General features: G+C 35.4%; 4 protein-coding genes across 11 annotated transcripts; 3 read left to right on the top strand and 1 right to left on the bottom strand.

The window, feature by feature from the left end:
- Positions 1 to 15,187: 15,187 nt before the first annotated feature.
- Positions 15,188 to 61,173, top strand: LOC142352006 (uncharacterized). Of its 7 annotated transcripts, XM_075404324.1 has the most exons (22): positions 15,189 to 16,088; positions 21,177 to 21,260; positions 21,328 to 21,413; positions 21,629 to 21,860; positions 22,133 to 22,276; positions 22,825 to 22,928; positions 23,347 to 23,439; positions 23,520 to 23,570; positions 25,395 to 25,588; positions 26,045 to 26,492; positions 32,052 to 32,158; positions 32,439 to 32,522; positions 33,174 to 33,254; positions 39,109 to 39,226; positions 48,415 to 48,627; positions 49,020 to 49,270; positions 50,676 to 50,750; positions 52,766 to 52,792; positions 55,218 to 55,272; positions 56,060 to 56,173; positions 56,579 to 56,598; positions 60,989 to 61,173. In XM_075404324.1, the coding sequence occupies exons 1-22, from the start codon at positions 15,829 to 15,831 to the stop codon at positions 61,016 to 61,018; spliced, it is 2,871 nt and encodes a 956-aa protein (XP_075260439.1). In that variant the 5' UTR covers positions 15,189 to 15,828; the 3' UTR covers positions 61,019 to 61,173. The 7 variants fall into 7 exon arrangements, with proteins under 7 accessions (XP_075260442.1, XP_075260439.1, XP_075260441.1 ...); XM_075404327.1 differs by lacking the exon at positions 56,060 to 56,173 and having other exon boundaries at positions 15,188 to 16,088; XM_075404326.1 differs by lacking the exon at positions 56,579 to 56,598.
- A 3,051-nt stretch (positions 61,174 to 64,224) lies between these two features.
- LOC142351552 (uncharacterized) lies at positions 64,225 to 93,836 on the bottom strand. 2 transcript variants are annotated; one of them, XM_075403638.1, is made up of 11 exons: positions 93,032 to 93,696; positions 92,580 to 92,634; positions 91,774 to 91,882; positions 89,719 to 89,876; positions 88,937 to 89,094; positions 84,712 to 84,791; positions 84,252 to 84,319; positions 84,134 to 84,181; positions 65,889 to 66,059; positions 65,269 to 65,403; positions 64,225 to 64,940 (listed from the first exon to the last, which is right to left on the bottom strand). In XM_075403638.1, exons 1-11 carry the CDS (start codon positions 93,220 to 93,222, stop codon positions 64,788 to 64,790), a joined length of 1,326 nt encoding a protein of 441 aa, XP_075259753.1. In that variant the 5' UTR covers positions 93,223 to 93,696; the 3' UTR covers positions 64,225 to 64,787. The 2 variants fall into 2 exon arrangements, with proteins under 2 accessions (XP_075259753.1, XP_075259754.1); XM_075403639.1 differs by lacking the exon at positions 84,134 to 84,181 and having other exon boundaries at positions 93,032 to 93,836.
- Positions 93,837 to 96,487: 2,651 nt separating this feature from the next.
- On the top strand, positions 96,488 to 99,625 carry LOC142352155 (zygotic DNA replication licensing factor mcm3-like). The gene is made up of 2 exons (XM_075404554.1): positions 96,488 to 98,138; positions 98,424 to 99,625. Exons 1-2 carry the CDS (start codon positions 96,543 to 96,545, stop codon positions 99,363 to 99,365), a joined length of 2,538 nt encoding a protein of 845 aa, XP_075260669.1. The 5' UTR covers positions 96,488 to 96,542; the 3' UTR covers positions 99,366 to 99,625.
- A 7,990-nt stretch (positions 99,626 to 107,615) lies between these two features.
- Positions 107,616 to 139,573, top strand: LOC142352124 (glycerophosphocholine cholinephosphodiesterase ENPP6-like). The gene is made up of 9 exons (XM_075404496.1): positions 107,616 to 107,831; positions 108,369 to 108,532; positions 108,833 to 108,994; positions 114,200 to 114,395; positions 121,070 to 121,328; positions 135,948 to 136,100; positions 137,127 to 137,220; positions 137,573 to 137,888; positions 139,314 to 139,573. Exons 1-9 carry the CDS (start codon positions 107,683 to 107,685, stop codon positions 139,363 to 139,365), a joined length of 1,545 nt encoding a protein of 514 aa, XP_075260611.1. The 5' UTR covers positions 107,616 to 107,682; the 3' UTR covers positions 139,366 to 139,573.
- The last annotated feature ends 4,606 nt before the right edge of the window (positions 139,574 to 144,179 follow it).

The raw sequence follows: 144,179 nt of genomic DNA, 5'->3' as shown, positions 1-144,179 counted from the left end.
CTGAAGAGGGTGACAAATGAAGAAGTACTGGCTAGATCACGTATGTCGACACTTTCTGCAATGATCATGATTATACGGTTGAAATGGTTTGGCCATATCCTGAGGATGAATGACGATCGTCTAGCGCTCCGAGCCTTCACCTGGGAGCCGACAGAAAAATATCGATATGCTAAACGAGCTCCAGGGGGTCAACGCAAGACGTGGTTGGATCAACTTGAAGAAGATTGCTCAAGGAACAACATGAGCTACATCACTTTACGACAGAAAGCGAAAAGAGAGTCTAACTCCCGCTTCAACTGTTTTGTCGAACAGCATTTCCTGGATTAAATAAACCCAGATAAGCTCAAACTTATATGCATTCTATTAACTTGTTTGTACTTATTGTCATTGTTCCTTTATTTCTTTATGGAATTTAAGTGTTCAAACAGTAGTAGTAGCAGTAGTAGCAGGGATTTGGCCCTTCGATGTCGTCGAGCGCCGGGACTTTGTCCCTTTTCTTTGTCCATGGTAGCTTTTAACTTTACCACGTATCGCTGACCAGTTCATTGTAACTCGTTTCAAAATGATGCCACAGAAAAATGAGCATTCGACTTTTCAAATCCGCTGCATTTCCAAATTGTAAACACTGTTGAAGTCTATTCGCAAGAGCAAAAGTTCTATAGAAGAAGCTTTGCTGGCAAATTTCAAGAGGTGGTTTGGAATGGTCGAATTTCACATCGTTGTCTCTCTGTAATGAGCGTGTGGTGTTCCTCATGCAGACAAATTGGTCAATGTTTAAATTGAAATGACCCGTAGGAGATTTCGAAAGAAAAAGTAAATCCTTTAATTTTTGATATAAAGAAAGCGGTAAGATTCGACTGTAATGAATCAGTTCTTGATAATTGTTATTGCTCGTGTTGTTGATTCATTTCAAACTCTTTTCTAAACACTTTTGATTACTTTTGGGATTGTTACATTAGCAAATCAACAAGCACCTCCATATAACAAAACGGGCAATACCATAGTTTTGTACAAGTTCATTTTAATGGACGGAGTTAGGCTTAGTGAGCTTCTTTTTAACATGAAAAGAACTCCGAGTGCTTTGTTACCGGACCTTTTATGTGGATGTCCAACTTAAGATCCCTTGTTACATAAACTCCTAAATTGTTCTGTTTGTGTACTTTTTCTTTCAATCTTCCGGAAAAACTAAAGTTATGCATAGAATTAGACATTGAGATATGGGAGCATTTTTTAGGGAATTTTGGGTTGTTCACTCCATTTAATCACTCTAGTAAGATTCATTTGACAGATTAGACTGGACTTATTAACTGATATGAATTTAGCGTCGTCAGCACAAAGGAGAGCAACAACAGCTCTGCAATTTTCTGGTAAATCGTTGAAATAGATTACAAAGAAGAGAGATGCCAGAAGAGATCCTTGCCAAACTCCACTTGTAATCTTAACGTTTTCAGAAAAATGACTGTTGATTCTAACTCTTTGCGTCCTTCCAATTAGATAAGATTGAAATAATTTGATAGTTTTCCCGCGGACACCAAGATTGAATAGTTTTGTTAAGAGAATACCGTGATCGACATTATCAAACGTTTTCTCATAGTCAGTATAAATTAAAAGATTTATTGATAGATTCTAGGTAAACTAAGAGTTGAACGACGCAAGAGCGACCTTTTCGAAAACCATATTGAGCTTGATGAAAAGCTGGTTCTAAATGACCGTAAAAACATATAAACAAACAACGTTTAAAAATTTTAGATTCAATTGTAAGATAAGAAACCTGCCTATGATTCTCAACATCAGACTTAAAACATTTTTTGTAGTTGGGAACGACTATTGATTTGTTCCAGCTACCTGGAAAAACATTGTTTTGTTTTTTAGAAAATTTGGTTTAGTGATTTACTGACTGCCCTTGAACATCTTTTGTATGCAATTGCAGGAAATTCGTCCGGACCTTTTGTGTTGTGAACATCTAAATTTTCGCATATCTTTTCAATCGCAAATCTGTAAATAAGAGTAGCAAGGGGGGCGAATTGTTTGGCACGAAGCTGGAAGAAATTTTGAAAATTTAAGCAAAATATTGTGAGAAAAGAGAGCATTGACGAACAGGATCATTAGCTATTTCGTTCTTAAAGGAGACATAGCTTGGAATCGCGGTCGACTTGAAGTTTCTGTAGTATTTGAAAAGTTTTTCAGTGAATCGGGATGCTGCTAAATTTGACTCTAACTCTGCTTTATCTTCTTCAACAATCGTTTCAGCAATGCCCTCTAGCATTGCTATTTTCTTTATATTGTTTGCATTGTTCTTTCTAGCTGTTTCAATGCGCTTAATTGCGTTTGACGTAGGTGGTTTAATCCACGGTGTAAATTGAGATCGATTCATTGTCCTTTTTGGAAAGTTTTTGGAACGTTTTGGAAGGGCATACCAGGTTTCCTTCAAGGGCTCTGGTATTGCTTCCCTTCAAAGAAAGTTTCACCCCCTCAAAGATCATGCATCACATTGGGCCGACCATTTGAACTCATTGGTGAGCCTAAGAGAAAGCTTTGCACAGAATTAACGTCAATTGGTAGATCTTGACACCAGAGGCAGAACAGTTTAACAGATGATCTTGAACAAAGCTATGCCGCCTAAAAATCGGACATCCGAGACAAAAGATTACAACAAGAGAAATTTTCCTGAGACAGAAGAGGATGATGAGAGCATTAGTCTTTGGAGCTTTTCAATTTGGAATCAAAATACAATCGCCAGTGGATCAGCTCCTGAATTTTAAATTGTTAGCTAGTAAAGTGAAGCAAATCTAGCAAAGTGCTAGGCAATTACCCATAAATCTGATAATTGTCTGTTAGATCAGGAGGAATTTCTTTTCTGCGTGTTTTTTTAATCGATTAACTGGGCAACCATTACTATATTTCAACTGGAACTCATTTGCTCTGAGGGCAAAAAATTGTTATCATATCAAAGATCTTTTTAAGTAACAGAGTTTGACAATTAGACGGCCAAAATTGGAATCTATTGTACGATAAAACCGTTGTATTTGCAAAGGCAAAAACTAAATCTTTAACTGGGGCAAAGTAAATGCAAACATTGGTTATTTCATTACCGGGAACGTAACGATGAGTTAACCTAAGTTCAGTGATCACTGTTAATACCTGCTGGAATTGTTTGAGTTGAATTTAAGGGTTTGTCGTCAAGTATTACGGACTGGCAGTAAAACTCAACAAGCCCTCTCTGTTACAACCTCCATGCATCGTACACATGGCTTTTTAATAGATAAATGAGATGCATGATAAAAGTGTTTTAAAGAAAGACAAGTAGAGAACAGCAAAATGCTCGAGACTCCACGGGATCCTCTTGAATGGGAGCTTCTTTAGTTATTGTTAGAGAGTCGAAGGCTGAGTCATAAACTCTATAAAATAACAGAAAAATTAGTGATAAATTCATCCCAATTAGCGGTAGTCCTGCAAACTCCGCGCTGCTCTTAAAAAAGAAATTGCATGAGGTAAGAGAAATTGCCCATGGTAAGAGCAAGCAATTCGAAAAAGCATCAACAAAAATGGGAAGCATCAAATATCGAAATTGTTTATTTTAATTGGGCAAAAGATCCAGAAAACTGTAATGAAGATGTTATTTGGTAGATCACAGCGAGATCAAGTCTTATTTATTAATGAACATAGTAGGGCCCTAATCTTGCATTTGTCATGCCAAATTCTAATGAGATAGATCAGGCAACAATTTGTATCGAATCAGTTGAAGCTCAAACCTAAACAAGGCTGAAAATCGTATGTTTGTCCATTAAAATGTAAATTATTCATCCTTGTTCGTCTTACTTCTCTGAAATTTTTTTAGAACTTTAAATAAACAGTTGAAATGGTTTACAAAGAATGTTTCCTTTCTTGCCAAATGCGATTAATTCAAGAGTCTTCTTGCAGAGTTTTTCGTGCTTAAATGTTACCTCAAACGTAAAATTGTAGCATTATATTAGTGGTTGGCTCAATCCAATCAAGAGAACCAGAAAGAGCCATTTTTATCGGGTTTCCTAATGGTTGGAGACTTAAGTAGCATACTCCTAGGAGTACCATGGTCCAGTAAGCTCGTAGCAATCGGTTGTAGCAGAAACTGAGTGTTATTGTAACAACATTAAATGTTAAATTTGAATACCAAATTGTTTAAATACTGTTTTGAATTAAATAATTTACCAATATTAGGGAAAATACCTCTATATGGCTTAGTGAATCATCAAAAAGAGCAATTAAGGTAGTTTTTGATTGTTTTAGTAGATGCTTACGTTGTTTTTCGAAAATACGGTTCAGGATACAAAAAAAACGAGAGCCACAAAATAGAGTTTATTTAGAAATCAATTTGCAGCAACTTCATTCGAACAGTTTAAAGTCAGGTTTTTCTGAATCGTTTGACGCTTATCTTAATCTTTTATTACATAATGCGTTGACAATGGATCTCTGAATCTAACGATACTTTTTGAGTAAATTTTTTATATTGCTCTTGAATTGAAGAGATAAGAGGAGTTCCAAAAGAAAATCAAGGAAGGATAAATGAACGAAAGATAATTTGGAGTAAAATATTTAGCAACTCTTTAAGTATGTCAAAGAGCATCAGCATAATTTTGATGGATCAAATATTGAATTTTTTATGGGGCAAAAGATCCAAGAAACAGTTCTGAAGATGCTATTTGGTAGATAACAGCGAGATCAAAGTCTTTTGAGTTTGAATACCCTTGAACATTATAAGACCTTAATCTTACATTTGTCACAAAATTCAAGTTTGCTAGATCAGGCAATGATTTTTATCGAATCAATTGAAACTCAATCCTAACAACAAATTTGACAACCTTTCTTCTGTCAATTATGTTGTAAACTATGGATCCTTGTTTATCTTACTTCTAAGCAACTTTATAGGCCCTTAGAAAAGAGGTTTAATTGTATCATAAAGAATGTTTTCTTTCTTACTAAACGCAAATAATCCGAGGACCAGTGAGTGAAGGAACAGTTGATTGAAAATGAACGAAGGATTAACCGGATGTCAATCATAAATCTTAGAAAATATATAAGTTAAGAAATAGAGATATCAGCTCCTTAATTGTTTTACAAAGTGCAAATTTCTAAATGAAGATTCCAAAAGATTTTCTTGAGACCACAGGTCCACGCATTATCTAGGAAACTCTGTTTTCCGTAGAATTTTGATAAAATGAAATCTCCTTTGCATTTGACGAATTTAGAAATAATTAACGATGTTTAGGCAAAGAATACAGAGTTTTCTTGCTTAAATATTACTCCAAATGTAAAATTGTAGCAATGTGTCTGTGGTTTCCTCAACTCAACCAAGAGAGCCAAAAAGAGCCATTTTTATCGGTTCAATTGACTGGAGACATAGAGAAAGACCATGGTTCAGTAAGCTCGTAGCAGTTGGTTATAGCAGAAGCTGAATGTTCTTGTAACAACATAAAATGTTAAGTTTGAAAGCCAATGTTTTGAAATAGTGCTTCGAACTGATTGTTTACCAACATTTGGGAGAATTAATTTGAAGGGCTGAGTGGAGCATGAAAAAAAGCGATTAAAGTAGTTTTTGTATTGTTCAGAAGATACTCACATTCTTTTTAGAAAATACAGTAAAAGATCCACAAGTACTCAGCCACAAATTGGAGTTCATTTGGAAATAAATTTTCAGTAATTTCATTCGAACAGTTGAAGTCAGATATGTCTGAAATGTTTGATTCCTGATCTCAAGCTTTTGGTACTCAACGGGTTAACAATGGATCTCTGAATCTTCAATTACTTTTTAAGTTAACTTATTATATTGCACTTGAATTGAAGAGATAAGAGGAATTCCAAAAGAGAATGTATTAAGGAACGATAATTGTACAAAAGATAATTTGGAGTAAAATATTAAGCAACCCTCTAAATATTTCAAAGAGCATCATAATGAATTTGATGGATCAAATATTGAATTTTTGATGCGGCAAAAGATCCAGGAAACAGTTCTGAAGATGCTATTTGGTAGATAACAGCGAGATCAAACTCTTTTGAGTTTGAATACCCTTGATCATTACAGGACCTTAATGTTACATTCGTCACAAAATTAAAGTTTGATAGATCAGGCAATAATTTGTATCGAATCAATTGAAAATCAATCCTAACAACAAGGCTGACAACCTTACTTCTGTCAATTATCTTGTAAATTATGCATCTCGCATCTTTGTTCATCTTACTTTTAAGAAATTTTTAAGGAACCTTAGAAAAGCAGTTGAAATGTATTATAAAGAATGTCTCTCTTGCCAAATGGAAATCTTCGAAAAATCAACCGGTTGCCAATCATATATCGGGTATTTTCTGTTTGCTCCACAGCTTAGTGGGCTTAAATTTTTTACGCTCTTAAGCGCAGGTGCTATTTTTACATGATAACGTGCTATATAACAACAAATTATTATTGTTGTTATTAGTATCATTATTAAAACTTTCACAAAGTGCGGGACATCTCCCTTTCGTATTTACAGTTATGGGTCATTACAGTTAACTCATGTACGTCCAGATGAACATGTGCACATAAAGCAGATGAACGTCCAAGTGCATGTGTCTGGTTCGTTGAAATAATCGTAAAATTAATTGCATCTGATTTTGAGCAGAATGTTTTTCAGCCCTGCAGGCTTACATAACAAAATAATTGCGAATAATTTTGATCGAAAAGCTGTCCCGTAGAAAAAATGCGAGCGCTGGACCACCCGTTTTATTTCGGGAAGAACGAAAGAATTTTTTGACCTTCTGTCATGTTGAGGTTTCGTAGCAATCAGTATTGACAATATTGTACCTGCCTACGACAATTTTGATAAGAGAAGAATATCTGATAATATTAAAAAATATATCCCAGTGGTAACACATTAAGATACATTAGCCATTCTTCAATTTGTAACTGTGGAGTAAAGAACACATGGGGGTCTAAACAATAGATATCATATATCTAAGAAATATATATATGATAACCGAGACCACAGGTTCACTCCTTTTCTAGCGACAACAGGTCCTTTTCTTTTTTCTATATAATTTAAATAAAGTGGAAACTTCCTCTGCATCTTAGGAATGTTGAAATAGGTAACGAGGTTTACTCAAAGAATCCCGTAAAGTTTAACAATGATCAAATACCTGAAAGTGCAAATAGTTTTGATTGTGATACATGACCTGAGCTTTGTTTAATATCGTATTGTGTCATCACTGCAATGAACAACTAAAGTTTTTAATTTTTTTATTACACGTTTCGGCATTAATAGCCATGTTATCTAGTTAAAGAATCTATTTTTTGTTCAGTTTTATAAAGAGTGAAAATCTCCGAAATATTTAGTCTTTAAGCCTGAACTATTACTACTATAGCTCTGTGTCCTTAAGTTGGGGAGGGGGAAGGGGCCTATGATAGGAGAGATGGAATCTGGAGGCCACCCTAAACAATTTAGGGGTTTGATAGCTTGCAATCACAGGAAAGCCAAAAATTGTCGTTTAGCAATCATTTCTTTTTATTCTCCAAAATTCAACTGGCACCGAATTATGGTTATTTCACTCCTGTCCGAAAGTTTTGTACTGATAATACGTTCAGTTTATAATAATGATGCAAATTCATCTATAATTCACTGTGCATGTGCTCTACTTTTTGAAGAGAACTTCTATCGTGAGACCATAAATCCGGGAGATCACCGAAGTGTTCAAGTTCGCTTTAATGTTTTATTATTATTCTATATCTTTATAGCTTAGTGTGGGGGTAAAATTTTTTTACTCTTTAACAGTCGAGGTGGGGGGAAAGTTTGTTGGCAATGGAATCTGATAGTATTTATGCGCTTTCTTCTTTTCTGAAGTGCTCTTTTAGAAGGTTAAGGAAATAGATAGACGCAAAGCGCACAAGTTTCTCTTTAAGCGTTAGTGTATAGAAGCCGGACGGACATCTTGCCTGGAAATCTTTTGATCGGTTGGCGTTAATGTATAATCTATGGTTTGATGTGATATCTGTTAAAAAATATAACATATTTGCGAGCTAATAAGAAAACATTTGTGCCAATTTTTCAACTGCCACTCGAAAACAAGTGCCTCTTGCTTTAATACTATTGTTGCATTTAACTTGATTATAAATTTGTACTTATTCAGCGTTTTATAGTTTTGCTTTAAGCTACTAAATTGACCAGTAGGCGTTTTTGGGGCTTGGATATCACGACATTCATTTAAGCAATGAAATTCCAGCCACTGAAAAACAAATCCACTTATATGGATATTAATGATTTTAACCGTGTTTTCATTTATTTTTTTAAACATTTATTTTGTTAAAAATTGACAATTCATTGTAAACCTGAATTGTACCAACCGTTGAGCTTGTTTTATATGATAGAAGATTTCTTACCTTTATTTAAAGCTGTCTCCGGTTGCAGATTGAATTCAGTAATATGGCTTGATATCGTTTTTCTACCTGATGAGCTTTAAGGAAGAGGCTACTGCAGCCCTCAAAATTTGATCGGGTCGCATTAAATTGTGTCAGTTAGTACATAATGTTTCAATCCAAGTGTAAACGGTCCGTAACCGTTTAGCCCCCCAATCCTTCCCCTTGTTATTTAGTTCAAATTTATTGAGTTCTTATTAATAATCGCTGTAAAAGTCATAGCTCTTACTTTGATTTTTCATGACTTTCAATGCCAAACCTTTTCATTCATTATCATACACGAGTTTCATCGTGCCACACTTAACTTTGATCGTAAATGCGGGTATAAACCACACCTTTGTAAGCTATTATTTAACAAGCATACAAGCTTATGGAAATACACACAGCAAAATAAACTCTTGAAAATCAGTCGTTGTCTCTGAAAGCGGATCAGACTAAAGAAAAGATAACACCAAGTATTCCAAACAAACATTTGAGAAATGTAAATATTTTTCATCTTGTTAAGAAAAGGCAAAATGAGAAATCAAAGAACCCACACTAGTTAGCGTCCTAATTCATGGACTATTTTTAATTGCTTTCAAACACAGCTTGTAGCAGTTATATTAGTCCTCTTTTTATGCAGTTTTTTGGTTAACCGATTTTTCGTCTGAACCTGTTGACTTTTCGTCCTCAAAAACGGGATAAACAGCAGGGTTTTGGAAAGATTAATCGCAATTAATTAACCTGACAAAAGAGAGGCAATCAATTAATTTAATTGGCAAATATCGGCAGTCAATTTTTGCAATAATCGTTCCGACCCTCTTGAGGGGGGAGGAACTATATACTCAACTACTCAACTGGGTTTTTTTTTGTTCCGTGAATTTTCGCCGCTCGATATATTCATCGTAGAGAGTTGAGACTGGTATCATTAGAAAATTCGTGCAGCGTAGAATATGGAATTAAAAAGATTTTTTTAATTTTCGTTTTCTACAGGGAGTTATCGAGGTTTAAACTTCTGAGAAAAGAAGAGTGAATTCACGTTGTTTTTATTCACATTTTCCGGAATTTTTGCCTAAATTTTCGTCAATTTTGGTAAAATTTGTCATAATTTTTAAGAATAGTGTCGTTGATTTCATTTTTGAAGACGAACAAGCATTGTTGATTGTTTTGATTTAATTTTTTTGGTCAAAAAATCTGGATAAACATTTCAAAATTTAGCCTTTTTCATCAAAAACAGCACGAAATAAGCTACTTTAGTCCACTTTGATTAAATTTGCCGACAGTACACCCCCAAACAACACTCATACAATCTTTTTAGACTCAGAGGGGGGCTATTTCTACTTCAGAGTCCGCTGAGAGTGCACTGTAGTTAAAACTTTGCCGTTTTTTGCTAACTTTACTCGCTGATTATCAAAAATGCAGAATTTATTTTGAGTTTTCAACAAACAAATTATCTATATCTACAACATTCGAAAAATCAATTGTTCCTAACGGACAATAAATATTAGCAGGGCTAGTTTTGGGCCATTCTTGGACTGTTACAATCCAAAAGAAATCGGGTTGTAATCAGTCGGTCTTTTTTTTTTAAAAAAAAAAAAAGACTTTTTTTTTAATAATAAAGAACAGAACATATCAAATCAAAGCTCAGGAGTGATAGGGCCAACCAATTCGCTTTCTAAGCACCTCCAAGCTAATGCATTTAGTTTTTTAATTGAAAGTTTATGGTCGTTTCTTTTTTTAAAAATAATTGACTTTTCAATAAGTAATGGCTTAATTAACTTTTCCTCTATTTTTTTCTTAATTTGCTCAACTTCCAGCTTAGTGTCAGCAAAGAAAGACTGCTTCTTCTTTCTACTGAGTTAACATTTATTCTCGGTTGCAGTTTTAAGCCTGAAGTTATTGTTTTCTGGCTTTGATACTACAAGATTTCAGATTTTTGTTTGTTTTGATATTTGCCAGTTGTTCACGTTTTCTAATTTTGTCACATTATCACATTATTGACAGTTCCATGTCACCTTATTAGCATTGAGAATAAGACACAATTGAAGATATTAAAATCTTGAAAGATATACATCATCGTTTTAACGGCCTCGACGCCTCTTTCTTGAAGAAATCAATTGAATTTTTTAATTTTGTTTCTAACTGTCATTTATACTTTGTCGTTTCGGTCGTATGAAATTTCCTGTAGAGTGATAGCTTTCATTGGCTTTTCATGGAAGAATAGAAGAACCGAAATTCTGATATTAGTTGATAGCTGATGGCTTTCATGACTTTGAAAACAATCGTTTTCCAAAATTAAAAAAAAAACTTTTTAACTTCGCAATTTTGTTCTTTTTATGTTTCTTTTTGTTACCTAATCTCGTTAGTTAATTACTGATCAAAAATGACATTATGGGTGTCAAGGGAACAAAACGGATTGGTGTCCCAAAATCTTTTTTTAAAGAATTTGTTATGACCTTACTGGCTTCGACACCGGTTTTTCACAAAAAAAAGTAATTTAATTTGATTTTGTCATAATTGACGTTCTTTTTGTAGATGCAAGAAATATTCTGGATAATTACAGGTCTTGAGGGCTTCCTTTTCATGAATAAACGACCCTAATTAAATAGCTGTTTTTGTAATTAATGCCTTTCATGACATTGAATGTAATTTTGTTTCGAAAAAGAAATTAAAAGTATTACATACTTTAGCACTTCGCTTTTTTGTTTTTTGTCTACTTGTTACCTAGTCTTGCAATTGAATGGCCACGTACTACATTATAGCTGTTTGAAGAAGGCACAGTCAAATATATTTTGAGTGCCAAAATCTGCCTTCACGGTTTTGACAGCGTTTTCTGGCAAGTTTCAATTGAAATTTTGTTTTTCTTTGTTGTTCTTTTTAGCCGCTTTAAAAAATGAACAAGGACAGGTCCTAATGCCCTTCTATAGGAGCAGTGTTAATCGTAAATTTGTGGTAATACTAATTGATTTCTGATGGTATTTATTACTGTTTCAAAAAAACAAATTAATTTTTTTACTTTACTGTTTTTGTTCTTTTTTGTATAATTGTTACCAAACCTTTTTATGGACTGGTCCCCTTTTTTTCTGGTGATTTATATGTAAATTTAGTTGAGTTTTAATTTTATCTGGCGGTATGTTGACTTTCTATTAAATTTAGTTTTTAAGAGGGACATAAATTTTTTGATGTAACTAATGTTTGTTGTTGTTTGATTTTGCTGTTCGTCTTGACTCGCTTTCTTAATATTGACATATAACAGCAATCTAATGCATCAATTTTTACTCCACTGAGTTATTTGCTTTGGAGTCTATCTTATCGTTCATACAGAATTTTTTGAAAAAGACTTGGGCTTTTTTGGGATTCGCAAAAAATAATTTTTGGGTTTTTCTATCTGTTCCTCATTTGGTAGACAATTATGCCAAAATTGTGGATGGGCGGGGTCGGAACCTTATGTGCCATCGCACATTACCGAGCCGCCTTGTTGACAATTAAAATTTCAACATCAATCAATAATTTATAATTTCATTCAACGATTTCAGGTCCCAAAAGCGAACTTTAAGGAACAATTTTTCTTTAAGATTGATAGGACACAGTCGCTGCCTCAAATCGTTGTCGGCGAAATCAGCGGTGCTGAAAAATTGTTCCAGAATATTTGAATTTGGGAGCAGATAACGAGTATCGACAATTTGCGTTTGGCCCTTCAGGTTTTTTTCTTCAGTACCGCAGAAGCAAAATCAGATTTCTCGACAGAACTTTCGGAGCTTTCTCGACTGGTTTGACCGCAAATCTTTGCAGGCAAGACGTTCCTCCAGCTTCAGCTCGTTTTCGACAGTTCTGAATTTTAATTACACCGCTTTGAACTCTTTGTTTTGTTATGATACTAGCATCTGTTTGTATGTACTTATGATTGCAATCAAGTTTTTCATATTTGTAAATATTGCATCAAACAACAATCCTGATGAGGACAAGTCTATGTTCTCGCGCTGTAGAGCAAGTGTAACGGAGTTCAGGGAGTCAAATATGACGTTCAGGTCGTGAATTTGTTTGTTCTTTTTTGCATTGGTTAACATCTATAAGTGTTGACTCGTGTTCAAAATCTATCAGGAACTCTCGGATTTCATTGCAGCTCTTTAACATTGACGCAGTGCTGGACCAGCGAGTTGTACTAGCCAATATAGGTCGTAAATTTGTACGTTCTTTCAGTTTCGCTGAAGGATTATTCCTCGCAGCCTTGAAGTTTGGATGTTGTGATCTCCTCTGCTTTATTAAATTTGTCCATCCTGACTTTTTTTTTATTAATCAGAATCTTTTCACAACGGCATTTCCGACTATCTTTTTCTTCTATGGGGTTAAAATATTGACTGCATATCTCTTTGGCATTCATAATCTAAAAGTATACCATCGTTTCAAATACTCAAATACTCAAATTTATAACGCGAGCAATGGCGCGGCCATTTTTCTTTTTGATTTCAAAAATTTGACCAATTTTTGGCAATTAATTGTTCTTCGATCAATCAATTATTGCAATTGTGTTCTAAATGCCAATCAATTATTGCAATCAATTAATTGGAAATTTTGGCAATTACAATTGTTTTTTTCCAAATCTCTGATAAACAGGTATTGCCTCGAAGGCAGTAAGTTCTTTAGAGCCTTTCGGCTTACTGACTCTTAAGTATGCAATTACAATCTCATGGTGGAGGGGGTCTTGAGTTTGATCCCCGACGTTAGTAGACATAGTATTTCGAGTCCAGGTATGCAATTTTTTAATAGCTCTCAAACCTAGCAATTTTATGGGCCCTTTGGTCTTTTGCACGCAAGTTTCTGACTGACCGTTTTTGGTCTGATCTATTTTGAGTTTCCGAGAGACTTTTTCCACTTGACTTTTCCACACTTCGACTTTTTCAACTCTTGCTTTTTGCGTGGTCTAAATTGCTCCCTCATTCAGAAAGCAGTTGACCTGAATTGGCCGTGTCAATTAAAAGTGCACGCAGATTCGTCACGTTTTTTTCTTTGAATCTTAGTATTGTCTAAATTAAGCCATAGCATTATTTTATGCCGCACAGTAAAGCCATACCCCAGAGTTATGTAGATCAGTTCGTGCAACATCAGTTGGTTATGTTTTTTTAAATTATTTTGTTTGTTTTTAAAATATATTTTTTGCTTTATTAATGATACTTTTTGCGAATACAGTAAGTTTTATGAGGACTAATGAACTAAATGCTTGTTTTCACTCCAAAGAAATGAAACGAAAAGTTTTCTCTGAAGTATATGAAAAAGTGGATATGCAGAGATTTGCCGTAACGATAAACAAAATGAGATCAATTTTGAAGGATAATGTTTCAAAAGTGTTTAAATTTTTAATTGCTCTTGAACGAAGTTCATAGCAATTATTGTAAACGTGTGTGTCTTTTATGCAAATTTTTTGCTTGAAAATTTTGCGCTTTTCTTCTAGAACATTCTTTTACTTCTCAAGTGACTTTTTCACGCTTTCGTTCTTCACTTTTGAGTGATCTCTATTGCTCTGAAGTAAAGCTTGTTGCTAATATAAAATCAGTTGCGGCATGTCAGACGAAAGGGATGCGTAGCACAGTGGTTAGTGCGCGTGGCCGTGGAGCCGGAGGTCAGTGGTGCAATTCCCGGCGGGGGATACGTTTTTTGCACCCTTAAAGAAAAATTTATCTAGGCTACAACCCCTTAAATTGCCTCGCCTGTCATTCAAGAGCAATTCTTCCGACATTTGTCGGTTTATGTTTTTGACAATAAATCCTGTTTTTTTTTGTAGAGAGCTTAGTTTGTTTTCCGACGCGTTGTACTGTCAAAGATTTTACTGATAACGTTTAAAATAGTATGAACTGATAATATACTGAAATAATTCGTTTGAACTACGAAAAGTTAATGCAATTGAGCAGTGCCATGTGACAAGCTTTATGATAAGTTGAACATCCCTGAATTGGGTTAAATAACCTCTAAATTTAAACAAGCTGTGGAAATTGGGGAAATCAATCGAACTTTTGTGCTACTGAATGTGCTGATTTTGAACGATCCGCCCTGTGGGCACTCATTTTATGATCGTGTAAGACAAACTTAAATTTCCCAGTAAGACAAACTTCAATGGGTCATTTTTCAAGGTAGGGAAAATCAGAAAGCATTTCGTTGCTCATTTTTTGTCTTTGCTATACCTGAGCTATGAGCGTGTTGTTCTGTCCTCACAGTTTTTGTATCTTGTTAATTGCGGTTGAGAGTTTTTATGTTTGTATGCGTTGCAACAATTGAAATACTTTGTGCTTTAAAATAAACCTTTATTTTTCTGCTTTAAAATTGCGCTCGAACAAATTCTTGTGTCTTTTTATGAACCGACGATGATTTACGGTTATCTCTCGTTCTTTTTATTTTACCCGGTTAAATTTGTGCAACCGCTGTATCTTTAAATCATTTTGCTAAAGTGAACTGGTTCTGCATGCTAAATGTCTTTGTAGCTGTTGTAAACAAGGGAGGGACTGATTGTCTAGAGACCTAGACGTTTGATTATATGCTGCACTTGATGTGAAAAGATTTTTAATAAAATATTTAATCTTTTCAAATTACTTTCAAACCAGTTACTCTAATGAGTTTTTGCTTTAATGTTAGCTCTGTGGTTTACTGTACTATCAGAATGTATTGTTATCAGTATATAAAATCAGACATTGAAAGCTCGATATTTGTTCGTATTATTCGCTACAGCTTTTGTATGAGCACTACATTGACAAATATGGAGCAAATATTTGAATAATAACGGGCTCTGATTTACTAATAGCATTGTATTTCATGCGCCGCCAAGAAACGTGCGGACGTTAGTATAAGAAAAAAAATGATTTTCTCATTTTTGATTTTATTTTGCCGCTGTCGGATTAATTATTACCATTTAAAATTTACGTAGAGCCTGTGCTTTTGGCAAAAATTTATGTCAATATCCGCATGTGCTTAAATAGAAAACTATGTCGCTTTTAAATAACGGAGACTTTCCTAGTCAGTAGTGTCTAAGGAAAAGCAGACTGAAGGCTTCAAGTAGAAAAATAGTGTAAACAAATTGTGAGGAGTCTGCACTAGTATTACAACAAAGGTTTTGATTGATTTTCCTCTTCCAAGGAAGTGCGCAATTTACATTTCATGTGACCAGTCATAAATTATTTCACTACTAGTTATTCGCCGGGGACCGTTGAAGTATTTAGTTCAGCTGTATCTACTATTTTGTGTTAGTGCCTGACTGAAATTATATAATTCTACCATATGCAAAGCGAGGGTACTACTCGCACTGTATCTAGCAACCTTTAGTTAGCTGATAGATGGTATGGTATGCTACCTACAGTACTTGATATTTGTATAGCATAACTTTGCTGGTAGTAGTACGCTTACCCCATTGGCAACATGGCTTAATTATTCGAGCGTTCTTCATAACTATGGCTTCGAAATCTGACGGAACTGGTAAAACAAAAGAAAAATCCAAAATCAACACGCAATCACCAGTTCCTCCAATTCAGACGTTTTTTGAGCAGGAATTGGCGTTTACTTTATTCTGTGCTCAGATCTTTTGTTTAACATTCCATGCGTGGTTTTTGGGTTATTTTGGCTTTTCAGTGGCATGGAGCTTTATTGTCGCTTACGTTGTGGCCATGTACTGGCACAGGATTGTGGATCTCTTCGTCAAGGAACAAGTCGAGTAAGTAAAATTTTGGAAATCTGAGATTTTTAATTACTGTTTCTAAACCCCACTTGAGCAATTTGCCGTTTTCTCGAAATTTAAGTATCTGGAATTAAATTTCTTATATATTTTTTTGCCTGCTTGATATTTTTGGAATATTAAGCAGATGCGAAGTATTTATTCACCGGTTCAAAATGCTACGGTGATTCAAAAGCAATAATACGGAAATGTTATTTTTTGTATTCACTATAAAAATAGTTAAAAATCAAGAAGATTAATTAAATATGCCAATATTAAGAAATGATTCTTTTTCGTACCTCATGAATAAAGAGGAGTTACAGAGAAAAACCATCTGGAAAGATATTCAATTCTTCCTTCCATGTTTTGAGATAATTGGGAAGTACAGAACATTATCAATGCGAAAAGAAAACGTTAATTTTTAAGCTCACAGTTTTGGTTCAGTTCCTGTTGACAAATAATGAGGTGACAATATTTGAAAGCCATAATTTAGAAATAGTGTAACCTGGAATTAATGTGATTTAATGTTTAACTTGACGCGTGACTTGGAAAACTTTTTCCCTTAAAAAATTTTTTTCGAAGATTTTTTTAGGCTGACCACGGAGCTATTAGTTTGTTTCTCCTAAAGCAATTTCAGTATGCTCCGCACAGTTAATGTTTGGCGGGATCTCTTTTAGTTTTACGAAAGTAGAATGAGTGAACAATAAATTTTTATAATTTCAACGAGCAATTCCAACGATTTTAAAGTTTCAAAAATTGAACGATATTGAGTAACATCGATAGTACATTGTTAAAAAGTTTAGCTCATAAAGCTTGAGCGTTATATAATGCTAATTTAATTGAGTGGTATTTAATTAGCTCAATGGTGGAACGGTGAGAATAAATGTACAGTAGAACAGTAAGAAGAAAAGGCTAAACAATAGTATCTTGAAATAACGTTTGGAGCATGCTATATGGAGAAAAAAAATCTAAAAAGTTTGCTCTTGGTAAGCACTGTTTTTAAACATACATTTTATCAGTTTTCGCGCCTCCATTTTACTTTGAAAACAACAAACAAGAGTTTAATGAAATTTTGATTTAGTAACTAACTAATCGAGAAATTTGGTTATTACTAAAGGAAACAGCTGTAATTATTAATTGCTCTCGAATGAGAAGCAATTAGTGGAAACATGTGTCTTTTGTATGCAAATTTTTCGGTGGACAGTTTTGCGCTTTTCTAGAATAATCTTTGACTTCTCAAGTGATTTTTTTACGCACTTCTTGTTTTTCACACTTCTTGAGTGATTTCAATTGCTCTCACTCCGAAATAAATTTCAAACAAAACCGACTGCTCAAGATTCGATGGAACGTCCCTGATAGCGGATTGGTTAATACCTCCATCGAAGTGACGGAATCGGAATCAGGAGTTCGAGGTTCGAAACCTACCGACGGCTGCGGTTTTCGCACCCATAAAGAAAAATTCATCGAGGCTGCAGCCAATGAATAAATTGCGCCGCCTGTCATTCGAGAGCAATTTTTCCGACGTTAGTCGGTTTATATTTTTAAAAGAACTAGCTCAAATATTTTATGGAATTGAAAATCATTCAGGATGCCGTTTTGTTAAAGTAAAAAATTAACCAATTTTTTACCCTCTAGATAGTTTTATCTGGATTATTTAGCATAGCTACATCGAGCCAAAATGGTTTATCGTATAGGATCTTTTCCTTTCGTTCCCCTCACCAAAGTGGGTGCATATTAATTGCACCCACCAGAGGCACGTGTCATATTTTTACATAATGATTTACTATGTAATGCCACGTGCTCTGTTACGGGGGGGGGGGGGGGGGGGCATGACCTACTGGGGGAGGGGCTTAAATGGAAAAGATCCATCGTATAAATGACACGGCAGTGTCTCAGTTACCAGCGGGACTTATAATTGAATCTTTCACAACCGAGCATTAAGCAAAAATTAGATGGATACGTATGATAATACGTTGTTGTAATGCCAACTGCTGATTTTCAATTGAACGTAAAGGTCAAATTTTTTAAGGGTTTTTGGGATCTATTCTGTTTCGCCTACCGCCCAGCTTAGTGTGCATATATTTTTTATGGCCCCCAGGCGCGCGTGCTATTTTCTTACATAGTAACGTGCTATATAACAACATATAATTTGTAACGGGGGGGGGGGGTCATAAAAAACACTGGGGGCCCGAAACAGAATAGATCCGGTTTTTGTTATTGGATAGTGTCGTGTTTGTAGCAATTATATTAGTCCTGTGGACTTTTTAAAGAGATTTTTCGTCTGATCCTTTTAACTTTTCGCCCTCAAATAGAAATGAGCAGATAAAGCCCAGAGGTCATTAATTATTTTTTGTATTCACTATAAAAATAGTTAAAAATCAAGAAGATTAATTAAATATGCCAATATTAAGAAATGATTCTTTTTCGTACCTCATGAATAAAGAGGAGTTACAGAGAAAAACCATCTGGAAAGATATTCAATTCTTCCTTCCATGTTTTGAGATAATTGGGAAGTACAGAACATTATCAATGCGAAAAGAAAACGTTAATTTTTAAGCTCACAGTTTTGGTTCAGTTCCTGTTGACAAATAATGAGGTGACAATATTTGAAAGCCATAATTTAGAAATAGTGTAACCTGGAATTAATGTGATTTAATGTTTAACTTGACGCGTGACTTGGAAAACTTTTTCCCTTAAAAAATTTTTTTCGAAGATTTTTTTAGGCTGACCACGGAGCTATTAGTTTGTTTCTCCTAAAGCAATTTCAGTATGCTCCGCACAGTTAATGTTTGGCGGGATCTCTTTTAGTTTTACGAAAGTAGAATAAGTGAACAATAAATTTTTATAATTTCAACGAGCAATTCCAACGATTTTAAAGTTTCAAAAATTGAACGATATTGAGTAACATCGATAGTACATTGTTAAAAAGTTTAGCTCATAAAGCTTGAGCGTTATATAATGCTAATTTAATTGAGTGGTATTTAATTAGCTCAATGGTGGAACGGTGAGAATAAATGTACAGTAGAACAGTAAGAAGAAAAGGCTAAACAATAGTATCTTGAAATAACGTTTGGAGCATGCTATATGGAGAAAAAAAATCTAAAAAGTTTGCTCTTGGTAAGCACTGTTTTTAAACATACATTTTATCAGTTTTCGCGCCTCCATTTTACTTTGAAAACAACAAACAAGAGTTTAATGAAATTTTGATTTAGTAACTAATCGAGAAATTTGGTTATTACTAAAGGAAACAGCTGTAATTATTAATTGCTCTCGAATGAGAAGCAATTAGTGGAAACATGTGTCTTTTGTATGCAAATTTTTCGGTGGACAGTTTTGCGCTTTTCTAGAATAATCTTTGACTTCTCAAGTGATTTTTTTACGCACTTCTTGTTTTTCACACTTCTTGAGTGATTTCAATTGCTCTCACTCCGAAATAAATTTCAAACAAAACCGACTGCTCAAGATTCGATGGAACGTCCCTGATAGCGGATTGGTTAATACCTCCATCGAAGTGACGGAATCGGAATCAGGAGTTCGAGTTTCGAAACCTACCGACGGCTGCGGTTTTCGCACCCATAAAGAAAAATTCATCGAGGCTGCAGCCAATGAATAAATTGCGCCGCCTGTCATTCGAGAGCAATTTTTCCGACGTTAGTCGGTTTATATTTATAAAAGAACTAGCTCAAATATTTTATGGAATTGAAAATCATTCAGGATGCCGTTTTGTTAAAGTAAAAAATTAACCAATTTTTTACCCTCTAGATAGTTTTATCTGGATTATTTAGCATAGCTACATCGAGCCAAAATGGTTTATCGTATAGGATCTTTTCCTTTCGTTCCCCTCACCAAAGTGGGTGCATATTAATTGCACCCACCAGAGGCACGTGTCATATTTTTACATAATGATTTACTATGTAATGCCACGTGCTCTGTTACGGGGGGGGGGGGGGGGGGGGCATGACCTACTGGGGGAGGGGCTTAAATGGAAAAGATCCATCATATAAATGACACGGCAGTGTCTCAGTTACCAGCGGGACTTATAATTGAATCTTTCACAACCGAGCATTAAGCAAAAATTAGATGGATACGTATGATAATACGTTGCTGTAATGCCAACTACTGATTTTCAATTGAACGTAAAGGTCAAATTTTTTAAGGGTTTTTGGGATCTATTCTGTTTCGGCCACCGCCCAGCTTAGTGTGCATATATTTTTTATGGCCCCCAGGCGCGCGTGCTATTTTCTTACATAGTAACGTGCTATATAACAACATATAATTTGTAACGGGGGGGGGGGGGGTGGGGGGTCATAAAAAACACTGGGGGCCCGAAACAGAATAGATCCGGTTTTTGTTATTGGATAGTGTCGTGTTTGTAGCAATTATATTAGTCCTGTGGACTTTTTAAAGAGATTTTTCGTCTGATCCTTTTAACTTTTCGCCCTCAAATAGAAATGAGCAGATAAAGCCCAGAGGTCATTAAGTGGCTTAGCAGTTCTTTCATAGCCTTAATTTCTTTAGTCTCTAAGTATACGATTCACCGAAACTGATATGATTAGACAATTTCATGGTGTGAAGGGTGGTTCTTAGAAGTTCTGACACCCCTCACTCAGTCACCCGCTTCTCCACTCCCCCCCCCCCCCCAACACTCCCCCTATGCACCCTACTTAACATGGCGATTTGGACCCGCCTCTCCTTCAGCCCTCCCAACCCTAGCCCCCAATCACTTAACCCTACCCCACCACCACGCTTGACACCCCTGCCCCTCCACATGCTTGACCCTCCCGCTCACTCCTGTCCCCTCCTAATGCTAGTCGCGAGGGTCAAATAATATGGGTATCTCCAAATTTTTGGCGGACTTGATCTCGGTTTTGCTTGCTTGTCGATTTGCTTGCCGTTGCTTCGAACGTTATGCTGTTGGGGAAAGATAGAGCAGTATTTTGGAACTAACTTACAAAATCCAATGTTGAAGCAGCAAAATCCAAAAAGCTTTAAAAAAATTATCTGAAAATCAAAATGAAAGATAGGTTCTACGGGTTGAGAACAGATCTTCGCATGTTTTCATTAGAAGAGTTGACTTCTGTTGTTTAGTCTGCTATGGTGCAGAAAATTGAACCAGATTGAGAACCCGAGGAACGAATCAGTGGAATGGGCAAATCATATTGTGGACCGATGGTTTGAATTTACTAATTAACCTGGTTTACTATAATGCTCGATCATTTAATGATATTCATTTTTCTAGGTTGAGATTCTCAGAGCCCGAAATTGCCACTCTAACAAGGAGCATCCTCAATCCTATATTGAGAAGCTGCAAGCCTGTCTTTCTGGGTTTGTTTTCTCTATATCTGCTTTTTCGTGTGCACATGTTCCGTTATCAATTTCCAATCAACCATGATAATTATGCTGTTATAATTAGCATTCGCCCCTTTTTGCTTAGTCAGCTTTCAATCCTGGTCATTGATTTTATCTCCGGCATTTGTCATTTGGGAGACCATCAAAAAATTGGTGATATAGTGATGTAAGAATAATTATTATTGTCATAGACTCTCTGGAGATGACGTCATTCTCTCTTGGCAGTGGAATGCCTCGAATATCCTCAATAAGCGTGGACGATCTATCAGTGAATGTAAATGAAAAGATCATCTTTGACAAAATAAGAGACACCCTAACTGAGAAGGAGATATTCGAGCTGGTCATTGAACTGGACTTCGAGCACAACTCGCCTGATTTCTTGATTCAAGTGATAGGAAATCTGAAGACAATAGCACCTGAGCAGTGAGTACGAATTTTGTTTTGAGGATGCAATTTTTTGGAAAAAAAACCCATCAAGTCTCACGTATTGGATGGACAATCTTAATTAATTTGACCAAGATGCAGAAAGGTTAAATAGAGAAGAAGTTAGACCAAATTCAAAATTCTTGGTTTAATAACCAAAAATATATTTTTTGATGCGGGGAAATCAGGGTCGCAGTGGTTGATTAGAAGGAGAGAGATGAAAATTATCGGACGAATTAGCTGTTTTTCATAACAACTGATTCTGATTTAAGGATTCTGAGAACGTATGGGTTGAACTTGACAGTGAATGTTGAGAAACTCAAGTTCTCTGGGAGATGTCAGATCGGAGTGACATTCGACAGGAAACTTCCATTCCCTCATGCTAAACATGCATGGGTCATGTTCTTAGACGAAGAGTAAGTTGCCTCTACTTCCTTGTCGAATTAAATATAATTAAATATTTTTTCCAGGGTGTTTCCCATTATACCCCACAAAATTATAGCACCCAATTATGGTTATTTGAGGCCAACTTTCTTCCGCCATTATTTACCATTGTGTTATGCTTTAAATGTGTCATTCAATATTGCATCTATTCTGTCCCGCCCTTCTCCCTAAAAATGCCTTTTATATCCGAGTTCGAAAATGTGCAGTGTTATACTATGTGAAAAAACCATACGGGTGGGGGAATTTAAGTTACTTATCCAATAAGCGTTTTGAAGCAGATTAGTTCCCTAATTTCAATCACACATTTGTCTCATCTGAACGTAAATCGAATTCTGACTGTTGCTAGAAAATTTCTTGACAACAATTGAGAGATAAAGGTAGGAGTAAATTGAGATAGCTGAAGTCCAATTGTAATTTTTAGCTTACATGCTAAGAAATATAATTTAGAAGTGCTTAATTTCTCTGTAGTTGCAACTGCTTGACCTCTGATTTTTTGCTAATGAGTATTTGTGTTGTTCAGGCCCTGCATATCCATGTCAATAATGACAATGCACACCAATGTGATGGCACTGCCCAAGCTTAATGACTGGATCAACACCATCGTCAAGACTTCTTTATCAGATTGTGAGTTTTAATCAGACTCACAGCAAAGCTGTTACATTCCTATAGGTTTTGTATTTACACGACTGTTCACCTTTCAAATATAAAGTTGTTGATAAAATTCCCCTTTTCATTTGTTTTTTTGGTGTTTTACGAGAAATCCAAAAATTTGTAGCTTATAATTAATATAATTATAAAGTCTAAAGGATAACTAAAGCTAAAAATAGTTTATAATTAAATGCCTACTCATAACTATTGAACTAATTTATAGCTCTTTCTAGAGCCCGACAGCTCCCCTTCGAGCAGTTTGTTCACCATTATGACATAGTCTAACTCTTTCCGTTTGAAATGATTTTAAAAGTTCTTTTTATATGAATTATAGCCTTAGTATCCTTCAAGATTGATTACTCTTCATTGGTCCCAATACTTGTTCTGGTTTCAGACGTGTATTATCCTCATCGCTTTTTCATTCCACTTTATCAAGAGCCTGGAGTAGTCAAGAAGGACGACTACACTCGATCAGATTCTATCTCAGGTACTACAAAACGTTACTCTATCGAAGTACACTAAAATCAATCCGAACAGACTATAACAGCTGTTTATATTTGTTAACAGGAGCCACAGAATCGAGTGCGGTCGAAGTCAGAACTGTTGGTGCTAGTCGAGGTAAGTTAGTTTTACAATTCACGACTGTTTCTCGATTTACTCAAGCGACCTAGTTTTTGATTTTATATACACAGTTTGTTAGTTTATAATCACGGTGAAGTCTTTTATCTGCAATCTGTAATAATTGAAGATGTTTACATTTATTTAACTTCTGTGTACTTAAAGTTAGGTATTTAGGACGTTCATCAATGTTTTTTGTGCAGCTTCTAATCGCAAATCAGGTAATTTGAAAGGAAGAATGCTACTGCAAATATTTGAAATACGTTTCAGTAGTCGGTATGTTGCAGCAATTTTTGCACAGAAATTGAGTTGTGCATGCTTTCAGTTAAAATGACGTATTTGTTGAGCTTGTTTTGTTCTTTCAAATATTGGGACGCGTCATTGTACTTAAGCTTTTCTCGCATCTTTTTGTTTTTTTTTTGGTCTTGTAAATCTAAAAGCTCACTTTTTCAATTAGTTTCAAAAATTTTTGACGATCAAATTGGTAATATTTCAATTTGTATGAGAACAATTTTTCTGTTCGTCGGAACAAAAGGAATGAACCGACAAAGCTCGAAAGCATTAAATTGACTTGCAGTTTTTGAGAGCTTCTTTGGTTCTGAAGTGTATAGGAAAATAAATTAGCTTTCCGGTTTCTCGGAATTATTTCAATTGATATTCGCCTAGTTTCCGCAAATTTCTTGTTGAAAGTTTTTGCCAGTTATCGTAGAATGCTGCTTCCGCTTAATCAACTTCTCGTCTAACGTCCTACGCCTTACTGGAGTGTAGAAGCTAGAGTGACCTGATGACTTGAAGCCTGATTTAATACACAACGCTTGATTTGGCGGCTTTAAAAAGTATATTATTGAGACCAATGATTTCATAGAAGATACATACAGCAATAAAAGCAATAGATATGCCTCGATTCAGTTAGCGCTTGCCTTGGTGCGCTCTGGAATTGTGCAACATGATTAATTGCACTCGAACGAAGTTTGCAGTAATTGTTCTAATCTCGTGTTTTTTATGTAAAATTTTTGCTGAGATGTTTGCCACTTTGTTCTAGAAAGTTAACTTGCTTGAGTAATTTGAGTTTTCTGAAAGAGTTTCGAGAAATGAGATAAGATAAAGAAACGAGAAACTGGTAAAGCATGAGAGTAAAATACCTGGGTTGCTTTTGCAGATATTTCATACGACCTTAGGGTACAGTTCACTGAAGCTACTAAGGGAAGAGAACTGAAGGGCAATTTTGGTAGATTTTGACACCCTCTTTTCAGCCCCTTCTTACCAAGTTTGACTGGCTTCCCTAAGCTTAAGCTAGCTACAGTCAAAGTCAATACATGTGATTCGCCAAAGTTTGTTGCGAATATTTGTGTCCTCTTGGTTTGTATAAAATTTTGCTGGGCTGTTTTTTTTGTTCGATCTATTTTAATTTTAGCCCTCAGAAACTTGTAAAACCCGGCGGCATTGCGGTGGTGTTGCATTTCTCCAAATAATCAACACTAGTTGTGGATCCCCCCACTTCTTGCCTTTCAGAAGTTTGTACCAATTATATCAGTCCTGCTGGTCTGTTTTAAAGCAATTTTGGTGTACATTGGACATTTCATCTGGTCGTTATTCTGTCTGACCATTTGAATTATGGTCCTCAAAAGAGGATTAACAGGTAAAGCCCAGAGGAAATTAAATTTTCTTACAGCACTACGGCTTTCTGGTGTGTGATCCATCGCCGAAATTGTTTAGGAGACGCACATTTATGGTGTGTTTTATAAATGATTCTTTAAATGTAGTAAAATCTGTACAATTTATGAGCTCAGAAAATCGACCCAGTAGTATGTGACCATGTTTTAGCCGAGGGTCTTCTATTTGTGACTTTGATGTATGGGAATGTAGACGACCCTACCTCGGCCTCGTGCAAATCAGATGACCCTATCTGGTGTACAGTCAAGCTAGATGCCTCAGGGAGTCAAACCCCTGCTCGACCCGCTAACAAGCCCTGGGCGGAAGATGTTGCATTCCTTGTGTACAATCTCGAAAGTGATAAGGTAAAGAAATATGAAGTCATGAATCCATTTTGTGGTTGCAACGATGCATTGAGAATCCCGAGTGCAATTATAACTATCATAATCCTGGTGGATTGTTAGCACTGGCAAATTACGTAGTGTCCCTTTCGCATTACATCCCACTTTTCTTTGTTTACTGATCAAAACTCCGTGGGCAATTGAAGAGGGTGGGTGTATTGACGCAATACATCTTTTGACAACTACTCAGAAATCCACAGTTTTCCTTATGCAATTTCCTAATGAAATAGCACAGGAGATTGTTCATCCGTGTCCCACAAATCGATCATGCAGTAATTTCCCCTGGTCATGATAGGACGCGCTGAGGATGATAAGCCCCCGCAACTTGAGGGTTACCTGTGTATAAAATCGATTTCTTTTGATACTAAAAAGTACATTATCCAAGGATTATCCATTGATTGGAAGGCTGTTTTGTTCCAGCTCCTGGTCAATGTGAAGAGCAAAAGCATGCTGGGTAAACTGACATTGGCAGAATACTCGGTCAATATTGGCAAAATTGGTCTCGAAGATGGTCGAGAGAAGGCTATCAAACCATTCAAGCACAAAAGCCAAAAACTGGGCTCAAAAGACATTCCAGACTTGCGCTTTAAATTGACGTATCATAAGTTGGGCTCCTTTGCAATTGCGGATAAAATCAGAAGGATTTCACGAATTACTGAGAGTATTATAACTGATCATCCTGGATTCAAAGCGCACATGAACGGTAGTGGGCTTGACCAAGTAGACGGAGGTGACGAAAGTGGCGAGGATAGCGATGTTGAAAATGGAGATACTGCTAAAAGTGAAATTTCGGAAAACGGAGAAAAAGCTGCTGACCGACGTCTCTATCGGCGAACATCCTCCATCATAGAAGAACCAATATCATGTGGTAAATAATGAATATAGATTGATTGATTGCTCTCGATCAAATTGTAGCAATTATTAGGGTTATTAATAGCAGCCCTCATCTTCTCAGCCGGCTATTATTGCGCTCGTATTTTTTACGACTCGAAGAGGAGTATTGGAGAAGTCCTTTTTTTTAATCAATTTTATTGGAGTGATTTTGGGTGCTGAACAAAAGTGAAGAGCGGAGCGAAAAGAGAGTGGTTTTTTGTTCATACCACTGGTTTTGAGAGAGCGAGAAAGTGATGTGTGAAAAAATTTTCTCTGAGCGAGCGAAATTTTTTTCACGTGCGGCTTTTAAAAGCAGGTTTTTTGCAATTTTTCTTGTTTATGAGGTTTGATTATGATATTGTATTGGATTTGGGCTCGTTCTGATAGGAATTGAAGGTTTCAAGTAGTTAATTTGAGTTTTATGCAAATTTGGAGGTTTTTGATCAGTTTTGGTGATTTTTCGACGAAATTTAATGTATTTTGGCCTTTTATTTTGTTTTAATGCTTTAAGTGCAATTTTCATAGAAGCTCGTTACTCAAGGAATATCAGGGATACAAATTGATTACAATTTTGTTGGTATAAAACATTTTTTCTGAGGAAAAATGACAGAAAAATTGAGAATTTTTTAACCAGTTTTTTAAATTTTTTGCTTTTTTTCGTTTTTTTTTCAATCGTAGACAATTTTATTAACTTGTTATGACTTGCCCATTATTTCTCGAGCAGTTCATTGCTCTATTTGCTCAAAGTAACTTCATTTGGCTTTATTTTTTCTTGTAAAATTTAAAAAACACCTTACTTTTTCTCGTTTTTTTTTGTTTAATTTGGTTTTAAATGTCGTTTCTATTCTTCAACCTTTGAGAGCATTTGGGGAGTTTTCTAGTGGAATTCAGTTGTGTTAGCTCTTTTGGATGTCTCTCATTTTGATTAATATTAGTTTCGAGTTGTTTTTGTTAAAGAAAATCGAGTAAATCAGAGCAAATTTTGGCCACTTTTTGTCATTTTTCTAAGTTTTTTTGCCTATTTCTTCCAATTTGATGTTTTTTGCTGGCAACTTTTTCCCAATAAGGAGCATTTTTGTAGGTGTTCATACTATGAATTTTCACTTGAAGGCTTAGCAGGGCAGTTTTCATTTAAACAAATTATACAAAACTCTAATTCGTCAAAGAGTTTTTCTTAGTCTTTTTTAGTTTGTTGTTTAACGTTTCTCTGCAAGTACTAGGTGGGCGATTGATCTAGCCGAATACAAAACTAATTGATTTCTTTGAGTTATGGATGGGAAGCTGCATGTTATCTTTTGGTAGAGAATTTTCTTTGGATTTTTAGAGAATAATTTTTTTTGATTTTGTCCTTTGTGAAGTTTCCAGTTCTCCAGTCTTTTCTTTGTGAATTGGTTACACTGTCTGTCGATTGCTAATATGCTGGTGATGCATCTGATTAGTGAGAGTAGTCAGATTTCTACTTCGAGTCGTTTCCGGAATTCTTCCGGCTATGTTTTTTTTTACTTCGTCAAACTTTTTTTCGCTTTACCATTTTGCCGCTTTTTCGACATTTTGCGTGAAATCTTTTTGACTTCTCTAGGCTAGTTTTTCTCTTCTCTCATTCTGCTAAAAGTGAATTTGAACATCAGTTGCTAAGCAAAGCAATTCAAAATGAACAGAGTCGGTATAAAAAATTGAAGTCAGAAATAGAAACGGGATAAACCCATAAAGCCCAATTTTAGATGCCCGCTATTTGAACGTCGTTCCTATAAGTCTTAGTTACCACCTCTAATGCTTATTGGTGTTGATAGTAGCCCCTGTAGCCTCTCTCTAAGAAACAGAAGTATGTTCCACTACGAAATGCCATCAAAATAAATCGGACTTAAAAAATATTTTTGTACAAAAATTTTTTTTTTCAATATATTCTATTCGTTCAATCCCAACGATGCTTATTGGAATCTACGGCTGCTATTTTCCGGCAATCTGCCGGGTATGTTTTTTGATTTTTCTGTGAACGATTCTACTTTGTGTCAAAGTGCAATTCCAATGGCCTATACTACCCCTATAACAGCTTGGATGCTTAATCTAGCCTATTTTTCCACATAGAGTACTTTCGGACGTTGTGCTCTTTCAAATTCTTTTCTATTTTGTCTCGCGTGGATTCAATTAGGATTAAAGCTGTCAAAAGTGGTTTTGTCAGGTAATCTAGGTTTGTTTTTCAAAAGTTTCAATATTCTGTTATTAATAGCCGCCCTCATCTTCTCAGCCGGCTATTATAGCGCTCCTATTTTTTTTTACAATTCAAAGAATTTAAATTGTATTGGGGCGCTGTCTTTTTTTTAAGATCTGTTCACACATTTTCATGATTTCTGAAGTCAAATTGGAGTAGTGATTTTGGTCACGCCGAAACAGGAAGTGGAGCGAAAAAGCGAGTGGTTTTGCGGCGTGAATTGTTTTCGCTCTAAATTTAAAGTAAAGTGAGAAAACGGTGTTTGAACAAAAATTCGCTTTCTCGCTAATGGTTTATTGTTCACATGCGGCAATTTCACTTTAATTTTTACTGTTTTTTCGATTTTTTGGATCGAATTTTTTTCTAAATGGTTTTCCCAATCCATTCATAGTCCGTTCTAGGTCTAGTTTTCTGTTTTTCAATGAAAATTCTTTGAATTGTACGTCAGGACTTGTCCTGCTATGTTTTTTTACTTCGTCGAATAAAAAAATGTTTCGCTTTACCTCATTTTGCAGCTTTTTCAACATTTTGCGTGTTATCTTTTTGACTTCTCTAGGCTAGTTTCTCTCTTGTCTCGTTCTGCTAAAAGTGATTTTGAACATCATTTGCTCAGCAAAGCAATTCAAAATGAACAGAGTCAGTATAAAAAATTGAAGTCAGAAGTAGAAACGGGATAAACCCATAATGCCCATTTTTAGATGCCCGCTATTTGAACGTCGTTCCTAAAAGTTTTAGTTACCATCTCTAATGCTTATTGGTATTGATAGTAGCCCCTGTAGACTCTCTCTAAGAAACAGAAGTACGTTATGTTCAACTACGAATTGCCATCAAAATAAATCGGACTTAAAAAATGTTTTTGTACAAAATTTTTTTTTTTCAATATCTTCTATTCTTTCAATCCCAATCATGCTTATTGGAATCAACGGCGGCTATTTTCAGGCAATCTCTCGGGTATGTTTTATGCATGGTATTGCTTTTTCCTATTGTTTTATTTCTCTGAAAGTTAAGAGCGTCTCAATCTGAAGTTCAAAAATTTTTAGAAACTAATTTTTATTTGCTCTAAAACGAATTTTAAAGCAATGATATTAGTTCTGTGGTCTATTATTGGATTTGTCACTTGACCATTTTTTTAGTGATCCTTTTAACTTTTCGTCCTCAGTAACAAGATCAAAAGGTAAAGCTCAGAGGGCATCAAGTGGCTGACCAGCTCTCTTAGAGCCTTTCCATTACTTGTCTCTAAGTATGCGATTACCTGATGCATCCCTAAGCCCCAGCTGGCTGCTACCGAAGCCAACCGCTCGCCGGTTGTTTGAGAGCAATTCGACCGACGTTGGTCGATGGTTTTTGTAGTGATATGATAGTATACTTTTTAATAGCCGCCCTCATCTTCTCTGCCGGCTATTATAGCGCTCCTATTTTTTTACTTCGTCGAACAAAAAAATGTCGCTTTACCTCATTTTGCAGCTTTTTCAACATTTTGCGTGAAATCTTTTTAACTTCTCTAGGCTAGTTTCTTTCTTCTCTCTTTCTGCTAAAAGTGATTTTGAACATCAGTTGCTCAGCAAAGCAATTCAAAAAGAACAGAGTTAGTATAAAAATTGAAATCAGAAATAGAAACGGGATAAACCCATAAAGCACAATTTTAGATGCCCGCTATTTAACGTCCTTCCTATAAGTATTAGTTACCTATCTAATGCTTATTGGTATTGATAATAGCCCCTGTAGCCTCTCTCTAAGAAACAGAAGTATGTTCAACTACGAAATGCCATAAAAAACGGACTTAAAAACTGTTTTTGTACAAAAATCTTTTTTCAATATCTATTTTTTCAATCCCAATCATGCTTATTGGAATGAACGGCGGCTATTTTCCGGCAATCTGCCGGTCTGTTTGTTTTAATGGACTGTACATCGTTTCGTAACGATTAAGTATTTCCTTTGGACACAGGAAATGAACAATTTTAGTCATTATTAGTAAACTTTTTATCGGTTGGATTTGAAATTGTATGACTGGTTGCTAGAAAGATCAATCAAAATACCAAGGATGAGGAGCATATTATCAAGTTTTTGCTGGATTTATGAACGAATTGCTTTTTTGTGTCACTTTGTACGCATATAGAGGAAGCTTAACTGGTCGCTTATGGGAACAGATTACTGTCTCAGGTATCAGGCCAAAAAGAAGCAAAATTGTGATTCGGAAAAATTTATATTTGGTTTGTAACATTTTTGTTTTTGTGTGCACACATATAGATTACCAATCCTTGCTTGATAAATTCCGAAAGTCAAATAACAAATGTTTGTAACTCCATGACAAGCAATCTATTCTCCAAAATTTGTATTTGGTGCATCTGTGATCAGAACTTGAAGTTTATTTTTTATTTGCACTTTTTTCCTTATCTATTGTTTACTTATTTTTTTTTGAATCATAAGGCGACTGCATCGAAAGCAGGATTAGTTTCTAATATATAGTAATGGGGAAGCGCTTTTATTGTTCTAAGTTTCTAAGGTATAATAATTTGGAGCCGCTAATATAATTGGAGATCATTATTAATTGCTCTCGAAAGAAGTTTGAAGCAATTATTTTAAGCGTGTTGGTCTCATGTAAAATTTACGTTTGACCGTTTTGACTATCGACTGGTTTTTGCGCTATTGACTTTATCGTTTTGCGTTATCTGAAATTCTCTCTCATGCGTGTACTAATTTTTTCTCATTCACAATAGTAAGCAGCTGATTGCAATTTGCTGCAGTTTCTTCAAAAAGTCAAATGAAAAATGCGCCAAAATTGGTTCCATTTTCCCTTAAGTTTATTAGCGTTTATAGTGGTTTATGATAACCTCTAATGACGTCATTTGAAGTCTCTAAGTGAATTTAGTTATTTTAGGGGCTTCAAATGACGTTTTCTGGTTCGAAATTTTGTCGCTTTTTGGTTCGAGAGTTTTAGCTCGTGTGTTCGAGTTGTTTAAGGTATTTTACTGGTTATGTTTTAATGCGATTTTTCTTTCATCCGAGGTTGTTCTTTCATCCGAATGAATTGACTTTTGTCAATATAAACGAGGTAAACTTGTAAGTGATAATTAAGTCGCTGAGCAGTTCTCTTAAACTTTTTCGAGTCCCTAATCGTACCGTCACCCGACACTGTTGAAGTGCATCGTGTCAGTGACAATTTTAGTAGGATTAGACTAAAGCTACCCCTACTGTTTTTCTCTGTCCGACCAAACGCAGTAAGACTAGCATCCCTAAGCTCAAGCTATTCACTACTCGTGCCAAAATCAAGCTCTCGCTGGTATCTTAGGAGCAATTCGTCCGTTGTTAGTCGGTTATGTTTAAAAGTTAAGCGTTTGGTTTCAGTGTCTGGCGTGGTTACCCTTTTGGTGCATTCTGGCCACAATCTGCCAGCCATGGATCTCAATGGCCTCTCAGATCCATACGTCAATATATGGTTCAACAATAATAAGGTAATTGTAGAGAAAGTTTGCAGAATAGTTCTCTGTTTGCAATGACAACTATTTTTCCGATTGGTAAAGAAATCCCTGGAAACAATAGGAAAACGTCATCGTGGATTAGATTTGCCTAGTGTTTTTGGTTATACTTGTGGCTTTCATCAATTGGTTTTCTGTGTTCGTTTTTTGCTTGAGACGCAAATTACCTTAATGCCCTTTTGCCGACTTGAAATGAAATTTCCTCTGTAACTCTGGTTTCAGATACTTTTTTGCTTCATCATTCCCTTTGCTTTAGATCAAGCAGAGTCCACCAATCAAAAGGACACTAAACCCAATATGGAATTTTCATTGTGACTTCATGGTCGAAGACTTCACTGTGGTAAGCTGAACTACTATTTATCTACCTCGCTTTTTTCAGCATTCTTGTTTACCTCAAATGATTTAGAGTTGTGTTAATGACGTAGCTTTATTTTAAGTCTGACGTTTCCGTTTCACCGTGAACAAAATTTTTGTTTTCATAAGTATGTGTGAACAAAATAATGAGCGTTTTTGCATTAATATGTCTATGTTGCTATAAGCGGTGGTACTATTCCATTTTAAGGTTGTCTAATTATCAATTATGGACATATTCTAGTGAGGGGAAGGTCCCTGTGCTGTATACAAAATGAGCTCGCAAAGTGTACAGATATTGATATCAATCGATCTCTCGTTTAAGGGGGAGGTTAAAAAGGTTCCTTTTTTCAGCTTATCTTAACAATTCTGAAAATGATGTTGCTCAAGATATCAGATCAAACAAGTATATGAAAGCAAACATGGGTTCTTTTCCGTTGTCCCGCGGTACTTCTGTGACCTAAGTTGCGAATTGTATCATAACTAGCAAATTGATATGTGCTGAATTAACACGTGTCTTTTTGTAAATAATATGCATAAACTTTAACCTTGGGGCGCATGCGGAAAAAAGCCAAAGATGTTACCCTTCTTGAAAACTCCTTTGTTCCTAGTGGCCTTGATTGCATCGTTTCTGTTTCAGTCTCAACTGTTAATTGAGGTGTTTGATTGGGACGGCATGACTACTAAAGACGACTACATTGGCAACTGCGAACTCAATATTGTTAGTCTCCCTCTTTTCTTTCAATCTCATCTGACGTCATTACTCGCCCCTCATCCCCTTTAGTGGGGCATTGAAAAGGCCAATTTATTGATTCAAACGATAAAGTTCAAATTCACGTGGAAGCTTTTCTGTGTGCTTTATATGCTGACATAAAGTGCTTTTAATTGAGGTTGCATCAATTAGTTGATCAGATTTGAAAGTGCGCGAACAATATGCAAGTCTTTTGATAAAACTGCCTCAGTTTGAATTTCGGTTTGAATGCCCGCAGTTGAATTAATTTCAAGTCATGCAATTAAACAAAGACAAATGAAACGAGACGGATCTTACGAGTCAGTGTGACGCACAAAAAATTTGAAAATATTTTTGCCGGGTATGTTTTTAATTGCTCTCAAACAAAGTTTGTACCAATTATATTAGTCCTGTCGGTCTTTTTTATGCGATTTTTTGCTTGACCAATTTTTCGTCTGACGCTTTTGAATTTTCGCCCTCAAAAACGGGATAAACAGGTAGCGCCCAGCGGCCATTAAGTGCTCTTAGAGCCTTTCAGCTCTGTTTCACCTCAAACTGTTTTGGAGACTTATACTTATGGTGTGAAGGGTGGTTCTTAGAGGTTGAAGACACCCCCACTGTAGACCCCCCTTATTGCCCGACCTCCAACCGCGCTTTTGCCCCCCCCCCCCCCCCCACAATTTTAACAATTTCTTTCAATTTGCTTTTTGCTGTTCAGTATTGCAATTTGCTGTTCAATTACCAATTTGCTTTTTGAAAATTTTTGGCAATTTTTGAGTTGTTCCAGCCCTAGTTGTCAAGGAACCTCCTCATAGTTTCTAGTGGTAGTGGAATGGTTTCAACATTTTAACATAACGAATTTTTTTGACAAAACGTGCAAATTTTTTCAATTTTTGTGACATTTGTTTTTCTTTCACGTCTTTCCAGACGAAAGGGGCAGAAAACACCCTTAAGGGTTTGATGATAAGTTACTGAAAGAACTTATTTGCCATGGAATAGCTTTCAATTTTTTAATGTCAAATTTTAGCGATTTTCTGATAAAACTTGCATTTATTCAAGTTTTTTGAAAATTTTGTCGGTTTTTAGGTTTCTCCAGCCTCAAGAGCCGAGGAGCCTCCTCTAGGGTTGCAAAATAGGTTACTGTATATTTTCTAAATGTAATGGAGTGTTTTTCAAGATTTCAACACCACGAATTTTAGCATTTGTTTTTTACAAAATTATTTAAAATTTTTTTGACATCTATTGTCATTATTCCAGTTTTTCAGCCTAACAGAAGATCTCCGTTAGGGTTTGATAATAAGTTGCTGGAAAATGATTTTGGCCCTGTTTTAGTTTTCAAATTTTATTATCGCAAAATTTAGCAGTTTTTTATGCAACTTGCAATTTTCAATTTTTTTGAATCTTTTTGATTTTTTTATTGCGGCACCAGGGTCCTAGGGACCTCCTTCAATGTTTGATGATAAGCTGATATATAGTTTCTAGAGTTAATGGAATGGTTATCAATATTTTACTGATTCCAACTATTTTTTTCAAATTTTCGGAAAATTATTATGTTTCAAGTTTATAGATCTTTGAGCCAGTGAAACTATTTATAGCTTGAAATTGGGATACTGGATAGCCTCTTGAGACAATGAAGTGGTTTTGAAGATTTTAATATCTTGAATTTCAGCAAGATTTTGTTAAAATTTGCGATTGTTTTGATTTTTGAATATTTTTGTCCTTTTCTTCAGTTTAACGATTATTACTGGCCAACGATGCTTTTGACGTCTTTCGGATGGGTTTCTTGACATTACTGCAGAGACAAAAAAATGGTTCTGAACATTTTCACTGCGAAATCTAAAAGCTTTAATTTTAAATTTTGCGATGTTCTGCAAATATTAAAGATGTCATTTTGATTTATTTACTAACAAGGCTAGAAAACTAAAAGTTGCAGAGTCGAATCAAGCTAAAGCTAGCCTCACTAAACCTTGGCTAGCTACTGACGAAGCCAACCGCTCGCCGTTCGTTTGAGAGCAATTCGTCCGACGTTAGTCGGTTATGTTTAAAGGTAGTAATGATTTTTTGTGTTGAGTTTTTTTTTGAGTTTTTATTAACACAAGGCGACTTTAGGACCTTTAGAATGTTTTGGGCGTCTTTTTCCTTTGTTTATTACTGAGTTTTTTAACAAAAAATTAAAATGAATGCATCTGATTGAAGATATCTCTAACAAGAGAATTAAGATTTTTTTGAATTTTCGTTGTGCCCAAACAAGAATTTTCCATGGGACCTAAATTTTTCGAGATTCTTATTAGTATCCAAGAATGTATGTACCCTATTCTTTTGCGATTGTTATTTTGGGTAGCAGTGTTGATTGCCGTGTTCCGAACTTCTGTGACCGGATATATTGTGACAATTCATAGTTCAATCTTATTTTTGAGTTATCAGTTTTGTCCATCTTAACGATTTCGGCTATTTTAACAAACCAGTTGCTTCAAAATTTCAGAAATTTTGCTTATAAGATGTCATCGGGTGCTTTTTTCATTTGAGATGAAATGTTGCTTTTAGATATTTCTTATGTTGTTCGTTTTTATTGGTCTTCTGAATGACGTAATTGTTTAATAGCCGCCCTCGTCTTCTTAGCCGGCTATTATAGCGCTCCTATTACAATTCAAGGAATTTGAATTGTATTGGGGCGCTGTCTTTTTTTTTAAGATCTGTTCACACATTTTCATGATTTTTGAAGTCAAATTGGAGTAGTGATTTTGGTCACGCCGAAACAGGAAATGGAGCGAAAAAGCGAGTGGTTTTGCGGCGTGAATTTTTCTCGCTCTAAATTTAAAGTAGAGTGAGAAAACTGTGTTTGAACAAAAATTCGGTTTCTGGGTAGAGGTTTTTTGTTCACATGCGGCAATTTCACTCTGATTTTTACTGTTTTTTCGATTTTTTGGATTGGATTTTTTCTGAATGGTTTTCCCAATCCCTTCACAGCTCATTCAAAGCCTAGTTTTTTTTGAATTAAATTTTCATTTCTCGCTAGTGGTTTTTTTGTTCACATGCGGCATTTTGACATTGATTTTCTGTTTTTTATTTTTTTTATCTGATTTTTAAAAAAATGGTTTTCTGATTTCACTCATAGTCCATTCTGGGTCTAGTTTTTCTGTTTAGTCAATGTAAATTCTTTGAATTGTACGTCAGGACTTGTCCTGCTATGTTTTTTTTAAGATCTGTTCACACATTTTCATGATTTTTGAAGTCAAATTGGAGTAGTGATTTTGGTCACGCCGAAACAGGAAATGGAGCGAAAGAGCGAGTGGTTTTGCGGCGTGAATTTTTTTCGCTCTAATTTTAAAGTAGAGTGAGAAAACTGTGTTTGAACAAAAATTCGGTTTCTCGGTAGTGGTTTTTTGTTCACATGCGGCAATTTCACTCTGATTTTTACTGTTTTTTGATTTTTTGGATTGGATTTTTTCTGAATGGTTTTCCCAATCCCTTCACAGCTCATTCAAAGCCTAGTTTTTTGTTTGAGTTAAATTTTCATTTCTCGCTAGTGGTTTTTTTGTTCACATGCGGCATTTTGACATTGATTTTCTGTTTTTTTTATCTGATTTTTAAAAAAAATGGTTTTCTGATTTCACTCATAGTCCATTCTGGGTCTAGTTTTTCTGTTTAGTCAATGAGTGAAATCTTTTTGACATCTATAGGCTAGTTTCTCTCTTCTCTCATTCTGCTGAAAGTGATTTTGAACATCAGTTGCTCAGCAAAGCAATTCAAAATGAACAGAGTCAGTATAAAAATTGAGGTCAGATATAGAAACGGGATAAACCCATAAAGCCCAATTTTAGATGCCCGCTATTTGAACGTCGTTCCTATAAGTATTAGTTTCCTCTCTCTAATGCTAATTGGTATTGATAGTAGCCCCTGTAGCCTCTCTTTAAGAAACAGAAGTATGTTCAACTACGAAATGCCATCAAAATAAATCGGACTTAAAAAATGTTTTTTTTTCAATATCTTTTCTTTCAATCCCAATCATGCTTATTGGAATCAACGGCGGCTATTTTCCGGCAATCTGCCGGGTATGTTTCTATTTTCGCGTGGTTCAATATACGAGTCAATTCTAAAAAAATTTTATTGTTACGAAACCGGTCAAAAGTTTTGTTTAGTATTTAGTTGTCTTTAGCGAGGCAAAAAATAACTATTTGAGGGTTAAAAATGTGATTTTCTGGCTTCTTCAATGTTTTATGTTGCTCGGAAAGGTCAGACGCTTCGAGCCGCTTCAATAATTTCCCTTTTATTTCGCCGACTGATGCCCCTTTTTCGTTTAACGCGGCGCAGTTGTTCACGCAACAAAGCTGAAAAATTTATTTTTCTGAATACTGCTTCCTCCCTCTCTCTCACTCTAAGCCTTCAAGTTATTTGCGTGATTATATTCTTTTCATTCGTGATTTAACAAAATGACTTTTGCACTTCAAAACTCAGTTTAATATGAATCATTTTAGGATCAAGGAAAATCATATGTGTAAGCAAGTTCCGATAAAATGAAGTGAATTTAAACAAACCATAACAATTTGTCTTTTTATATTTTTTTAAAGCGACATCACTAACCTTTTCAATTCATCTCTCTGTACTATATGCAATCAAGTCTGTTTTGCAAATCCGGGAAATCCGCTGTCTATGTTATTTAATTGCTCTCAATTTTATTGTAATTCTTGTAGAAGTTTTCATGTACTTAGGATTTTTTGTTTCATCTGATGTCAGTTGAAAGCAGAATTTCTGACCCCTAGCAGCAGAAGATTGTTGGAATAATAATGAAGAGTATAATCAATGAGTCTATAATGAATGTGCTTGGAGTACTTAATTAAACAATTGCGATTAATAGCCGCGAAGCGATGGCTGAGGCTATGATTGGCCTTCTCTTGGTTTTTTTTATTTCGTCGTCGAGATTTTTGTTACGACCATATGACGTCACAATCAGTTCAAGTCTGCTTTTTGTTCAATCGTTCATGCTATTTCATTCGCGTGATTGAGTTTTTGATCACACGTGACTTATCCCACTCTCATAAATGACTTCCTCACTCTGAAATTGACTTTTCTTTACTTCAATTCAAAGAGATAAGGTCAAGCGAATGTATATCCCTGTATTTGAAGGTTATTTAGAAGCAGTTAATACAAACAGCAATGAGATATACAGAATCTTAATCAAAATTTAGCATGTCAGCCCCTAATGAAAAGAATAAATTTTTTGGTCGGTCTTTTTTACGTTCTTTTTGACATTTAAAGATCTACGAAGCTATTGCGGCTATTTTCTGGTAATCTGCTAGCTATGTTTTTTATTTCCGCTCAAAGAGAAGTTGTTATTGTAACCGTTTGTCTTACTTTTGCTTGACCGCTTTTTGACTTTTGAGTGACTTATACGACCTTGACTTTCTGCGTTGTGCGTGATCTAAAGTTTTCTCTCATTCACAATTTCAAGCAGCTGAACTCAATTGGTGGCAATTTAATAAGAAAAGTCAAATGATAAGTGCGCCAAAACTGTTGCAATTTTTCATTTATCTTAATAGTGGTATATATTAACCGCTAATGAGGTTATTTGAAGCTCCCCTAGTGAATTTCTTAGTCCCAATCAGGCTACCGCCCCCCAATGAAGCAGACTGCAATTGATCAGAATGAGCTCTCACTAGTTGCTCGAGAGCAATTCTTCCGACGTTAGTCGGTTATGTTTAAAGCTATCTAGAAACATTAATTTGTTGAGCGACTGCTGAGAAAACTAAATTTTAGCCTTGAAAGGTCCCAGCTAATGTAGATGTAACCAAAAATAGTCTGGAGTGCAGTTTTGAAGTGTTGGGTGATAATTTTAATGCTTTCGTAGGGTGAATTACGTGAGAAGAAGAGATTTGATCTGAGAGATGACTCGGGCGCTATTGGCAGTGTTGGTTTCATCATAGTCTCACTAATGTTCCAGCCATTCCCTCAACTCAAAGAGATCTGTAAGTTCTTAATGCTAGATTTGATCTTTTTTATTAAAAAAAAATTCAGAAAGATGTCTGGATTCAGAAATTAAAAAAACTGAAGAGAATGAAATATAAGTTTTAGTTATGATTTTGGTTTTGTGTGATTTCCATCTTCTCAACGTGGACGCATCAGCTGCTTCCTCAATGTTTTGTTCTGCTTTTGTTTCAATAGGTAATGTGAACATGTGAATTCAATTCTGGAGTTGTTAGGTTAAATCATTCTTGAAGGACGCGCATCTTAAACAATTGGTATAAAGTGTTGAATCAAAAAGTTCATAATATCCTAGAAACTGAATAAGAAATCCTAAAACTTCAGAAATTTCAAATTGCTCTCCGATTGCTTAAAGTTGTTGCGGTGGCTTAACTTAATACAGTAACTTGTACTAACGTGTAGAAAAATTCATTGTAAAAAGTAAAAGTCAGTATGCTAAACTGAAATCAAGCGCTTATTTGGAGAATTACTTGCAAAAATCAGGTATACCAAGGGAAGTTTTTTTTCTGTTCATCATTCATTTAATTTTATCCTCTTTTTTTTCAAATTTTATTCAAATTTATATCTTGCTGAAACGTCTGCTTTCAATGTATTTATTGCCTCTTTACTTCCAAAGAGAAATCGGAGTTTTTCCAGCACTTCGCGAAACATCATTATCAAAATTTTCAGAAGCCTCCATGTTCCTGTCATTAATTTTTAATCAAAATATCCCCCTCCCCGCATATCCTCGAGCGTGTCGAGACTGGGTTTTATAACGGCAGTCTGACTGCTGCTATCGTTAGAAGCTTGCCGCCGCTCTTTGCGCCTTTAGCAGTCACTCTCAGTTCATTGATTTTTTTTTGTAAAACCCAAGATGTCAATCAGATGATGCATCAATGGCGAGTATTTTTGATGTTCCGAAATTCAGATTTTTGTCGGTTGACAAATCTGACGACTAAGATAGGTAGAAGCACCTTCACACTCAATCTTATAAACTCCACTTGCGATTTCAGAAAACTCCAAAATTAAGTAGAGAGAATTTTGAAAGCGGCTTTAATTTGGGGCTGTGAAAACTGCTGTCATTTTGCAGCTGTTGTGATGTCATTTACAAAGTTTCCAGCAATTAATACCCCTGTTTTCTATACAAAAAAGCTTAGGAAAAACGTTTTGTTACTTTTTATTTATGCTTCTTTATTTATTTATGCGTTTTATGCTTCTTGGCTTTTGATTTGGTTGGTGTATCAACAGAATTTCACTCAATAGAATCAATTAACCCCAATTTTGCCACTCCATGCTGGGGTGTACTGATTATCCGACCAAAATTTTCCAATGGTTTTAAGAACTTTATCAAAAGAGCTTTCTTAAGAGCTTTATTAGCTGGTGTTTGTTGCCCTATTTCTTCTATGGACTGTGTCGTAATCACGCAGAACTCCCTTAGTTGAATTTAAATGCACATATCTGGGAAAACGAGAATGTAATCATAATTTTGTCCAGGACTTGGCCTTTCTCAAAAGCTTGAAGTAGAGGAATTAAACGACTTTTTTGGAATAGGACCTAGCCTGGCAAGGAATTTGAGATAGTCTGATTGTCATTCTAATATTAAATCAAATGTCATTTCAATTGTTTTTTTCTGAATTAAATTCTAGTGAAGCGTACAATATTACAGAAAGTCGGGAAAAGTTGCAGCGATTAATTAGGCTTCTCGAATAAATTTTTATAAATTATCAATTCTCTGGTGGGTGGGGGACTACTTACTTTACTTTTTACCAGTGCATTGAAAGTTTTCCCGAATTGTTTGAAAAAGGCTTGAGTGATACGGGTTCACAAAACTGGTGAGAAAATTGAAGTATCTAATAGAACAACATCAATATATCCTGTCCTTGGAAATTTGTTTGAAAAGTTGATATATAGAAGGCTCTTAGTCTTCTTATTAATGTACAATATCTTGTCTTCGAAACAGACGGGCTTCCTCAGCAAGCGGTCCACGGTTGATGCAATGGTCGAAACTATGGACAACCTTTTAACCAACCAAAGCGAAAACTTCAAGGCACATTGCACAGTAATAGATCTATCAAGAGCTTTTAATGCCGTGCACCATAAGATCTTACTATTGAAGTTGGAAAAATATGGATATCTATGAAAAACATTAAGCTCGCTACAAAGTTATCGACAAGATGGAATGCAGTATGTTCAAATCAGAAACGACAGTTCCACTGAAAAAAATATACTCTTGTAGTTTTACAACAGGGTTCAGTTTTTTTTATGAGCACTGTTCTTTGAATCTAAATCAACGATCCACCAGACGTACCTGAAAAAAAATCAAGTTATGCTGTTTGCCGATGATACCATTATGTTTGGAAAGTATAGTAAATCCGAACTAGAATCAGATTTGTGTAAAGTATCAAAAATGATGGAGGAAAGTGAATGAACGTCGAATAAAAAGAAAACAAAAATAATGTTCAACAGAGACACTGCGGATACCATTTACGTCGAAAACTCAAAATATTCAAAGTACTTGGGTATCTGGCTAGATTGCGAATCAAGTTTGAAAGAACTCTTTTGTTCTGTGAAAAATGAATATTTAAGATTCATCAGTAGTGTGTATCATGTAAGTTCTCAACCCAGTAGAAAACTATTAATCAATATGATTAAACTGCTGATACAACCGCTCTATCAGTATGCGTATTGATCTACGGAGTAGCAATTAAAACAATAATTGAGCCATTACAAAGACATTAGATTTATCTCTTGAGAATTATCTTTCGTAAAAGAATTTATGAAGAAATTGTTAGCTTAAGTGAAAACAAAATAGCATCAGTTTTTGAACTTCATCTTTACGAACTATCAAAATTTTGTATGGGAGTGGTTAAACAGAATCATCAAAGTGAAATAGTTAAATTCTTCATCTTACAAAAGGAATGGGAAAAAAATTCGCCATCAGGCGAATGAAGAGTGACGGAACTGGCATCGATATGTAAATTGTAGGGAACAGCAGAAAAAGAATATCTAAGAATTCGAATGCTATACAATACCTTTATTAAATTCGATAAAAGAATAATTGAAAATTTGATAGAGAGTGATATAACTGAGTTTCAAGTGAATAGCATTTTGCTTAGCTTACGACTCATTTATACTATAGACGGTGATGGTTTTCAAAATTATTTTGGTAGGAGCTCGACTTTCTTTTCTGATATGAAAGATTAAGTTGTTTTTGTTTCGGGAGGGGCACCATTACATTGATTGTTGAAGAAAGTCTCCCATTGCGACACAAGCAAACAGGCTATACCGTCTTATTGTGCTCGCTCAGATTTGGCGCTGAGGACATAATAAATGATCCACATTTTTCAAAATTTGATGAACCAATCTGAAATCGAATTTATTGTTATTATTTGTTACGGGCCTATTTAGTTGAAGCTTTGGATCTATTCATTTCGGGCCCTCTCGTTTGGGTGGGTGTATTTTTTTGCGCCCGCCAGGGGAACGTGCTATCTCTTGCCTGGTAAGTCACTATATAAAAACTTTTTGTAAATGGGGGTCATACTGGGGGCCAAAGCAGTATTGATCTGAAGTTTCTTGTTTTGCACTTCATTTTGGACTTTCTCCAAAAGGGGTTAGAGTTTTGTTCAATTTGAGATAGCAATTACACGAAATGTACAACACAACCCAGTCCTACTATTAACTGTCCTCAGTCTCTGTTATATTGTATCACTTGATAGTTTTTATTGATTCATATTTGTGAGAGCTTTGTTTATTTAGTTTTCAATTTTTAATAAGATGTCTGCGAAATATGTCTTTTAAATGCGGACTATCCAACAGGTAACTTTTCCATGACGACCATGGTTCAATGTTACTGCGAGTAGCTAGTTCTGCTCAGGATATTTTGCCAGTTTTCTAACCCCTCTTTTAACAGGAGTTTCAAGGCTTTTTGACTATAATGTTGCAGATGCTTCAATTTCACATGCTACATACGTTATCTATTAAATAGCTCAATGGTTTGTTAATATCTGTCAAAAATGAACTTTGCTAATTTATCTCTCACTGGGTTTTTCGGCCCGTATGAGAGAGCATCTTTATAACAAAAACCGGTAGATGGATTTGTACAAGAACTGATTTTCACCTGGTAGCGGCTTCCCTTGTCTATCACTCAGTTTTTGTTCATTTCTATCGTACCTCACGTTTCAATCGAAAAGTCAGCTTGAATGATAAAGAGAGAAAATCCTCTTGTTCTAAGTTGAGCAGACAAGATTTCAGAAAGTCAGATATTTAAATAATAATAATAATAAATTGTTCATTTTCTGTTATCGAGAAACACAAAAGAAGTTTATTTATTGTGCACAAAAAATATGTACAATGAAGTTCAACAGAAAAAGAGCACACCATTAGATCATCAGTTGATCCGTTTTCAGGTGCCTCGCAATGTAGGAATATCAGAGAACTGTTGATTACGAACCGAAAGAAAATTACTATAGTAAGTGAACTATAAATCGTGATTGGTTAAAACAAAAAATAAACTGATAATTGAGTGCGGGGGGCTTACAATTAGACGTACTTAAAGGAAATAACTTGAAAAGTCTTGGTTGTCAATTATGTAATTTAAAAACATATGGCAAAAATTTTTTATTTGCTGATTTATCATTTTTAAAACCGTGTTTACAAAGGAAGGTTCAAGAAAAACCAACAAATTCAACATTTTTCGAACCTTAAACCTCATTCGGTTTGTCACATCTTTTCGATCACCGGAATCCAGACTCATCGTTGTTTTTCTTCTTTTATTTACTCTGTTTAATTCATTATCATTCAAGAAGGATTTGACGTGCGTGAATAAATACACATTCGTCTCTTAGCTTTTTTATCAACAGTTTAAGTATTTCGTACAAGTAGTTCTTTTTTGCTAAAAACAGATTAACTTTTCTCCTTCGATCGCTCACTGAGTTGAACGTTCTTCTATTGAAAATGATCCTTATGAGATCTTTTTTAATTTGGAGTCTATCAATGAAATATTTGACAAAGCAGAATTTCAATAAATTGGTATATCATATTGCACTACCGGCTGAACATAACTTTTAAAAACCTGAATCATTTGACTTTTCCTAAGAAATTTTCTCAGTCTATAGAACAGTCCGCTGAATTTTATTAGTTTTTGTTCAACCACTTCAATATGATCTTTGAAAGACAATTTATTATCAATTGCTATTCCAAGGCAACGTATTGAATCAACGTTTTCATTTCTTTCTTTATCGATGTTAATGTTCTTTTTTGCAGTAAATTTTACTTTTCCCAAAAAAACATTGATTTTGTTTTCTCAGTATTGATCGCTAATTTATTTTTAGTTAACCAGTGATTACATTTTTCTAATTGAGTTTTGTGTTTCATCACAACATGTTCGGCTCTAGCTGAAGTTTTCAATCACTGTCGTCTGCAAAAAGTATGATATTAGATTCAAGATAAGTTAAATTGTCAACATCTTGCATATTGCTCAAATCATTCACGTAAATTAAGAAAAGCAGAGGACCGAGTATCGAGCCCAGGGGAACTCCAATATCAACAAAAGCAGTACTTGAAACAACTTCTGCAATTTGAACAAACTGAGAGCGGTTAGTTAGGTTTGATTTAAGTATATTGAAGACATGACCTCTCAAACCAATATTATAACATTTACCTAATAGTACTTTATGGTCTACCGTATGAAAAGCTTTTTTGAGATCCAGGAATGTGCAAACAGAAATAACGGATTTATCAGATAATTTTTTGTCGCAGGAGTTCAATCAGAAACAAAACAGCGTCAACTGTACTTCTTTTGGCCCTAAAACCAAACAGGGCTAGAGAGCAGATTAAATTTCACTAAAAAAGAATTCTTCTGAAGCAATTTCTCGTAGGTTTTTGCTATCGTTGGTAATAAGGAAATAGGCCTAAAATTTGATGGTATATTCTTATCTCTAGATTTGTGAAGTGCGAAAACTTTTGCAATTTTAAGACAATCAGGGAACACGCCAATATTGAAACATTCATTGAACCATTTTGATAGAAAGGGGCTCAGCACATTAGAAAATTCCTTGATGCAGTAGTAATTGAGGTCATAACAGTCCTCACTGTACTTATTCGGAGCATTATTTATGATATCAAAAACTAACTTCCTTGACTGTAATATCTGTAAGAAATATAGATTGCTCTGTTTTATTGTTTAATTTTAGAAATGATTTTGTTGGTAAATGTGCATTCTTTTTCCTTCAGATTGATTTAAAAAATTCATTTAAATGGTTGACTTCTTCTTGAGATGGTGTTTTTTCTCGATTTTCAATTTTTTTGCCTGTTATGTCTCCATTAACTTTGAAAAAGTTTCGGGTTTGTGTTTGCTGAACCCTTTTCAATTTGATTTTGATAAAAAAAGTCTTCATTTTTGTTTTTTTATCAAAGTTATTACTTCCCTGCTCTGTTGTTTGTATTCGTTATTGGCCGATATTGATTGACCTTGGAGTGCTTTCTTTCACAACTTTTTTTTTGCTGAAAAGTCTGACTTCGTTATCAATCCAGGTCTTCTGCGCATGTTTTCTTGTTGTTTTGAGTAAATAGTGATCTAATGCTTCTTGCACAATTCTTTGTGAACATTTGAATTTATGTTCAATTCCTTTTTCGGTAAGATCAATTTGTTTTAATCACTGCCAAAGAAAGAAAGTGATTTTTTCCTCTAGAAAAAGATTTTCTAGTTTTGCCCAATTTCTTCATTGAAAAAATTCTGTTTCTAAATTTGTTTTATCCTTCAATTCAAGGAAAAGCGAATACTGATCAGTTATTATTGTCTTTTGCCTGGTTACATCTGACTCAAAATTTGTAAAGAACAGGTCAATGTAAGAACTTGATTTTTTTGTTTCTCGTGCAATGAGGTTCTCACTTACCAATTTGAAATCAAATGTTTGGGTCAGATGCCTTAAATAGGTTGTTTGTTTCCTTTGGATAAAAAATTGACATTAAAGTCACCGCACTGCACATCCAGGCTTTGTGGATCGCTAACATATTGTTCCAAGCAAGTACTGAGAACGTCATAAGTAGCAATCGTGGTGGCATTAGGCGGTATATAAACAAGGTATATAAAGTCATTGATAACTTTTTGTTTCAATACTGAAGTAAACACTATGCGCTTGTATACTATTCAGGTCTAGAGACCCACGTATTTTTAATTTTTTTAATACAAAAATTGAAACACCTCCATCTTTTTTCCATGTTGCTTGTAACCAGTTCATCATAACCATCTATGTGAAGAATTTTTGATGAGAACTTATCTTTAAGCCATGTCTCTGTTAAGCAGATCGCTATAGGTTTTTCTATCAGAGACGCAGTTTCCAAAGTGAGTTCATCAAATTTTTTTAAAGGAACGTATGTTCTGAAGCATGATAGCCTGCTTGGTTTCGCCCAGTAAAATTTTGTTTATGACGACCATTAGAGAATAGTTCAACTACACAATCTGGGTAATCAAATTTGACCAATGAAATCATTAACAAATTGAGTTAAAAATATTTAATAAAAGTTAAAATAAAATAAATTGTTTTTTTTTGTTTTGTTTTCAACCATTTTGAAATATATGAAGCAAAGAATGTTAAAATTAACTTAGAGGATGTCTAGCGACTTATTTTCCCTTTTTTTAGAAAGAAATTGCACTCCCTTAAGTAAGAATGTAACTTATTCACTGAGTGAAAGTTTTTTTTTAGTTGCTATCTTCAATATGCAGTATTAATAATAATGTTCCGCGGAAATCACATTTTTTTCCATCTCAATACTCTTTTTTCATACTAGATGACTGCGGAAATGACAGTCAGCTTGAAACTTGCTCGCGGAAATCACGAGCAGAGTATCAAAATGAAAAATTATGTTAAACTTCTTCCCCCATTTTTGTTTGTTCATGAGACAATGCTTCAAAAAAATGAAAAGCTTGAGAAAGAACGATTGACCAAAAATTAGTGAATTTTCCCCTTATATGTTTTTTTTTGTTAGCAAGAAACAGCTCTTAGTTATTCCCATTCTTAAAAAAATGAGTTCCGTGTTCAATATCAGTTATAATCGCTTAATCTTGCGCCAGACAGTTTAAGTTTAGCTTTGCGATTGTTTGTTTTGCTTCTTTGCAGTGGGGCAAAATTCGTCTTCGGCGTCACAATTGTTTCCTTTTCGTTTGATAACATTAAGAATATCCAAATCGTCAATTACAGTAACTTTGAAAAATTTGTTTTTTCTTCTACCATTGTCTACTAGCACCGAAACCAGGCAGTTGTTGGTGCTGGTAATTAAGTCGCGTCGCTTAGCTTCAGCATTGATAGCTGCCTCGCATTCCCGTAATGGCTCGTTCAAATAGATATTTTTGCTATTTGATTGATTTTTTCTGTTTCTCAGTGCTCTGCGTTTTTTGTAGATCATTGTTTTGTCCTCAAAGTACAACAACATGCATATAACAGTCGGCATTATGTTATTGTTAACAGTACTTGGCACAACATGGCATGCTTTAATAGCATCGTATTGAATTTTCACATCCAGATAATTTTGAAAAAATTTGAGCGTTTCGCTTGTTACGTTCTGAACACTGATCGCATCTGAACCCTGTTTGCATCGAAGGGAGGGTTAACTATCAGTAAACTGCCCTTCCTGGAGTACATCTCCTGTGCTCATAAGCGATTTTTTATATTTTGCCGTTGATTTTCTAAATTGGCATTAATTTCTTGTTGACTGACTTCGGATTTTTAGGTCCCTAACTTCATTGGACAGACTTTTTACCTCTTCTTCAGCATTACTAACAATATTTGCAGAACCTGCAGAAAGACTCGTTCCAGAGCACTCCATTTATACACAACTCACAGTATAAGAAACTCAGTAATATAAATGATAAGTGGAAAAAAACTCAAATTAAATTTGAAATAAGCTCAATTGTCAAGTCCAAAATCAATCTCGGAGGAAACTCAGATTGCGCAGTTTAGAACGTTTCAAAAAGCCATTCTTCTCGAGGTCAACCGACTATTCACTTCAACGTGTTTGGGTGATATTATCAATACAATTCTGTACATAAAATAACCACTATCTTTCAATTCTCAAGTTTTTGTGTTTTGTAGTTCAGGACAGTTTTCCTAATCTGTTTTGTTTTAGAAGTTGAAGTCAAAGCTGGGATACAAAAATATTTCTTTAATTTACATCGATCAGTTGGATTTATGTTTAGTGGAAGCTGACAACCAGCCAGAGAGACGAACGTTTTCTCGCTCGAGATCCACTGCAGTCCTGCCCCATTCCGCATCAGTAATCAGTCGGCCCAAGGCACAGTCGCTGGACTACAGTCTGGAAAAGCAGTTGGGCATAATTGAAGAGGATGACCATGAAGACGTGGAACTAGTTATTCTTAGGGCGTCTGGATTGAGAGCTGCCGACCCAGGAGGTGAGGTGTCAGGAATTATTCATATGCCAGTTGATATCTTTTAAGTTTCCAGTTAAAAATCACTTGTAAGCTTTTGTGCTTTTAAAAACTGAATTAATCCTGGAAAATGCTGTATTCTGGAGCATTGCAAAAGATTGCCAAACTTTTGAACGATTACATGGACTTTTCATGGTCAAATTTAATCAGGTGAGAATTATTGAAGTGGTTGTGATGTTTTGTGTTAGGAAAGCAGGATGTCTGTTATCTATTATGTATAGTGCAACTTTTTCAATTCAAGAGTTTATTGCAAGTGAATTTTCAAGGTAATTAAACCACCCAAATTTTGTCGGATGTGGAATTCTTTGCCTATTCTTGCGTGCTTAGAAATTGTATTTTGTGTCCTCTCTTTTCAGGAACGAGTGATCCGTTTTGTGTAATAACAGTCGATGGCAACCAACATAAAATCAAGACTGATGTTGTCTACAAAACCCTAGATCCAGTGTGGAACGAGAGACTTATCATTCCGTACCCGTACAAAATAATAGAAATCAAAGTTATGGACAAGGACACGTTGAGAGATGACTTCTTAGGAAGAGTGATATTTTTGACAAAGGATAAAGACGGAGTTAATTTGGTGCATAAAGTCATGGCTATGTGTGCTGATGTGAGTATGGTCTTCGAAATTTGATATGCTTTTCAGGCGGAGTATCTAATTCTAGAACTTTTTTCAAACTATAAAATAGTTGTTTTAAACTTGGTTTTCGCTGACTGTGCTCACAATTAGAAAAATCGAAGTTTTGAAAATGAAGTGTTGCATTGGACATAGGCCAGCCTAACTTGTGCTCTTCAAATACCTCTCAGGTTTTGGACATGTGGTCTTATTTCAGCACTTATTTGCCATGAAAACCGGGAAGTAGAAATAAGCAATGTATCTGTAATAAGAAATAAAATAGTTTTGGTATTTCGATTTAATTTTTTTCTGTAGAAAAGAAGGAACATTGCTTGAATTTTTCTCCATTTTTAGACAACTTCAGAGAAAGGAAACCTTTGAGGTTCTGTTATAATATTTTGCTCTGTTATGAAAGAAGCCCTGGTATGATGTATATTATGCAAACCCTCTTGCGGAAAGTCACCTTAGTACGTCTTAGCATTATTCAAACTAAGCCATGTGGTAAACTAATGCTGAATTGAGTTCATGACTTGATCCGAGTTAATCAAATAATCAGGAGTCTTTAGGTCGATTAATGATATTAACTCAACATTAATATCGAGATACGGTACAGAAGTGTAGCTTGTTTGTTGATCACGTTTGCAGTTGTTCAATACCACTAGTTATAATGACCTGAGTTCGATGTTTACAATCTGGGTGGGATCATCATTTGATCTGTGACGTTTCCAAATAATAACTTCTAAGTTATCGACGTCAGCTGTTTTAAAATCGTTCGGTATTCACGTGAATTTGATAGGATTGCAGTTTTGATATAGCTATAAAAGATTTGGTTTCATAGACTTTCTGGAAGATTAACATAAAATTCCTAGGATAGGAAGCGCTTTTTGCAGTTTCCTTAGTAGAATATTGTTTTTTTAAGCGAGCTGTATCATTACCAGCCAGCGCCTCTACCTTTAATTAATATTGCTAATTTGTGGAATTTAGCGGCTAAGGAGTAAGGCATTGTATCATTGACTATTAGTATGATCGTTCCTTTGTCGCCATGAAGGCCCTTATTATATACATTAAGATACGCCTTGTGGAAATGAAAAGGTAAAATGGACCAATTGGTCTTGTTTATTTGACAGGTCGCTGGTTATAAAGATTATATTTTGTCACAATGACGAATCTAAAATTATGTATTTCATTTCGAATAGCAAAAATATCTATCCATTTGTTGTGTTGAGAGGTATCTCACAACTTTGTGAAGTGGGGAAAAAGATGTTCCCAAAAATGAAATTGCCGATTTCTTGGCCGCAATATTTTGACCTTCTGCAAAATTGATTTGCTCGTCAAAGTTTGAGTCAAAAGTTTCGGTGTGGTGTTTCTGGTCATTAATGATTGAATTGTTTTGTTTCAGGATCCGAATTACGAGCACGAAATGGAATTGAGAGACAAAGATTCTCAGGGACAACTCTTTATCAGAATTAATCAGGTTTGCATATTGTTAGAAGGTTGAGATGACAACTAACCGTTGACTAACTAACGCCGTATCTATGTCTTCTGAATTGAATTTGAAATAAAGTAATGTAAGTTATTTTGTGCAAGAATTTTTAGTGTCCCTTTTTCGCCTTTTTTTTGTTTTTGTCGGCTTACTGCTTGCGAAGTGTTCATGAACAGAGAGAAGCGGATATCAACTGATAAGTTGCGCAATTGTAGCGCCATTAACTGCGTAACAAATCTTTTTATAGCTGCGAAGCTGTAAGCTGAGTAGAGCTATATTGCGGTGCTCTTGGTTCTTTTTAAAATTCAAAGAATTTGAATTGTATTGGGGAGCTGTCTTTTTTTAAAGATCTGTTCACATTTTCATGATTTTTGAAGTCAAATTGAAGTAGTGATTTTGGTCACGCCGAAACAGGAAGTGGAGCGAAAAAGCGAGTGGTTTTGCGGCTTGAAAATTTTTTGCTCTAATTTTAAAGTAGAGTGAGAAAACGGTATTTGAACAAAAATTCGCTTTCTCGGTTGTGGTTTTTTTGTTCACATGCGGCAATTTCACTTTGATTTTTACTGTTTTTTCGATTTTTTAGATAGGATTTTTTTTTTCTAAATGGTTTTTCCAAACCACTCATAAACTGTTCTAGTTGTAGAATTGTACGTCAGGACTTGTCCTGCTATGTTTTTTGTTTCGTCGTCTGACGCTCTTTTTCGTTTTACATTTGTTCACACAGCAAAGCTGAAAAAGTCAAATTTTCACTAACGGCGTTTGCGCGCGTGACGTCATTTCTCACTATTTTTAGCAAAAGTGTTTTGCGTAATTAGATTTTGATCACAAGTGACTTACCTCACTCAATAAAATGACTTTTGCACTTTAAAACTTAAGTTTAATTTGAATTTGTTTAAGGTCAAAGGAACTCTATAAGTGCCGTAAAGGTCCCTAATAAGAGGCTTCTGCGGTGTGAATTTTAACAAACTTTCTTTATTTATCGCTGAATGTTTTCTACCTAGCTTTTTGAGCGGCGTCGATTTTTTATTTAGATCTGTCTCTGTTTCTATCTCTATTATATGGCACGCAGGTCTATTCTTTCGCAGCTATTCCGGCAATCTGCCGGCTATGTTCAATGTTTGCGAAACACCGGCTTGGCGTTCAAGGAATGCTGGAGAATCGGAAACATCCATCAGTTTCTTCAGCATTCCCTTTAAACGGAATGCTGAAGATATTTTATTCTTTAAACATTGCCCACGAACCCCCCCCCCCCCCCCCCCCCTAAATAAATCTTTTTGGGTTACACGTTTATCTATAATACACTTTGACACGCCCTCGAAATTTGGATAAACAGGCAAATCCTGGAGTCTCTAAGCAGCTCTCTTAAATCTTTACTAGTCTCTAAGTATACAATTCAACAAAATTGTCGAGGAGACAATTTAATTGTATGAAGGGCAATTTTGTGGCGATTTGGAGCCCCCTCTTTCCAGACCCCACCACTTGTCCAACCCCTACAATTCCACACCCATTGACCCCTGATTACTTATGTTTTGGAGCACAGTACGACCAGATGGACGGTAAATGCTTGTTAGATGTGTGAACCTGCTTATAATTCTGCGGGTTGAAAATTTTGAACCTGAAATATTGCAAATAAAAGAATAAACTCTCATTTTTCTACTACATTTTATCAGAATAATGTTAGTTGTTAGCAATATCTTCCAGCAAAAGGAGAGCGCGGTATTGAAATGCTCAACATATGGTGCTGTTCTGAATCGAATTTGAATTTTTGGGCGATTTTAAAGCAGCAATAAGAAAGCAGATCAGTGTTTGGGAAACATATAGAAGTAAGAGTGTCTGGGAAATCTACAAAGTCTCAAGCGTATAGCTCTTTGGTGCCATGGTGTATATGTATATGAAATGTTAGTTAAACTACCATCACCAGTCCACAGACGTTCTGAAGACTGTAAACTAATTGTGCCGACGTAAAGTTCAATTTTTATTGATTGAGCATTTTATTGTTTGTTTAGGATCCATTTAAAAGAAGAAAACACGTGGTAAAATGTTTTGGAAAAATGTATAGATAATTGTTTGTGTCAAATTTGGTTGCGACATAGTTTCAATTCCGAGCGCTGTTACTGTAAACTGCTCAGACTACGACAAATGAGTGTACTGTCTGCATTAATGTTTCAAATCCCTTCTGTGTAATTTTAGCCTTGTGTGTGTGTGTATGAATCCCTCGAAGTGTTATTCCTCTGATCAGATGCGAAAATTAAGATGTATTACCCTCAAATTACTTAGAACTAAGGATATCTTGAGTTGTTTCATCAAATGAAAGGCTCGAGTTGACTTTTCTACCAAAAAGGCAGTTTTTACTGAGTAGAAAAAACAAGGTACATTTAAGATACCAGAAAAAAGATATTTTGATGCAGTCTGTGCCAATTGATAAATGACGAGAGAGGCGTAGAACAATGAATTGGGAATGGTGTTTCATAGATTGAAAATAATTAGATGAAATTTAAAAGCCAGAAAATTATTTAATGCGGAAGTTCAGAATAGTAATGAATGACCAGAATTCTAATTAATTGCTCTCAAAGTTTGTAGCAATTATAGTAGTCCTGTTTTTTTTGCGATTTTTCGCTTGACCAATTTTTCGTCTGACGCTTTTGACTTTTCGTCCTAAAAAAGGGATAAACAGGTAGCGCCCAGCGGGATTTAAGTGCTCTTAGAGCCTTTCAGCTCTGTTTCAGCTCAAACTGTTTTGGAGACTTATACTTATGGTGTGAAGGGCGTTTCTTAGAGGTTGAAGACACCCCCACTGTTGACACCCCCAACCGCGCTGCTGCCCCCACGCAACTGTTACCCACCCCTCCCTCCCCCTCAACCCCCGGTGCACCCCCTTCCTCTCCCCGTGGTTACTGACGAACAACCGATCGCTAAAAACACGCAATTTTATACTAATTTTCATTTTTTTTAACCTTTTTGAAAATGTTGTTTGAAAATAGTTCTTTCAGCCCTAGGTGTCAAGGAAACTCCTCTAGGGTTTCATAAAAGGGTACTGCATAGTTTCTAGTGGTAGTGGAATGGTTTCAACATTTTAGCATCACGAATTATAGCTTTTTTTTTGACACAAAAGGTGCAAATTTTTTTCAATATTTCCGACAATTTATTTTTCATTATTCACGTCTTTTCAGACTCAGGGGCCAGAAAACGTCCTCAAGAGTTTGATAATAAGTTACTGAAAAGATTTGATTTGCCATGGAATTGCATTCAATTTTTTATTATGACAAATTTTAGCAATTTTTTTTGATAAAACTTAAATTTTTCAAGTTTTGAAAATTTTTTCGGTTTGTAGGTTTCTCCAGCCTCAAGAGCCGTGGAACCTCCTCTAGGGCTTGACAATAGGTTACTTGAAAATTTTAATTGGCCAGGGATAAGTTTTCAACTTTTATTAGCACAAATTTTAGCAGTTTTTTTATGCAACCTGCAATTTTTTTCAATTTTTTTTATTTTTTAGGTTTCGCCAGCTTCAAGAGCCATTTTTGCTCCTCTAGGGTTTGATTACAGGTTACTGCCTATCTGCTAGATGTAATGGAATTTTTTTCAAGATTTTAATATCGGCAATTTTAAAAAAAATGTGCAATTTAAGTTTTTTTTTGTAATTTGATTTTCTTAGATCATTTTTCCACCACCTGGGTCCTAGGGACATCCTCTAAGGTTTGATGATAAGCGGTCGCATAGTTTTTAGAGTTTTTAGAATGATTATCAATATTTTAAAGACTCGAGCTTTAGCAACTTTTTGATAAAATTTTTCGAATTTTCAGAAAATTCTTTTCCAAGTTTATGGATCCTTATGAGCCAGTGAAACTATTCAGAGCTAGAAATAGGGATACTGGAAAGTCTCTTGAGAAAATGAAATGGTTTTAAAGGTTTTAATATCTTGTTTTTTAGCAAGATGTTAAAATTTGCGATTGTTTTCAAAATGTTTGATTATTCATTCTGTGTTTAACGATCATTACTGGCCAATGAAGATTTTCCAGTCTTGCAGATGGGTTACCTGACATATTTTCAGAGACAAAAATTAGTTTTCAACATTATCACCGCGAAATTTGGAAGCTTTTTTAAAATTTTGCAATATCTTGCAATTTTTTAAATATCAGGATTTTTGATTTATTTACTAACAAGGCTAGAAAACTAAAAGTTGCAGAGTCGAATCAAGCTAAAGCCAGCCTCTATAAACCGTGTCTGGCTACTGACAAAGCCAACCGCTTGCAAGTCGTTTGCAATTCGCCCGACGTTAGTCGGTTATGTTATTATTTTGATTGGTGTTTCATCGATGTTCTTGAGTTACTCTACACCGTGTATTCGTGAAATTTCTTATGTTAATACAATGATATACATTTGATTTGTGTGTTTGAATGAAAAATTACATTAACCAAAACGTCTTGTAAAACTTTTTAAAAAGTAAGTTCTTTATTTCAGGTAGAAGACGACTCCTATCAAAGTCGGAGAACAAGAACTCGCAAAGAAAGTGACGGTGAGTCTCAGATAATATCATTAGAAATTTCCAACCCTGCAAAACGTCCCATCGCTTTATTTCACAGTAGAGCACAAAAACTTGGACTTGAAGTGCTTTAAGTTTAACTAATGTCACTATGGTTTCGGACTAATTGATTTTGCCATCTAAGAGTGGTTGTCCAGAGTTTGTCTCGAAATGTTTTAAACAACATATGGTCTTTTACTATGTGCTTAAGCTAAAAAAATGTCAGAGTCATTAGACAGATAAATTATATAAATATTTGCAAACAAGAATAGACGTTTCTTGAAAATCATATCGAAGGCCGCTGTCTTTATTCTAACGTACCGAGAGTACCGATTAGGTAAGCAATTAGGTCAGGTATGAATTCTATCAAAACAATTTGAATGTTGCCTCAAACTTAAGAGCACTGCAACAACGTCAGTCGTTTCAATTACCCTTTCATCCGTCTCAGCCACTGAAAGGTAAACTTATCAAAAAGAAAAAGAAAAATGGTATATTCAAATCCTGAGCCATCCGGAGAAGGTTCCTAGGGTGCGCCAATTACTTGAGCTCAAAATAATTTTTTACCGGGTAAAATAAAAAGGGTCAGCTGCTGCTGTTTATTGTTTTTGGGTTATTTTAATCGGTTAGTTTACATCGGATGTGCATCCTATGGGCCTTTTAAAGTAGTATTTCCAGTGGTGATGCTGTTCCTAACTTTGTAACACAATCACGATTGAATTTTAATCTAATCATAGCTGCACCTTAATGCACTGCGTTTGGTAACACTGTTCACATATCACAGAGGAAGTTGCCGCAAGAGACAGCATATCAGCACCTGTGACGTCATTACCAGCGCCCCACAAGAAGCAGTCTGGGGCTAAGAAGCAAGTGGGCAAACTACTAAAACAAGTCAGCTGTAAGTTCCCACACCAAAATGTACGAGCATTCTGCTTGCTAAAATGCTCGCTTATTTAGTCTAATTTGGTGGCTGTGTTTTGACTTCTGCTAATGCAGTAGTTGTTTGTACTCTAAATAACAATTTCGTGAAAGTAGAAGTAACAAGACTGTGAAAAGAAGAATAACAAGACAAGAGTGTGAGCTGTTTTATTTCCTCCCTGTGAACAACAGAAGTTTTCATAAGTATATGAGCAACTTGAATTTTCCCAAAAATAGTTTCGTGTAATTGAGATATGGGGATGACTATAACAATTAATATGCCAGTTCGTGGTGATCACATTCTAAAGGAACAGTTCAAGTTTACGATCATGAAAATATTGAAAAATTAAGTTACTTTTCTGAGTGAGGGTTGTACATGTTGCAGCACCCAAAATGAAAACAACGGTGAGTGTACACAAATAGAAATTCATAAATACCATTAGTTTGTCACTGCATGCGATAACTGTGCTAATCATATCACCACTAGTACTTTGAATCCATCAATTGAGACGGCATCTTAATTAAGAGCAGATCGTCTGACCGTATTGGCCAAATAACAATTTTTATTTTGCAAAGTATGGGCAAATAAATATAGTTTGTAGCATGTCGAAATGTTTTGATGGAATGATCTCTTAGGAAATAAAAACAATGAACCGATTTTCAGTCCATTTAATGACTTGCCATCGTTTAGTTTAAATTTCTTATTTAAAAATTTAGTTAATTGTTTATTGTGTCTCTGTCAAACAGTAGCGTGTATTTGATGATAAAAGATTTTTGCAACAATTGAACTACACTTGCGAATATTAACTTTGGCTCATTTTTAGTGACTTCCAATTATCATCAAGTAAATTCACTTCTGAAATATAATTTCGTAGTTTTTAGTGGGAGTATTTAAATTTTTTTTATCACAGATTTTTTATCACAATTTTTGATCACAGAGTACTTTAATTATCCATGACCCTCTAATTTAACTTCAGTTGAAAGGCGATATGGCTACAGACTATATTTTAGCTGAAATGAAGCTATATATTTTAACAGGGCTCTTTCTTCAAAGAAATTAATAGATTTAACTGATTATCAAAAACAATGAAATCAAGAGATGAAACATTTGATTCTCATTCTCAAAATGCAAAAGATGCCTTAGTTTTGAGTTCCAATATGCCATTGAAAAAGTCTAATCTAATATTTTTTCAAATTATTATTAAATATTAGCACGCGTGCATTAATTCTGTTAATTCTATCCCATCTTGTTTTTATTTAAATAATAATTGTGACTCATTGCTCGAGGTGAGATTTTTTGTTACAAACCAGTTTGTGTCATCTTTATTTGAAGCAATTATCAACATTATGAGAGTACTCATACTTTATGTCTTATACTATTATGTCTTTATACTATGATGTCTTAAACGTTAGTCGCTCGTAAACCCTAAACGTGAGAGAGTTTGTTCTCTAACCTTAATTTAGTGGAGTTTTGGCATAGCTGTAAGGTTGAACTTTGCAGGCGAAGTTCTTTTTAATCGTTTCTTTCTAGGGTTTTTACTATCTGGAATTTTGGATTTTAACTTATTAGTGCTTTGCGAGTGTCAGCTGCAACGGGTATCATTTCGAGTATTAGTTAATTATTACTTAACTCTTTAGACTCTTTTGGCTCAGTAGACTCAGTATCCGATTAACCAAAGCTGTTTCGGAGCAATAGTTTGATGATGTGAACGGCGGTTATTAGAGTTAGACCCCCACCAATTCACCCCCTTCTCTCCACTTCACCCGCCCTCCCGTCCCCACTCCTGCAAATTGTTCCACCCGTAACTCAGCGCCAGCGCGCTCGACACCCCATGCGCGTGCATAATTTTTATTGTATTCAGGTCCTGTTTACCTTTTTAATGCAATATTTTGATCATTTTTCCGTCCTATCATCGGACTTTTCGTCCTCAGAAACGGGGTAAACTGTTAAAGCCCGAGGGCATTATTACCTATTCAGTTTCTAGTCTAGTTTTTAGAGTTTTTCTAGTCTCTAAATATGCGATTCAACGAAATTTAGAGGAGGAGCAATCTAAGGTACAAATTTTGTAGGTTTGAACTCCAATTTTTGCGCCTCCGGTGTTTCGCGCCCCGGTATTTGGAGAGTCCCCCTCAACTTAATCTGGTTCGAAACTAATTCCACGCCGATCGCTTGATCATTTCATCTGACGCTACTTGAGAAATTTGTCTGACGGTAAAAGGTTTTGTTTTGCTGCCTGTGGTTGCGTCTGCATAGTTGTTATAACAGCATGCAGTAAATGCGACCTTAAGTCTTAGTTTGATACTTCATTTTTGATCTGTTTTTCTCATTGAATTGACCTTGCTCGTGTGCTGTTAATAACTAAGTCATTAAATTTTTTATGGCAGACATGTTGACTGGACGCTCAGAAGGTCACCTGAAAGTAATAGAACTGCTCCCTTTTCAATTACTCTCGAAAGAAGTTTGAAGCATTCTTCGTAAACGTGCATGCAGAATGCAAAATTTTCATTTGATCGTTTTGAAGTTTCGAGTGACTTTTACATCTGATTTCTCTCATTCACAATTGGTGGAAGTGTACTACTAAAAGTCAAATGAAGAGTGCGCCGAAATTGGTGTCATTTTCCACTTATTTTCCATCTTAATAGTATATGATATCTTTTAATGGCGTCATTTAAAGACTTCAGTAAACTTCTTAGTCCACGTTCCCCACGTTAAACCCCATCCACCGGACTGAAGTAGGCTATAATACAACGACGTTGCCAGGTTATGTTTGTGTTATAGTGCTTGCAAGTGTGCTTGCGAAAATATTGAATTTTGATTGTGAATTGCAAATATTTATGTAGAACCTTTATGTTGTAAAGTTAGCATGTCAGTTTCATAAGAACAAAAATTGATGACTCGTTTTATTTATTGATATCTTTTATGATATCTTTTAATGGCGTCATTTAAAGACTTCAGTAAACTTCTTAGTCCACGTTCCCCACGTTAAACCCCATCCACCGGACTGAAGTAGGCTATAATACAACGACGTTGCCAGGTTATGTTTGTGTTATAGTGCTTGCAAGTGTGCTTGCGAAAATATTGAATTTTGATTGTGAATTGCAAATATTTATGTAGAACCTTTATGTTGTAAAGTTAGCATGTCAGTTTCATAAGAACAAAAATTGATGACTCGTTTTATTTATTGAGAAAATCAAATGAGGATTTGTGTTCTGCAAAAAATTGAACTGCTTCAACATGATTGGATTCGTTATGCTTTACAATTCAATCATATCATTATCGACAGTGGAATGAATACCTGATAATTCAGCAGTTCAGCCGTATTTTTTTGAGAACGCGGAACAGATAAGAATTTTTCTGTGTATGGCGTCATTTAAAGACTTCAGTAAACTTCTTAGTCCACGTTCCCCACGTTAAACCCCATCCACCGGACTGAAGTAGGCTATAATACAACGACGTTGCCAGGTTATGTTTGTGATATAGTGCTTGCAAGTGTGCTTGCGAAAATATTGAATTTTGATTGTGAATTGCAAATATTTATGTAGAACCTTTATGTTGTAAAGTTAGCATGTCAGTTTCATAAGAACAAAAATTGATGACTCGTTTTATTTATTGAGAAAATCAAATGAGGATTTGTGTTCTGCAAAAAATTGAACTGCTTCAACATGATTGGATTCGTTATGCTTTACAATTCAATCATATCATTATCGCCAGTGGAATGAATACCTGATAATTCAGCAGTTCAGCCGTATTTTTTTGAGAACGCGGAACAGATAAGAATTTTTCTGTGTATTTTATTTTGATGAAAATGAGTTGAATAGTTCCTTGGATTTCGTCAGAAACCTCTTTTCTTGACGTTTCTTTGCTCTCAATTTAGTCAAATTCTCCATTTGTTAATTGCTCTCAAACAAAGTTTATAGCAATAACATTAGTCCCGTGGTCTTTTTATGCGATTTTTCGCTCGACCGATTTTTCGTCTGACCCATTTGACTCCAAAGCAGTATAAACAGGTAACGCCCGGAGGGCATTAAGTTCTCTCAGAACTTCACGTCTTTTCTGTCTCTAACAATGCGATTCACCCAAACTGTTTTAAGGAGACATTTTTTTAAATGTGAAGGGCGGTTCTTAATCTTAATTGTTTGCCCCTCCCCCTCTCAGTCACCCCCCCCCCCGCCTTACCGAAGCCTACTACCGAAGCCAACAGCTCGCGTGTCGGTTAAGAGGAATTTGATCGACGGTAGTCGGTTATGCTCATCATTTTGGCAGCAGGCGTTAAATTTAGGTTTTTTTTGCTCCGTTTAAGGTTAATTAAATGTAGACAGTAAAAGATATCTGGGAAAATTGGTTGCGATGTTCTAAAATTTAATTGCTGATCAGTTATAAAATGTATCTGAATGTGATCTGAAACACCAAGTCATGCTTATAATACTGAGCTGAAATGAGACAAACTCGGCAGATGTTCTTTCGTATTGATCTGCTGTCAGATAAATGCCTACGTTAATCCATCGAATTCCAAAAAGATACGTTAATTCCATCGAATCGTTTTGCGATTGGTTCCAAAAAGTAGGCTTCAAACAATTCAACTGACTTTAACTATCGAAAATTAAGACCAAATGTTTGCTCAGTATACGTTAGCTTTTTGAAGTAGATAATATTTAAATATTTCTGATTAGAGACGAGCTTGAATTGCGTATGTCCCTTTGTCTTTTGTTGATATAGCGTATTAAGTCAATTATAAAACATATTTTAAATTTAAGAACGTTCGGAAAGGTGACTCAGTTTAATTCTTTGTTTCAGCATACTAAAGACAATGATCCGAGGCTCTGAGGATTACGTGGAGGCAACAAAAGATGGTCATCTCAATCGTCAACCCTTTTAAAGAATTTATTTTCTATTGAAAACAAGTAGTTTATGATTGTTCAAATTCAATTTTTGAAATCAGGATTTGTAGCTGTATGAATAAAGCTGCTTTAATTTAGAAATTGTTTTTATCTGATATGAACTGCTTTCGTGAAAAACCATCGCAACTGAACGCTAATTTTATGTTCGATGATGGACTCTATTTCCTTTGACTCCCTTGTAGAATTAATAAGCCGATTATAACCGCTGTTCTAGCTTGTGATGCTAGATTGGAATATTTTTTTGAATGGGATATGAAAGCCATTAAACTGACTGAGAAAATTGAGGGGTTTGCTATATTTTTAATAGCCGCCCTCATCTTCTCAGCCGGCTATTATTGCGCTCGTATTTTTTACAATTCAAAGAATTTGAATTGTATTGGTGCGCTGTGTTTTTTTTTTTTAAGATGTGTTCACACGTTTTTCAATGACTTTGATCTTTCGAAACGGGATAAACAGGTAAAGCCCAGCGGGCATTAAGTTTCATTAGAGGCCCAAAGTGGGCTTTAGTAGTCCTTCAAGTGCGTATAGTGGTGCAGCTGCTGGGATGGCTTTAATTAAAGGTTAAAAGGTCATTTTTAGGAGTTTTTCGTCTCAAAATGGTGCAATTTTTCGTGTTTTTTGTGATTTTTTTTGAGATTTTTGTTGATTAGTCTAAGGTTGAAGTTTTTAAAAGCTGATGAAGGCCTTTTGCGAGACAAAATTGCTTGTTATGACCATTTTATGGGCTATATGTCGTGGTACTACAAACACAAACACACAAAATGATACTCATTTTTGCAATTTTTTTCAGTTTTTTTGAAAATGTTTGTCATTTTTTGAGTTTTTTAGCCCTAGGTGTCACGAAATCTCATCTAGGATTTGATAAAGGGTTGGATGATAGGTTACTGCACAGTTTCTAGTGGTAATGGAACGGTTTTCAACTTTTTGACATCATGAATTTTAGCATTTTTTGACAAAAGTTGCAAATTTTTCATGTTTTTTGACATATTTATTGTCATCCTTCAAGTTGTTTGAGTCCCAGGGGCAAGAAACCCATATTAGGGGTTGGATAATAAGTTACTGAAAAATTTTTAGTTGCCATGGAATAAGTTTCAACTTTTGAATATCACAAATTTTAGCAATTTTTTTTAACAAATTTGCGTTTTTTTCAGGTTTTTGAAAATGTTCATCATTTTGTCAGTTTTTCGAGTTTCAGGGACCAGGCAATCTCCGTTGAGGTTTGTTTATAGGGAACTGCATAGTTTCTAGTAACAATGGAATGCTTTTTAACTTTTTAATGTCTCGAATTTTAGCATTTTTTTGATAAGATCTGCAATTTTTTTTAATGTTTCCTTAAGTTTTTGTCAGTTTTTGATATTCGTCGATTCTCAAGTGCAAGAAAACCTATTCCGCGTTTGATAAAAAAGTTACTGCATGGTTTTTATTTTCATTGGATTTGTTTTCAACAATTTAACCTTTCGTCTTTTAGAAATTGTTTGATAGAATTTGCAATTTTTTTTCAAGTTTTTTTGTTTTAAATATTTGTGTTTTATTTATTTTTTCTTGCCTCAGTTGCCAGGTAAGCGCATCCAGGGTTTGACAATATTTTATTAAATAGTTGCTAGGGGCAATTGAATGGCTTTCAACATTTTAATAGAAGGAATTTCTATTTTGAAGTTTGAAATTTTTTCTAAAATTTATTGCCTATCGATCTATGAGCCACTGATTTTTTAATGCTTCGAATTGGGTTACTGGATAGCCTCTAGAGACACAGAAATGATTCTGAAGATATTTATATCACAATTTTTAGCAACATTTTCTTGTAACTTGCAATTGATTTCTTTTATCTTAAATTTTTTGGTCATTTTCAAGTTAATCGATCTTCAAGGGCCAATGAATATTTTTCAGGTATTGCAGATATAATACTGGACTGATTTCAGAAACAAAAGTTGGTTTTGAACATATTTTTGTAATAGGTGTTTTTAAAGGGAAAAAGTTTTGCCGTAGGTTTAAAAGCTTCAAGAGTTTTAGCAATGAGTTTGTTTTTGTTTAGTTTTGATTCTTTTAGTTTCTCAATTCTTTTGTGATTTTTGTGTTCTGGCTGGCATTGTTCAATTGATCTGCTGATCCGGTAGAGTGCGTCCGAGTTTTTCATTCACTTCTTTGAATTGTATTTCAGGACTTGTCCTGCTATGTTTTTTTACTTCGTCAAACTTTTTTTCGCTTTACCATTTTGCCGCTTTTTCGACATTTTGCGTGAAATCTTTTTGACTTCTCTAGGCTATTTTCTCTCTTCTCTCATTCTGCTAAAAGTGAATTTGAACATCAGTTGCTAAGCAAAGCAATTCAAAATGAACAGAGTCGGTATATAAAATTGAAATCAGAAATAGAAACGGGATAAATTGGAATATGATTGGATGCTAGATTGGAATATTTTTTTGAATGGGATATGAAAGCCATTAAACTGACTGAGAAAATTGAGGGGTTTGCTATATTTTTAATAGCCGCCCTCATCTTCTCAGGCGGCTATTATTGCGCTCGTATTTTTTTTTACTTCGTCAAACTTTTTTTCGCTTTACCATTTTGCCGCTTTTTCGACATTTTGCGTGAAATCTTTTTGACTTCTCTAGGCTAGTTTCTCTCTTCTCTCATTCTGCTAAAAGTGAATTTGAACATCAGTTGCTAAGCAAAGCAATTCAAATTGAACAGTGTCGGTATAAAAAATTGAAGTCAGAAATAGAAACGGGATAAACCCATAAAGCCCAATTTTAGATGCCCGCTATTTGAACGTCGTTCCTATAAGTCTTAGTTACCACCTCTAATGCTTATTGGTGTTGATAGTAGCCCCTGTAGCCTCTCTCTCTAAGAAACAGAAGTATGTTCAACTACGAAATACCATCAAAATAAATCGGACTTAAAAAATATTTTTGTACAAAAATCTTTTTTTTTTTCAATATACTCTATTCGTTCAATCCCAATCATGCTTATTGGAATCAACGGCGGCTATTTTCCGGCAATCTGCCGGGTATGTTTTTTTAAACCTGCGACCTTGTGTTTGATTAATCGTAAGGAGCATTATTTAGAATCAGGAACAATTTTATTGGCTTCAGAACGAAGTGTAATAAACTACGAGTTTTATCACTGTTTAAAGGATCTTCAACTTTCATCAAAAATTTTGATTCTAAATTCAAACTTTTTAATGAGCAGATTGAACAGATTTCTCGTGATGGGACTCAAAGATGTGATGTACAAAAAATGTACTGTGCTTGCAAGTGTCATTTTTCTGAGAATTAGAACCATATCGTATTGTAACGAATATGCATCAATCCAATATCAAAATCGAAAGACGGATTCACGAATGACTATAAAAATGCGCATCAAAACAAGGTGTGTTCCATGTAAACCTGTAAAGTCATTCATTCGTGGATATTTTGCGACAAGCTGCTGTGTCTCATCTCTTTGTTAAATTCTAATTGCGAAATGATAAATTGGGTATTTATGGAAGCCGTTCTCGGTTTTTTTAATTCTAACCCTGCTCTTCACCCTGTTTTTTTAAAGTTCCCCGCCTTTATGGTTTATTTTTGGAAATGTTTTATTATGCGTCAATGGCTGAAGCTAATAGAAGATACGGACAAAAGAATCTGTTTCATTCGTATTTTTAGCTTCTATTTAATTGTCATGAAATTAAAAAAATAAGGATTTTTTAAAATTTTAATTCAGTCTGGTTCTTCTGAGTGTGATCGGGTTGTGTTTGTGATTGTGGTGATTTGAGATCGTCTTTTGCTCTTCTTCCTGGAAGACTGTTCCGAGTACTGCTCTATCAGTTGTTTCGATTTGTATATGACGTCATACTCGTATAGAACGAATTCCTAAAATGAATAAGCATGCTTGTTTTAAGCCACAGATGAACGAGTTTGATCTCCATAGACTGAATTGTTCTTTCATAAAAATTCTTTTGATTATTTCGACTTCTGCTTTTAAAAAGTTGTTAATGTGGTCTCATAAATTGCGAAACGATAGGAACGGCTGTCTAAAAAGGACAATTTAATTTTGATTTAATGCTTTTTCAAAAACCTATTGTACCAAAAATCGTTCCAGAAGTGTGGCAATGAAGTCAAGTCTTTTCATTCTCTTACTCCTTGGTTTGTCATGGAGTAAGAGGCATCTATTATTCACAAGTGGATTTGAAAAGGGTACCTGAATGTGTTCCAGCATCTCAGGGTAGTTTGCCAGTTCCTCTTCGTCAGTGACTCTGATAGACTTGAAGTGTTTGCTCCTGCACTTGCTCAGCAGGTTGTCAATCGCTTGCAGGATCTTTCCTTTATTTAGCAACTAAAACACTCCATTGATAGATAATCATCTAATCATCTGTGTTAACCGTTTAGCACGCCCGCGTCTCGATGTGTTTAAAAAGACCGACGTTGGCGGGCAGTGGGACAATTTGTTCTCTGCACCCTGAAAATTGGCAAATTATTTGCTCTGAGTGGTTTAAATTTTTTAAAACTTTTTGAAAGAATTAAGCTATTCTTTTTCGAAAGCAAGAGTCATGAAAGCCAATTAATCTTGCACCTTTAGTCCAACTCATTTGCTCGCCCGTATATATTGGCACCATTTGTTTAAAAAATGTTTTTCCGAAATCTGTAGACAGAAATAGTTTTCTTGATTTATTATTTTTCTCAATACTACTGGTCGTAGAGAGGTCCCTTTCCGTACGAGAAGCCAGCCATATTAGATAACCCTTTAGCATATAGAATTAGAATATCTTCAGGAATTCTATGAAATAGAAATGTAAAACAACTACTTCAATGAGAACTTGCCTCTTGGCGGTGTTTCTCGCTGGTGTAAAAAAGGCTCTGCTCGTGACTCTGGTTTCGGTTCCTGAGACAGTCATGCTTAGACTGCAATGTGTCCAATTGTAGCATTGTATTGAGTCTGTCAATCTCATGTCCAGAATTGAGTTCGTCAGTCAGTTTCTGCACTCGTTCTAGCTGAAATGTAAGAAAAATTCTAGCTTAAGCGGTTTAAAAGTGGGGAGGGTTTAATTTTAAAAACTTATTTTAATCACCAAATTTAGAACTGAAGATGATCTGTAATGTAGTGCCAAGCATCTATTAACCTTCTATTAACTCTTTGAGTTATCGTTGGCGCGGGGATTGTTTTTTGGGTAATATGCTGAAGTAGAGCATCTTCAAAGCTCTTAAAAATTTCCATTGGTTTCAGTTAATTAGATACACTTAAGTTCCAATAACATACGGACAGTATTATTTCTGCTAATTTTGTATGACTTCTGTTTAATAAGGTAAGTTCTGAGTTTTGAGAGACGGGTTTTTAAGATCTTTTTAAAGATAGGTGTGAAACGCATGCAGCAAAATTTCGAAGTCTTCAAAGAGATTACACTAACGTATACAAATGTTTATTTTTTGGTAGTAAGTAATCAAGTTGTTTTAACTAGATGTATTGTCCTTTTTGCATGCTCAGTTTTTCTAAGTTGTTTCAGCATTTCCAAGCGGATGAAACAATCGGAGCTGGGTCGACAATCTTCAAGTTTTTTCTCTCTCTCGGCGCAACTTAAAGTTATAAAAGTAAGTAGTTTTAATACATTCAAGTTAACAACTTAACTGTAACTCAACAATCTGTTTTTTGTGATGATGAGGCTTGTTTACTTAATAAACATTTAAACAATTCCAATGATAAACCAATAAGCTATCAACAAATAATGATAATAATTGTTTCAATTTCTCGGGAAATTCCATTCATATACTTGACTCTCCCCTTCTTTTGGGAAAACTTTCCGGACTCTTTTTGTTTTCGTCCATCATTCTGTCAGGTAGTTGAAGTAGAAAATTGATTTGAGATCTGTTACTTGATTTGAAATCTGCCACATAGTTCCAATCCAATTGAGTGACGTCGAAATATAGGCCATATGAATATCGAAAAGATGATGATCCGGAATATTTTGGGTCTTATAAAACGCGTTGGATAAAGCATTAGTATTTTACAATATATCTGCACCGATGTCAGCAGTTGATATATGATGCATGGAAGGGGAAGTGGCAAGCGATTGCCTTGATTTTGTCATTGATGGATTGAGGGCATTGGGATCGATGTTATCAGCATTCAGGTTGAGATTTGATGCTCGACTGGATCGAAATGATTGGATTTGTTCAGATAAAATATGAAACTTCCGTTTCCATTTAGGATTGATGTCGTCTTTGAATTGGTCTTTCACGCAAAAAACTGGTTTGACACCAATTTTGGTGTTATCATCATGCTTTAGGAATGAAGGAACAAGCTGTCGGATTATGCGAAATCTGTGATAGAGCCAAAGGAAGAGGGCATGAAGTATCAGGTTTAAGATAAAGACAATGACAGTCAGGCTGAGTGATAGTTTAATCGGAACATAGGAACTGAATTCTTTCATCAGAGATGGTTTTAACATAGTCATTTCATGGGCTATAGGTTTAGCAATATTAGAGAGATGTTCTGATTTTGTGACCACAGGGTTCAATAACATTTTTTCTCTGACTTTTCTCAATAGATTGACACCGGCGGTTGTTCTCGTTTCACAGTACGGCAAGCTGTCAATTGGTGGTATTTAGCTAAGTAGAAATTCTAATGGATCAGCTAGTTTCACTTGGACTCTTTTTGCTGGTATTCGGTCGCAGCTTGAGAGATCGGCTCGGATTTTTATCATATGACCTAAAAGTTGGTAACCGCATTCGATGGTCATTATGCAGATCTTGCATCCTGGGACAATTTGGCTTTGTGTTGGAACGACTGTATCTATAGAAGTTTTTCGAAGACTGTAGTCTTCTGTTGCTGAAGTTATCAGCCATATACCATACCCTAAGTTTCGTGCTTGAACTTGGTTTGGTAGGAAGATCACTTCTCGGATAGCTTCAATTGTTGTCTTGAAGAACAATGTGGCAAGACAGGATCCATGGCTTGGCTGCGTAGCTACTGCTTGATGGCGAATTCGGTATCTTGACGATCCCAGACATTGCTCAAACTGGTCCGCAGATAGTGGTATCGACTCCATCTGATCCTCAGATATCGCAAGATATGGTGCCTCGATGCTCCATTTAATTGCCATCTGAGGTTCAGGTTGTGGCATTGGAACTGTTTCTGCACTGTATACTGAGAAAACGGTTTGACGCGATGCTAAAGGTATAGCCAAGGTCACAATAAGTCCTTCTTCAACCGTGATCACGTCCCGGAGCAGCTTTGCGTCATAATATGACATCAAGTCGCTGGTAGGTATTGCCAAAGAAAGTCTATCAGCAGCTTTGTATTGTTCACGTCCTACATGATCCAAGGTTGCCATCAGTGATTCTCTTGGGACTAGCGACAACAGTAGGTGTTTCTGTAGAAGAGTCGGGATAGAATTCAGCAAATTAAGTCTGTAGCTGTAGAGTGCTGCTCTATAGCTTTTGACATCTGAATAGAGTAGGGTAAGAAGAGCTGCCGCGCTATCGAAATTAAAATTGATTTGCTGGTTCGAGTTGAGCATTTGGTTACAGTCTCGTAATATGTGAATATTATTATATTCCAGAATATTCGTATTATATTCCAGAATGTCAAATTGTTCCTCGACGACTGCCCAATTTTTATTTTGGGTTTCGCTCATTTGTCTCTGTATTTCTCTAATTTCTGAGAGCTCGTTGCTGACCATAATAAATTTGTCGTTGGTTTCTTCTTTAATTTGGGTAACATATTGAGTAATTGCTTCTGTATACATTGTCAGCTGTTCAATGTTATGTGCGTTCGCTTTGGCTTGATCTTGACAGCTTCCAAAAATTCCTGTCACTCCACATCCTCCTGCATTTCCCATCATTATTCTGCTGCCGAATAATCCAATTCCGGCCATAGCGAGAGCACCAACATGCGCTCCTCTTCTGATCCTGTTGCCTTTTTCGCTTTCGGTATGTAGAAATGTTGCTGTCTCGTTTCGCATTTTTTCTACCTCTGCTCGTGATTTCTCTACTTCAATTTCAAGCTGGTTCATGATCCAATTGATATTATAGTGAGATGAGTTAGTATTGAAGTGAGATGTAAAATCGAGTGGACAATTTGATGATTCGAGATTCCATTTTTGGTTCAGATTGTTAAGGAGTTTTTCGATATCAGCTTTCATTGAGAAATTGAATGATGGAAAAGGTATAAGAAACTGTACCGGAACAAATTTTTCAGCGAGCAAAATTTTTGTCTCTTCGTTGAAAATAATTCCTTTTTCTAAGATAGCGTCGTATTTCTGTTCTCCGTAAAAAATTGTAAGGACCATTGGGGGAGAGAATAGGGTTAAGGATAAAATAAGCCTCATCATCGCTTCGGTTGCTCTAAAATTAACAGTAGTATGTTGTCTGTGTTTTCAGATTTAATATTTAGCCTTGTCTTTTGTCAGTACTCAGATAAAATTAATGTTGGGTTCATATAATTAGCAAACATAATGTTTTCAGTTCAAAATGTTGAAACTTGTTATCTTTGTTTCTCTGTGTGCCGTGGCCTTGTGCTGCGAGAGTTTCTCGTGGCGCGGCCATGAGCTGTTTTGTTGCCGAAATGGCACATATATTCAAATCAAAGATCAACGTGTGTGGTCTTCGTCAAGGCCATCTGTGTGTCCTGCTGTTCCGTCAGAGGACGGGTTTGACTGGCCTGCATTGATATTGATACTTGTCAGTATCTGCTGCTGTGTAAAACAGCTGCAATTCTGTACTGCTTACATTGTATACAAGTTGAGTAAATAGAATTTAGTGTGAAACTTGAACTGAAAATTGACTTGTAGGTTTTAGAAAGGTTACTTGTTGTTTTAGAACAATAGCTTTTTTTTGTTTTGTTTCTTTTTGTTTAACTGATGGACGATCAATCAAAAGTGGTGAAAACGGTTTTTTTTTCAGATCAAAAAATGAAAAGATCGCTTCGTAACGTTTATGTTTCTGGGAGAGATGATTTATTGAATATTTGTGCTGTTGCTGAGTATGTTCGTTATGTCACTGAGTTGGAAGCAGAAACTGATATAGAGCGGACTACTCCAAGCATTCTGAAAGGTATGAAGTCTGTGCGGTACACTAATAAAAATGACAAAGTAAGTTTCACTCACTCAAATCATCATCATCCAAATACTTATTTAAAAATTCCTTTTAAAATTTCGGTCTCTATTTAGCATTGTGTGGATCAGTTGCTTCAAATAAGAAACTTGAAAAACCGATTCAATATCACGGAAACAAGAGTGACTAACTGTGGAGCAAAGGTTTACTTGGGTGTTTTTCCAAAAGACGAATTAGAGAGGACTGATTTTGTCGAGTTTGATTCACCAAAGAATTCGGCGGTGTCTGATCTCTCGAAGGGATATCTGTTAACTGTAGATAAACCAAATTTTACTCGCTGGCACACTCGAAAAAATGACTTTATTGGTTGTCTACAAAAATATGGCGATAAGATACTCTATTGTAGACAGTGTGTTGGGGATACAGTTTATTTGCCCTACGGATGGCTTCGTTGTGTTATAACGGTAAATATACATAGCGTGTGTGCCTCTCTTCTATCTGTTGGATTCAAGATTCCGAAGAAGAGAAGAGAGGATGTTTGGAAAGTAATGACATCTGCTATTGCTGTTGAAGGTAGCACAGATAAAAAAAAGAAGGGACCGGTAAGTTGCTTAAACCAATAAATTACTAATTTTTGTTGTTGTTTTTTTTAGTAAAATGTCGCGGTTATTAGGTTCGAGTAATACCTCTATAGAAAGCTATTGGCGAACTGAATTGATTGGCAATACTATTTTTCTTCTGTTGTTAATAGTATAAGAGCGGTCCCAATTTGCATGTCTATACCTAATCTTAATACATGGGGTGAACACAAACTTTTGTGTATCTCAACAACTAATAAATGTCAGGTTAGCAAAAATTGATATGGGACTCAGCTGGGCCTTACATTTCATACGGCGGGTTGTTTTTTGAACTAAATTTCATAATCTCTGTGCGGTCCCCATTTTTTTGTTTATTGCCTATCTTAAAACATGGTGGATTTTAAAAAATTTTCATAACTTTTTTTCTAATCACTTTCAGGTTAGCAAACTTTGTCCAAAGAGATGGCATCGCATTTCGAAGCAGATGCGGTGTTTTTTTTGTATAGATTTTTTTTCTTTTTTTCTCTTTTTTTTAAACAAAAAAGCATATTTCGATATTACTATCGGAGAAAACACTGGAAATAGTTCTTTGAATTATCGGCCAAGGTAAGCAGGTTGGTGATGACCAATCAAACTTTGAGAATGCTAGCTTTTGAACAAAATTTTTAAGCACAATTGACTGCAGAGTTTCAAGACTATTCCTCAAGACAATTAAGTTCGGAGCTTTTGACGAGTTTTCATGCACTAGATTGTACATAAACAGATTCCTGTGTGCATCAAATATGGCAACCACTGCTCCCTCGCTTAAGTTTCCAATGTCAATTATTTTTCCGGACTCAGTTAGTTTTGATTTTGAGGAGATTGTTTTCACTACCGAATATGATGATTTCTCAATATCTGATTGGCTAAAGTAAATTCTCAATTTCGGTTTTTCAATTGCGTTTATTTGACTTCTTTTGTTATTGGTGTTGTCTGCTGCTGAGCGCTTTGCTGCTTTATTTTTGGTTTTATCAGTTTTCTTTGATGTTTGAAGTCCTTGTGCTCGCTGCGCTTCACTTCTTTTTAAATCCAATTTTGTTGCTCGTAAAGGTCCTGCTTGTGGGTGGAATATTGCTTGCTCCATGTTTTTCTTGTATGATTCAACAATTTTTTGCTTCTTGACTTCTGGTTTTGTTGTATAGGAGGATATTGGAACTAAAACTTTGCCATCAATTGTTGTTAGAAACTGTCGTTCTTTTGCTTTCACGTTTGTTCTCGGTTTTGGAATTTGTGTACCTGGACTGAACCGAACTGTTTTCTGTGACTGCTGCCTGTTTGCAGAAACGGGTGAGCTTGTATTCATACTGCTTCTGCCTTGGACTTCTGTTTGATTAGATAAATCTGCGTTTTCCGGTGTATTTTCCTGTTTATTGTCCGGCTGCTCATTTTGTGGTAAATCCACAATTAACTGTTCTTGGTGTGCTTGCTCTTCTATTACACCGTCATCTAGGATCGGAAACTCGTTGAAAGGGAACTCTGGTTCCTCCATTCGTTCCTGTATTACGTGTGGTAGAACTACGTCCGGTCTTTCGGGCACTGGTTGGGCTGCAAATGGTGGTGCAGCTCTCATCAACGGGTATCTGTAAGAGATATTCACTGCATCTTTATTCGTAGGTTGTGTTTTGTCGGCGGTGGCTTCATCAGCAAACGTATGACTAAGCATTTTGGGAATTTCGCTGTCGAATAATTCTGGTTCCTGTCTGTACTTGCTAAGAAAAGGATCTGGCGTGAAATTGTTTGGGTGCAAATTTTCTAAATCTACTGGCGGCTCCAATGGCTCATACTTTCGCAGTCTAATTCTGTGAACACATTGTGTATAGTTCGTACCAACTTTCCTTACTAAATAATTTGAGTTAGTGAGGACTTTTTCTACTTTATACAGTGGAAGCCAAACCTGCATTGATATGAATCCAAAACTTGTTTGGTGAGTTAGTTTAGGGTTTAACAAAAGAAAAATTCTGAGTTTCGAGTGGGTCTGCATTTGCTTTTGCGTCATAGTATTTTCTATACTTATGATAAGCTTCAATGATTTTCTCTTTGTTCTCTGCAAATTTTACCTGCATTGCATCTTGTAGTTCTGTTACGAAATCTGATTTTGGATCAAATTTCTGACTATTTTTTCTATTAAAACGTATATCAAGTGGCTTAATAGGTTCTCGACCGTGAAGAATGGATGTTGGTGTGCATCCTATGGATGAATAGTAGCTAGTGTTATGAATGTAAGTTGCAAGAGGATCAAATTTGATTTTGGATCAATTTTCTGACTATTTTTTCTATTAAAACGTATATCAAGTGGCTTAATAGGTTCTCGACCGTGAAGAATGGATGTTGGTGTGCATCCTATGGATGAATAGTAGCTAGTGTTATGAATGTAAGTTGCAAGAGGTACGTAAAGATGCCAGTTTGACCATTGCTCATTGGTGTTAAGTTTGAGAATTCTTTTTAATGCTGAGTGAGATCTTTCAACAACTCCTATAGTTTGTGGATGTTTAAGAGTGGCGTGCTTTAGTTTTATTTCGAGTAATGTGCATAGTTCAGGCATTAGGTCTGAGACAAAATTTGAGCCTAAATCTGAAAGAATTGTGTGAGGTATGTAACTTTGTGAGAAGAAAATTGCCGCTAATTCAGTAGCAACTTTTTGTGCGTTTACACTTGTTAATGGTTTTGCAAATAAGTACTTTGAAAACACATCTATGCCGGTTAATACGTATTTAAAGACAGGTGATTTGAATGGCCCTACAAGGTCAATTTACATCATGTCTCCTGGAAAAGACTGAAGTGATGAAATGGGTTGTAAAAGTGGTTTGAGTGAACTGTTTAAAATTGATTTTGTTTGCAGGCATATTAGGCAGTTTTTTATAACAGATATTAAATATTCCGTGAAGTTCGGAAAATAGAAACGTTTTCGAAACTCTTCAGCTGTTTTGATAATTCCTACATGTCCTGCTAATCTAGAGTTATGGAGTCTGTAAACTACTTCCTTCCATAAATGTTTGGGTAAGCAGTATTGGTAGTACTGTACTCTGCCTGTGTGATCAAAGAATTGTCTATAGAGTACGCTATCTCTCAGCACTAGCCTGCGAAACTGTTCTCCGTATTTTTTCAACTCATTTGAAGCATAAGTTAAGTCTTCTACATTATCCTCCTTTTTCCGTTTTACAACTATTTTAAGAACTTCATCTTTTTCCTGTTCTGTCTTGAGATCTAAAGGCTCATTTCGCTCTACAAGATCACTCAGGTAATCATTCGGATCAGGCATCAAAACTGCATTTATTTGTGTTCTGGCTAAGAATTTAATGTAGCCTTGAACTTCATCAACATCCTGTGTTACTTTAGTTTGATGTTTTATTTGTTCTAGAAGATCATCACTAATGCCTTTTTCTCTCAGCTGATGAATCAAAATGTCATTTTTGTTTGTTGTTTGCTGATCAAACATTCTATGAATGCTGTCAATTGAACTTAGTGATGCATCCGGTGTTTTTGCAATAGTTTGAACTTCTATCTCACGCACTGGAATTCTATCTGTTAGTTTTAGCTCAATAGTTGTTGACAGATCAATTTGAACTCGTGATAGAAAATCAGCAGCATATTTTAATCACCAAATTTAGAACTGAAGATGATCTGTAATGTAGTGCCAAGCATCTATTAACCTTCTATTAACTCTTTGAGTTATCGTTGTCGTTGGTTTCTTCTTTAATTTTGGTAACATATTGAGTAATTGCTTCTGTATACATTGTCAGCTGTTCAATGATATGTGCGTTCGCTTTGGCTTGATCTTGACAGCTTCCAAAAATTCCTGTCACTCCACATCCTCCTGCATTTCCCATCATTATTCTGCTGCCGAATAATCCAATTCCGGCCATAGCGAGAGCACCAACATGCGCTCCTCTTCTGATCCTGTTGCCTTTTTCGCTTTCGGTATGTAGAAATGTTGCTGTCTCGTTTCGCATTTTTTCTACCTCTGCTCGTGATTTCTCTACTTATATTTCCAGCTGGTTCATGATCCAATTGATATTATAGTGAGATGAGTTAGTATTGAAGTGAGATGTAAAATCGAGTGGACAATTTGATGATTCGAGATTCCATTTTTGGTTCAGATTGTTAAGGAGTTTTTCGATATCAGCTTTCATTGAGAAATTGAATGATGGAAAAGGTATAAGAAACTGTACCGGAACAAATTTTTCAGCGAGCAAAATTTTTGTCTCTTCGTTGAAAATAATTCCTTTTTCTAAGATATCGTCGTATTTCTGTTCTCCGTAAAAAATTGTAAGGACCATTGGGGGAGAGAATAGGGTTAAGGATAAAATAAGCCTCATCATCGCTTCGGTTGCTCTAAAATTAACAGTAGTATGTTGTCTGTGTTTTCAGATTTAATATTTAGCCTTGTCTTTTGTCAGTACTCTGATAAAATTAATGTTGGGTTCATATAATTGGCAAACATAATGTTTTCAGTTCAAAATGTTGAAACTTGTTATCTTTGTTTCTCTGTGTGCCGTGGCCTTGTGCTGCGAGAGTTTCTCGTGGCGCGGCCATGAGCTGTTTTGTTGCCGAAATGGCACATATATTCAAATCAAAGATCAACGTGTGTGGTCTTCGTCAAGGCCATCTGCGTGTCCTGCTGTTCCGTCAGAGGACGGGTTTGACTGGCCTGCATTGATATTGATACTTGTCAGTATCTGCTGCTGTGTAAAACAGCTGCAATTCTTTACTGCTTACATTGTATACAAGTTGAGTAAATAGAATTTAGTGTGAAACTTGAACTGAAAATTGACTTGTAGGTTTTAGAAAGGTTACTTGTTGTTTTAGAACAATAGCTTTTTTTTGTTTTGTTTCTTTTTGTTTAACTGATGGACGATCAATCAAAAGTGGTGAAAACGGTTTTTTTTTCAGATCAAAAAATGAAAAGATCGCTTCGTAACGTTTATGTTTCTGGGAGAGATGATTTATTGAATATTTGTGCTGTTGCTGAGTATGTTCGTTATGTCACTGAGTTGGAAGCAGAAACTGATATAGAGCGGACTACTCCAAGCATTCTGAAAGGTATGAAGTCTGTGCGGTACACTAATAAAAATGACAAAGTAAGTTTCACTCACTCAAATCATCATCATCCAAATACTTATTTAAAAATTCCTTTTAAAATTTCGGTCTCTATTTAGCATTGTGTGGATCAGTTGCTTCAAATAAGAAACTTGAAAAACCGATTCAATATCACGGAAACAAGAGTGACTAACTGTGGAGCAAAGGTTTACTTGGGTGTTTTTCCAAAAGACGAATTAGAGAGGACTGATTTTGTCGAGTTTGATTAACCAAAGAATTCGGCGGTGTCTGATCTCTCGAAGGGATATCTGTTAACTGTAGATAAACCAAATTTTACTCGCTGGCACACTCGAAAAAATGACTTTATTGGTTGTCTACAAAAATATGGCGATAAGATACTCTATTGTAGACAGTGTTGGGGATACAGTTTATTTGCCCTACGGATGGCTTCATTGTGTTATAACGGTAAATATACATAGCGTGTGTGCCTCTCTTCTATCTGTTGGATTCAAGATTCCGAAGAAGAGAAGAGAGGATGTTTGGAAAGTAATGACATCTGCTATTGCTGTTGAAGGTAGCAGAGATAAAAAAAAGAAGGGACCGGTAAGTTGCTTAAACCAATAAATTACTAATTTTTGTTGTTGTTTTTTTTAGTAAAATGTCGCGGTTATTAGGTTCGAGTAATACCTCTATAGAAAGCTATTGGCGAACTGAATTGATTGGCAATACTATTTTTCTTCTGTTGTTAGTAGTATAAGAGCGGTCTCAATTTACATGTCTATACCTAATCTTAATACATGGGGTGAACACAAACTTTTGTGTATCTCAACAACTAATAAATGTCAGGTTAGCAAAAATTGATATGGGACTCAGCTGGGCCTTACATTTCATACGGTGGGTTGTTTTTTGAACTAAATTTCATAATCTCTGAGCGGTCCCCATTTTTTTGTTTATTGCCTATCTTAAAACATGGTGGATTTTAAAAAATTTTCATAACTTTTTTTCTAATCACTTTCAGGTTAGCAAACTTTGTCCAAAGAGATGGCATCGCATTTCGAAGCAGATGCGGTGTTTTTTTGTATAGATTTTTTTTCTTTTTTTCTCTTTTTTTTTAAACAAAAAAGCATATTTCGATATTACTATCGGAGAAAACACTGGAAATAGTTCTTTGAATTATCGGCCAAGGTAAGCAGGTTGGTGATGACCAATCAAACTTTGAGAATGCTAGATTTTGAACAAAATTTTTAAGCACAATTGACTGCAGAGTTTTAAGACTATTCCTCAAGACAATTAAGTTCGGAGCTTTTGACGAGTTTTCATGCACTAGATTGTACATAAACAGATTCCTGTGTGCATCAAATATGGCAACCACTGCTCCCTCGCTCAAGTTTCCAATGTCAATTATTTTTCCGGACTCAGTTAGTTTTGATTTTGAGGAGATTGTTTTCACTACCGAATATGATGATTTCTCAATATCTGATTGGCTAAAGTAAATTCTCAATTTCGGTTTTTCAATTGCGTTTATTTGACTTCTTTTGTTATTGGTGTTGTCTGCTGCTGAGCACTTTGCTGCTTTATTTTTGGTTTTATCAGTTTTCTTTGATGTTTGAAGTCCTTGTGCTCGCTGCGCTTCACTTCTTTTTAAATCCAATTTTGTTGCTCGTAAAGGTCCTGCTTGTGGGTGGAATATTGCTTGCTCCATGTTTTTCTTGTATGATTCAACATTTTTTTGCTTCTTGACTTCTGGTTTTGTTGTATAGGAGGATATTGGAACTAAAACTTTGCCATCAATTGTTGTTGGAAACTGTCGTTCTTTTGCTTTCACGTTTCTCGGTTTTGGAATTTGTGTACCTGGACTGAACCGAACTGTTTTCTGTGACTGCTGCCTGTTTGCAGAAACGGGTGAGCTTGTATTCATACTGCTTCTGCCTTGGACTTCTGTTTGATTAGATAAATCTGCGTTTTCCGGTGTATTTTCCTGTTTATTGTCCGGCTGCTCATTTTGTGGTAAATCCACAATTAACTGTTCTTGGTGTGCTTGCTCTTCTATTACACCGTCATCTAGGATCGGAAACTCGTTGAAAGGGAACTCTGGTTCCTCCATTCGTTCCTGTATTACGTGTGGTAGAACTACGTACGGTCTTTCGGGCACTGGTTGGGCTGCAAATGGTGGTGCAGCTCTCATCAACGGGTATCTGTAAGAGATATTCACTGCATCTTTATTCGTAGGTTGTGTTTTGTCGGCGGTGGTTTCATCAGCAAACGTATGACTAAGCATTTTGGGAATTTCGCTGTCGAATAATTCTGGTTCCTGTCTGTACTTGCTAAGAAAAGGATCTGGCGTGAAATTGTTTGGGTGCAAATTTTCTAAATCTACTGGCGGCTCCAATGGCTCATACTTTTGCAGTCTAATTCTGTGAACACATTGTGTATAGTTCGTACCAACTTTCCTTACTAAATAATTTGAGTTAGTGAGGACTTTTTCTACTTTATACAGTGGAAGCCAAACCTGCATTGATATGAATCCAAAACTTGTTTGGTGAGTTAGTTTAGGGTTTAACAAAAGAAAAATTCTGAGTTTCGAGTGGGTCTGCATTTGCTTTTGCGTCATAGTATTTTCTATACTTATGATAAGCTTCAATGATTTTCTCTTTGTTCTCTGCAAATTTTACCTGCATTGCATCTTGTAGTTCTGTTACGAAATCTGATTTTGGATCAAATTTCTGACTATTTTTTCTATTAAAACGTATATCAAGTGGCTTAATAGGTTCTCGACCGTGAAGAATGGATGTTGGTGTGCATCCTATGGATGAATAGTAGCTAGTGTTATGAATGTAAGTTGCAAGAGGTACGTAAAGATGCCAGTTTGACCATTGCTCATTGGTGTTAAGTTTGAGAATTCTTTTTAATGCTGAGTGAGATCTTTCAACAACTCCTATAGTTTGTGGATGTTTAAGAGTGGCGTGCTTTAGTTTTATTTCGAGTAATGTGCATAGTTCAGGCATTAGGTCTGAGACAAAATTTGAGCCTAAATCTGAAAGAATTGTGTGAGGTATGTAACTTCGTGAGAAGAAAATTGCCGCTAATTCAGTAGCAACTTTTTGTGCGTTTACACTTGTTAATGGTTTTGCAAATAAATACTTTGAAAACACATCTATGCCGGTTAATACGTATTTAAAGACAGGTGATTTGAATGGCCCTACAAGGTCAATTTGCATCATGTCTCCTGGAAAAGACTGAAGTGATGAAATGGGTTGTAAAAGTGGTTTGAGTGAACTGTTTAAAATTGATTTTGTTTGCAGGCATATTAGGCAGTTTTTTAGAACAGATATTAAATATTCCGTGAAGTTCGGAAAATAGAAACGTTTTCGAAACTCTTCAGCTGTTTTGATAATTCCTACATGTCCTGCTAATCTAGAGTTATGGAGTCTGTAAACTACTTCCTTCCATAAATGTTTGGTTAAGCAGTATTGGTAGTACTGTACTCTGCCTGTGTGATCAAAGAATTGTCTATAGAGTACGCTATCTCTCAGCACTAGCCTGCGAAACTGTTCTCCGTATTTTTTCAACTCATTTGAAGCATAAGTTAAGTCTTCTACATTATCCTCCTTTTTCCGTTTTACAACTATTTTAAGAACTTCATCTTTTTCCTGTTCTGTCTTGAGATCTAAAGGCTCATTTCGCTCTACAAGATCACTCAGGTAATCATTCGGATCAGGCATCAAAACTGCATTTATTTGTGTTCTGGCTGAGAATTTAATGTAGCCTTGAACTTCATCAACATCCTGTGTTACTTTAGTTTGATGTTTTATCTGTTCTAGAAGATCATCACTAATGCCTTTTTCTCTCAGCTGATGAATCAAAATGTCATTTTTGTTTGTTGTTTGCTGATCAAACATTCTATGAATGCTGTCAATTGAACTTAGTGATGCATCCGGTGTTTTTGCAATAGTTTGAACTTCTATCTCACGCACTGGAATTCTATCTGTTAGTTTTAGCTCAATAGTTGTTGACAGATCATTTTGAACTCGTGATAGAAAATCAGCAGCATATTTTAATCACCAAATTTAGAACTGAAGATGATCTGTAATGTAGTGCCAAGCATCTATTAACCTTCTATTAACTCTTTGAGTTATCGTTGGCGCGGGGATTGTTTTTTTGGGTAATATACTAAAGTAGAGCATCTTCAAAGCTCTTGAAAATTTCCATTGGTTTCAGTTAATTAGATACATTTAAGTTCCAATAACATACGGACAGTATTATTTCTGCTAATTTTGTATGACTTCTGTTTAATAAGGTAAGTTCTGAGTTTTGAGAGACGGGTTTTTAAGATCTTTTTAAAGATAGATGTGAAACGCATGCAGCAAAATTTCGAAGTCTTCAAAGAGATTACGTTATGATGTCTTCCGCTTACACTGAACAGAAGGTTCAGCCGCTTCTTTTTTTTACTAATTGCCAAGTTGTTACGCTACGAAATGCCTGATGCCCTAACTACTATTGAGGACTTTGATGAGGCTCGATTGTCATTCTTATCATTGATGAGGCTCGATTGTCATTCTTGTTGGTGTGCATCCTATGGATGAATAGTAGCTAGTGTTATGAATGTAAGTTGCAAGAGGTACGTAAAGATGCCAGTTTGACCATTGCTCATTGGTGTTAAGTTTGAGAATTCTTTTTAATGCTGAGTGAGATCTTTCAACAACTCCTATAGTTTGTGGATGTTTAAGAGTGGCGTGCTTTAGTTTTATTTCGAGTAATGTGCATAGTTCAGGCATTAGGTCTGAGACAAAATTTGAGCCTAAATCTGAAAGAATTGTGTGAGGTATGTAACTTCGTGAGAAGAAAATTGCCGCTAATTCAGTAGCAACTTTTTGTGCGTTTACACTTGTTAATGGTTTTGCAAATAAGTACTTTGAAAACACATCTATGCCGGTTAATACGTATTTAAAGACAGGTGATTTGAGTGGCCCTACAAGGTCAATTTGCATCATGTCTCCTGGAAAAGACTGAAGTGATGAAATGGGTTGTAAAAGTGGTTTGAGTGAACTGTTTAAAATTGATTTTGTTTGCAGGCATATTAGGCAGTTTTTTAGAACAGATATTAAATATTCCGTGAAGTTCGGAAAATAGAAACGTTTTCGAAACTCTTCAGCTGTTTTGATAATTCCTACATGTCCTGCTAATCTAGAGTTATGGAGTCTGTAAACTACTTCCTTCCATAAATGTTTGGTTAAGCAGTATTGGTAGTACTGTACTCTGCCTGTGTGATCAAAGAATTGTCTATAGAGTACGCTATCTCTCAGCACTAGCCTGCGAAACTGTTCTCCGTATTTTTTCAACTCATTTGAAGCATAAGTTAAGTCTTCTACATTATCCTCCTTTTTCCGTTTTACAACTATTTTAAGAACTTCATCTTTTTCCTGTTCTGTCTTGAGATCTAAAGGCTCATTTCGCTCTACAAGATCACTCAGGTAATCATTCGGATCAGGCATCAAAACTGCATTTATTTGTGTTCTGGCTGAGAATTTAATGTAGCCTTGAACTTCATCAACATCCTGTGTTACTTTAGTTTGATGTTTTATCTGTTCTAGAAGATCATCACTAATGCCTTTTTCTCTCAGCTGATGAATCAAAATGTCATTTTTGTTTGTTGTTTGCTGATCAAACATTCTATGAATGCTGTCAATTGAACTTAGTGATGCATCCGGTGTTTTTGCAATAGTTTGAACTTCTATCTCACGCACTGGAATTCTATCTGTTAGTTTTAGCTCAATAGTTGTTGACAGATCATTTTGAACTCGTGATAGAAAATCAGCAGCATATTTTAATCACCAAATTTAGAACTGAAGATGATCTGTAATGTAGTGCCAAGCATCTATTAACCTTCTATTAACTCTTTGAGTTATCGTTGGCGCGGGGATTGTTTTTTGGGTAATATACTAAAGTAGAGCATCTTCAAAGCTCTTGAAAATTTCCATTGGTTTCAGTTAATTAGATACACTTAAGTTCCAATAACATACGGACAGTATTATTTCTGCTAATTTTGTATGACTTCTGTTTAATAAGGTAAGTTCTGAGTTTTGAGAGACGGGTTTTTAAGATCTTTTTAAAGATAGATGTGAAACGCATGCAGCAAAATTTCGAAGTCTTCAAAGAGATTACGTTATGATGTCTTCCGCTTACACTGAACAGAAGGTTCAGCCGCTTCTTTTTTTTTTACTAATTGCCAAGTTGTTACGCTACGAAATGTCTGATGCCCTAACTACTATTGAGGACTTTGATGAGGCTCGATTGTCATTCTTATCATTTAAGAACTGTGCATAAACTACTCAGCCTCATGACAAGCGATAGTGTCTCCCCATGAGTGTGGCGCTGTTCTGGATTGCATTTCTCATTGAGATCTGTTTTGTTCAATAGAGTTCTTTCTTATTTTTTCATCTCACTTTAATGTAAATGTAGACTTTTGCTTTTGCTCAGATTTTGGCCGTTGATGTTGTGATTATCTCTAGGATTTTGATTGCAATGGGTTGCCTTCAGAAAGATTTCGGCCAGTCCTTCTGGCCAGTCCAGTCTTGAATGACTTTGAACATATTGAGAGCCTTTTTGTTTCAATTTTTGTAAGAGGAGTTGTCGACCAAAATATACTGACTTCAAATGTAAGTGGGCAAACTTTTGACATGCACTTGCAGTCATTTTTTAGGAACAATTGTACATTATCGACCCGCTATGCTACGCTGAAGTTAACTTAATAATCAAAAGTAACTCAATTCATATCAGATTGCAAAGTTGTTGAACTCATTCCGATCGCACTGTTAAACATAACCGACTAAACGTCGGAAGAATTGCTCTTGAACGACTAGTGGGTGCTCTAATCAATTGTATCCTGCTTCAGTCGGGGGGGGGGGGGGGGGCTAAATGGGACTAAGAAGTTCGATAGTGGGCTTCAAATAACCACATTAGAGGTTAACTTATACCACTATTAAGTTTTAAAGTAAAAGATGACACCAGTTTCGGCGCACTTTTCATTTGACTTTTAGTATTAAATTGCCGCCAATTGAGTTCAGCTGCTTGAAATTGTGATTGAGAGAGAATTTTAGATCACGCGAAATGCAAAAAGTCAAGGGCGTAAAAGTCACTCGAAAAGTCAATATTGTCAAGCGAAAATTTTGCATAAAAAAGACACACACGTTTACAATAATTGCTATGAACTACGTTGAAGAGCAATTAAAAAACCTGTAGAATCTCAATACTCCTCTTCGAGTCGTAAAAAGACACACAAGTTTACAATAATTGCTATGAACTACGTTCAAGAGCAATTAAAAATGGCACGGAATAAAGTTGTCTCTACCTTCTTTTTCTAACTTTTAATTAAAGTAACATTCAATCACAAATGAACAAACAAAAAAGATTACATTTTAAAGCGTCACTATTTCTTTTGACTGTTAAAATGCGAGGGAATTCATTGTACGCAAGAGAATAGGGATCTAATCGTACAAAATGTTCCTAAGCCCGACTAAAGCCAGCTTCATTCTTTTGCAAATAATACTGAATGTTTTTTTTGCGACAGGATAATCTAACTTGCCTTTGAATTTCTGTATACAAAAAGAAACAGTTGAACTTAGAATCAACATCTAATCCACCGCATGTATGAAAATTGCCTGATAAGCGGCTGCTAAAAGAATACCTTAAAAATTGCCGTGTTAAATATTTATCAGACATGCTTCTCTAACTCACTGGAACTCATCGGAGTGAGCAACTTTTTTAAATTTTTTTTTGCATAGAAATTCTACTGAAAAATTAAGAGAAGGAAACGCACGAGTTTCCAATCAAAATGGTGTATGAATGATCGTGTAGCAAGTTCCACCATAGATCGAATATCAAAGTTTTTGCCAAGAAAAAAGAGATAGTAGCATGACAAGTTCGGATATGAACCTAGTCAGCGGTTATGAAGTAGTGTTGAAATTAGAGATACGGTTTCTGAAAATTTTTTGGAAACGTGTAGGAAATTCGGGAAGGATTTGATTCCGACGTTGTTAAAACCCTTTATTGAAATTATGCAAGTTTTGTATTTAGCCTCAATTGGAAAAGCTGTTATGGCGAGTTACTAGATAACTAACTAGAACTCATCAATATATCTATCATTTTTTGAGCATTCGCCAAGTGTAGTAAGTGAGCTTTTTGACCTCATAGCGTACTAGTTGTTGCGCATACCCTGCCCACTTAGTGAGTTTTTGTCATTGATTGGATTAATGTAGTAAAAGTATGCGCCCTCTTTAATATGTAGTGTTTAAAAGTGTAGTCTTTAATGTGTAGTTGGTTTGACTTTATTTTTTGATCTGTCATTGCGCCCGAATGTTGAATTACCTCTTGTGTTTTGGATGACAGTGTTCGTTTGAGGTTGTCATTTGTTTGCTAAAATCACACAATATTCATTTGCTCGATGAACACCTTTATCGTTTGAATTAATTTGATGATTACTCGCCTTTAGAGTCTGATGTTTTTGAATGAGATTCATTATATCTGCTTCTGACATTTGAGAACCCACAGTGTCTGAAAGCAAAGCGTAAAAAAACTAGTTTGTCGTAAAATTGTGAATACGATTTAAATAGTTCCGTTTAAAATAATTTTTCAGTGAAGTGATTTCACAGCAATAATCGAAATGCTTTACACATGACTTGATATCAAACGAGTTTTAAAATCTCGGAAATAGTTCCAACTTCTTGTCTGATATTACAAACAGTCTTCCGCGACTAGGTACATTTTTGTCAAATATCAAACTGCCTATCAATCCAGCTGAACACCGTCGATTCATTCGACTATTTTTTGTCTGTAATTGGGGGGGGGGGGGGGGGGGTAATAATATCACGGGGGCAATAACGGAAAAGATCTTTGTTTGTGTTGATCTTGTTCTATATGAGGGAAGATAAATGATAACTACACACTTGATGATATTTTGGCTGATAGAAGAAGAAGCTGTCTGTACGATTCTCCCTTCTCGATCTCTTTAGACACAAGGAACAATCTGAAATCAAAAGAATATCAAACCTAGATCCAAAAAATGAGTAGCTTAATAAAAGTTCTGCTGTGAGGATAAACATTCCTTATTATTCCCTACCAATGATATGTTGAAGTCGTTCAATTGTATGCGAGTATTTCTTTAAAAAAGAAATCTTAGCTCGATAAAATTAACTTTTAGAGGAAAAGGAAGCCTAAGTTAGAAATAGTGGAAGCGTTTATTTTCTGCTGGAATTTTTGATCATTTAAATCCTTCCACTGGTTTAAATAGCCCGTAAAGCCTTTCGGTTTTCGTAATTATTAAACTAGAGCTAAACGTGAGTAATATGTGCGACTTTGGCCTGTTTTGACAACTTTGCTGATCTTGTTATGCATGAAAACCTGACTTTTTAAACCAATTTACAATTTTTAGGGGTCATATTTTAGAATTAAAAATTTTTATGTTGATTACATGTCTTGTTTTCTTATGGAAATTCATTTTTTGATACATTAGAAAGCTTTCAAGAAATGTGTTTTTTGAAGTTCTATTATATCTTTGATCAAATTTTGCAAAAAGAAAATATGAAATTCTACTAAAATTTCTTAAACACAACCCACTAACCCGGGCGGGTGGTAGGCCTGCGAAGGCTAGATGAGAAGGGGGTTCAAGTGGATGAGGATGGACAATGGGAGTGTTGATGGGGTTATGACTGAGGGGGGTGAAAGATTAAAAACCGTCCTTCACACCATTTCTTAAACACACCCTCTAATTGAAATTGCCCCCGCTTTTCGTTTGATAGAAATTTTTCCGACTTCAGTCGGTTTGTGTTTTGAGCTTATTGGTTTTCACTTGTGAATACTGCTGAAATTTTTAAATCTATTTTTTTTGTTAATAGTTCATAGCGTGAAAGGTTTGAAAAGGAAATGCGTTCAGAAGGAACCGCTTGCTCGTCAATTTGAGTGTTTGACATTCAAGGCTAGGACATTTTTACTTGGATTTTCGGTTGGATTTTATTGATCATGATGCCATATATTTTCATTTATTTATTCTGGGGTTGGATTCTTTTTTTTTTCGCAGTAAATTTGATTTGATTCTTAAGAATTCTTTTTAATAGAGGCCACACTGAGGCCCGAAGTGATTTTGATGAAAAATTTGACCGTATTCTGTTATAGTATTCAATAGCTGACAGCTATAGTTAAATGAGTTAGAAGCAAGCTTTTCAGCGGCTCTGAGAGTTTCTCAGGAAGATTTACTGTCTGTTTTGGTAGTTTGTTTGTGAACACGTGATAGTTTTTTTTTCATTTTAGAAGTCCGAGAAAACTCGCAGAGACTTGGCTAAACTAGTGTGATCAATGCACAAGTTTTTTAAGCGTTAGCTTTCAGTTGACTGAAAGATAATTACCATTTTTTTTAGTGATTTTCAGCTTTGTTTTCGAAGTTTATAATTAATTCGTTTACTTCAAAAGGATCAGCTAATTTTGATCATTTGATATCTAAAATCTTGGTTTTCTGTTTTTTGACATGAAAAATAAAAAGATATTATCAGCATGTTCTATTGGCGGATTTTACTGCAAATAGCAAGTTTTTTCATTTTATCTAACTCAAGCTGTGATCTAACACGTGTAAATAATGGGTGTTTTTCGTTTCTTTTCTACCCCATTTCAGTTGTTTCCAAAAACATTTTTAACAACTTCTTTAAAAGTAATAACATAGCTGGCAGATTGCCAGAAAATAGCAGCAGTAGATTCGTAGATCGGCAGTCTAAAAACAGTAAAAAAGACAGACCAAAAAAAATTTGTCTTTTCATTGAAGGCTGATCTGTTACATTTTGATTAAAAATCTGTATAAGTTCTGGCTGCCTCTATTAGCTGATCTCAAATAACCTTCATTTAGAGTGACACACGCCCATTTGACCTTGTCTCTTTGAATTAAAGTAAATAAAAGTCAATTTCAAATTGAGGAAGTCATTTTTGAGAGTGAGGTAAGTCAAGTGTGACCAAAAATTTAATCACGCGCATGAACAAAAAAACTCGCTCCACTAAGAGCGAAAAATGACGTCACACATGCAATTCAGTTGAAATTGCATGAACGAATGAACAAAAAGTGGCTGTGACGTCATATGGTCGTAACAAAAATCATGACGACGAAATAAAAAAACATAGCAGGACAAGTCCTGACGAACAATTCAAAGAATTTTCATTGACTAAACAGAAAACTAGACCTAGAACGGACTATGAATGGTTTGGAAAAACCATTTAGAAAAAAATCCGATCCAAAAAATCGAAAAAACAGTAAAAATCGAAGTGAAATTGCCGCATGTGAACAAAAAACCACTACCGATAAAGCGAATTTTTGTTCAAACACCGTATTCTCACTCTACTTTAAAATTAGAGCGAAAAAATTTCACGCCGCAAAACCACTCGCTTTTTCGCTCCCTTTCCTGTTTCGGCGTGACCAAAATCACTACTCCAATTTGACTTCAAAAATCATGAAAATGTGTGAACAGACCTTAAAAAAAAAAAAACATAGCCGGAAGAATTCCGGAAACGACTCGAAGGAGAAAATTGCCCATCCTTATGACTAAACAACTGAACAACTATTGTGAACCCTGAAACTCCATAAATGCCATAAAAAATTATGGAAGAATCGAAACGGCATTCAAAAACAAATGAACAAAAAAACTATAAAAACTTAAGTTTTTTTAACTTCATTGTTTTAATAGTAAAAGGAAACATAAAGCCGAAAAAATTTCCTTTGAAATCAGAGCAAAAAAAGCTCTCATAACAACGGGCAAATCATAATAGGTTAAGAAACTTGTCTAAGAAGGGGAAAAAAGAAAAACTGCAAAAAAAAGAGAAAAATTGTTTAAAATTTCTCAATTTTTTCTGTCAATTTTCCCAAGAAAAAAATGATTTATACCAAGAAAACTTTAGTCAATTGGTATCTGGATATTCCTTAAGTAACAAGCTTCTATTCAAATCCCACTTTAAGCATTAAAACAAAAAACAAAACAAGCAAAAAATCATTAAATTTCGTCTAAAAAACAACAAAACTGATCAAAAATCTACAAATTAGCATTAAACTCAAATTTACTATACTTTTGGCTACACAACTAGGACAACTATTGTGAACCCTGAACCTCCACAAATGCCATAAAAAAATTTAGGGAAGAACAGAAACGGCATTCAAAAACAAATTGAACAAAAAACTATAAAAACTTAAGTTTTTTTAACTTGAGTTTTTTTAATATTACAAGGAAACATAAAGCCGAGCAAAAGTTCCTTTCCAATTAGGGCAATGGAAAGCTCGCAAAAACAATGGGCAAGTCATAATAGGCTAAGAAGCTTGTCTAAGAACAAAAAAAACTGCAAAAAAAAAGAAAAATAGTTTAAAATTTCTCAATTTTTCTGTCAATTTTCCGAACAAAAGAATGATTTACACCAATTAAACTTTAGTCAATTGTTAGCTGAATATTCGCTAAGTAACAAGCTTCCATTCAATTCCCACTTAAAGCATTAATACAAAAAAACAGGCGAAAAATCATTAAATTTCGTCTAAAAATCAGCAAAACTGATCAAATACCTCCAAATTAGCACTAAACTCAGAATTAACTACTTGAAACCTTCAATTCCTATCAAAACCAGCCTAAAACTAATACAATATCATAATCAAGCCTCATAACCATCAAAAGTTGCAAAAAAACTGCTTTTAAAAGCCGCACGTGAACAAAAAAATTTCGCTCGCTTAGAGAAAATTTTTTCACACATCAATTTCTCGCTCTCTCAAAAACAGCGGTATGAACAAAAACCACTCTCTTTTCGCTCCGCTCTCAACTTTTGTTCAGCCCCAAAATCACTCCAAATTTTTTCACGCGTTTGATTTCCCGCTTCAAAAATCACTCCAATAAAATTGATTAAAAAAAAAGGACTTCTCCAATACTCCTCTTCGAGTCGTAAAAAAGACAGCGCCCCAATACAATTCAAATTCTTTGAATTGTAAAAAACCAAGAGAAGGCCAATAATAGCCTCAGCTATCGCTGTGCGGCTATTAAAAATGATTTTTCCTGGTATTGCTGGAAGTCACTGAAGTGGGGTGGTATTGTTATGAAAAATACCCACATTCGTATGTAACAAATCTAAGCTAAATGTTATCAAGTGGTTTTGAAAACCTACCTAATGGCTAGCTGGTCCGCCTGCTCCTCGAGGTCAAACAATTCCTGACCCAACTGTTTCACTGCCCTGTGTTCCTCCCGGTACCTTGCCTCCGCTCTCAACTGTTTGTTAAATTGTTCAGCTATGAATTTGCCATTGTCATCTATCCGCTGCTTCAGCTGAAATTTGTCAATTAAGTAAAGGGTGGATGTAGAAATTATATGCCCGAGATAGGTTTTTTAGTAGCGTAATTTTGTGTCGATTGTTTCTGTAAAAGAGCTTTACGCTTTTGGAAATAGATTGTGGTGGCTAAAGTTCAAATGGGACAGATATATGTCATTATTGTAGCTCTTTATGTCTATTTTTAATCTCCTGGCGATTAATTTTTCGGTCTAAGTTGTAAGATACTTCAGCGATAAGGTTGCTGCACAGAAAAAAATATGATCTCTTGTTAAACACTGCGCACAATGAGGTAGCATGATACCCTTAGGATACACAACTGATACAGAACTGAGACGACGATTTACAATTGGAATGCTATGTTTCAGTACTGATATGCTATGAGACTAGTGTCTGGTTGTGTAAATTTGATAATTTGGCTAGGTTTTTATTGATCAGTGGTAGATGATTGATAAAGAAAGCTAAAAATAATGCGCTAATTCAATAAAAGATGTTGTCGTTTCAATTTTCTGCCTTCCTCTTTCTTATATTCTCGATAACTAGTTTTTTTTAATTTTGATAAAGTTTTGTTCCTTTTGGGTATGAATGACTTCCAAATACTTTTTGCTAATATGACTACTGACTTGATGTCTGTGTTGTTCTAATGTCTCCTTCTGTCCCTCTATGCTCTTCAGTCTGTTCTGGTGTTTAATTCTGAACTGTTTGATCTCTCCATTTAGTTGATACTCTTCTGCTCTCGCTCGCAGCACTTCGGTGTTTGCTGTCTCTTTTGGTTTCTTCCCTAAAATATTGACAAAACGGTCCGACTGTTTAAAAGTTGATTTTTACACTGCATTATTTATTTTCGCTTTAACGTATTATTCTGGCCTAATTAAGGGGAAATCTCCGTGTTAGCTTTTTTGTTCCGTCATGATTGAACCTTGAAATGTTCATCTCCGGCCGCATGGTTGGTATGCTAAGGGCATGGGGGTGCGATGTTCATCTTAAACTTCTGTCTCGACTTCCCCTTATAAGTCTAAAAACTGAAGTTTAATTGTTAAAATAATTAAATTTGACTAACTACTTGGTTTAGCAGATTTATGAGACAATAGATTTATGAGACCTATAAAAGTTCAACATAGATAAAATTTAGAGCACAATTCGGTTTTTAAAGAATTTAACTCAAGATTGAATTATAAAACTTTAGTTAAAAGGAAATGGCCGAGAAATTCAGCAAGAACGTTTCTAACTTTAATAATATCAGTATTTTTTTTGTTCCTTTAACAAAGTTCTGATTTAAAAAAGTATCTCTAACTGGTTTTTAACAGCAATAGTTGTGAAAAAGGTTAGAGATTTTGAGTTAGAATTATTTATTATTGTCTTATGTCTTACTGCTTTCTCATTTTCTCAATCGTTGTACTTTTTGCTCCAGTGTATATAGTTTCATGAAGGTGTAATTCCATTCAGATTGATTTGCTGCAGCGATATTATTCGCTACTATTTAAATGGCAAAAAGTACAGCGGTAAAATTCCGATTGGACATTTTACACAATAATTCTGGTCAAAGCCAATTCGTCATTCTATTATTAGACTAGTGTTGTTCAATACTTAGCTAGTTCAGATAATTATTGAATTGTCTAATACTAATGTAAACTTGTACTTCAATACATTGATGAGCGCGGAATGGCTGTCTAGGAGGGGTGTTAAGAAACGGTATGGCCGGCAGACAATTGAGCTAAGGTGCGGCTTTTTCGGTCCCGTAGCGAAACGAGTCAACGGCGCTCCAAATTTCTGCGCGAGCCGAATCAGGTTCCTGCCTACGGTGCAGTTTTTTTTAATTTTCTCGTTTAGAAAGGATTATTAACCGGTTGTACATGTTGTATATTATGACATTGATGCATGCAGCTCTTGAACAACTTGTACGATTGATGTCAAATTGTTTGTAAGATTCTAGTTTTTTGAAGTCCGCCACATTTTTTTGCTGCTTTTGTTTCATTATCGCTTTGTTTTTAAAACATTTTCATTATACCGCCTGGTTCTGGTTGCTGGGAATGTGTAGTTAGAAGAGATTGATTTTGATTCTTCAACGCTGTTTGTCAGTACACTTGAGGATATTTTCTGTGTTTGCTGTCTGTTAATTTTGTCATTTCATGTTGCTTTTAAAAAGGTGGTTCAATTCTGCAGATGAGCAGTTTATTGAAATAATGCAGGAATTTTCTAGGAATGCAGTTTCTGGCTAGCTATGCCTTATGGTTTAGTTTTAAGTTCGGTGTTAGCTGCGCACTCTGTTTTTGAATGTTTCAGTAGTAAATTTCCTTGAAATGCAACTCTATTTAAATGAAATATCAAGTTTACTTTTATGGACAATAAAATTTTTACGTTACTATAATTTTCAGTGGCCACGCACACATCATTTTAGGCCTTAATTTTTTTTAAATAGCTCATGGCGATGCCTAAAAGAGAGACAAATCGAAACATTTTTGAGTTGGCGATTTCTTCAATTGAAATCTGTCTTTTCGGCTGTTGATTTACCGCCTTCTGTAAATAAATATTTCAAAATCTTGTGGTGCTAAAGTCAAGCCAGTTGATGGCTATAAAAATTACTTGTTATTGCGGACTCGAGCATTGGTTTAAGATCTGATATGAAACGAGTTTGTGTTTTTTTTTAATTTTATGACCCTAGATTAGAAAAATCTTACTCTGTTCTGCTCTCTTCACAATAGATGACTGTTGTTGTGTCGCGTTCTCCTTCGCGGCCTCTGACTGTTTGTTGTGCGCTACGGGTGTCGCGCCCAGTGAAGAGTCGTCCTGCGTCAGTGAAGCATACATTTTAAAACTGCATTAATTATCTCTATTCGCAATAATTCATAATGAGTACTCAGCAATTAATTACAATTGATCGGGTTTTTCAAACATCAGCGCTCATGATCCATAATTTAATTGAAGTCTTGAAAAATTGGTTAACAGGTGTAAATTGACAGTTTTAAGTTTTTTTGTGGATGTCTACCATAACGTATTACAGGATCCTATAGATTTGTGTGCTGCTTTTTAACACAGAAATTACGAAGTTCGAAATATTGAAAGAATCCATGAAATCTAATATGATCGATTTGTATTTAATATTTTGTGTTTAAGATAAAATTCTAAAAAAGCAAATTGCACTTAACGATGCTTCTTTTGTCATTTTGATGTTCTAATTAATCCCTTAGTTTTTTAATGCATCTTAAAATGAGAAGACCTTTGTTTGAGATATAGAAAGGGTTATTGTGTTGTGAATGAAAACATACTCTAAGAAACGTTTTATGCCCCATTAATTTTATGACGGGCATTTCCAACGAATTTGACGGGATAGCATAGAAGGCAGATTTCTTAAAACATTCCTGAACAAACTGGATATTGCAACTTGATCGCATTCATTTTTTCAATTTCAGAGCTATGGCAGACGTCAAAATTGTCATTGAAATCATTGTTGTGATGAGATTAAAAGTAGATGGTAAATTTGTACCTGTGAATCCGGTCTATCGCTGTAATGATCACCGACTTGTAGCTCATGTTGATGCCTAAAAGGGAGACAAATTGAAACACTTTTTTCATATGATTTTGGTGTCGTGTGGTGCTGAAGTCAAACCAGTTGTAGGCTATAAAAATTACTTCTTATTGCGGACACGAGCATTAAATTTAAGAGCTCAATGTTTAAAATCTGGTATAAAAACTTTTTCGATGAGTTGCTTTTCAGTTAAAAATTGTTTTTATTAGTACCTAGTATGAAACCCCACAATTTGTGAGCAAATATTTTTCACCAATATAGTTGACGAAACCGATCTGATATTTTTTGTGCGGGCTTAAGCTGTAGACATTTTATGCTTCAGAATCCTTTGATAGTGTCAACAGAAACTTTTTAATTAAAAAGAAAACAGTTGCAAACAATGTTCATTGTTGATATGAAAAGAAAGTTACTGTTGGGAGGCTAGACTCTGTAAGAAAACCGTAGAGGGTCGTCTATTTGGATTGTACATGTGTTGAAAACTGGGTCTTCGGTTTTGACTTCTTGTCGCCAAATATCGCTGGAATTGTTCACTCGCATCGTCATCAATATCATCATCGTCTTCCGTTGTTACTCTCAAATAGGATCCCTCAGATCTTTCCATATCTTGATCTTCTTGTGATCTTTGTATTTTGATTGTTTATTGATCAGACTTCTATCTTCTATGTATCCCTGAATTTTTACAGATCTTGTAGATTGATTTTGGATCTTCAAGTGATCTTGAATCTTCTACAGATCTTGTTTGTTTGATTTTGGATCTTCTATTGATCCTGATCTTCTGCAAGACTGAGTAGATTGATCCAGTATGTTCTAAATTGTATGGTGTTGAGTTGTTGATAATGCTCAATGATCTAAACCTGGTGTTGTGTTACTTGCTTGTATGCAACGGTTAATGGCTTTTGTCTTAGCAATTATTTCACGCTTGACTTGCTTGAGAAGTCATAAAACAACAAATCACTTCCCAATTTGCGTTTAGGTAGCATATGTAAACAATAGTGCAGTTGTGCGTTAGGAACAAACAAACACAACAACGAAGTAAACATCTGAAGCTGAAAATTGTTTATTCTGTTGATTATGGGGAAGTGATGGAATCGTCGTGCTTTCAAATGAGATGCACGCCATTGTCTTTTGTTCACGTTTTGGTCGGTATTGTTATTTCAGAGATCCGAAGGCTGAAGTGTTAAAAAATTAAAGATCTCATCTTTTCAGCCGCTAGATGTCCGCTTAGTATGTTGACAGATATGTAAGACATTTAAATACTGCTCAGAAAAATTTTTTACCTCTCCGTAAATTGATTTATTGTTAAATTTGTGATCGGAGTTCATAAAAACGCGAATGCCAAGCTGTTTTTCAAAATTGTACAAGTGATTGCTTCTGAAAGTAGACTGTACGAACGAGACAAAATATGCTTTGAAGAGGCACTTCTAAATTTGTTTGTATTGTTTCGTACCAACGAATATTCACGAATTTGTAATGAGTAATTGAAAAGTGACATTAAAAATGTTTGGAGTGTTAGGTCTTTGTTAGCAAGGACACAAGGAATTAGTTCACAACGAGGAAGTGAATAGAAAAAGGTGTATAGAGTGTTCATATTTAATTAAGCAATGGGGTAATCCTAGTTGCAGAAGGAGTGAATTCAAAGCTCGTGGGCTGTAAGTGGGCAAAATCAGCTAGACGAATATGTTCTGGTCCTCGTTCTTCTGTGCGTCTTGAAACTATAATGAAGAAAGCGAATGGTGTCTTCCACCTGCTTCGAAGAAGAAATACTTATAAAGTCAATTTTTTCGGAAAACTGTGACTTTCCTTCCTGCCTGGTGCCACTCCTGCCTGTGTTAAAAATAGAGTCAATAATTTCATAGAAATTCTTCAAAAAGATCTGACTTCAATGGACTCTCAATTTTCTGTGGCAGTTTGCCATTAAAATTTTTAATGAAAATTTGCAAGGTTTAATTTTACTTTTCCAATTAAGTATTGTAGTTTTCTGTGCATCTTCTATTTATACCATTTGAAGTCCATTCGTTGTTACCCTCAGCCCTCGCTAAAGCATAATAGTTAGGAATTGAGCACTTGCCTGTCGTCCGACAACAGTTCGTCCGGATTTAGTTTTTGATATTTTCTAAGTGAATTTGCCCTCCTTATTTCTTGTAATTAATCTTTCTAGGGAGTAGTCGAATTTTGCGGTAATTTCTGTTTTTAATTTTCCAGGAACGTTCCTTCTCTGACAAAAACCATAAACTCCTTACACAAAAATTACATATTCTCTGTTTCTGATTTTTTAATAATCTTTTTAATGCGATATTTGTACTACCAACGCGAAGAGGAGTATTGGAGAAGTGTCTTTTTAATCAATTTTATGAAACGCGTGAAAAGGAGTGGTTTGCTTGCTGAACGAAATTGAAGAGTGGAGCGAAAAGAGAGTGTTTTCTTCATACCTCTAATCGTGAAAAAGTGGAGTGGTTTGGTTGCTGACCGAAATTGAAGAATGGAGCGAAAAGTGTTTTTTTTCATACCTCTATTCCCGAGAGAGCGAGAAATTGAAATGAAAAAAATCTGTAAGCAAGCAAAATTTTGAAATTGCGACTTTTCTAGCAGTTTTTTCTTCAATTTTGTTGGTTAAGAATGTTTAATTATAGTTTGTATTAGTTTTAGGGTTGTTCTGATATTGGTATGAATGTTTTTAGTATTTATTATGTTTATGATAATTTGGAAGCTTTTCAGTTATTTTGCTAATATTTAGCAAATTGTAGCCATTTTTCGTTTGTTGTTTTTGTGTACAAAAAAGTACACGTTTTACGGTATGATATTTTTCTTTGTCAACTAAAAATTTTAGTTTTAGATTTTAGACTTCAGACTATTTTTGTGATTTGCAGTTTTTTCTTAGATGAGTTTCTTTGCCTATTATGACTTGCCTATCGTGCGAGCATTTTAATACTCTTTTTTCTTTAAGGTACGCTTTCTTTGGCTTTTTGCGCCTTTGTAATTTTAAAAATTCATTACCTAGTTTTTGTTTCAAGTTGTTTTTCAGTGCTTGATTTCTCATGAATTGACTTCATTTTTTAAAAAAAATCTCATGAGTGTTTTAAGTAGGTGCAAATTTTTGATGCGGTTTTTTTTCGTTTTCTTCGATTCGTTTCCGAAATTTCTCCGGCCTTGTCTGATCATTTGACTTATCTTCCTCAAAAAAGGGAACGGGATAAACGTGTAACGAACGCACTGAGGGAATTATGTTTCTCTTAGAGTATGACTGTTTAATTAAGTATTGTTCCAGGAAATTGTTGAGACATACATTCATGGTCTGAAGGGCGGTCATTTTAGAGTTCCGCTCGCTCGATTCATTTGCGAGCCCCAATCTTTTGAGAGCAATTCTCGCGGAGCTAGTCGGTTATATTTTGTCAAACAAACTGCCGACGAAATACGAAACGAATAAATTATTTGGAATCAGAATTTTTCTTGGTTAATTGTGGAAGTTGAATCTAAATTCGTTCGATAAAACAGTGAGAAATATTTGTCTTGAATTGCTGGGGATGAAATTCACTAATCCAATTCGAAATTAAGTCATTTCACTGAAAATTCTGCACGTTCTTCATCTATTCTGTTCATCTATCTCAAAAGGTGATTTAAGAAATGCTTGATAGTTTTTTTTTGGGGTTATAATTTCTTCAAAGTTGTTCATGGCGGGTATGATGCTCAGAAACGTAGTAGTTCATTGTGACCATTGGCACCGGAATACATAGCTGAATAAATAGGGAATACGTCGGAATACATGGGTGATCGGAATTGTATCATTACTATTTTTATTCAAATTCCATGAAACTCACGAAGTATGTTTGTTCTGCGCGATCTGATGCCACACTGCATTGACTATATGAAAAATACTATGCCTTATATCATTCAACCATTTTCAGATTTGAGGTTGTTTTAACCATGGATGTTACACTTCGTGATGAACGAATGCGTGAACTGCAGAGATCCTACATGGATTTCTTGGACGACACTGCCGAACAGGACATATACGCTGGAAAAGTCCGGGACATGATCCAGCAAAATGACTCTCGACTAATCATCAACTTGAACGATCTGAGGCGAAGGTTTCCTGCTAGATGCAACACGTTGCTTAACTCCTCGTTTGAAGAGATCATCGCTATTGAAAAGTCTTTGAAAGAGTTCGTGACTACTGTTGATCCGGTTTTTGGCAAGACAGCCGGAGAGTTCTTCGTTGGCTTCGAAGGCAGTTTTGGAGGGAATCACGTTACGCCGCGAAGTCTAAGTGCCATGTATTTGGGCAAACTGGTTTGTGTCGAGGGAATCGTGACCAAGTGTTCTTTGATTCGACCCAAAGTTGTCAAAAGCGTGCATTACTGTCCTGCTACACAGAAGACAATTGAGAGACGATACACTGACATGACGTCATTGGATGCGTTCCCAAGTAGCAGTGTCTATCCCACTAAAGACGAAGATGGAAATCCTCTTGAAACTGAGTATGGTCTATCAACGTATAAAGATCATCAAACTATTACGATCCAAGAGATGCCCGAGAAAGCGCCGGCTGGTCAACTGCCGAGGTCTGTCGAGATTGTCTGTGATAATGATTTGGTTGACAAATGCAAACCTGGTGACAGGATTCTAGCCATTGGAGTGTATCGGTGTTTGCCGAACAAGCAAGCTGGATATACAAGTGGAAACTTCCGAGCGATTTTGCTGTGTAACAACGTGAAAGTTATGAGCAAGGAAATAAAACCTGTATTCACTGCTGAAGATCTGACCAAGATCAGGAAATTCGCACGTCAGAAAAATGTAGATCTCTTCGAGGAGTTATCCAATTCGTTGGCGCCAACCATTCACGGACACCATTACGTCAAACAAGCTCTCTTGTGCATGTTGCTTGGAGGTGTTGAGAAGACTTTGGAGAACGGAACCAGACTAAGAGGCGACATCAACATTCTACTGATCGGAGATCCCAGTGTGGCGAAGTCGCAAATGTTGAGGTACGTAATGAATACTGCACCTCGAGCTATTCCGACAACCGGTAGAGGTTCATCGGGCGTTGGTTTGACAGCCGCAGTAACCGTGGATCCTGAAACTAATGAGAAACGACTAGAAGCTGGTGCAATGGTATTGGCGGATCGAGGCATTGTATGCATTGACGAGTTTGACAAAATGTCGGATATCGATCGAACTGCGATCCATGAGGTAATGGAACAAGGTCGTGTATCCATCTCAAAAGTCGGAATCCACGCGCAATTGAATGCTCGATGCTCGGTTCTAGCCGCTGCTAATCCGGTGTATGGTCGATACGATCAGTACAAGACACCAATGGAAAACATCGGCCTCCAAGATTCTTTGCTGTCGCGTTTCGACGTTTTGTTTGTACTGCTGGACGAGATGAATGCAGAACAAGATGGCAATATTGCTGACCATGTATTGAGGATTCATAGGTACAGACCTTCTGACCAGCAGGATGGCGATGTTTTGCCTTTTGGAGGTGGTGTTGATGCCCTTACCACTGAGGATCTGAACGAGGTAAGCTACATGCGGTGGTCAAACCTCGATCATCGTTGGAATCTGATCAATGAAATGCTTTGATCGATTTCTGGTTTTTTTTTAAACTGACTGCTTAAAATTGAAAAGTGTGTGTACAAATTTTCCATATTCGATTCTTCCATGATAATGATTTGCGAAGAATTTCTGTAAGCGATGGGAGATTTTGAATCTGTTATAATTTAAGGAACTGGGATTTTTTTGTGACCGTTGTGATATTTGTTTGTGATGGTAATATTTTCGTCAAACTTTTGTTTTCAATTTTAGGATAATGCTGACATCACTGACTTCCAAGTTTATGACAAACATGACAATCTTCTGCATGGACCCAAGGAAAAGGGAAAACGTATCGTGAGCATTCAATTCATGCGTAAATACATCCAATTTGCAAAAAGCATCGATCCTCAACTAACCAAAGAATCGAGGGACATAATTTCGGACGAATACGTCAAACTTCGTTCTGAAGACGTCTACAATAAGGATACTCAAACTGCTCGAACGCAACCTGTAACTGTCCGAACTCTTGAGACCTTGATTCGTTTGTCGACAGCTCATGCTAGAGCACGTCTGAGCAAATATGTTGAAGCTCAAGACGCAGAGGCCGCAATTCAGTTGATAGAGTACGCGTTCTTCAAGAAGGTTCTTACGCGAAAGAAGGCTCGCGATGTTGATATGGATTCCGGAAATGAGAGCGGGGAAGACACGGTCAATACTGGATCAACTGCACGAACCAAAAAGCGAGCCAGAGTCACTGATACTGGAGTGGAGGAGCAACCGAGCGAAGACCAACCTGTCGAAAGTGAAACGCACTCCGATGCTAAAGCTGCTGCTAAGCGAGCTCGCAAAGGAACCGTCGGGGACTCCTCGGATCCGTTCAATGTTGATGACGATACAAACGTCCCAGCTCTTCCGGGTGTTCCAAAGAAGGGCAAAAAGGATAAACAAGGAAAAGATTCACAGCCGTCTGAAGCTTCAGTTGGTTCTGACCCATCGGTTATTTTCGACGAAGAGCGATATTCGAAGTTCAAAAAGGCACTCAATTCCGTGTTTGTATCCAAGCGTGTGCAGGAGATATCTCTTGACGACCTTGAAAGAAATGTGAATGAAGTTGATTCGGGCTATGAAAGACCAGAAGTTGTGTTGTTCCTGGAGAAAATGCAAGAGGCAAATCAAGTTATGATGTCCGATAACATGGTGTATCTAATCTAGAAACATGATTTTAATATAATATTGTTTTCGTTTTTTAAATGATGTGAACATTTGGATCTTCTATGAACTGTGGGATTAGTTTCCCTTGAATTTTGAAGCTTTTGTCAACTGTGCAAGTTCATTTTTTGCTGTATTTAAACATTGCGTTTTGTGGGTGATACAATAGCAGTGGTTTCTTACGTTTTTTAAAAGCATAACTAATGTCAGTCTCGCAATTTGGCTCTAATGTGCAATATTTAATTAACATTTTACAACTCTGATCTTTTTATTGCCCTCAAAGATTTCAGCCCCACAAATTGAACGTGGTTAAACGTTCTGGCTCCGAAAACGCTGTTTTCTTGATAGAATTTTGCAGTTTCAGTTTCTGAAGAATGCTGGGGTTAGATTTTCTTACGATGATCCTTAAACACGCATTTGGCTGTTCGTGTTCCCAGTAATTTTCTATACTTTTGCTGGCTTGAGAACTAAATCAATAAAAGTTTCCAATTTTTGCGATAAAACTTCTGAATTTTTGTTGTTCGTTTAAGTCTGAGTTTTATATGTTTCGGTTTGTGTATATCGAGAAGTACTGCTAAACTTAGAGTATATGAATCAATAAGTTTTAACCACTCTTGAGGTTGACGTAAAATTCTCTCGACCGTGGTGTTGAAAATTTGTTTGAGGTATCTTATTAAACTTCAAGCCAATCCATTACTCCTACATACGGGCTGTCGAGGTACTGCTGTAAATTAAAAATAATGCTTTTAAAATCTTAACGAACTTGATTTAATCACTCTCTATTTAATTTTATCTACAAAATATGAAGGTGAAAAGAGGATCGAATTTTCATTTTACATCTGTTTGTTGACATCAAAACTCAATAGGATAGAAAAGCAAATTGATCTATTCACACCATGAAATGGGATGAAGTGTTTTAGATGATTTCAGGATGTATCACTCACACATGTTGCAGGAGTTTGCGAATGTCTCGGGGATTTCATATTTCATATAACTAAACACGGCTTTTAATAGCCCACAAGTTTCGCTTATGATTTGAAACTGCTCATTGCGTTTCTTTGCGTCCCAAGTTTGCTTAGCTGCATTGATAATTTTAATCCAGTCTTGGCAATTTATAAGTGTCGTGCAAACTGTTGTTGGTTTATGGCGTTTTCGTGTGCACAAAAAAGTTCTCGGTGTGTTAGAGCAAACATTTCCGCATCTTCTAGAAAACGTTTAAGGCGCTCGATTTGCTTATCTTTTGCTCCTAAGTGCCATAATTGAGAAAATGTTTTCCAAAATTGTTTTCAATTTTTACTGGATGACCAATGCTATTGAGTAAAAACGCTGGATTGTCTGCGTAGGCTTATTTTAAATTTAATTGAAAAGTGCCACTGAGTTTTAAACAAGCAGAGTCAGTTATGAGCATTGACTTATAGCTCCAATCTGTAAGATGGAAAAATCGTGAACGTAGTGTTATGAAAGGCAAGATAAATTTGAACGACTACTTTTTGATTGCTCTCAAACGGAGTTTGTAGCAATCATATTAGCCCTTTTTGGTCTGACGCTTTGAACTTTTTGTCCTCAAAAACGGGATAAACAAGTGGCTGAGCAGCTTTCTTAGAGCCTTACTCCTTTCTAGGCTCTAAGTGCACTATTGACCGAAACTTGTAGCAGACAATATCATGGGTGAAGGGTGGTTCTTAATCTTAAAAATTTCGCCCGACGTTAGTCGGCTATGTTCTTATTTTTAAAGATTGTTCGCAATCAGAATCGCTTGATTCGCGCAAAATGATGTACATCCTCGACCTTTTTAAACTCTTGATTTTGACTTGTCTTCATATTTCATGCCCGTGTCTCGCAACTTCATGAATCAAATTTTTGTTGCCCTAATCAAGTTCTTGTGTCGTACAGAAAAGTTTTATCATTACGGAAAACGACGGAAGATTTTTTTAATATCAGGCTTAAGATTTTATGCTAGCTGAAAGAGTTTGTTGTCTTTGAAAAACATTGTTCTCCAAATTGAATGCTAATTTATAGCTATATCTATAAAAGATAATGAACTTGCTGTCCTATGCGAGAATATTAGTTACTTTTCTGAAAACAATTACTTTCCAAAAGCCTAATTTAAGGTCCATTAATTTCCTTTGAGCAGTTGTTTTTCGCACTTGAATCTGGAGTTAAGATTAAGTAGTGCAATCTTTAGATAAACCGTATGCACAGAGATTTCGGCGATTCATCAGTTTTGCACTGAAAGTGGAAAAACTGACGAAAAAAATACCTAGTCTAATGGCTTGCCTATTTGAACTATTATGCATTCTCTGGGGAGTGTGACTCTGTATAACTATAATATTCTGTACAGCCAAGTACGTGCTCACTCGATGCATTTTGTAAATACTGTGACTTGGTAATATCACGTAAAATACTCTCAGAGTCAAACCTAGTAAAACTATTTTTTTGCATTTCATAAAATAGAACAACTTTGTTGTTCCGATTTTAACCTTAATTTACTAGATGTTCAAACAAAGCTCAGGTTTATTGCGCTTGAATACTCTACAAGTTAAAGAGTGACAATAGTAGAGAAAATTTTCGAACATTTTTAATTGCAAATATATTTTCATGTTTGCGCGGCAATAAAGTAATTAAAAATCAAATAACTGACTTCAGTTTCTAAACATTCGAAAATGTTGGTCCATTGCGGATTATATCAAAATATTGTAGCTTTTGGGACAAAATTTAGACAGGAATTTTGAAAGTTAGTTTTTCCTCATAACTATGAATTGGAAATGTCTCAGCAAGAGTGATTTAGTTGTCAAGGGGATAGAGAACTGACCAGACAAAAAAAATAGCACTGGGAAATGTTTAGTCGAGGAATGTTTCTCAGATAATTCTGAATCACAACAATGATTGCATAGTTATCTGAGCTAAGGACAGCAGTTCGTTGTCAACTTTAGCAGCACACAAATATGCTCAAATGCATATTTTTCTTTGAATTTCAAGCTTTAAGGAAGAAAAAGTAAGGAGTTTTTGAAAATTGATTTTTCATTTTCAGCTCAAATTTTTTATCACACTGGCTGGAGAAAATAAATATTTTCACACTGGTGGGTCAAATTTTTTTCGACCATTTTATCTCGATTGCTGGTCATCGTTTTGTTCAAGGAACCATTCTAAAACTAGAACTATGTGCGATATGGAACATTTCATGCGAACTTTACTTAATTTGTTGTAAATCATTGACGAGCTTTTGATTTTCGTTCCAAAGTAACCGGATTTGGTATTGAAATATGTCAATCAATATACATCTGTTATTTATCTCCTGTTTTCTGCACATTTATAAAACTGAGAAGTCAGCTTTGGTGGTGTCAAAATGGAGCAAACAATTTTCTCTCGATAAGCCATTGTTCGAGCTGAAGATAAGACTTTGTTGAATGCTTTAGTCTCCAATGATGGGATCGAATTCCAATCAGTTATGACAGATATTAATATATTGTCTTAGAAACTAAATTTATTACGCATACCAACATCAATAAAAAGTGTCTTTTTCAGAAAACCTTGGAGTGCATCGTGGAATACTACGATCTGTTATCGAGAATTATTAGTTTTTACTCTATTGAATAAAACTTCATTATGATCTTTGTTTGCGAATTTATAAATCTGATTCACATCTGAAAATGTGCTTCTTTGGTGAGAGCTATCCTTACTATAAAACGTTGTCATTCACTTGTTTTATTCACTTACTTAGACTTAGTGTCCCTAAAAGCAGCTTCCCCGTGTGTTGTTACCTTTTTAATGTAGTTTATGTATAAACATAATCGCATAAAAACAAAGTACGGTGGGGGGGGGGTTAGCTGTTAGCTTGTAGTTACGAAAAATTATTGGTCGGTGAGCTTAATTTTCTGAATTTTCCTCTGTTGTTTGTCCGCATTATATTAGATTTTACTTTTTTTTGAAGACGGGGCATTGAGAAATTTCGTTACGAAAACTGTTTTATTTAGGTTCTTGGAGTTTGCGATATTTGAAATTGCGCTGATGTAGAAGTCTTGAAAAGTAACTAAGAGTTCCGTTGCAGAGAAACAAAGTGAGAGAGAGAGAGTTTATTCCTCTGAGTATAAATGAACATCAAAATTATAATTTTACATAACATCAGAAAGCTTCAAGTTGTCATTGGGCTACACAGAAAATTGCAAAACACTCAGAGAGGGCAATTAACGGACCCAACAGGATCACTGGACATTGCCCTGTCAAGAGATGTAAAAATTAAAAAAAAAAATAAAACCAAAAAAATTGCAGAGAACCACAAGTTAAAGGCCAAAATTCTCGACAAAGTTAAAGGAATTTTCAACTTCTGACCAAATTTTTAACCTCTTTAGTGAACCCCGGCCACAGCACGGTAAAGCGTTATGTGATGGTTTTTTTCCAGTATTAAAAAAAATTGAAAAATGTGAACATGGGAAATTGATTAAGAGAAAACAGTTTTTGTTAGCTGAATATTTGATAAAATGAAGTTATCCCTAATTTTGTGCACCAAATTGACATAGGAGAAACCTGAAAGCTGATCAAAATTCGGTGGTAGAACATTGCTTTCCATTAAAAGATTAAACAGCTTGGCACCTCTAAATCTCACTGAATTCTGATCATGTTTTCGTTTACATCTTGGTATTTTCAACAACCATTTCATTGACCTTCTTGTCAAATGGGTTGTATCGCGATTCACAGGAAAACAAATCATTGAGATATGTGTCAGTATGCATTTTATTAACTGACTTTATCACAAATTTTAATAACTCGTATACATGCAATTCGTGAGCAGTTAAGATTTTATATTTCTCAAAAAGATGGGCGACATTTTCTGTGTACCTCAGAAACAAAATTAGTCAAAGAATTTTCTTTTGCAACAAAACTAGGGGTTCAAGGGTACTGTAATTAACACATCCATATACCAAAATGCCGTATTGAATTATTGGTTTAATATTTGATGAATAGTATTGCAATAAAACACTTTTCGAAATATAATGCCTTAACTTTGATACAATTCCGCATTGAACAGACAGTTTCTTTTTTACCTCATCAATGTGCGTTGTGAACTTAAGTGTTTTATCTATATGTACTCCAAGATATTTGCAGCTTTCTGATTCAGGTAAATTAACAGAATTCAATTTAAAATCACAAAGCCTATTGGAATTAGAGGCACTGTTACCTATTTTAATACTCATTTGACAACTTTTCTTAGAGTTTAGTGACAGCCTATTCGCATTGAGCCATTTCTCTGTATTAACTAAGTCTTTTTGTATTGAATCAAAATCGATATTTCCTGCTATGAGGTTTGTATCGTCTGCAAAGAGAACAATTTTGCAGAATTGACATACGTCTGGAAGGTCATTTATGTAAATCAAGAAAAACAGTGGGCCAAGAATTGAGCCTTGCGGAACTCCACAATTTAATTTCTTCCAATAGGAGTTACAATTATTGACCGAAACACATTGCTGTCTTTGTGATAAAAAATCTTTAATCCAATTAAGGCAAATGCCTCTTATGCCATATAATTCAAGTTTTATTAACAATATTTCGTGGTCAATCGTATCAAAGGCTTTTTTAAGTCAACAAAAAAAGTAATAACTTCCAAATTGCTGTTTTCTCGAATTGTTTTGGTCAACTTTGCAATTGCATCAATTGTGCTATGTTTTTTTCAAAAACCGAACTGATTAGGGTTAAATAAATCGAATGTTTCGAAGTATGTATAAATTCGATTATGCATGATACGTTCAAATATCTTACTCCATACAATGAGCAGTGAAATTGGTCTGTAGTTGTTTACGTCGTCTTTTGCTCCCGCCTTATGCAGTGGCACAATTTTTGCTCGTTTTAATTTACTTGGGAATTTACCAAATTTAAAAGAGGTATTTATAAGATAAACAAGATGCCTGCATGTAAGGGATTTTGTTTCCTTAATCAAAATAGTATTGATATCATCAATTCCTGAAGATAATTTCCCTTTTAGGTCGTTAATGACTTCAATGATTTCGTCGCAATTAGTTTGATAAAGCCACATACTCTGTGAACTATTAACCTTGGGTCTGACAAAGACCTCTTTTGGAATTGCATCTTTGAGATTTGGCCCTATATTTACGAAAAAATTGTTCAGCTCATTTGCAATTGCTAAGTGATCTTCAACTCTTTTACCATTTTTCGACAACGAAGGAATGTTAGTGTTTTTAGAAGTAACGCCCTTGAGCTCATTTATAAATTTGTAAACTTGCTTTGAGTCTCCGATACATTTTAAGAATATTTGTTCATAGTAATGTTTCTTTTTTGCTTTGATTGTTTTCTCTACTTTGGTACGTAGCCCTTTAAATTTGTCTAATTTTCCGCGGTTCTTTTTGTCCTTTTTCCACGACTTGTGCAACTGATTTCTTTTGCAAATCAAATTTTTCAGTGTTTTTCCAAACCAAATTGGCTTTCCAGTCCTATTTCCTTTAGGAATTCGATAAGGAGCAAACACTTCAAATACTTGATTAAATGCAATTTCAAACTTCTGAAAAGCATTGTCAACATCGTCCACTTCTTGGTATTTTATTGTGGCTAGTGACTCAGAAAGAGTTTCAATAAAAAGAGCCATTTTCTTAGGGGATTTTAAAAAACTGGTATCACGAAAGCGAGTTTGCGAGAAACTAATTCCATTATTGGTTTCAATTTTCAGCACTGTGGGGAGATGATCACAATAACTTTGATTCTCCATTACAAAAGCTTTTTGAACCTTTAAGTTTTTCACGAAAAAATGATCCAAACAAGTTTCAGTATTTTGGCTGATGCGGGTTGGTTCAAAAAAACTTAGTTCAAAACCATTTGATCTTAATGTTGATAGATTGGTCGACGTCAATCGATTAGTATCTAGTACGTTTATGTTGAAGTCTCCACAGACAGTTATTCTGTCATAACTATCGTTAAGATTTTCTAATGTATTATCTAGTTCAAAGATAAAATTTTGCTTGTTTGCTCTTGGAGGGTTATACACTACTAACAAAGCGATCTTCAAATCTCCAATTTTTAAATGAGCTAAAAGACTTTCATCTAAATCACAATTCAGCTCTTCAATCAAGCTTACTTCGTCTCTCATTTGGATCATAATACCACCACCCCTGCCAACCCTTGATTTTGACAAGCAAGTATTATAGTTAGTTACTTTGAATAAGTTTGGATCATCTACATTTGTTAGCCAAGATTCTGTTAAACAAATTATGGAAGGTGGAGACTCAAAACAAGAGATCAGTGCCTCTAATTCTTCATAATGTTTTTTAATGGATCTGGTGTTTAAATGTAAAATTTTACAGGAATTTGATGCAGATACATTTTTGGTAGGATTGATTGAACCATTGGCTGAATTTTTAGGTGACATAGTCTTCGCTGTCCTCTTCAATCCGAAACGGCTGCTCCTCAATACTATCCAGAAAAGTCTCTTTGGCGTTAGGTGAATCACTTATGAGACCCATAACAAAGTCCAGCAACTCGTCTTTATTTGCTCTCCTACTTTTAAGCTCCTCCAGAAGATTTCTATACTCATTTTCTTCAACGGATTCGCGCACACGTTTGAGAGAAGGCATCTTAGTTGACAATGGTGTTCCAGGCGTGAAATTTGGTGGTTTTGATAACTTTGGAACAGGCGTATTGAAATTGTTTGCATTTATTTGCATTGAATTCGTATCCGTACGGCTTGCTTGTCTTTGACTTGAGTGGGCATTCATTGAAAATCTGTTCAATACTTGATCCATTTTCTTGGCAATCGGCTGTAACTCAGCAATATCTTTGGTCGAATTAAGTTCAAGATAACGAGTCATCCCTTCGGACTGGATTTGAACAAGTGGTGCCGAGTTCTTAGTTGTCACTTTCAATTGTTTGGCTTCAGCGTCCTCTTTCAATGCCAGATCGTATTTGCTCAATCTTTCGTGGATATACACTGGTTTTCCATTATTTGGATTTTGAAAATTTCGGATTTTGAAAGTAACTAAATAAGTACCTAGTTTTTAATGAGTGATTTTTGAATTTTACTCTTGTACGTCGGAAATTCAACTTGCTTTTCTTCTTTATTGTCTGTTTAATCATAGACTGACCGTACGTTTTCTTTTCAATTACAGCACAATCATGCGTATCTTAATCATGCAGTCCAATAAACACATTTAAATTGCTTTGTTATGAAGAGTTTCTACCTTTAATTGTTGTCTTTATTTGATTGTTATTGTTCTGAGAGATCAACAAAAATATTCAACCAATCATGTGCTTAATTTGGCATAAAATTACTCAACTTTTCATTATCTGAAGAGGCGTAATTTTAGATAGTATGTGAGAAATGTTGCCGAAAAAACGTATCAACGAGTTGATGTACAGCCGGTGGAAATGTGTCCTGGTGTGTTTGTTGGTTGTCTTATTTCAAGTGGATTTTGTTTGTTCGACCGTCAATCAAACAGAAGAAGAGGAAATTGATCCGGCCGCGAACAGGTAAGAAATCGATTTCAACTACCGTTATGACGATATTTTTTAATGCCTTGAGTTGAATATCGATTTGCATCAAGTTTAATTTTGAGTTGAATATGCTGAAATGGCTCCGTATCTATGACTTTGTATATTGACACAGTCTTTAGAAGTGATATATTAGCCACAGCATAATAGTAACCAGTGATAATTGAATTTACGTGTAATCTAGTCCAATCTTGTTTTTATCTGACGAGTTCCTTAGATTGTTCATTTTGGTCGGTCGGTTGTAATTAGAGTAGATGAACGTTTATGAAATTTCTACTACATATTTGCTAATTTTTGTTTCTTTTTTTTTGCTTAAAATTAGAATACTATTCCGGTGTGATGTATTTTTCCGTTTCAAAAGTACGTGATCCAGAATCTCAGGACATTCGCAATATTTAATTTAACTTGAAAATCTAACCTTGGGATCTCTCAAGACTTGGGCCTCGAAACAAAACAAAAATACACTAAAGATCAGCTATCAAACAACGTATCAAAAGTAGCTAAACATCGTTTTAGGAAACTGTTTGTGTTGGTATTTGATGGACTAGTACCTGAACTGACCAAGTCCGACTCTTCCAAAGCATCTCTGGAAACTCTTGCTGCCACTTACCCCTCACCATCTGGACTCAGCCCAGTCTTTCCACCCCTCACTCTCCCGTCATCAATATCACTTGTCACAGGTAACACCAGAATCATATAGTTAATAAAAGTAACATTATAACTCTTGGTGTGTGCGTGCGTTTGTTGGTTTTGTAGTCATGGTTGATCAGGAAAACATTCAAAATGCAAAAAAATCTTAATACCAAAATATGAAGTCCACAAAACTTTTCACGTGTTTTTATCTTTCAAATTTTGCGTATTCGGCTGTTGTAAGCTCTCGACACTTCAAAAATTGAATTAGAATATCCCTCCGCTTCGACTAATCTTTTTCCGAATCAAGAGCGTTTATATTTTGAAAAAGTTTTTGTTTTTGCGGCCAGGTCTACAACCTCATCAACACAGCTTTGTTGACAACTTCGTCTATGACTCAGAGTCTAAGGCCTCTTTCGTGTATGACGAATCATCTGCATCGACTGTCGACTTCTCTAAACCCTGGTGGAATAACATCAACCTTATTTGGACTCATCTTGCCACTACTGGAGGTAAGTACTTAGTAATTCGCTAAAAGACTAGCTGGCTACCCCTCTTCTGAGTAGTAACTAACTGATAGGTTTTTTAAACAAAAGGCTATTTCGAAGTTATTAATTAAGTATCTATCCTCGTTTATGATCCTTATTTCTGTACGCATTTTTTGCAGCCTTTGAATAAGCGTTGTGTATTATGTTGTTGCCGGAGCCCACCAGTCGAGCTCATCATGATTACAGTTTTAAATCATGTAGTTATTATATAGCATCAGTTTTTGTGTAATTTGAGTAGTTCCAAAAAGGAAGAATATAACATAACATGTGTTACATGACTTAATTCGTCTCATCAAACCGATTTGGTGTGTGTGAGTGGCTGTTTCCTTTCCTCCGAGTACACGATTGTCTTTTATTATAGCTGCGAAGTTGAGCGGGGCTATATTGCGGTGCTCTTGGTTTTTTACAATCCAAGAACTGGATTGTATTGGGGCTGTTTTTTTTACAGTCTGAGAATTTGATTGTATTGGCGCTATGTCTTTTTTACAATCCAAGAATTTGATTGTATTGGTGCTGTTTTTTCTTAACGAAGAGGAGTATCGGTGGAGCGTCTTTTTTTCACCGGTAATTTTGTTGAAGTGTATTTGAAACAGGAAGTGAAATGCGTGAAAAAAGTGTTTAGGAAAAATTGCTGAAGAGCCGAGAGAAGAGAGAGTGGTCCTCTGTTCATACTAAATTTTTGAGAGAGAGAGTGAGCGAAAAAAGTAGGTGAAAAAAATTTTCGTTAAGCAAGTTTTTTGCTGATTCGCGTGATTAAATTTTTGGTCACACTTGACTTACCTCCCTCTCAAAAATGACTTCCTCACTTTGAAACTGAGTTTTATTTACTTTAATTTAAAGAGATAAGATCAAGTGAGTGTTTTTCACTCTAATTGAAGGTTAATTGAGAGCAGCTAATAGAGGCAGCAAAAACTTATATAGATTTTTAATCAAAATATAACATATGAAAAGACGATTTTTTCGGTCTGTCTTTACTGTTTTTTTTGAGACTGCAGATCTACGGAGCTATTGCGGCTATTTTCTGGCAATCTGCCAGCGTTGTTTTTTACTTCGTGGATCAAAATTTCGCTTTACCTCATTTTGCCGCTTTTTCAACATTTTGCGTGAAATCTTTTTGACTTCTCTAGGCTAGTTTCTCTCTTCTCTCATTCTGCTAAAAGTGATTTTGAACATCAGTTGCTCAGCAAAGCAATTCAAAATGAAGAAGGAAGTCAGTATAAAAATTTGAAGTCAAAAATAGAAACGCGATAAACCCATATAGCCCAATTTAAGATACCCGCTATTTGAACGTCGTTCCTATAAGTCTTAGTTACCATCTCTAATGCTTATTGGTATTGATAGTAGCCCCTGTAGCTTCTCTCTAAGAAACAGAAGTATGTTCAACTACGAAATGCCATCAAAATAAATTGGACTTGAAAAGGTATGTTTATCTGTCTTAGATGTTAGCATCGTTTACCCAAAATAGTAACATTGCGTTTGAAAAAGTTGTTTGACTATATGATTCAAATAATGATGTTTTAGATTGAATTTTAGAAGTTTTTGTATTATTCAAAATTTTATAGCATTTGGTGATTTATGTGGTTGAAATCAGTTGTTTTTGTCGTTTAGGTTGGCTTTCGATCTAATTTTTATTGATTTTGAATTTTTTTAAAGATAATATGGTAAATTTTGGCCGATGTTGTGTTTATTTCAATTTCTATGTTTTTGATCAGTTTAAGGTTCTGGCTGTAGTTCTTCTTCTTGAGCCTTAAATTTGGAAGTATTTTTAGGTTTTGCTCCTAAAAGGTGCTATTGAAGGTCAGAGAGGGCAGTTTTCACTGAATATATAATACAAATTCCTAATTTATTTCTGGTTCATTTTTATGTTCTTTGCTTTTTTTGGTTGTTTAATATGCTTTTGCCAGGTGTTGGCTGTGGAAGTGCCTGATAGGAAGCAGTAATAAAATTTATTTGCCAAATATTGAATGAGAAATAGCATCTAAGCATTTTGTGGATAATTTTGTCTAATTTTTTTGTCGAAATCTTTATCTACATTGTCCTTCCTTTCTTTCTTTTCCTTGGTTTTCTCTATATGAACTTTTTTGTTATTTTCTCGGTCAGTCGGCCTTTGTTTATTTACCGAGAACTAACTGTGTTGAAAGCTTTTTGTGTGTTGTTTTGGAGCCGAAATTTGCAATAAAATTTTTATCAGATTGTTTATCAATTTTTGTTGTCAGCTACTGCTTCATAGCTATTTTGCGTGTTATTGTTTCATATTAATTAGCATAGTAAGTTACGAGGCTCATAATGTTAATGGGGAAGTAAACTTTGTACTCCGAGTCCTTTCCTGAAATCTGTCGGCTTTTTTCACAACGTTTTCATGACTGAGCCTTCAAAAAGGGATAAACAGGTAAAGCTCAGCGGGCATCAAGTTTCATCAGATGTCTTTAGCCTCGTTTAGTATTCCTGCTATTATTTAGTTTGTTGAACCTACTGGTAAGACCGTAATTCAAGGTTAAAAGGTCATTTTCAGGATGTTTTGAGCACCAAGTATTGCATTTTGTTTTTTTTTTTCGTTTGTCATTTTTCGAATTTTGCTGGGCCAGTCTAAATTTCAGGCTTGTAACAGTTGATAAAGGTATTTTGCAAGATATAATTACTTTTTATGACCATTTCGTGAGCTATATCTTTTGGTACTCAAAACATAGCACTCAAATATATACTAATTTTCACTATTTCAAGTTAAGAAAGTTGGTCATTTTTTGATTTTCGTTCAGCCCTACATTCCATAGAGCTTCTTATTGGGTTTGTAAATAGATTACTGCATAGTTTCTAGCGGCAATGGAATGGGTTTTCAACATCTTAACAGCGCGAGTTTTGGCAATTTTTTAAAATAAATTTAGCGTTTCTCCTGTTTTAAGATTTTTGAGTTTTTCCTGGGTCAGGAAACCTTCTCTAGGGTCTAATTATAGGTTACTTTAATTGTTTAATGGCAATAGAATGATTTTAAATATTTTATTATCACAGAGTTTAGCAATTAATTGATCAAAGGTGTGTTTTTCAAGTTTTAAAAAATCGTTAACCAATTTTTGAGTTTTCCAGGGCTCTGATAGGTCTGAGCCCCTAGGTGTCAAGGAACCTCCACTAAAGTTTGATAATAACTTACAGCATAGTTTCTAGTTGCATTGGAGTGTTTTTAAACATTTTTGTCACAAATTTAAGCATTTTTTTTTACAAAACTTGCAATATTCATTTTTTTCGACATTTTTCATTCTTCAAGTTTTTCCAGACCCAGGCGCCATGAAACCTCCTCAAGGGTTTGATTTTAAGTTACTGAAAAATTTTAGGTTTCTCGAGCCTCAAGAGCCAAGGAACCACCTTTAGGGTTTGACACTGGTTTACCGTAGCTTCACAAGATGTAATGGAATGTTTTGCAAGATTTTTACATCACGAATGTCAGCATTTTTTGACAAAGTTTGCAGTTTTGTAGATTTTTTTGACATGGTCATTATACAGGTTTTTTTCAGCCTCAGCGGTCAGAAAACCTCCGTTAGGGTTTATGAATAATTTGCTGGTAAACTTTGCAGCTAGTTTTTGAAACTTTGTCATTTTTTAGGTTTCTCCAGCCTGAAGCGCCAAGGAACCTCATTCAGGGTTTGATAATAGGTTACTGCATATTTACAAGATGTAATAGAATGCTATTCAAGATTTTAATCACGAATCCAAGCAATTATATTTAAAATATTTGTAATTTTTTCAATATGTTGAACATTTTTTGATTTATTCCGGCAGCAGCGGCGCAGGGACCTTCTCGAAGGTTTGACAATAAGCTGCTGCATAGTTTCTAGAATTAATCGAATGGTTATCAATTTTTTAATAACACGTGTTTTAGCAATTTTTCGACGGAATTTATATTTTGCTCGAAAATTTATATATGGTCCAAGTTTAGGATCTTTATGAGCCAGTGAAACTATTTAAGGCTTGAAATATAGATAATGGATAGTCTCTTGGGACAATGAAACGTTTCTGAAGAAATTGATATCATGAATTTTATCAAGATTTTGTTTAAGTTTGCAATTTTTTAAAAATTTTTCAGAATTTTTGTCCTTTTCTGACTTTAACGATCATTACTCGCCAACTAAACTTTATAAGTCTTGTAGATGGGTTACATGACAGAACTCCAGAGGCAAAAAATGGGTTTGAACATTCTTTTAACTGCGAAATCTGAAAACTTCTAAATTTTGCGCTTTTCAGTTTTTCTATTTGATTTTTTTTCTAAAAGGCTAGAAAACTAGAACTTGCAGAGTCTAATCTCGTCGTGGAAAATATTCCTAGCTCTCACTCTCTCTGTCGGTTGGGTTCTGCTTTCCTTCTCTTTCTTGTTCATGTTTTATCTCTCACACTATCTCTCTCTCTCTGTTATGTGGCGTGATGTCATCATGTATTACCCTCACTAAAGCTGAATAATTGTAGAAATGCTTCATCATTAACGAATAAACTATCAGTTTTTAGGAGATCATTTTTAATTGCTCTCAAACGAAGTTTGTAGCAATTATATTAATCCTGTTGGTCTTTTATTTGCGATTTTGCGCTTCACCGATTTTTCGTCTGACCCATTTGACTTTTCGTTCTCAGAAACAGGCTGAAGATGTAGCGCTCAGGGGGCATTAAGTTCTCTTAGAGCCTTTTAGCTCACTAGTCTCCATATATGCGATTCACAGAAACTGTTTTTGATACTTATACTTATGGCGTGAAGGGCGGTTCTTAGAAATTGATCCCACACCCCATCGCCCCCGCATCATCCCCCAAATGTCCTCCCTTGCACATCGGTCAGGCCCTAAGGGCCTCATGAAGTCAAAGATCCCCTCCCACCGTTGCCCCCCCCCATTTGAACCCCCCGCTGCGCTGACATCACACCCCTTCAATTAAGCTAAAGCTAGCCTCACTAAACCGTGGCTAGCTACTGGCAAAGCCAACTGCTTGCCGTTCGTTTCAGAGCAATTCGCCGACGTTAGTCGGTTGTGTTTTTATCCCTGGATTTATTTATCCAGGATAAAGTTGTATGGAGTTAAAGCGATAGTTAAAAACTCACAAACTATTTAAACAACTAGTGCCAATATTAGTTAGGAACATTATGCGTTGAGCTGAACATATTTGAGAACAATCAGGGTTGCGTGTGTTGTGCAATAGGCAAAAATGTCTCCGTGTATGGATCGCCCTTCTGCCAGAGTGTGGACAATCTGGAATGTGTGAGGGAGTTCCAAGCCACAAACTCTTCAGTGGAACAAGTTCTCAGGGAATCAGTTGACAAGAGGACCAATGTAGTCTTCATATTTGACAAGTTCATCCGTCAGACGCAGTTCGAGACCAAGTCCGAACATGACGGGTAAGTTCATTTCATGTTTCCCATTCTTAGAAAGAGATAAATACGTAGCTGTTTTTTATATATTTTTCGTTGACAGAAACGATAAGGTAGTTGTTTACTTTCCCCCGATAGGTTATGACTATCTATAATTGATGATTTCACACCTTTGTAGTTTTATTCATATTGTCCTTATTTGTAATTGATAATCTAACCTCTTACAAGGCTATTACAAACCATTATTAGCGCAGCGCCCAAAATTCAACAGTTTACTGGCAATGGAAATGTTAATGAAAATAAAAATCGTTCCGGGGGGGGGGTTGGGTGTGTTTAATAAAAATAAAAGCCATTGTTCAAAAAACCATTTGAACAATGGTTTTGTTCAAATATTTATTGAGTTTCCTAATATTTGTACTCTAAGCTGGGGTGCAGATTTTACAATTTTTTTAAAAAAAAAATTTTGAGAGAAAGTAACTTTCACTGTTCTGCACAATTAAAGCACTCCTATCGAATGGCTGTGGTAAGACACATGGAATGCTGATAAATAGTTCGAATGACAGCACCTCACAAACATCCATTTATTTTTCGTAGATTTTTTGGTAGTGTCTTAAAAGTCTGTACTATTGCTCTAATTTAAACTTTGTTGCAAGTATTTGAGTTCAATTGATATTATCGTTTTTGGCCTTGAGGAAACTTTCTTCACGTTGAGGATTTTGAAAAAAGGAGGATCGAATGAGAATATGATTGAGCTTAAAGTTGAATCAAACTCCACACAGCTGTAGTACTACAATTTGCAGACACCTTTTTGCTAAAACTGAGAAAATGTTTTCGGGATCTGTAGGGTCTTAAAGGTCATTAATTTTACGTTTTTCACACGCAGTATGGGTGTCATTCCTTTCGGATTTAATTAGCTTTTGTTGATATTTCTAACTTTTGGAATCAGTGCCGCTATACCACACAGCTCTTACTAGACTCACAATTCAAGATACAGATATTCTGAACTGCTCTAAGCAAATTTTCGCGAGAAAATCTTCTGAAGCGTTTCCGAAATACTTCTGAAAATTTTAAGACGCAAATTATACTTTGAAACAGTTTCATGGACTGTAAAACGAAGTGACGTGAAGCCGTCAATAGCGACATGATGACTTTTTTTCGCCTGAAATTGTTTATATTCAAAGTTGGCTCTTTTTTGCTTTTATCATGGATAGTGAATACGAAACAAAAATTAATGGTCGTAAGAGTCCACGAACTTTCTCGACTTTCGCAATTTCCAGCCGAATTGATTACAGGTAGTTTTTTGCAGAAGATTTCAGATAGAGAGACTGAGAAAAACGCAAAAATTGACAACTTTCTTAGTTTAGCTACCCAAAATTTTGCCAGATCCGCTTTTTGAAAGGGTCACATTATCAAATAAATCTAGTTACTCAGTGCTTTACAATTTCCGGGTTTCCCTTTCAAGTTTTCAGAAATATCGAAGAAGAGAGGCGTTCTTCAGCCATGATGGCAATTTTTTGTACAGCCATGAGCGAGTTGGTACAGTCATTTTCGCAATTTGTCGTCAAATCATTCCTCAGCTTGCCAAAGCAATTTATAAAAAATTTATATTTTGGTTCTTGCGGAATTAATTTAGGATAGATTATTAATAGCCGCCCTCATCTTCTCAGCCGGCTATTATAGCGCTCCTGTTTTTTTTACAATTCAAAGAATTTGAATTGTATTGGGGCGCTGTCTTTTTACGACTCGAAGAGGAGTATTGGAGAAGTCCTTTTTACAATTCAAAGAATTTGAATTGTATTGGGGCGCTGTCTTTTTTTTTTTAAGATCTGTTCACACATTTTCATGATTTTTGAAGTCAAATTGGAGTGGTGATTTTGGTCACGCCGAAACAGGAAGTGGAGCGAAAAAGCGAGTGGTTTTGCGGCGTGAATTTTTTTGCTCTAATTTTAAAGTAGAGTGAGAAAACGGTGTTTGAACAAAAATTCGGTTTCTCGGTAGTGGTTTTTTGTTCACATGCGGCAATTTCTCTCTAATTTTTACTGTTGTTTCGATTTATTGGATCGGATTTTATCTAAATGGTTTTCCCAATCCATTCACAGCTCATTCTAGGCCTAATTTTTTAATTTGAATTAAATTTTAATTTCTCGCTAGTGGTTTTTTTGTTCACATGCGGCATTTTTGACATTGATTTTGTGTTTTTTTCTTATTTTTTTGATCTGATTTTTTTAAAAATGGTTTTCTCAATTCACTCATAGTCCATTCTAAATCTAGTTTTTCTGTTTAGTCAATGAAAATTCTTTGAATTGTACGTCAGGACTTGTCCTGCTATGTTTTTTTTTTAATCAATTTTATTGGAGTGATTTTTAAAGCGGGAAATGAAACGCGTGAAAAAATTTGGAGTGGTTTTTGTGCTGAACAAATTTGAAGAGTGGAGCGAAAAGAGAGTGGCTTTTGTTCATACCGCTGTTTTTAAGAGAGCGATAAATTGATGTGTGAAAAAATTTTCTCTAAGCGAGCGAAATTTTTTTGTTCACATGCGGCTTTTTAAAACCGTTTTTTTGTTATTTTTTGGTTTAGAGGTCTGATTATGATATTGTGTGATGCTTAGGGTTGTTTTAATAGTTATTCGCAAGTTTTTGGTCATTAATAAGATTTTTATGCCATTTTGCTGGTTTTTCAGCTATTTTGCTGAATTTTAGGCGAATTTAAGCAATTTTTTGCGTTTTGTTTTGTTATAATGCTTTGTAATGGCTTTGAATAGACGCATGTTAGTAACTGAGTTTTTAGATACCAAGTGATTACATTCTCTTAGGTTGGAATCGATTTTTTTGTTTAGAAAAATGACAATAAACTGAAAAATTTTGAATTATTTTTCTTAATTTTTTGCTGTTTTTCGTTTTTTTCTAAACTTAGAAAAATTTTTCAGCCTATTCGACTTTCCTATTGTTTTCGAAGTCTTCCAGTACTAATTCACTCCAATTAACGTTTTTTGGGTCTATGTGCTCCCGTGAAATTGAAAAAAAAAGCTCAATTTTTTCTATGATTTTTTTTTCAATTTTTTTAAATGCCCTTTGTTCAATTTTTTATAGCATTTGGGGATGCCTATAGTCCAACATTAGTTGTCCTTGATGCATGTTGATGATTTTGATTTCAGTTTTGAATCATTTTGTTAAAGATAATTGAGTAACTTTTATGAAGAGTTCCGCAAATTTTCGTCTTTTTTTGGAATTTTTGCTGAGTTCTTCTGATTGTCTGCTTTTTGCTAGTTTTTAATGGTCTAGTTTTTGATAGGAGCTTTTCTAGAGGTTTTGTTGAAATATATTTAGTGCACTTTTCAATGACAAATATCACTAACTTTTCTTAAACACTAACTTTTTTTCTATTTTTTTCGTTCTTCGTTTTTACTCATATAAATAAACAATGATTTGGATTGGTGGACACTTGACCAGATGTAGTATTAAAAATTTTTTGAAATAATGATTTGATTTCTGCATAATGGTATTTGATTCATTATTTGTGGCCAATTTTTTTTGTTTTTTTACAGAAAATATTTTTGGTTTTGTTTTTCATTTCCTTTTCTTTTACCTACGTTTATTCTACTTGAAATTTGTGTTTGGTTTTTGTCTCAAATAGCAGTGTTTCAACAAAATTAAACTTAACCTATTTCACGGGTTTTTGCCAAAAGTTGTTTTTAAACTTGCAACTCAATGTAAAATTTTTATCACGTGCTTTATCGTCTTTTCTGGTCAGTTATTTTTTCATTGTTCTTTTTCTTTTTTTTTTGTTTTAAAGTGACAAGTGTTATTCAGTAGGTTAAGCATTATGTTAGTTATTGTGGTCAATCAGTAGAGTAAGTTTTATGTTTGTCAGGGGCGTTCGTTTTTTCCTTCGAGTCGTTTCCGGAATTCTTTCGGCTATGTTTTTTTTTTAAGATCTGTTCACACATTTTCATGATTTTTGAAGTCAAATTGGAGTAGTGATTTTGGTCACGCCGAAACAGGAAATGGAGCGAAAAAGCGAGTGGCTTTGCGGCGTGAAATTTTTTCGCTCTAATTTTAAAGTAGAGGGAGAATACGGTGTTTGAACAAAAATTCGCTTTATCGGTGGTGGTTTTTTGTTCACATGCGGCAATTTCACTTTGATTTTTACTGTTTTTTCGATTTTTTGGATTGGAATTTTTTCTAAATGGTTTTTCCAATCCTTTGATAGTCCGTTCTAGGTTCTAGTTTTCTGGTTAGTCAATGAAAATTCTTTGAATTGTGCGTCAGGACTTGTCCTGCTATGTTTTTTTACTTCGTCGAATAAAAAAATGTTTCGCTTTACCTCATTTTGCCGCCTTTTCAACATTTTGCGTGAAATCTTTTTGACTTCTCTAGGCTAGTTTCTCTCATTCTGCTAAAAGTGATTTTGAACATCAGTTGCTCAGCAAAGCAATTCAAATTGAACAGTCAGTATAAAAAATTGAAGTCAGAAATAGAAACGGGATAAACCCATAAAGCCCAATTTTAGATGCCCGCTATTTGAACGTCGGTCCTATAAGTATTAGTTACCTCTCTCTAATGCTGATTGTTATTGATAGTAGCCCCTGTAGCCTCTCTCTAAGTAACAGAAGTATGTTCAACTACGAAATGCCATCAAAATAAATCGGACTTAAAAAAATGTTTTTGTACGAAAATCTTTTTTTTTCAATATCTTCTGTTATTTCAATCCCAGTCATGCTTATTGGAATCAACGGCGGCTATTTTCCGGCAATCTGCCGGGTATGTTTTAGATAATTCGGGGCAATTTGCATTTTTCCGGTTTTAATTGCGTTATTTAGATCGGATATGGCCACTGTATTAACAACAGCCGTTTCCAGTTTAAGAAAAAAGAAAACAGATCACGCGCTTATAATAGAGGACAATTTTTTAATTTGAGCGTCAACCCAACTAAGCCTTTTCTTTATACTGCCCTTAACTATGAAAATTTTATGCTCTGCGTTTACATCTCTTGTAGAGAAATTATTTCATCCATTGCTAGCTTTTTTTTCGTTGCCGAAAATCTCAATTCATTAGTTTTTGGGGAATTTTTAACCATTCTTAGTACTTGCTAAAACTTGCCAAATATCAAAAATTTCTCGTTTGTGAGTCTTTTTTTTCACAAAAAATTGCATTGAAAAAACACTTCTTCGTCAATTCTAGTTTGGTTGGAAACTTGGGAGAGGTCATGCAAATGTGAGAAGCCAAAGAAAAAAAGTCTGGTTTCTACGCCTTCCCTTCAATTCGGAGGACTCTGGCAGGCGGCTCATATTCTTTTTCTGACACGATATCGATAGCCTCCGCAAAATGCATTAGTTTGCAAATACTTGCGAATAAGTTTTTCAGTTTTGACGCTAAGGCAAAACTTTTAAATTTTTTTGCCACAATAGCAGAAATTGTAACAATCTTTTTATTAAACAAATTTGTAACAAGTTCTGAACATTTTATAAGGATTATTCAGAAGTAAATTTGAATGACATGCAAATATATTATTAATTGCAGAAAACGTGCAAATTTTTTGCAGTTGGTAACATTTGCGTTTGTGTGTTGAGGATTAAGCAAATAAGAACCATTGATATATCGCATGATGGCATAGGAACCACTAGAATATCATATGTTGGCATAGTAGCCAATGGGATACCAAATATTTATTAAGGAAATATGAACCATTGATGCGTCGCAGATTTTTTTTAAGAAAGTAGGAACCATTGGCTTACCACACTTGATGCCATTGGCATTAATGAAATGAAATAGCAACCATTAGAATACAACGGGTTTCACTGTATGCAAACCTGTAGAATGCCAATGGTCCTATTTACTTAATCCTCGGCACACAAATGCAAATATGCAGATCTGCAAAAGTAATGAACTCTTCGTTTAGAGCAATTTATCCGACTTTGTCGGTGACGTTAATTTTGCATTAAATTGTATGCGAAACCCGAGATGTATCATCATGGAATAACCATATCTGCGGCGACGTCATCTTGCGACATAGCATATGCGAATTTGAATTAAAGATTGGCATTATCATACTAACATTTTTGTGGATTAGAAGGTTGTTTGTAACTTTTAGCTGATTGATTGACCGGTAAGCCATCACGAATTGTAACTTTTCTGATCAATTAATTTTCTCTACTATCGGAATACGCTGAATAAAAGGACAGGCGATTTATGATTGACCCAAGTGAGGGCTTCTATAGTTCCTAGTACTCCCATGAGAAATTGCCTAAAAAGAACCTGCCAAATATTTTGGGTTTAGATGAACGGATCGCAAATTCCAGCGGCATTTTACCTTGTGGTGTGTACTTAGATAACAAACACCTTCCTAAATCGACCACAACTTTTCAGAGAAATCCTGGGAAGACATCAGAATTCTACGGTTTTATTCTGAACAGTACCCCTTTAGTGAAATGATTATGTGGGGGAATGTCTAATGGTCATTTTAATTAAGTACCAGAAACTCGTATCCGATTCTTGAAGTAAATGTCAGTGGCTGGAAAAAAAGAATTACATCTCACTTCAATCGGATTAATTGAATTTTTAGGATTCTATGGTTGTTATCATCAATCGAGCACAATTACCATCTGATTGGAATCATCATTGATACTAACTCTACAAAAATGTAAACTATTCTAATGAAAATTGAATAAAATATCAAAATAGTTGAAGCTAGCATCATTTCAGGGCAATTGAGCGCGCCAAAGTTCGCGTGCTTCGGCTAAGCATGCACCTCAAAAATCTTGCCACGGAATTGCAGCTAGAAGACTTCAATGTCATCGTGACAGGCAATCGAGCTCAGACTGCGGACAACTTCTACTTCATAAACCTCAACTCTGATGTTCTGGAGAAGTCGACGGACTCTGGCATCGCCAATGAGATCAGCTTTGTTCCGCCCGTCATCAAGTCACAGTACTTCTCCATTTACAGTGACAGAAATGCTTCGGTTACTATTACTCCCAAGATTAATTGCCTATTATTATTTTTTGTGTACTTGTTAACTGGGATCAAAAGTTTTTTTTGGAATATCTATCTTCTTCGATTTCAATTCAGCTCTCTATTTTTGCCGCAACATTGAAACTGTCTGCAGTATCAATTTTTGAAGCTAATACTTCAGGCCGTGTTGGTAGTTCTGTGCGATAGTTTGACTGACAGATTTTCATTTGGGTGCACTGTTCAACGTATAACGCTTTCAATTCGCATATTATACTGTGACTTGAAGATTAATTTTTTTTATAGCTGCGAAGCTGTAAGCTGAGCGAAGCTATATTGCGGTGCTCTTGGTTTTTTACAATTCAAAGAATTTTTACAATTCAAAGAATTTGAATTGTATTGGGGCGCTGTCTTTTTTTTAAGATCTGTTCACACATTTTCATGATTTTTGAAGTCAAATTGGAGTGGTGATTTTGGTCACGCCGAAACAGGAAGTGGAGCGAAAAAGCGAGTGGTTTTGCGGCGTGAAATTTTTTCGCTCTAATTTTAAAGTAGAGTGAGAAAACGGCGTTTGAACAAATATTCGCTTTCTCGCTAGTGGGTTTTTTTGTTCACATGCGGCAATTTCACTTTGGTTTTTACTATTTTTTTCGATTTTTTGGATCGGATTTTTTTCTAAATGGCTTTCCCAATCTATTCATAGTTCATTCCAGGTCTAGTTTTTTGTTTAGTCAATGAAAATTCTTTGGATTGTACGTCAGGACTTGTCCTGCTATGTTTTTTTTAAGATCTGTTCACACATTTTCGTGATTTTTGAAGTCAAATTGGAGTAGTGATTTTGGTCACGCTGAAACAGGAAATGGAGCGAAAAAGCGAGTGGTTTTGCGGCGTGAATTTTTTCCGCTGTAATTTTAAAGTAGAGTGAGAAAACGGTGTTTGAACAAAAATTCGCTTTATCGGTGGTGGTTTTTTGTTCACATGCGGCAATTTCACTTTGATTTATACTGTTTTTTCGATTTTTTGGATTGGAATTTTTTCTAAATGGTTTTCCCAATCCATTCTAGGCCTAGTTTGTTGTTTGAATTAAATTTTCATTTCTCGCTAGTGGTTTTTTTGTTCACATGCGGCATTTTGACATTGATTTTCCGTTTTTTTATTGAATGGTTTTCTCAATTCACTCATAGTCCATTCTAGGTTTAGTTTTTCTGTTAAGTCAATGAAAATTCTTTGAACTGTACGTCAGGACTTGTCCTGCTATGTTTTTTGTTTCGTCGTCTGACGCTCTTTTTTCGTTTTACATTTGTTCGCACAGCAAAGCTGAAAGTCAAATTTTCTGAATGTCTTCTTCCTCTCACTAACGGCATTTGCGCGCGTGACGTCATTTCTCACTCGCTTTAGCAAAAGTTTGTAGGTTATTTGCGTGATTAGATTTTGATCATACGTGACTTACCTCACTCAATAAAATGACTTCTGCACTTTAAAACTTAATTTTAATTTGAATTTGTTTAAGGTCAAAGGAACTCATATGTGCAATAAAGGTCCCTAATAAGAGGCTTCTGCTGATTGAATTTTAACAAGCTTTGTTAATTTATCGCTGAATGTTTTTTACCTAGTTTTTTGCGCGGCGGCGATTTTTAATTTAGATCTGTATTTTTCTCTATCTATTAAATGGCACGCAGGTCTATTCTCTCGCAGCTATTCCGGCAATCTGCCGGCTATGTTTGAAATTCAGTTACGTTTGTGCTATTCCCATCAGCTATATATCAAAGTTAACCGAATTTAGACCTGCAATATAGCAGTGTTTGTAATACTGTAGCAAAACAGTATATTTATCTAAGCTTGCTCAATTGGAAATGACGTCCTCTAAGCAGAAGACCCCTCCACGAAAATTGCAGATAAAGGAGAAATCGTGGTACATTTAAATAAGGGATTTGGTATTTAGCAATCAATGCTTTTTAGCCAATTATGATTCATCCCTGCGCAATTTACCTCTTTCATTGTCAAGACGAACAAATAGAAACTCTTCGAAAAATCTACAAGGAAGCAGTTCACTAGAAACAAATCCTCTTTAACATTAGGAAAATTAAGGTAGGCTTCAAAGTTGCCGAAGTCATGAACATCATCCTCATTAAGACTCTTGAAGATAGGCCGCAGACTGAATGCCTTATGATTTGCACAGCGATAATCAAAAAGTGAAAACGATGCTTCAATAACAAAAACCTTGTCTCAGATATCGAATGCTGTAAGGTGTCTTTCAGATGATGCAAAGGGTGGTGTTGTATCAACATTAGATAAAGTCATTGCACCGTACTCGATCTGCTACAAGAAAAGCACGCATACAGTCAGAAAGTTGATCCTAAATACGCCGTAACCGATCTGAAAAATTGACATTTGCCGTTCCATCTTTTTTGAAAACGGTTCTCTAACAAAACGTGCCTCAATGAAAAGAAATGGCAGCCATAGCCAATCTGGTCTTGATGCAGGGGACTGGAGAGGAATTTTGACATGATACAAATCCTCATCAATCGTTCTATGCAAAAGATTGTTCAAACTTGCCGTCAGAATTGCGACCGAAGAACTAAATTTCTTGAAACGCTTGTCTGATTGCGCTCGGTATTGGCAATGGTGAGATGTTAGGAAGAATTATAGATAGCAGTACAGTGAATTGCGTTAAACGAGATCTCCAGTTTGTGGGGGGAGGGGGGATGTACAGATGTGCCTTAGACAAAAGAGTGGAAGTATCAAAAACGCTATCCATGCACTCCGCCGACGCTTTCTTGAATTGCACTGAAGGTATCCTTCTGATGCGAAGAACGCGTTTAACAGCTTGAAAAGAGATCTTGCTCTAAAAACATAAGAACTCTTGGTCCCTCAATTTATACGGCAGTCAGAAACTCTTCAGGCCAATCAGAGCTTTTCATTGAAAAGAGTTAACCCGTCCCAAGAAGGAACATCACAGGGTAATCTAATAGCCATGGCAATGTACGTCGTTTCTATACTTCCGGTCATTTACCTGCATGAAGATCAAATGTTGACTCTTAAATCATACGCAGATGATGCGATTTTGGCTGGTAGCTTTTAATCATTACGAATCGTGCTAGATAAGCTCAATGAGCAGGACTGTGCATTTGGTTTTGATTAAACCAAATTTCATCTCATTACAAATTGACGAACGTGAACAAACATTATCCAGAAAATGTTTTTTTTTCTCGAAACATTTCTTCCACTTATCTTTGACTTAGACGGGAGATTTTTTGATGCACAATCATAAAAATTTGTGGACAGATATCAAGAAAAATCACAGCAAGACAAGTCATGAACTAAAATTCAAAGAATTTTTTGTTTTAGTAAACACTAATTAAAATCATAAATAGGAGTTGATTCCAAATATTTTTATAATAAAACCTTGTCATTTATTTTGAAAAAGAAGCTGAAATGAAATTGAGCTCGTGAACTAAGAAATCACAATCAAGCGAGTGATTTTTTGTTCAAAGACTTTGTTCTCAGCTTACGTTAAAATGAGCCGAATCAGTTTTGGGTCTCAAAGTCTTTTGCTTATTCGCTCCATATTGTCTTATTGAAGTTTTGCGCTGCAAAAACACTTTGGTTGTTTGCTCCGCTTCCTGCTGCGGTGTGACCAAAATCACCTCTCCGATGTGAATTTAAAATCATGAGTATGTGTGAACTGACTTCAAGAAAAATCATACCATGAGAGGTCCTGAACTAAAATTCGCGTTTTTGTTAACTAAGTAATAACCAGACCCATAAATATGAGTTGATTCCAAGTATTTTTTATAGTGAAACCTTGTCACAAATTTGAAACAAAAACAATGAAACCAGAAAACTGCACGTAAGGTTTTAAGTCTAAAATTGGAGATAACTGTTTCTGAATATAGTATTTGTACTGGAACATAAAATGTTTTGTGTTGTTGATGCGTTCCATCTTATCAATGTAAATCTGTTTTTTAATGCACTTAGAACATCGGTTTATAAGTCAGGATATTAATTGATATAAAGATCTGGTTTAAGCACAGGAAATTGCAATGGAAATAATTTTGGTTAATTATGTGAGCCCGGAAACTTTGATTAAAATTGGAAGCAACGTCAATGAATGACCAAGACGAGAACGGCGCTTGATGTGATGTCTGATCGAATCTTGAAACAGAAACAGGGGTTGAACAAATGGTCGCAATTAAAAAATAGCAGGACAATTCCTGCACTACATTTCACACAATTTTTGTAATTGAGCAAAATTTAACACCCAGAGATGACTCGGAGTTTAGTTGGAAGACCTTGGAGAAGTCACACATATCGATGAAAAACAGTAAACAGACGGCAAATTGCGGAACGTGAACAATCATTATCCAGAAAGAAATTATTTTTGCTTCCCCTTGACTTATAGGGGCAATTTTGCGCTGCAAAAACCTTTTGCTTGTTTGCTCCATTTTTTGTTGCGGTGTGACCGAAATCACTACTCCGATTTGACTTTAAAATCCTAAAAACGAAATTGCTGTGCACGTGAACTAAGAAATCACAATCAAGAAAGTGTTTTTCTTCGTTCAAGGACTGTGTTCTCAGCACAAGTTAAAAGTAGTATGAAGCAAAATGTAAGGAATTTAGGTCAATTTACATTTTTGTCAGAAAATCTTTGAAGGCTACTTTATAGAAGTTGACTTATAGGTTATAGGATAAAAATTAGGAATAAAATTGACGACAGTCGAAACAGACTAAAACTCCTTTTTCGAATTTAGAATTTATGTCTTTATTTTGTTGCACTTGTAGTTCTATAGAAGCTATAATTAAACGTGATGTTTTGCTCTGTTTCCAACAGCTGTGTTAAGACAAGCTTTACAAAGATTTGATCCGGTTAGAAGGCAATACGGGAGCTTTTAATTGGTACAAGGGTTTTTAATGTAGCTTTCTCTGGAATAGCTCTATGCTAATCCCAAATTAGTTAATGAGTATTTACAAATACAAACAAACGAGCAAACTGTCAATAGCAGGTCCTCCAACCAAGAAACCGCGTCCCGAGGTGCTCCTTCAAATTATCTAATGCTATGGGCGTCTTTGAGCACAACTTTCATATACCCATGATGCATGGTGATTGTGTCACCCCCAAGTAAATTTATACCGTTTGTTCATCAGCTTTTTGCCGGAAAATGTCTTTTGTGGTATTTCTTGATTCAGCTGTAAGCACTCTATGGTCCAATTTGTTGAGGCGAGACGAAATGCTTGCCACCTGTAGATCCAAGGAGGCTTTGTTTTGTAAACGGCTTCTGTCTTCGGAAAGGTGTTCGAGTCCGTTAGCAATGCGTCAATCAGTTCGTGCATATGGCGTTGCACCAATCACGCGTGCACCAATTTTCGCTGGCATAGCCACCAAGAAGCAAAATTAACGCGGGAATAATCTTCCACAATGTCCAGTATGTCATGATCTGTTATTAGGAAAAGTTCAAGACCAAAATGTCGACGGGTCACCGAGTGTTTTAAGTGTAAAAAAATGGAAGTGATGATTCTGTTTCTGAATATTCAATTATTTGAGCTGGAACGTAAAATACGTTGTGCTGTTGGTGCGTTCTTTTGGACTTGGTAAATCTGGTTTTTAGTGCAGTATGAACAGCGGTATATAAAGCAGAATAGTAAATTGATAAAGATCTGGTTTAAGCATAGGAAAACGCACTCAAGCAAAATTTGATTAATATTGTGCGTTCAGAAACGTTTAACTGAATGAAATACAGAAGCAACAATGAATGATCAAGAAAAGAACGGCTCTTATTGTGATGTCTGATCGAAGCTTGCAACAGAAACAGCGGTTGAACAAATAGTCGCAATTAAAAGATTGCAGGGCAATTTCTGCACTACATTTTACACAACTCTGGTTAATTGATTGAAACCTGAGACCCAGAGATGACTTGGAGTTTTGTTGGGAGACTTAAGAGAAAAATCACACATAGATTAAAAGACAGCGAACAGACGTCAAATTGCGGAACGTGAACAATCTTTACCCCGAAAGAAATTATATTTGCTTCTCCTTGACTTATAGGGGAAATTTTGCGCTCCAAAATCTTTTTGCTTGTTTGCTCCACTTTTTGTTGCGGTGTGACCACAAGCACTACTCCGATTTAACTTTAAAATCATGAAATTGTGTGAACAGAACAAAAATCAGAGCAGGAGAGCTCCTGAATAACAATTCAAAGAGGTTTTGTTGACTAAGCAATAACGACCTGTTAAATAAGAGTTGATTCCAAATATTTTTTATACTAAAACCTTGTCAAAAAACTATAAAAAACAGTTGAACCAGAAATGAAGTTGTTGTGCACGCGAACTAAATCACAATCAAGAAAGTTTTTTTTCAAGGATTGTTCTAAGCACACGTTAAAACTAGTCTAAAAAAATTTTAAGGAATTTAACTCAATTTTTATTTTTGACAGAAGATCCTTGAAAGCTACTTTATAGAAGGTGACTTTAAGATTATGCGATAAAAATTGGGAATAAAAGTGAAAATTGTTGATACAGCTCAAAACTCCATTTTTCGAATTTAGAATTTATGTCGCACTTGTAATTCGTGTTTTTGTTGCACTTGTAATTCTATAGAAGCTAAAATTAAGCGTAATGTTTTGCTTTGTTTCCTACAGCTGTGTTAAGACAAGCTTTACAAAGATCAGAGAATAAATTTTCCCTAGATTTGATCCAGTTAGAAAGCAGTACGGGAGCACTTAATTTTTACAAGGGGTTTTTAATGTAGCTTTCTCTGGAATAGCTAAATGCTAATCCCAATTTATTTAATGAGTATTTACAAATACAATCATACGAGCAAACTGTCAATAGCAGGTCCTCCAAACAAAAATTAGCGTCCCGACGTACCCCATCAAATTGTCCAATGTTATGGGTGTCTGTGAGCGCAACTGTCATATACACATGATGCATGGTGATTGAAAACCCCAAGTAATTGAAAACCGTATGTTCATCAGCAACTTTTTGCTTATAGGGGAAATTTTGCGCTGCAAAAACTTTTTGCTTGTTTGCTCCACTTTTTGTTGCGGTGTGACCACAATCACTACTCCGATTTAACTTTAAAATCATGAAATTGTGTGAACAGATTTCAACAAAAATCAGAGCAGGAGAGCTCCTGAATAACAATTCAAAGAGGTTTTGTTGACTAAGCAAAAACGACCTGTTAAATAAGAGTTGATTCCAAATATTTTTTATACTAAAACCTTGTCAAAAAACTATAAAAACAGCTGAACCAGAAATGAAGTTGTTGTGCACGTGAACTAAATCACAATCAAGAAAGTTTTTTTTTTCAAGGACTGTGTTCTAAGCACACGTTAAAACTAGTCTAAAAAAATTTTAAGGAATTTAACTCAATTTTTATTTTTGACAGAAGATCCTTGAAGGCTACTTTATAGAAGGTGACTTTAAGATTATGCGATAAAAATTGGGAATAAAAGTGAAAACTGTTGATACAGCTCAAAACTCCATTTTTCGAATTTAGAATTTATGTCGCACTTGTAATTCGTGTTTTTGTTGCACTCGTAATTCTATAGAAGCTAAAATTAAGCGTGATGTTTTGCTTTGTTTCCTACAGCTGTGTTAAGACAAGCTTTACAAAGATCGGAGAATAAATTTTCCCTAGATTTGATCCAGTTAGAAAGCAGTACGGGAGCACTTAATTTTTACAAGGGGTTTTTAATGTAGCTTTCTCTGGAATAGCTAAATGCTAATCCCAATTTATTTAATGAGTATTTACAAATACAATCATACGAGCAAACTGTCAATAGCAGGTCCTCCAAACAAAAATTAGCGTCCCGAGGTACCTCATCAAATTGTCCAATGTTATGGGTGTCTGTGAGCACAACTGTCATATACACATGATGCATGGTGATTGAAAACCCCAAGTAATTGAAAACCGTATGTTCATCAGCAACTTCTTGCTTATAGGGGAAATTTTGCGCTGCAAAAACTTTTTGCTTGTTTGCTCCACTTTTTGTTGCGGTGTGACCACAATCACTACTCCGATTTAACTTTAAAATCATGAAATTGTGTGAACAGATTTCAACAAAAATCAGAGCAGGAGAGCTCCTGAATAACAATTCAAAGAGGTTTTGTTGACTAAGCAATAACGACCTGTTAAATAAGAGTTGATTCCAAATATTTTTTATACTAAAACCTTGTCAAAAAACTATAAAAAACAGCTGAACCAGAAATGAAGTTGTTGTGCACGTGAAATAAATCACAATCAAGAAAGTTTTTTTTTCAAGGACTGTGTTCTAAGCACACGTTAAAACTAGTCTAAAAAAATTTTAAGGAATTTAACTCAATTTTTATTTTTGACAGAAGATCCTTGAAAGCTACTTTATAGAAGGTGACTTTAAGATTATGCGATAAAAATTGGGAATAAAAGTGAAAACTGTTGATACAGCTCAAAACTCCATTTTTCGAATTTAGAATTTATGTCGCACTTGTAATTCGTGTTTTTGTTGCACTTGTAATTCTATAGAAGCTAAAATTAAGCGTAATGTTTTGCTTTGTTTCCTACAGCTGTGTTAAGACAAGCTTTACAAAGATCAGAGAATAAATTTTCCCTAGATTTGATCCAGTTAGAAAGCAGTACGGGAGCACTTAATTTTTACAAGGGGTTTTTAATGTAGCTTTCTCTAGAATAGCTAAATGCTAATCCCAATTTTTTTAATGAGTATTTACAATTACAATCATACGAGCAAACTGTCAATAGCAGGTCCTACAAACAAAAATTAGCGTCCTGAGGTACCCCATCAAATTGTCCAATGTTATGGGTGTCTGTGAGCACAACTGTCATATACACATGATGCATGGTGATTGAAAACCCCAATTAATTGAAAACCGTATGTTCATCAGCAACTTTTTGCTTATAGGGGAAATTTTGCGCTGCAAAAACTTTTTGCTTGTTTGCTCCACTTTTTGTTTCGGTGTTACCACAATCACTACTCCGATTTAACTTTAAAATTATGAAATTGTGTGAACAGATTTCAACAAAAATTAGAGCAGGAGAGCTCCTGAATAACAATTCAAAGAGGTTTTGTTGACTAAGCAATAACGACCCGTTAAATAAGAGTTGATTCCAAATAATTTTTATACTAAAACCTGGTCAAAAAACTATAAAAAACAGTTGAACCAGAAATGAAGTTGCTGTGCACGTGAACTAAATCACAATCAAGAAAGTTTTTTGTTCAAGGACTGTGTTCTAAGCACACGTTAAAACTAGTCTGAAAAAAATTTTAAGGAATTTAACTCAATTTTTAATATTGACAGAAGATCCTTGAAGGCTACTTTATAGAAGGTGACTTTAAGATTATGCGATAAAAATTGGGAATAAAAGTGAAAACTGTTGATACAGCTCAAAACTCCATTTTTCGAATTTAGAATTTATGTCGCACTTGTAATTCGTGTTTTTGTTGCACTTGTAGTTCTATAAAAGCTAAAATTAAACGTGATGTTTTGCTTTGTTTCCAACAGCTGTGTTAAGACAATCTTCACAAAGATCGGAGAATAAGTTTTCCCTAGTTTTGATCCAGTTATAAAGCAATACGGGAGCACTTAATTTATACAAGGGGTTATTAATGTAGCTTTCTCTGGAATAGCTAAATGCTAATCCCAATTTATTATTTAATGAGTATTTACAAATACAAAGATACGAGCAAACTGTCAATAGCAGGTCCTGCAACCAAAAAGCCGCGTCCCGAGGTACTCCTTCACGTTATCTAATGATCTGGGCGTTTTTGAGCACAACTGTCATATACCCATGATACATGGTGATTGTCACCCCCAAGTAATTGAATACCGTATGTTCATCAATAACTTTGCCGGAGAGGGGTCTTTTGTGGCATTTCCTAATTCAGCTGTAAGCTTTCTTTCGCCCAAATCTTTGCGGCTGTGCAAAATGATTGCGTCCTATATTTCCATGGAGGTATTGTTCGCTTCAGGCTGCAGAAAGGTGTTCGAGTTCGTCTGCCATTCGTCAATCAGTTCCTGCATATAGCGTTTTTGGCTACCACCGTTATCACTCTCGCACCAATTTTTGCTTGGATAGCCACCAAGAAGGAAAATTAACGCTGGAATAATCTTTCACAGCGTCCAGGATGTGATAATTATCTGTATTTGGGAAAATTTTCACCAAAATGTCAGGGGTTCACTGAGGGTTTAATTATAAAATTAGAATAAATTACTGAAATTTTCTGATGCAAAAGCATTTTGCTTGTTTGCTCCACTTCTTTTTGTGGTTGGAGCAAAATCCCTACTCGGATTTGACATGAAAATTATAAATGTGTGAACAGTTTTTTTAAAAAAAATCACATCAGGAGAGGTCAGGAACAAAAATAATTAGTTTTTATTGACTAAACAAAATTTAGACCCATAAATAGGAGATGATTACAAGTATCTTTTTTAGTAAAACCTTGTCACCATTTTTTGAAAAAACATAGAATATAGTGTAACCAGAAATGAATTACCTGTGCACGTGAACTAAGAAATCAGAATCAAGAAAGTGTTTTGTTATTAAAAGACTGTGTTTTCAGCACACGTTAAAACTAGAAGAAAAAATGTAAGGACTTTTTGTCAGTTTAAAATTTGGACAGAGGGTCCTTGACGGCTACTTTATAGAAGTTGGCTTGAAGGTTATAAGATAAAATTTGGGAATAAAGGTGACGAGTGTTGCAACACATGAAAAGTCCTTTTTGGAGTTAAGAATTTCGGTCCTGTAATAGTTGATTATGTTTTTTATAGAAGCTATTATTATGTTTTTTTTTTCAACAGCTGGGTTCAGACAAGCTTTACAAAAATCGGCGAGTAAATTTTCACTTGATCTGATCTAGTTAGAAAGCAATGCGGGAGCACAACGGTTTCTAATGTAGCTTTCTCTGTATTAGCTGCATACTAATCCCAAATTATTTAGTGAGTATTTACAAATACAAACATACGAGCAAACTTTCAATAGCATGTCCTGCAACCAAAAGACCGGGTCCCGAGGTACTCCTTCAAACTATCTAATGCTATGGGCGTCTTTGAACACAACTGTCATATACCCATGATACATGGTGATTGTCATCTCCAACTAATTGAATACCGCATGTTCATCAACAACTTTTTGCTCGAGAAGGTTCTTTTGTGGTATTTATTAATTCAGCTGTAAGCTTTCTGTTGCCCAAATCTTTGCGGCTCGGCAAATTGATTGCGTTCCATTTTTCCATGGAGGTATTGTTCGCTTCAGGCTTCAGAAAATTGTTCTAGTTCGTCAGCAATGCGTCGATCAGTTCCTGCATAGTGTTTTTGGTTACCGCTGTTATCATGCTTGAACCAATTTACGCTTTCATAACTACCAAGAAGGAAAATTAACCCGAAATATATCTTCCACTGCGTTCAGGAGGTGATTTGTCTGTGTTTGTGAAAATTTGTACACCAGTATATCATCGGGTTACTGTGTTTTTAAGTATAAATAGTATTTGTACTGGAACGTAAAATGTTTTATGATGTTGGTGCGTTCCATCTTGTTAGAGTAAATCTGGTTTTCGATGTTAGAACATCTGTTTATAAATCAGGATTGTTAATTGTTATAATGATCTGGTTTAAGCATAGGAAAACGAAATGGAAATATTTTTGATTATTTATGTGAGCCAGAAACTTTTCTAAAAATTGGAAGCAACAACAATAAAGATAAAATTGGATTAAATTACTGAAATTTTTAGATGCAAAAACATTTTGCTTGTTTGCTCCACTTCTTTATGCGGTTGGACCAAAATCACTACTCGGATTTGAAATGAAAATTATAAATGTGTGAACAGTTTTGAAGAAAAATTATAGCAGGAGAGGTCATGAACAAAAATAAAATTTTTATTGACTAAACGAAATTTAGACCCATAAATAGGAGGTGATTACAGGTATCTTTTCTAGTGAAACTTTGTCACCAATTTTGAAAAAACGTTAAATATGGTGAAACCAGAAATGAAGTTGCTGTGCACGTGAATTAAGAAATCAGAATCAAGAAAGTGTTTTGATATTAAAAGATTGTGTTTTCAGCACATGTTAAAACTAGAATAAAACAGGCAAGAAATTTATGTCAGTTTAAACTTTTGACAGAAGGTCCTTGACGGCTACTTTGGCTTGAAGGTTATAAGATAAAATTTGGGAATAAAGGTGACGAGTGCTGCAACACATGCAAAGTCTTTTTTGGAATTAAGAATTTCGGTCCTGTTTTTGTTGAATGTTTTTTTTATTGAAGCTTTTATTAACCGTGATGTTTAGTTTTGTTTTCAACAGCTGGGTTGAGACAGGCTTTACAAAGATTGGCGAGTGAATTTTCCCTAGATCTGATCTAGTTAGAAAGAAATGCGGGAGAACAACGGTTTCTGATGTAGCTTTCTCTGGATTAGCTGCATACTGATCCCAAATTATTTAATGAGTATTTACAAATACAAACATACGAGCAAACTTTCAAGAGCGGGTCCTGCAATAAAAAACCGGGTCCCGAGGTACTTCTTCAATCTATATAATGCTATGGGCGTCTTTGAACACAACTGACATGTGACCCATCATGCATGATGATTGTCATATCCAACTAATTGAACACCGCATGTTCATCAACAACTTTTTGCTCGAGAAGGTTGTTTTGTGGTATTTATTAATTCAGCTGTAAGCTTTCTGTCGCCCAAATCTTTGCGGCTCGGCAAATTGATTGCGTTCCATTTTTACATGGAGGTATTGTTCGCTTCAGGCTTCAGAAATTTTTTCAGGTTCTTCAGCAATGCGTCGGTCAGTTCCTGAATAGTTTGTTGGTTACCGCTGTTATCATGCTTGCACCAATTTATGCTTTCATAGCCACCAAGAAGGAGAATTAACCCGGGAAATATCTTCCACTGCGTTCAGGAGGTGATTTGTCTTTTTAGTGAAAATTTGTACACCAATTTATCATCGGGTTACTGAGGGTTTAAGTTTAAAATTGGAGATAACTGTTTCTGAATATGGTACTTGTTCTGGAACGTAAAATGTTTTGCGCTGTTGGTGCGTTCCATCTTGTCAGAGTAAATCTGGTTTTCAATGTTAGAACATCTGTTTATAAATCAGGATAATTAATTCTTATAAAGATCTGGTTTATGCATAGGAAAACGCAATGGAAATATTTTTGATTAATTATGTGAGCCAGAAACTTTTATAAAAATTGGAGGCAACAACAATGAATGACTAAGAAGAGAACGGCGCTTGTTGTGATGTCTGATCGAAGACTGAAACAGAAACAGGGGTTGAACAAATGGTCGGTATTAAAAATCATTGCAAGTCAATTCCTGCACTACATTTCACACAATATTCGTTAATTGAGCATAATTCGAGACCCCAAGATGACTCGGGAGTTTAATTGGAAGACTTTGGAGAAAATCACTCATATGAGTAAAAAAACAGTTAACAGACGTCAAATTGAGTTACGTGAACAACCATTACCCTGAAAATTATTTTTTTTAACCTTTTTTCCACTTTACTTGACTTAGAGGCGAGATTCTGCGATGCGAAATCTTGAAAATTTGTGAACAGATTTCAAGAAAAATCATAGCAAGACAAGTCATGATCTAAAATTTAAAGGGTTTTTTTTACTGAACAAAAACTAGAACCATAAATAGGAGTTGATTCCAAATACTTTTTATAATAAAACCTTGTCAACAAATTTAAACAAATTTGAAAAAAGCAGTAATGAAGTTGCTGTGCTCATAAACTAACAAATCACAACCAGCAAACTGATTTTTTGATTAAAGACTGTGTTCTTAGCCTGCGTTAAAATTAGACCAAAACAATTCAGCGCCTCAAAATCTTTCGCTTATTCGCTCCATATCCTGTTTTGGCGTGACCATATTCACTACTCTAATTTGACTTGAAAAATCGTGAAAAATTCTTTAAGTTGTTCAGAAAAGCAGCAGAAAGCCAATAATCAATATAGCCGCGGCTATTGATTTGCGGTTGCTAATAGAAATAAAGATTCTGTACGACTCAAAGAGGACTCTACATAACTGAGGAGTGGAGTGAAAAGGTTTTTTGTACCGCTGTTTTCGAAATAGCAACAGCTTGAGGTGTGAAAAATTTTTCTAAGCGAGCGAGATTATTTGGAAATTTGCAAGTTTTCAGCTGTTTTGCTGAGTTTTCGGCAAAATTTAGCCATTTTTCACTGACTGTTTTGTTTTACTGCCTTAAGTAGGGTTCGATAAGACTGCTATTACTTAACGTAATTTTTAGATACCAACTGACTACAGTTTTGTTTATCAAATGTTTGTTGAGAATTATTACAAAAACAACTTTTCAACTGCTTCTCTTAATTTTAATCTTGACAACTGTTGTTTTAATCTTAGACATGTTTTGCGTGTATTTTAATACTCTTATTTGCCTAAATGATATGTCTTTTTGACTTTATGTGCGCTTGTCATATAAAAAATTTGTTACTTTAATTTAATTTTTAAATTCTTATGAGTAGTTTAGATAAGTACTAGTTTTCTGATTGAGTTGTTGTTTTTGTTTTCTTCGAGTCCTTTTCGCAATTTTACCGACAATGTTTTGAAATTCCGAACGAAAGTTTAGCCATCAATAGTCAAAATTAGTATAAATTGATGTCCTTGTTTAGTATTTAATCTCTCAACTGGAGGACATTAAAACTGAACTGGAACTCTACAGTGTGTCTGAGTTGGATAAGAAGTTTGGCTCTCAGCTGACAAAATCGCGTTTTCCTCCCACGGCTGTCATGGTAGCCGACGAGCATTTTGTCATCTCCACACAGGTTGGTTTAACAAGTATCCGTTTTCTGTATCTGCAGTGTCTGAACTGGTATACATCAATACACGACGAAGTCATGTTATAATGGAAACAAAAAATGTTCAATTGATGTTTGTAAATATTTAAGGCGATTTTTTTTGTTTATTAGTTTTGTCAGATACCTTTCATTAGACATTGAGGCCTTTGAAGACAGGTAGAATGGAGAGCTAATAAACTACTCTCCTCCCGTTCCCATTCACAGTACAGTTTTTGGTCGCATTAAATATTTATAAACAGAAATTGAACTATTTTTTGTTACTATTATATGACTTCATCTGGTACTGATGTGTAGTAAAATTTCGGTCATTCTGTTTTCTGTATGTTTTATGCACTGCTTGTTATCTTAGAGCGAAGAAGCTACAACGTTAGACATAATGAAAATAGTCCTCATCTTTTAAGATAGAAACGAGGTGTATACCGAATTCCGGTCTTCAAAACTTTTTTCTGTAATTTATTCATTTTATATCATTTTTTTTTAAATTTTGCGATTAAGATGCCCCCCTTTAATTATTTTTTTTTTCGTAAAGTTGAAGTAAACAAACTAATGCGCTTTTTGTACTAATAATGCAAATTTGGCTTATATAGGCCAATAAGACGCGGGGATAGCCATTATCACTTATGGGACCAATAATATATGACATAACGTGTCAGCATTTCAATTATAGAGGGCTATTTTCCGTCAGCCAGCCGGGGAAAGGAGGAGTAGTTCCATTAATTTCACATTTCTGTTCATCGCAAAATGAGGTATCGCATATAAAAAGACGTATCTTTTCCGTTTGTGCCCCCCCCCCCCCCCCCCCAGTACGTTATGCACCCCCCAATTACAGAGCACGTGCCCTTACCTGTTAAATAATTATTTAAGATATGGCACGTGCGTCTGGGGGGTGCAAATAATATGCACCCATTCAGCTGGGGGGCAAAAACGGAAAAGATCCAAAAAGACAACACGTTGAGTGTGCAATTGGGTTTTTATGACCTTGTTTTTGTTTAGTCTAAGGATCCGGTGTTTGCATTGTTCGACGGAGTGGGAGAAACAAAGAGACACTCTTCTTCAGCACATACCACATTAATGGCCTTCGGACCTGGTATGAACAAAGTTTTTTGCATAATCAACATGGAAGAAAATACTTGATTTAATGGATTGAACCCATGCATATTTTGAGAACTGTTATTATTCAAAATATGTTTATTTTAAAATTATTTGGTGGATTGCGCTGCATATTAGGGGGTAGCACTAGCCATTTAACTAGAGAATTAGAAACATTAAATCACACTTTGAAAATTATCTGTTTGATGCAGTTTTTTTACAAGGTCTTGGTCCAAAGAGTAAGGGAGGGGGAGAAGTGGGGTGCTGTTAGGCGTTACTATTCGTGATATAATAGATGCAAAAACTTGTCGTTTTGAGATTCTACAATTTCTTTGCTTTTAATATTTTAGAATTCATTGACGAGCCGATCTCAACGCCATCAGCTTCAGTGACAGATGTGTTCGCCTTAATCTGTGACGTCATGCAAGTCTCGCTCACACCCACTGCTACAACTGGCCAATCAGAGTCGAGCAATGACGGATCCTCATCAGCAATAATGCTTTCAACAGAATACGCTCTCTCAGGGATGCTTAAAAGGAATCCGCAGAACTCGAAGCCGTTCCACCCTGTGGTCATTATTGTGGTTGCGTCTGTGATATGTTTGGTGTTTGCGTCTATGGTCATTTTCCTCATCATACGAAAGCACAGAATTGAGTCACAATACACGTAAGTCATAATGCACATTGTCATTTCAGTGTCACTGGGTACAGAGTTTTGGCGTATAGCTAATTCTTTCTTAGCGCATCAACACTTTACCCAAACAAATAAAATGTCATTGTCAAGGAAACTACGAATATTACCACACGGTTGTGATTACAATCGATAATTCATCAGAGTGAGGCGAAGTCCGGTAGTTGAATAACTTCGATGGAGCGATAACAAAAGAAATTCATGTACAACCATTAACAGTCAAGTTTATTACAATAGCAGTTTCAAGAGTTTGTGAGCTAATGCTTGAACTTGGGTCATTGGCTGCAAACTTTGCACTATTACTGGGGTACGGAGCCATTTTAAACACAGTTTTACTGGCTTTTCATGATTGTGACTTCTTGTCGTTGTGTATCTCTGGCTAGCCGCGATTGCAGTTGTTAGTGGTCATTGTTAGGCATGGGGGTAAGTAAAGAACTATTTTATGTCCGGGAGGGGAAAGAAAGAAAGAATAAATAGGTTACAGAAAAAAAGAAAGTGATTTTAATCAACTCTCGTTTCCATAACAAAAGCTGCAAAACTTACTGGTTAATTAACACGCTAACCCCCAATGTACTATTTTACACTACGAAGTCAGCTCCGTCATTAAACTAAAAGTTTATTGCACTCTATCACAACTGTTTTTACATAAACAGTAGCGATAAAAGCGTGTGATAAACGCGTAGTCTAATCATGGCAACAGTTTTGTAAGTTGGAATCGCAAGTTGTGCAGCTGTTGTAATCGCAACGAGAGCTGATTGAAAACATTACCACACGGTTGTTATCGCCTTCTCGAAGTTGTTCAACAACTCGGCTTCGCCTCATACTTTGAAAAATTCTCTATGGCGCTGTAGCCGTGTGAAAATAACCAACCCTCGATGCGATTGCAACAGTTCATAACTTTATCGCGCTGTTGACGTGATTAGACTACGTGTTTATTACGTTTATCGCCACTCTTCAAACAGTGGTGTTGAAAGAGTGTGATGAAGTCGTAGTTTATTGACGAAGCAGATTTCGTGGTGTTAATTGGTCGTTAACGTGTTAATTCACCAGTTATGCCCCTGTTATTATCGCAACAAGAGTTGATTTAATTAAATTTCTTGGAAATCTCCTCTTCAGCTGCTTTCAGTACAGAACCGATTTTCTTCACATTAGAGCTGAATAATTTTTTTGCTCTCGAGGAAATTTTGTAAAAAATTATAGTAGTCCTGCTATCTTCGAAGTCCACAGATGATGAGCACATCCAAGGTTTTGTATAGTATTGGCCTAATTTGCGTAACAAGTTACTCTTATTTACTAGTTTGTTTTTTTTTAATCTGACAGTTTTGAATTGTGCTTTGAGAGGAAAAACATTGAGGTGTTAACGTTTTTATATCGTGTTTAAATACAATTTGATTGTTTCAGAATGCCTGAACGAAATCCACCTCAAATTGAAATGGAAGACATTTCTGCTTGATAGTCAATGCCGGATTCATTTTGAGCTGAAACTCGTCTATTGGGCTACTCAAATATGGGCAATATGCTCCATTGTCAATACTTAATTCACCCTACTAATAATAATTGCTGCAATTAATTGTACATAGCGATATCTAGATGTAAATTTGGTAGCATTTACTAATTTGAATAGCGCAATTTATAGATAACAATTGAATATATCAAATTTCTGTCTAGTGGCTTAAGTAGGTCGAAGGAAAGGCGTTTAGGACGCAGGCAGGTTTCCGAGTTTGTAACTGCTCTTCCCCCGACTAAATATTAGGCAGTTCATGACAGTTGATGACAATTTCGCTATCATAATGGCATTCTTAACTTGATGCTGCCACTAGTCATTTAGAAAATTTTCAGTTATACTTAGTTTCAGTTATTAGCAGTCTGGAATATTTACTACAGTTAAATATTTGAAGTTAATTATTGAAAATGAGCTGAGTCCCGTGTGTAGATGGGAGCCAATTCTTGATAGATGCGCATGTTCTTTAAGCTCAGAAACATATAACAGAGTGCATGTGAAAAACAGTGAACCATGAATGGACATGTAGAACTAAAATTCTCTCAATCACAATTTCAAGCAGTTGAACTCAATTGGCGGCAATTTCTTACTAAAAGTCAAATGAAAAGTGCGCCAAAACTGGTACCATTTTCACTTTTTTTTGAAACATGTAAATTACTCAGACTATAACCCTGAGGTTAGATATCTACATGCTCTAAAATGTTAAATAAATTAATCAGCATTGTTATTAATATAGTAATCTTCAAATTGTGGCTGTTCGTTTTTATAGGTAAAAATAGGATTTGAAGGCTCCTATTTGTCTATTAACGGGTACTTTCCTGTGTTGATCGAGCAAAAACTCGGTTAAAACATTTTTAAAGCAAGTTTTACTGTTAAAAGTTCTTATTGAAGAGGGCAATTTGTTCCATTTTTGAACGCTTTTCAAGATTAAAGATTTGTTATTCCACTTCGTTTTCGTTTTCTTTTTTATAATAATTTGATTTGTCCTGTTGTTCTGTCTGGCGTTATGGCGACTAGTAAACATTTTAAAATTTTCGGATGTTTCCCATTGTTTTATATCTGTTTGTAGCTTCATTAGGCTAACTTTTGAGATAAACAATTCGGCTGGTAGGATACGATCCTTAATGAGAAGATCAATGGAGTGGTCAAATTTTTGACGAAAATAACAAACTTTTATTCCCCAGTTAATTTGCCTGTTTATGCGGTTTATGTTTTTCACTGTAAGAGTTTGGAGGAATACTCCACTGAAAGAAAGATGAGAGAGTACAACTGACTTGAAAACATCAATTCTTACTTTCAAAGGTATTTGATTTCTTACAAGATACAAAGAACGAATTGCAATAGCCATTTTGCTTAAAACTGAATTCAGGTGATTTTCAAAGGTTAAGTTTGAATCAATTTGTACTCTCAGATAACGACATGCATGAGCTGGTTTGATAACTTCGCCTTTAAAAGAAATTTCTGGATCCGAATTAGTATGATCTGTAAAGAATAACATCTCTGTTTTATCGGCATTTAATGTGAGTTGATTCTCTGTCAGGTATTTGTCTGTTTGTTCTAATATTTTTTCAATTTTTTGGGGAATATTTTCATTACGTTCGAATTTGCATATAATACTAGTGTCATCAGCAAATTGAACAACATCATTTTCACCTTCCAGCTTTTCAGAAAAATCGTTGACATATAACAGAAAAATAAGAGGTCCTAACACAGTTCCTTGTGGAAAACCATGATTAATAGTTAATTTATCTGATAAGTCAATACCCAGTTTTACGCATTGTGTTCGATTTTCGAGAAAAGATTTGAGAAGTAAAATTGTTGATTGAGAGAGGTTGAAATTTTCAGCTTTCTTGAAAGATTTCATGTGAAATTGAATTGAAAGCTTTTGCAAGATCTAAGAACACAGCACCTGTGTCGTTATCTTGCATATTTCCTATTATTTTTTCAATAAAGTAAAGAACAGCATCAGTAGACGACTTTCGAGATTGGAAACCGAATTGTTTTTTGTTCAAGAGCGCAAATTTTTGAAGATATTCTATTAACTGATTAAGTAAAAGCCTTTCAAAAACTTTTGCAAAAGTTGGTGTTACAGAAATTGGACGATAATTCGTTAAAACAGAAACATCTCCTTTTTTGAAAATTGGTGTGATGTGTGAATCCTTAAGAATTGCTGGAAAAACTTTCTCTTGAATACAATCGTTAAATATAATCTGAAGATGTGTCCCAATAGCATATTTTCCGGATTTCAATGCCCAAGCATTGATGTATCCCGGCCCTGGTGCTTTGTTGTTGTCTAGATTGTCAATAACTTTATAGATTTCCCTCAAAGTAAAAGGTCTAAAATTAAACTCTTGAAATGTTCGCTCTATTTTATCGACGTTCAATGGAACAATCTGCCCTCTGTAGATGCCCATTTTGCTGAAAACTCTGTTAAAAGCGTTACATATTGATTTTTTATCTTTCGTTTTTTTACCATTCTCATCAATTTCAGTGATGTTTGGACTGTTATTTTTCTTTCCAATTTTTTTCTTAATGAATTTCCATTTCTCTTTTTTGGTTTCAATTTTCTTAAAAAAAATCCTCTGAAAATTGATTTTGTGCTTCTTTTAACTTTCGGTTTACAAGGTTGCGATATTTTTTAAATGACGCAAAAGATTCAGCACTTTGTGTCAGTTTGTACTCATTGAAGTGACGATGTTTCTCAGAAACTAAATGTTTAATTTCTTTTGTCATCCAAGGTTTTTCTGAAGTAGTCTATTTTATATTAGAAACTAACTTCTTCTCTGTTGGTGCATTTTTCTCGAGTATTGTCAGAAAAATTTTGTTAAACTCTGCAAACATTTCATCGCAGTTTCTTTGTTGATAAACTGTTCTCCAATCTGCAAGAGCCAGATCTCTATTAAATTTTTCCTCGACAAAATTTTTTGTATTTCGTTTAAAAAAAAATTTTGTTTTTCTTCTAACAACAAAAGTTTGCTCTGAAAAAATATTACATTATGATCAATATCGAAAGGAAGTAAGCAGACTTTCCAACTAGTGATTTGCCTATTAGATGAGAAACAGTGATCTATCAAACTTTTTTTATTGTTGCTTATGCGTGTAGGAATATCAATGTTAGATAACTGTAATCCTAGTCCCGCCGCAAAATTCTGAAGGCTTTTCTGCCCATTTACGCTCAACATATCAATGTTATAATCACCAAATAAGAGAATATTATCTGTAGCTGAGAACGCACTAGAAACCTCTGCACTTAATTCGTCTAAAAAGAAGTCACCCAGGCTTTGATGTGGACAATATGAGATGTTAATGAGACATTTTTCAGATAAAGGGTTGCCTAGCTCCAGCCACAAAGTTTCAAAAAATTTCGGATCAGCTAACACAAATTCTCTTCTGCGTTTAAAATTTATTTTCTTAGGAATCCATATTCCTACACCCCCACCCTTAGCTGCTCCTGTTTGATGTGACCGATTTTTATGCAAAAAATTGTGCTCAGCGCTGAGGTTTATATTCCAGCTTTGATCTTCGCTCATCCAAGTTTCAGTTACTATAACAAAAGTTTCCGAATCTAGCTGCTGGAGCAAGTTTGATATATCTTGATACTTATTCTGTATGCTACGAGCGTTGAAAAGTAGAAATTTTATGCCAGTTTGAGCGCCAAAAATAGCATCATCCAAAGAAGAAAGTTTTAAGTCATAGAATCCAGGGTTTTTTTCTATGTCACCACAGAGAAGCAAAAAATTTCTGTTAGGAAAACGTGAAACACTACGAACAGCCGCAATGAATAATAAAATCAGCATTCTCTGGAAATAAATCAGCACATTTTCTAAATTATCATGTTTCTTATTTATTTTAATAGTCTATTTTAATGTCTCACGTTCAACTATTTTAATGTCTCACTTTAAATTTTAATAGTTCTATATGTTAACCTCTAATGTTATTAAGCCTAGTATTGAACTTCTTAGTCCCATTTTCCCCTCCCCTGACTGAAGCAGGCTCTTAGCAGTTTTTTTTCTCAAAAATACACATTTTTTTCGGGCAATTTATAAATAACCGCCCTCATCTCAGCCTACTATTATAGCGGCCTTACTTTTCTCGCCGAATGAAATTTCCGCTTTACCTCATTTTGCCGCTTTTTTTCGTAAATTTGCGTTAAATAGTTGACTTCTCTGGGCTAGTTTGAGTCTGCGCTCATTCTACTCAGTGTTTTTAAACAGCAGTTGGTCAGCAAAGCATTCTAAAATGAACGCAGTCATGAAAAACGAAATTAATAGAAACGGGATAACCTAATACAACTTGCTTTTACCCGGAAGTTGTACCTTGTTCTGATAAATCTAAGTTGCCCTATCTAATGCTTATTGGCATTGATACTAGTCCTTGTATTCTTTAATAAGAAACACGAATACGTCCATTTGTGCAATGACATCAAAGTATTTTGGACGTTATTGTTTGTGGAAAAATCTTTTGGCTCTTTCAATCCCAATCGGGTTATGTGAATCAAAAGTGGCTTTTTGGACAAAATGCAGGACATGACTAGCACCTTTATCCACTCAATAAGAAACACGAGTTTTTTCTCAACCAAATGACATCAAGATAGTTCGCACTGCTAAATTGTATGTACAAAAGAAATAATAATATTTTGTTTTTTCCATCACCAACTGAGTTATTTAATCAACAGCGGCTATTTTCCAGCAAGCCGCTGGGAGTTAATAGGAGCTTCTACCGAACCCACGGTTACCTCCACTCCGCCTCACCCTGTACTATCTCCA

The sequence above is a fragment of the Convolutriloba macropyga genome, chromosome 13 (assembly GCF_964194025.1).
Source record: "Convolutriloba macropyga chromosome 13, txConMacr16.3, whole genome shotgun sequence".
NCBI classification, from domain to species: Eukaryota; Metazoa; Xenacoelomorpha; order Acoela; family Convolutidae; genus Convolutriloba; species Convolutriloba macropyga.
Note: the sequence above shows the minus strand (reverse complement) of the source record. Positions and strands in the feature narration are given on the sequence as shown.

What these genes read in the sequence shown, in the direction of transcription:
- LOC142352006 (XM_075404324.1), top strand. Translation starts at nt 15,829, where the DNA reads ATGGCTTCGAAATCTGACGGAACTGGTAAAACAAAAGAAAAATCCAAA. An exon ending in AAGACAATAGCACCTGAGCA is followed by an intron (nt 21,861 to 22,132) that starts GTGAGTACGAAT and finishes TTCTGATTTAAG; the next exon opens with GATTCTGAGAACGTATGGGT. An exon ending in ACTACTAAAACAAGTCAGCT is followed by an intron (nt 56,174 to 56,578) that starts GTAAGTTCCCAC and finishes TACATGTTGCAG; the next exon opens with CACCCAAAATGAAAACAACG.
- LOC142351552 (XM_075403638.1), bottom strand. Translation starts at nt 93,222, where the DNA reads ATGGAAAGATCTGAGGGATCCTATTTGAGAGTAACAACGGAAGACGAT. An exon ending in TGTGAAGAGAGCAGAACAGA is followed by an intron (nt 89,877 to 91,773) that starts GTAAGATTTTTC and finishes TCAATATTTTAG; the next exon opens with GGAAGAAACCAAAAGAGACA. An exon ending in AAAAACATCAGACTCTAAAG is followed by an intron (nt 84,182 to 84,251) that starts GCGAGTAATCAT and finishes GTGTGATTTTAG; the next exon opens with CAAACAAATGACAACCTCAA.
- LOC142352155 (XM_075404554.1), top strand. Translation starts at nt 96,543, where the DNA reads ATGGATGTTACACTTCGTGATGAACGAATGCGTGAACTGCAGAGATCC. An exon ending in CCACTGAGGATCTGAACGAG is followed by an intron (nt 98,139 to 98,423) that starts GTAAGCTACATG and finishes TTTCAATTTTAG; the next exon opens with GATAATGCTGACATCACTGA.
- LOC142352124 (XM_075404496.1), top strand. Translation starts at nt 107,683, where the DNA reads ATGTTGCCGAAAAAACGTATCAACGAGTTGATGTACAGCCGGTGGAAA. An exon ending in ATTGATCCGGCCGCGAACAG is followed by an intron (nt 107,832 to 108,368) that starts GTAAGAAATCGA and finishes ACATCGTTTTAG; the next exon opens with GAAACTGTTTGTGTTGGTAT. An exon ending in ATCAATATCACTTGTCACAG is followed by an intron (nt 108,533 to 108,832) that starts GTAACACCAGAA and finishes TTTTGCGGCCAG; the next exon opens with GTCTACAACCTCATCAACAC.